Source organism: Ascidiella aspersa, chromosome 6 (genome assembly GCF_963924565.1).
Source record: "Ascidiella aspersa chromosome 6, kaAscAspe10.2, whole genome shotgun sequence".
NCBI lineage: Eukaryota > Metazoa > Chordata > Ascidiacea > Phlebobranchia > Ascidiidae > Ascidiella > Ascidiella aspersa.
The window spans coordinates 24,453,180-24,567,342 of NC_139452.1; the positions used below are offsets into that span (position 1 = coordinate 24,453,180).

Consider the following 114,163-nt stretch of genomic DNA (forward strand, 5'->3'; position numbering starts at 1 on the left):
TCGGCAAAGTGCAATGAAAGACTTCGTTTGAATTAGTCGGTACCTATGAGTAATAAGGACAAAAAATATTTCTTGAAACAAACTGTGCACTTGCTGCCAAAATTACCGGCAAAAGACTAGCTTTAAGAGCAATTTCTCTTTAAATCTTCCACTTTTCTTTACACTTTTGTAACAGCAGATGAGATATTTAACATGGTCACGCTTGTCAAAAATCCTCTATAATTTTGTAAAAAATCAAGCTAAAACCTAGCTCCTATAAATAAAGGTGACAAAAAATGTATCAATTTTGCAATCAGCTCTGCAGCACGCCGAGAGTCTTTAGTCTTGCTGATATGTCAAAAAGTCAAAAAGCTGCCACAAGAAACTTAATTGCGCTAAAAAAAACATCCGTGTGATATCTGTAGAATCGTTTTACAAACTAAAAAAAAATCCACTGAAAAAGTACATTTACGCGTTGCGACATGACACCGTTGTAGTGGTACAGCACCACATAAAAATGGTTTTGGCTGTTTTATTGTCGATTCATGACAGCACAATGACCGTTTTTTGTGTTGACATATCGGTGCGACGAAGCGTAAAAAAGCTGCCACGTCGTTACGCTCGAGTAACCAAGCATTCCTAACAAGTCACGTGATTGGAAGCTCCCCCTTACATTTCCCCAAACCCTAAGTGTACTTTTGCTGCAACATCAGAAAATTGCCAGTACCATTTTTTACAATAAATAAATATTATTTGGGTTTTAAAAAAAATATTAGTTTGATAATGAATTTCACAGTCAAATAGGTCGAGCAGATCGACATCATTTTGACGTTACCAACACCGCTGTACCTGTTCAACACCTGTAGGCGGTAATTAATGCTCCGACTAGAAACTCAAAATGATCAAATTGCGTCCCACCTTTGCGTTTTATAAGTCATGTTTTGATTTATTTCTCAGTCACATCAACTGAAGATGATACAAGTTCGTATCAAAACGTCTTGATCAAGATGATGTCGATCTACTCGATCTTTACGGCTTTGCAATTTATTACCAAGCTACATTACAGATCAGTGCATAGTGTACCCAAAAATATAGTCGTACGTGAAATTGGCATTAAGGTATTAAATCGCTAAAAGGTTCCCCTTACTTTTGCGTTTCCGCGATTTTTAATGTTTCATTGCCGAAGCGATAAGAAATCTAACCCTTTTTCTGTGTTGTGTCGCCGTCGACAGCTCACTATTCCCGATATTAATCAAAAAATTCACCCTATGAATCTTCCCATTCGCGTAGATAACAGCGCAAAGAATGAATAACAGCGCTATCGTGGTTTATCAGTCTTTGCGGTGCGCCGCCATATAGAGTCTCGAGGACTTCACTATCGCACATTGACCTTCATTTTCCGCCAGCTATGACGACATTTTGAGGCAACGCAGTTTAACCTTTGACCCGGTAGCGTCTGATCTTTCAAAGAAATAACCGGCGCTGAGACCGAACGCTATCGTTTGGCCATCTCTGCAGATAGCCCATGTCTTGACCTATTTTAGATCCTCATTTCCGCTCACAGAAAGCGCCCTTGACCAAAACAACACTATACACACAGGGCTTATTTCTAAGATTTGTGCCTATTTTTGGTTGCAGTGTCTTAGAAAATACTAATGTGCTAATTCTTGAGTTGGGTGCTTAGTTTGTGTTATTTTAAATTTTATCAAACCTCACCGCAGTTTTTTGTTTGCAAGGTTTCTTGTATTTACTTCGTTTAACAATAATAAAGTAAATCGAGTTTTACAAAAACATTATAGGCTTTTACCTGGCCCGCAATCGCAAATCTTAACAGATATCCAGTCCCCGATAGTCAGGCCTTACAATTATCTTAATAAATTCATTTCAGTGAACCCTGGCAGAAGGCGTCACGTCTTCTTTTAAATTAAAAGTTTTTGCCGATTTAACCAATAAAACGCATTTTTTAAGCATTTTTTTAAATATTTGAATTTGGATGTTACACCAACAAATTAACCTGCCTTTCTATTTCGTGCGTTTGTATAGTTCTCGAATAGTCGGCCTCGATTTTTTTACGGACCACTGAATATGTGCAGAAATTTTTACCATGTGCCATCGCGTATATTGTTAGCGATTTTCGCAATACGGGCCTTCCGCCTGTGGTGTTTAATCTAATTTGTCGCCAATTGGCAATAACTAATACTTGTCCAACAACCAAATAGAAATTAAGATTTTCGTTTAACTTTGCATGGAGCTTTTTAGCTAAATTAACCGCGAAAAACTTGTGGGAGGGAGACATGTGCGTCTTAACTTCCAATAACGCCAAAATACACCCGTATAATGTTTCCTCTAAGTCAGCAGTTCTTAACCAGGGTTCGATCGAACCCTTGGGGTTCGACGCAGCTGTTTCAAGGGTTCGGCGAGAACATCCTCTGAAACATAAATGCTGTTATTTCAAGCTAAAATCGAATCCCTTTTATGCGTTAGGTGTCATGTAACGTTGTAAATTGAAAGTTTGATCAATTTAACCTATATTAATGAAAGTTTATAATTTGAATATGCCCAGTTTCAGCTGCCAGGAGGAAGAAAGGAATACTGAGCGAAAATTTGGGGTTCGACGAACGCTTGCAGAATAACATAGGGGTTCGACAGGTTACCAAAGGTTAAGAACCACTGCTTCAAGTCTAAGAAATATTCACGCTAAACAAATGTTTGTTTTAGTGAAAATAAAACTTGCCTCCGAGTGTTGTAATCTCATCTATATGGCATTTTTAGCATAGTTTTAAGGGATGACGTCATTCGGCATCGGATCGCAGTGCAATACTTTTTGTAAAAAACATCGGACAACGGTTATTGAATAAAATGCCAGCTATCGGACATAACAACACATCGTCTAAACCAGGGGTTCTTAAATTTTTTTTTGTTTTTGTTTTTACTTAAACTGCTTTCTTTGTAAAAATGATTACTTTTTAAATTTGGACCCCCTAAAACTAATTTAAAAGAAATGTAAAGGAAACGTAAAATTATTGTTCAGATTCAGAAGCAAGTACCTCACCAATGCACGGTTGAATAAATAATCTGTTTTGATATATGCTCTGCTATTTTTTGTTCTAAACCTTTTTTATAGTTTGTTCTTTCATAAAAATTTATTGGGCCACAGAATTTGTGTACAACGAAAATGGGCCACGAAAGAAAAAAAGGCTGAGAACCACTGGTCTAGACCTAGGTTTATTGCCAAAGTCTTAATAGAAGCCCAATATTGCAAGTCAGCCAGAAGGATTTTAGCAATTTTTTCGTTGTCCCACCGACGCCTGGGAACAAAATGAAACTTTGAGCGACCACGACTCTCCTAAAAAATAAAACTCGAAGTTTAAAAACCCAAGTGAAACCAGGATTATACGTTTTCAAAGTCATAAACACATTTGAATAAGGAACTGACAATGCCAGTATAGGCTAAATAATATAAAAATAAATATTTTTTTGAAATAGCTTATTCTGGTATTACGCGGGTTTTTTAAGCGTTTTATTGTCAATATACGCGTCAGCGGAACAGTGATCGACAAGCAGAAACCTGCTGCCAATGGTTTTGGATTCCATAAAGATACGCCCTTTGAACGACTCTCCTATATTCACTTCAACAGAGCATAAGTATCAAAACACTTTCTGTTATGGGCCGTAACAGAAAGTGTTACGGTCAAAAAAGGCCGTAACAGAAAGTGTTACGGTCAAAAAAGGCCGTAACAGAAAGTGTTACGGTCAAAAAAAGGCCGTAACAGAAAGTGATACTGTCAAAAAAGTGTTGTTTCACAACATTATCTGTCTTCGCACAAACAAGTTAGTCAAAGCATACAAAGACCGCTGACAAATCTACTGATGCCGATATTAACTACTGAACACACAGTAAACAGAAAAATACGTAAAATGCGAAAACACAACTTTACCGAAGCGTTAAAACACTAAAAGACAACCTGTAAAACGTTCAAAGCATAACTGGTCTATATTATACTAATCACCTGGGATGTTTTCAATAGTTCAGCAAGCTAACGCACCTATACATCCAATTCAATTAAGAGACCTAAATTAAAGACGCTATAATCGGGCGAACGTTGTAGCCGGTACAGTCGGCATATTGACCTGCCCATAAAACTGTGAACAGAATTGTAAAATAAATTGCACGATCTGTCAAACACTGGTTGAGTTTCTTTCTTGTTTAATTCAGCGCATAAAGATTAAACTAAGTACATAACTTGGTAAACCGAAAAAAATTGTTTGGATGTTATATGATAAATATATTTCGCTTCTAAAAGCACAATCAGTATCTTGATTCGAATGAATCAACAATTTCAATCTGAAATCTTAAGCCCACCCGCAAATAGCGCTAGTACAGTGGTGGAAAACCTTTTTCTATAGTGGCCGACCAAAACCAACCTCAGAAAGGTCTCTGTGGGCCGCTCAATTTTAGCTCTGAAGACTTTATTTTATTATAACAACCGCAACGACTGTTAAAGGGACGAAATTAGGGCATTTTGCAAATGAAAAGGCTCTAGCTTAATGCTACACTCGATGCAGAAAGATTTGCGCAAAAAACATGCTTTCACGTAGTTGAAATATCTCAAAAAATATGAGGAATTGCTTTGTGCCCAGTTTGTAAAATAGGTCGAGGGCCGTAGGTTGCCCACCCCTATACGCTAGTGCAACGACAAACAACATTGTATGTATTCAATAAAAGCTGTAACTTCGACATTTATTGCAAATAGTTGACCAAAACGGCTTTGGATAGGCATAATTAAACTCAGTAAGAATAATTGAAGGATTTATTTTAACCTAACGATGGCACAACGTCTCAGTAAAGCAGAATCAGTATGTGTTGTTAAAACAAGCAAAAAAGCTCCACAGCGCCACCGAGCGCCGATTTAGTTTAAACACTAAACCAATATTTGCAGCCCAAATCAAACGGAGTCTGGGTCTATATACACACATTTGCGAAAAAAAACCGTCAAATCTTATAAAAATGTTTGCCCGATGAAACATTTCGTTCGCTTTAACAAAGGTAAAGGAGTCGTACAACATTATCAGTCCACTTTGGAGCATAATGGTTGGAGTTGTAGTAGGACCTTAAAAAAAAAAAAAAAAAAAAAAAAAAAATATCAAAGCCCACAGAAGTAGTATCTAACAAAATAAATTGAGAGACATTCGGAACGTTAAAATGATACCTACTTCTGTATGGGCCTTTATAATCTTATTTTATCAATTCAGTTTAAGCAAAGTTTTTGCGATTCTTTTTTGGTAAAAACTTTCGCATCTGGAATAATTCAGTGTTATCCACAGCAGGGATGTACGATACTTGGCAGTTTAATGCGATAACGATACCCGATATTTTAGACACGAAAATTGCGATCCGATACCAATGACGTAATTAGTATGCTCTAACAATCAAAATAGACTAAATTAAAACGCTCCAGAAATCTATAAAATGCCAAAACTTGATTAAACGTTAGGATTTTTTATTACCATCAGTTGTTCATGGCTAAAATACCTTATTAGTTTGATATCGGATCGGCAGTGATATCACCCTACCATCGGACGAGTACCGATACTACCACTTGGCATAGGGCATCGGCTCTGATCCAAAATTAAGCCACACGGTAAAAAAGTGGTGTGATCGCTTTGTCTGTGCGTAGGGGCGGAAAGAGGGAGCGGGCGATACAACAATCAATAATTAACCTTGAGTTGTTTGCACAGTATTACTTACGCTCACGATGGCTGTTGTTTCGTCTTTGTTTTTCGGCGCCCGAATCGTCTCATGGATGCCAGTAGCTGGAACGGACAAATAGGTGTGTTTGATGTGAAGCAGTAAAAGAAACTCGTAAATTTAAAGCTACATAAGTAGAAACTTTTTAGCACCCTCGAATAAACAACATCTTTAACTGCAATCAAATAATGAATTGTCTTAGATTTATGATACAAGTTCGTATCGAAAAGTCCTAATCAAGATGATGTCGAAATACTTGACCCTTTTGGCTTTGCCATTCAATTCATTATCAAGCTACATTACAGATCCGTACATAGTGTACCCAAATATCTTAAATTTTTTATAAAAAAAAAATAATTTGGTGAAAAAATCAATTAATAAATATGTTATAGTTCATGATAGCACACCTAGTGAAAATCAGTTTGTATTTTGTATTTTTCCCTGTTAAAAATGGTGTGGCATTTAAAAAAACAACAGAGTATTTATTGACGGTAAAAATGGCCCTTAATTACCTTCATGTTTCTCTGTATGGTGAGTTGAAATGCCGCCATTTTCACAGCACAAACATGGGATATCACGCACATCGGCTCCGCTTATTCTTCGAGCTGCTGTTCTTTTTCGTTGGTAGTTTTGTTGTTTACCAATGGCCTGTATATCGGCTGTTTCGTGGATCTCCTTTTCTGCATCTGTAATTGCCTTGGCTTTGTATCTTTTGCTACGTCTCAAGACCGATCCTACAAGAATAAATTGCAGTGTTATAAACATGTCATTTTGAAATGGCTAATATTAGTCCCAGTCAAAGTCAAAGTATTTTTTAAGCATTTTCCAAGTCAAGTATTATCAAAAAGTACCAAGTAAAGTCCCAGTCCAAGTCAACTCCAAGTCAAATTATTATTATAAAAATAAAACAATAAACCGTCAAAATTTGTAAACTCGTCTGATTATTATGAGCAATACTCTACTAAAAAACAGCATGTAGCAATGTTATAGTTTTACGTTAAAAATTAAGATTAATAATTCCAAGTTATAATAAAATGGTGAGTGAAAACATGTCAACCTAAGTCATTGGACTCAATCACTTGAGTTAAAGTCAAGTTGTAAAACACTTAAGTCAAGTCATTTTTCCAACAACATTCAAGTCAAGTCATTTAAAAAAATAGATTGTGTGAATCTCACTTGAAAATATAACACATTAAAAAAGTGATGTACATCTAACCTTGAAAGGTATTATAAGCCAGTTAAGCCTATATACATACTAAATCAGTGGTTCTTGCACTTTTGACACTTACGGATTGGTGAAAATACAAAAATCCTTTCACGGACCGGCAAACACAATTAAAAATGAAAAAAAAATTAATGAGACTACTAGGGCAAGTAACTGATAAACAAGAGCTACAAAGAATATTACACTGGATTAATATGTAATCTTTGAATGTAAGTATGAAATTCAGAAATTTTAGGACAAATAGTGCGAGGCACAATACATAGTTTCCAACTGCACAAATACAGAATATTTTTGGCAGACTGCAAAAATTTATCCTAGGGCTGACGAGTAACACTGTGCTAAATGAGCTCTGTTTGAACCGTACTACATATGCTTTTTTACATTTTATACTTGCCTTGGTTTTCTGCTTACTATATTACATATATATATATATACACTCGTGTTTTATTTGACACAATCATTATAGAATGTGTGAACCAAAAGGATATTGGTAAAGAAAAAAAAAGAATGTACTACTGAGAATAATGAAGCATATTTACCAGTGCCACTTTGCTCTCTGAGTTGATGGATTCTTGCACGGATCAATGATCTTTCTTTTCCGTCTTGAGAAACTGACAACTGCAAAGTTTGGTTCAAAAAACAGTGTAAAATCAATTTAGTTTTTGGAGACATGGATATCATTTTCACCAGTTTTATCAGATTTACTCAAATCTACACACCAGTGTATAGCATCAACATCCTTGCAACATACCCCTACCTGTGATTGCAGTTGTTCAATTTTCTGCCCAATATCTTCCAACATTTTGTGAAAGCCAGGAGTGATTAACCACTACATAGAACGAAGAAAAAATAAGCAACTATTTACAGTATACAGTCATTTATTCATTTAGATCATAATAGGATTTCTAACCCAATCTGTAAAAAGCAAGGTTTTTATAAGATACATTTTCAAGTATTATTATAAAACTACACTACATTTAGGATTTTTATCCTGACTTACCGCTAAAATCGCCAATATACTGTTCCTTGCAACATACTGATATTGATATGAATAAATAAGAGCTGATATATTTGCCAATATTTTCTATGAAAATATTATATAGATTTTTCCAATGTATTAATGACTTAAGTTTATGATTTAACTTAAGTGAAGTTAAGTTACTGTTTTCAAATAACTTAAATGACCTTGGTATTTTGACCCAAATTACTTGGCTTAAGTGTTGTGGAGAAATTAAAACATTTGGATCACCATTTGTGTACTTTTTGTATTTTGAAGTTGACATATTGATCATAATAAAGTTTACGAATTTTTTTAATTTTAATTTGTATACCAATGACTTGACTTAAAACAAACTTGTTCGAATAATGATTCGGACAGGGACTTCACCTGGCTTAAGTTATTTGCAAGTGACTTGACTCGGACTCCAGTTATTCTGAAAATACTTGTTTTCTACATTGAATTTTACTTAAAAATAAACTAATTTTCCATTTTTCAACTTGCAATTTAGTGTCAATTTATAACTTCATCATTGACCGATTTAACATAGTGTTTTGTTAATTGTGTTAAGCATCATGTAAAGTCGATGTGCAAAATAAAAGTTATATGATTAAATGTAGATAAACTGAAATGTTATTATTACTTTTTCTGTTAAATAATTGAATTTATTAGTTATTACCATATCCCAAGTATAAATAAACAAAATAATATCTGTTAGCAAAAACATAAAAAATCAACCCCTGATTTTCAATAACTTGCATTATACCTACCTAATTACAACCAGTTCTTTTTCACCATAGATCTTAGGAAAAATGTTTGCCCGAACATTGCTATTGGCATTATCTAATATAGCTTGCTACAAATACAGTGCTTTACCATCAAATATTGTCTTTCTAGCCTACAAATTCCACAGTTCTTGTGATTGTGATTTTTTCGTTTTAGTAGTCCAAGTTATGGAATTTAATTAGACCGCCTTATATTATTTCCATCTTGGTTTATACCACACTGTTTACAAAAAGCTTTGGACACAACAGAAAAAAGTTAAATTAGGTTACAGATCATTGTAGCCTCTTGAAAACATTTTTCAGTTCAGGTAGAATAAAGAGTTATTTTTTTAATTAATTCCTTCAATTTGTTATCTTGAATCCTGAATTTGTTTTCCTTTATCAGTAGCTCCCTTTGTAAAATATAACTATAAAATAAACAAGGGCCCACAAAAAAATTCATGTTGGCTTTACCAACAACTTATGTTAGTGTCAATTTATCTAAACATGATGAGTTACCCAGGCGACCAGGCAACCTTTTAAAATCTGAATAAATACTAAAAGTGAACTTTATTAACAGTTATATAGTGACACCTTATTAGAGTAGTTTTTGTTTTAAATAGTTAAAAAATGTAGCAGTGGATAACAATTCTGCATTAAGTGACAAAACGAGCTGCTAATTTTTTTGGAAAGAAAGGAATAAAAATAGGAGAATAAATGGCGCTGGTCTAGAATCCTACCACAGTTCTAAAATCAACGCACAAAATTTGAGTTAGGTTGCGAGTTAGCGTTTGGGTGTGGGTGGGTCAAGTATTATTATATTCTTTATTTAATAATAATACTTGACCCACCTTTACCCAAACGCTAACCCGCACCCTAACCCAAAAGGTGTTTCGTTGTGGTAGGATTCTAGACCAGCGCCGAATAAATAAAACAATAATACTTGACCCACCCCAAACCAAAAGCTATCTCACAGCCAATTCCCAAATAATAAATGCTAGCAATATAAAATCCTGAACAAAATAAGGTAGACTCTAGACCAGCGCCCAAAATCGTTTTAGAACAGTTGGTGCAACTTTTATAAATTAATCAAGTCTTTCATCCACCACTCAATTAAAACATCGCTTTACAAAGATAACACTCAAAAGCTAAAAATTGTTTAACAAAAAGGGGAACAAGTGTAAGCTGAAAGTGGGTATTGTGTACACAGTGACCACGACATGCATTGCATACAAACCGATAAAACGATAGCGAACTTTTATTGACGCTTGACATGTTATTGCGAGTGAATCAGTTTGTAAACATTAAAGCACGATTTTCTCTGCTCTAAAGCAAACACGGCTTGCCGCACATGACAACGATAGAAATCAAAATATTTATTAACGAAAAGGGTTAAAGAAAATTTTGGGGTGCTGTTTTCAGCATTTTTGATAACTATTAGAACACTCACTTAAAATTTGTAAATTTGCAGTTCAAATATCGGCGCTAAAAATTTAAATTACCTATTGCTTTCACAGTTAGGCAAAATCGTTCTGCTCCAGAATAAGTCTTCTGGCAATTAACGTTAAAAAATAAAAAAGTATGTCCGTTTCACATTTTTTGGCCATGTTAATTTGTCCACCGCTTGAAAGGGTATACAAAAGCACGAAAGGGACGGGCTCTCTTTAAAAGGAACAGAGACGATTTTCAAAAAATATAACGAACCGGTAAGAGTTACGTCATACAGTTAGGCCGGACTCAACAATAAGACCGAGATAAGAACAACGCCAACGTCAGATTAAAACACAATTTGGAATAAGGCCAAAATAAGACTAATACCTGTTGGTATTAGTACCGTCTAAATCAGAATAAGTCGTAAATCCGTCGAAATAATACCTAAAAGGTCAGAATCAGGCTTAAACAACACTTTAACTAACCCCAAACCCCACCCCTAAGTACATCACTAACTCTCCTAATCATTTCAACATTAACCCATTTTCTAACCCCACCCATGACCCACCAATAACCCCAAACAGGACCAAAATTCCGTGACAAAACAGCGGCGCCCAGACGGCCCCGGTCAGACTATAGGGCGTCCAAACCTTAGCACCAAAACAGCCTATGCCAGACCTATGGCCCCCGATCGTCCCATACCCTCTACCCACAGGTTCGGGTGTTATTGTGGCCATTTAGGCCTTCTTTCGATGAACTTGGGCCTTATTCCGATGAATTTAGGACTTTCCGACAGATTTAGATCTTATTCAGACGATTTTGATCTTATGCTGTACTGGATATTACAGCGTTTTTGGCTGTATTATGTTGTTGGTCTTAATACTATGGTTTTATAGATTTTTTGCTAGGTCTTATTGTGTGTTCCCAGTTACGCCACAGTATGACTTTTTTAATGGAAAATAGCAGGGAGTCGAACCAAACAGCGAACATAAAATAATGTTTGTCTATCAATGTATGACAAGTTCAAAGGTCAATTTTTGTTATATTTACAATTATATCCTGTTACTTATGAATAGGGCCCGCAACAGTCAATAAAGTTAAAAAATTTTTAAGGACCTCTTCTGTCCACGAATCAAAGAATAAAGTTGTTTTCAGCACCTAGGGGACTGTTTCTAAGAAGTTTATAGGTCAAAATAAAGTTAAATTTACAATAAAGTTAATTTTTTTTTTAATAAAGTCAAAATTTGACAAATTATGGGTTTTGACAAAGTTTTTGTGTTTCTTGACAGTAATTTTTGTAAACATCGTCGTGGAAGCTTTGTTATTCAGGAACTGCGACACAATTAAACCATATTAACCCATAAAAGCAGGAAAAATGTTACAATGCCCACTTGGATCAGCAGTATCTTTTATCGCAAATTGTCCATTTTTTATTTATTTTACGTAATGAAATAATTTTATAAAGCGCTTTATCTTCATAAACGTGGTCTTCTCGAAGATCAACAGTTTGGATTTTAGAAATAGCCTACTGACGTTCTCTAATACAAAAATGCCTAAGCAAGCTAAATCTATCGCCAAAAACCCGACGCACTTTTTATAATCCATAAAACACCTTGACTTTGCGACAAAATATTATGTTTGCGTAACTGGCATCAATTCAAGGAAGAACTGTGGCCTCTACAAAAAAGCAATTTCGTTAGGTTAAAATAAGTTAAAAATATTATTTTTTAGGTTAAAATAAAAATGGCCATACTTATGAATAAACGGGCTTTAATACAATTCTTAATTATTTTAAACATTTTTACACCCCAAACTTTAAACCTTCTCAACGAAATAAAGCGTAAGCTACTTTTATTGAACCCGGGCCCGAACTTTATTATCCGTTTTTTAAACAACTATATACACCTATAACCAGAGATTCCCAGGAATTTTAAAATTGCTTCGAAAAGAAACTGGAACTGAACCGCATTCACAAAACATGTTTTAAGTAAAACCAAACCTAATCGGAGAAAGAAGGGTAAAAAATGACTTTGCGTAGTTTAAATTTCCCTGTTCATACTTTATTACCATTTATTTGGAACAAGTAAAATATATATAATATATATAATCAAAAATAGCATTTCTTCGGCCAATGTATTGCTTGCAACTCGTAGTGGACGCCTTAGTCCTTCTTATTATCCATCATTACCAGGCTTTTTCTTATAACTACGCAGACGTACGGCATAATTACAGCCTCTAATTGTAGCCAGTTTAACCATAATAGCTCAATGGCGAAACCCAAAACAATAATGCTATATACCAGTGGTTCTTAAACTGGTGGCGCGAGAAATTGACAAACTTTGTATTACTTATGACTAAACATTAAGGCGAAGTGGTATTTCCATGCTATTAATACTCGAATTTAACATTTGCTATCCAAAAAACAGTTACATCCTTCGCCTTAGTGCAACTTACCTGGAAATAAATTGCTGTTCTGCTTTGTTTTTTTATTTTGAAACAAGGTAGGGCGTGAGTAACTGTAAAAGGGGTGCGTGTCTCAAAAAGTCTAAGAACCACTGTTATATACCCAATGTAAAGTATCATTGCCCTAACAAACAAGATTATATTTTTTCTTTGTCAAATATGACGTTGCAGGACACCTACCGTGGAAATTATCACACATGTTTTTAGTTGTTTAAAGTCTAATTTATTTGGCTACACACATTTTTTTTATCTGGCTAAGCTGCTGTTTATATATTAAACACATGTATTTTAAAGATTCGAGCTGAGTTTGTTAAAATCTTACATTCACTTCTAAGAGAAAATGTAAATTCACGATTGAAATACAAGTAAAATATGCATGCTTCAGAAATGGTAGAATTTGAATGGTAAACAGAATGTTTAGTTTGCAACTCAGGCACATATATCTCAGTTTGATAGTTTATACCAGGGCAGTGGCGCAGCCAGCCGAAAAGGGGGGGGGGGGTTAAACTTTTTTGTTTAGCTTTTGTCATTGTATTAACTGCCGTAACGAACACAAATAACAATGTTAGCGAAACACAAATAACAATGTATGTCTAAAAGTAGTAAAACTACATTAGTGTATAGCAAACGTAAAATTAACTACATCGTTTGTGATGTAACAGTGCATGACAATTGAAGGTATGTGATCGATTGTTGTAGTACTGCTCATAAATGCTAAAAAAACAAATTATTTAGAGATTTTTGGTGGGGCCATGACCCCTTAGGTTAGCCCCCTGGCTACGCCTATGGCAACGGCCCGGATGGCGTTCAAGTAAAATAAAACAAAACAGCTCACCCAAAGGTATAACGTTGCTAATAATGTGTGAGCCCACCCCCCAAAAAAAAAAATTATTCCTAATAATTTGTTGTTTTTAGCATTTATGAGCGGTACCATAACATACGATCACATCATACAACACCTTTAATTGTCATGCATTGTTACGTCACAAACGATATAGTTAATATTACGTTTGCTATACATAAATGTAGTTTTACTACTTTTAGACAGTTTTTTGCTCTTTGACTGTTTTTGGGTATTGCGTTTAACACTCATTCAGTTGCTGCTCGACAAGGTTTGCTAGCGTTGTTTTTGTGTTCGTTACAGGAGTTAATACAATGACAAAAGCTAAACAAAAATATCAAACTTTTTGGCCCTCCCAAAAAATTTTCGGCTGGCTACGCCACTGCAACACCAATGATTTTTTTTTTTTTCAAACTAAGTTGTCTCAAGCAAGTATTTGTTTTGTCAAAAAATTCTAAATATATCTAAAAACCTTGGCGTAAATTAGACTGCAGTTGTTACATTTGCAACGTTTTCGTCTCGGCGCTCACGACATATTTTGACATTGATTTTTGTGAATGCTGTTAAAACATAGGTATTAGTACTCATACTGCAAGTTAAACATGGTATTGGTACAAGTACAATAAATAAATTTGTTATAAAATGGGTTTAGTTTTTTATGGGTTTTTATGTGAAAAAAAAATTTAAAAATTAAAAATTTAAGTTAACTGGCAAATTTTTTTTTTTTTTTTAATTTAAGTTAACTGGCAAAATTATTCACAATTGGTTATATTTGGGTTTTGCAACACTACTACCTTATAGCTAGAGAGTTATGCCCGTGGCCCCCCAATCACCGCTCCGTGGCCCCCCAGGTGGGCCGAGGATTTCCAAGCTTTTCTCCAGAGTGCATTTCTAAGCTTTTCTCCAGAGTGAAGTTTTTCATGTTTTCTGCGACTTTCTTGCTGAGTAAAACGTTTTTCACAAACTTTTCACACTAAGGTTTTTCTTTAGCGTGAGTTTTCTCGTGAATCCTGCAATATTGTAGCCGAGAAAAAGATTTATCACATTGGTTGCATTTGTAGGGTTTTCTCCAGTGTGAGTTCGTGCGTGATTTTTAAGGATTGATATTCGATTAAAACATTTATTACAATACCGACACTGGTAAGGTTTTTCTTCAGTGTGAATTCTCTCGTCAATCTTACGACCTTGTGGCCAAGCAAAAGATTTTTCACAAACTTTACATTGGTAAGGTTTTTCTCCAGTGTGAATTATTTCGTGATATCTGAGATTCCCTACTTGGGAAAAACACATTTCGCATTGGTTGCACTTATAAGGTTTTTATCCAGTGTGGGTCATTGTATGAGATTTAAGTATGGCTTTTGTTGCAAAATGTTTTCCACATACCTTGCACCCGTGTTGCTTTAAGTGAGTTTTTAAATGTGCATTGAGTTGGGAACGACTTTTGAAACACTTTTCGCAAATGTGACATCAAATTCTTCTTTTATTCCACCAATAAATTTTACTGTTTTAAAGTCGTTGGACCTCTTCTTTTTCTGATTATTAACCATTTGATCCAAGTCACATTTTCCTTTACAATCAGACTCTTCACTTACAGGTTGATTTCTTGTGATGACCAATCTGTTATCGTGGCAATAGAGTCATCAAAAAATCCAACATCGCTATGGTTACTAAATTCCTTAAGTAGTAAATACATTTGTTTTTTTGACATATTTTTAGTTTTTTTGTTGATAAACCTTTAACTAACTTGTTAGAATTTCTGGAAAACAATAGATTATAGAAAAGACGACCCAATTTGGTCAGAATCAAATATCGAAACAATTTGAGCTGTTAGGATTTTTACAACTATTGCATATAAAAGTGATTCGCTACACTTTAGCCGTCTCCTACAGATAATCATTAAGATAACGTACAGTATCTCCTTAATTTTGAAGTTACTCTAACCCAGGGATTCTTAAACTTTTTTTACCACGGACCCCTAAAATTTTTTGGAGCTCGCGCGGACCACGCTAGGCCAAAAAATTAAAAAAATGATGTCATAAATTTACGTCACAATACAAATAGACTTTTAAATCTACTGATTTCGGTCTAAAAATGTAAAAGTGAAATGAAGTCTTATTACAGTCAGTGTAGAACCGTTCTATTTTTAATTAAATTGTTCTCTTTGATAAATTGATTTACTTCTAAAATATACACTAATATTTTAATTAGGCGTTAATGGACCCCCTAAAATTAGTTCACGGACCCCCAAGGGGTCCATGGACCCCAGTTTAATAACACCTGCTCTAACCCAATAGTTACATATTCGCGCCAAGTTAATTTGGCTGTGTACTGTATTTTAGCCCGATAATTTAAAGGCTCCATGCGTACCATGACACTTTACTAAAAGTTTTGAAAACCTAACGAAAAGCTTTTTTGAGCTTACTACGTTTTTTTTTATATAAACAAATTAAAACGCCCTATTTACATCACATTTTTGCCGCACTCCACTAAATGATGAAAAAAACATATATTGATCTAATGGAAATACATAATAAAATATATGCAGCTTTTATAGCTCCATTAAACAAAATTTATTTGACAGGAATCTCCAAAACTATTGACAATGCAAATAAGTTTGAATAGGCATCACAAATTAAAGACATTGTGGCAACATCACCTATTTTAAAATAGCAGTGTTTTAAAATATATAAAGAAAGTGGGTTCGAACTGTTGATCGAATAGAAGTCAGTTTGTTAACAATAACTTCTTTTTAAATAACAGCAAAATTGAACAAGTTTAGTTCAGGCTAACACATCTGGAACAACTGTCGCTAACCCAAGCAACATTGAAACAAAAGCTTATTAAGTTTTAAGAATTACAACCGTAACTCTAGGCAAACAAACACCTCAAAATTTTTTTTTGTTTTAATTTAAGTTAACTGGCAAAATTATTCACAATTGGTTATATTTGGGTTTTGCAACACTACTACCTTATAGCTAGAGAGTTATGCCCGTGGCCCCCCAATCACCGCTCCGTGGCCCCCCAGGGGGGCCGAGGGCCACGGTTAAAAAACCCTGGATTAGACCTTTAGGTTTGCAAATCATAAACCCAGTTAGCTTTAGTCCAAAATAATTCATATAAGAAAATAGTATTTCAATTTAAAACGTATTCAACTTTAAGTTTCATTTTGCACAAGCCTTAAAACTTTACACATGCAATATATTTTCGGAGCAACATTTCTGCTATTTTACAATCCCACCACGTTTTTTCGCACGGCTTTTATTGGTGTGAATTTTTTCATGACTTTTCAGTTGGTCTTTCCAAATAAAGCATTTTCCATAGATTTTGCATTTCTAAGCTTTTCTCCAGCGTGAAGTTTTTCATGTTTTCTGCGACTTTCTTGCTGAGTAAAACGTTTTTCACAAACTTTTCACACTAAGGTTTTTCTTTAGCGTGAGTTTTCTCGTGAATCCTGCAATATTGTAGCCGAGAAAAAGATTCATCACATTGGTTGCATTTGTAGGGTTTTTCTCCAGTGTGAGTTCGTGCGTGATTTTTAAGGATTGATATTCGATTAAAACATTAATTACAATACCGACACTGGTAGGGTTTTTCTTCAGTGTGAATTCTCGTGAATCTTACGACATTGTGGCCAAGCAAAAGATTTTTCACAAACTTTACAATGGTAAGGTTTTTTTCCGGTGTGAATTCTTTCATGAGACCTGACATGCCCTAACTGGGAAAAACGCTTTTCGCAATGCTTGCACTGGTAAGGTTTTTCTTCAGTGTGAGTTCTCTCGTGAATCTTACGACCTTGTGGCCAAGCAAAAGATTTTTCACAAACTTTACATTGGTAAGGTTTTTCTCCAGTGTGAATTATTTCGTGATATCTGAGATTCCCTACTTGGGAAAAACACTTTTCGCAATGCTTGCACTTGTAAGGTTTTTCTCCAGTGTGAGTTCTCTCGTGAATCTTACGACATTGTGGCCAAGCAAAAGATTTTTCACAAACTTTACAATGGTAAGGTTTTTTTCCGGTGTGAATTCTTTCATGAGACCTGACATGCCCTAACTGGGAAAAACGCTTTTCGCAATGCTTGCACTGGTAAGGTTTTTCCCCAGTGTGAATTCTCTCGTGAATCCTACGACCTTGTGGCCCAGCAAAAGATTTTTCACAAACTTTACATTGGTAAGGTTTTTCTCCAGTGTGAATTATTTCGTGATATCTGAGATTCCCTACTTGGGAAAAACACTTTTCGCAATGCTTGCACTTGTAAGGTTTTTCTCCAGTGTGGGTCATTGTATGAGATTTAAGTATGGCTTTTGTTGCAAAATGTTTTCCACATACCTTGCACCCATGTTGCTTTAAGTGAGTTTTTAAATGTGCATTGAGTTGGGAACGACTTTTGAAACACTTTTCGCAAATGTGACATCGAAATTCTTCTTTTATTCCACCAATAAATTTTACTGTTTTAAAGTCGTTGGACTTCTTCTTTTTCTGATTATTAACCATTTGATCCAAGTCACATTTTCCTTTACAATCAGACTCTTCACTTACAGGTTGATGTTCTTGTGATGACCAATCTGTTATCGTGGCAATAGAGTCATCAAAAAATCCAACATCGCTATGGTTACTAAATTCCTTAAGTAGTAAATACACTTGTTTTTTTGGCATATTTTTAGTTTTTTTTGATAAACCTTTAACTAACTTGTTAGAATTTCTGGAAAACAATGGATTATAGAAAAGATGACCCAATTTGGTCAGAATCAAATATCGAAACAATTTGAGCTGTTAGGATTTTTACAACTATTGCATATAAAAGTGATTCGCTACACTTTAGCCGTCTCCTACAGATAATCATTAAGATAACGTACAGTATCTCCTTAATTTTGAAGTTACTTAAACCCAGGGATTCTTAAACTTTTTTTACCACGGACCCCTAAAATTTTTTGGAGCTTGCGCGGAGCACGCTAGGCCCAAAAATTAAAAAAATGATGTCATAAATTTACGTCACAATACAAATAGACTTTTAAATCTACTAATTTCGGTCCAAAAATGTAAAAGTGAAATGGAGTCTTATTACAGTCAGTGTAGAACCGTTCTATTTTTAATTAAATTGTTCTCTTTGATAAATTGATTTACTTCTAAAATATACACTAATATTTCAATTAGGCGTTGATGGACCCCCTAAAATTAGTTCACGGACCCCCAAGGGGTCCATGGACCCCAGTTTAATAATACCTGCTCTAACCCAATAGTTACATATTCGCGCCAAGTTGATTTGGCTGTGTACTGTCTTTTAGCCCGATAATTTAAAGGCTGCATGCGTACCATGACACTTTACTAAAAGTTTTGAAAACCTAACGAAAAGCTTTTTTGAGCTTACTATACGTTTTTTATGTATAAACAAATTAAAACGCCCTATTTACATCACATTTTTGCCGCACTCAACTAAATGATGAAAAAACATATATTGATCTCATGGAAATACATAATAAAATATATGCAGCTTTTATAGCTCCATTAAACAAAATTTATTTGACAGGAATCCCCAAAACTATTGATAATGCAATTAAGTTTGAATAGGCATCACAAATTAAAGACATTGTGGCAACATCACCTATTTCAAAAAAAGCAGTGTTTTAAAATATATAAAGAAAGTGGGTTCGAACTGTTGATCGAATAGAAGTCAGTTTGTTAACAATAACTTCTTTTTAAATAACAGCAAAATTGAACAAGTTTAGTTCAGGCTGACACATCTGGAACAACTGTCGCTAACCCAAGCAACATTGAAACAAAAGCTTATTAAGTTTTAAGAATTACAACCGTAACTCTAGGCAAACAAACACCTCATCAACTTCCCAAAGTACACATGTGATAGGCTCTGTCAGGGTATAATGACATTTTCATATCGTTACATGAATCATTTGAAAACACTGGATCGTAAAAAAGACGACCCGTTGGTCAGGATTATTATCGAAACAATTTAGACTTGGTTTTTCAGGATTTTTACAATGACACAGTTATTCGCTACACTTTAGTCACTTCCTACAGATAATTATTAAGATTACATCCTTAAATTGATAGAATTAGTCCTACCCTAACCCAATCCTAATTACGTATTCGCGCCAAGTTGGTTTGACCGTGTGCTGTCTTTTAAACCGTTTTAAGGAAATATTTTTAGCTCACAGTCTTCGTGCGTAAAACGGTCCAGTAGCATACTAAAAGTTTTTCATAGGCTACTATTTTTAGGAAAAACAACCAAAAATATTCGGTTTTTAAGGTCTGCTGAGCCAAAAAGATTCCTAGCACCTAATTTACAGAAATCCTAAAAACGCTTGTTAACACAAATAAGTTTAAAAAGGCAAAACAAATTAAAGACATTCTGACAACATAACGATTTTAAAATAACAGTTTTATAATATATATATATATATATATATATATATATATACCGCAAGTGTGTTCGAACTGTCAACCCAAATCGTAGCCTATAGTCAATTTGTTTACAAGTACTTATTCAAATAACAACAAAATTACACAACATTCAGGCTAACACATCTGGGACAACTGTCGCTAACCCAAACCACGTTGACACAAAGGCTTCTAAATAACTACGAATTACAACAGTAACTCTAGGCCAAAAAACAGATCATCAACTTTTTAAAGTACATGTCGTCGGCTCTGTAAGGATATATCGACATTTTCGTATCGTTGCATGAATTCCATCAACTTATACACTTATATGACAAGTATTTTTTTATTATTTAGAGTTGCATCACTACGATTTTTTTCTTGCTTTCATTTTCTAAGTTTTTCTGGTCGGAACCATAGCTCTGAAAGCAACGTCTAATGCTTTGATAAACGCATTTCAGCAGTGTTTAGTTCGGCCCGTTCTAAATTGGCAATTTCCTTTTCACAAATCGGAATGGGTGAGATTTTTTACTTTCCCACGCCTTTTTTTCACACTGTAAGAAATTCCTGTTTGCCTTTATTATTTTACACGCAAAGTCATGACAAACACTTGTTGCCAAAATAATAAACACCAAGAAAGTTTTTTGGAAAACACAAGCCAACTTTACATTTTGCAATAAACCAAGTCAGCAATGTTGGGCAAATCATACAGAAGTTTGGCTTAATTAGGTAAAATAGTATAAAGAACAAAAATAGACGAAAGTGAGCATACAGAGGTAGCTCGGTTCTGATAAACTTTGTAAAAATTATGTAAATAAAAAATCATGAAACCCATTTCTGTTTTGTTGAAAATCCTGTCAACCAGAATGCGCCGTGCGTATCATGAAAATATGGGCAACTAAAACAAAGGCATTTTTCACGCAGTATGTCATTGTTGACTGAATACCGGGAATTGACTGAATATTTATTAAACATGACTGCACTCAAGTTGTTACGTCACTTTTAAATAGTTACCACACAGTGATTTTTCGAAATTACTATTCAAAACTTGCGCATAATGGTATCAGTTTCAGTTTGTGGTTTATTTGTTTCAGGGTGAAAATGAATATTTTTAAGTCTGAATTTAGTTGTCGTGCGTAGTTATGTTTTTAGGAATTTCATCAGCAAACGTATTGAATAATCAGCTAAAAACGTATTGTCCAGAGCTTACTTGTTGTAAAGACACTCTTTTCGACAGCAGGTTGGACTTTTTGTAGACAATCTGGCGAGAGATATGATTTCGATAGATCTGTAAGTCTGGTTTAAATCTCGTTTTGGGGTCAATGTAGTCGGTAAACTTTACCTCCCTCAACAATGTATAGTCGATTCGCTTTAAACCTTTCTGTGTATATAACAAAGTGGCCAGACTAAGGAAATAATCACAGCCTCCAATTCCAGCAAGTTCGATTCACAAATCACCTTGAACACCCATTATCTTTCGGGGTCGATATTTGGGACCGCATACCATTCCAAGGTACATGGAACGGCTGCAGTTTAAGTAGGCGAACACGTTTCCAGATGCAATGTGTTAGGTTTTCCTTGGCTGCTACGACGTCGTAATGTCCAATGTCTTCTTTGGTAATTTTGAATATTCGCCTCCCTGGATGTTGGAAGTTGTAGTTCGTCGCAGTCAGCTCGATAATTTGTGGCAAATCGTCCTTCTTTATAGTTCGGCAAAACCAGGTAAAATTTCAACACCTGCTTGTAGAAGCCTTTCGTCCATAATCAATATGGCATTTATTTGCCTTTATAGAAAGAGAAAAAACGTTTTTCATTTCCTTTTAAAACATCAAAATCAATACTTTTAATCTTGTTTAAATGGGGCTGGTAAACTTTTTGGTGGAAGTTGCTTGTTCGCATCAAATTTTGTTAATATCAATTTTGTTTTATGTTTATTAGTGAGTTATACCTTGAAAATGCCTGAGAAAAACAAAGTCGCTGGTTGTTTGAGAAAATTGTTGAGTATAAACAGTTACTGAACAGCCGCCATATTCAAATACAACGTAAAAGAATTGCGAAAAATTAGCACGACATAGCATATTATAGAAAGAGTAAATAGGATAATTTCCATCTACCTCTTAAAAAAGCACACTAATTACTGTTTGATACGTTTGTCAAAATGAGTGTAAGCTTAGGAGCATAATGGTTGGAGGTTGTAGTAAGACGTAATAAGAATATCAAAGCCCATACAGAAGTAGGTATCATTTTGAACGTTTCGAATGAGTCTGTATTCATTTTCAACATAGAGAGAAGGCACTGATAGTAGGCTAAGTGTATATATACCACTGAGGCAGACGTCTGAAAGAAGGAAACGAGATACACTATCTAAACCGGGTTGAGCGGCGATTAGAAGGTAGGTCGTCCATAGCAGATAAGTCCATCCACGTGATGCAGATGTTAAAAAGAAAGAGTGGTATGGAAGCTTGGTCTGCAATAATTTCCGGGTTGTGCCGTGTTATTTCTACGGTTTCCTTAATCAAAAGACGACGCCAACACCGACTTGTCGCAAGAATCTTGGGTTTTTTCAAATCTAATGTTTGCCCAGGATTTTGATGCAAATGCCTGGCCACTTCTCTGTGCCCTGCGTGGACCGTGATGAAGGGTCGTGGTTGTCCATACGCACTTGTAGGTTACGCTTAAATATACGTAGAACCGCACGAACATCCACTTTGTAAATCACTCCTGACCGACGTAGCACATATGTAAGCGTAGTTGTATATTATAATTATTAAGCTTCACTACATTTTTTTCTGAATAGTTTGTTATATTTCCATCGTATAACGAAAATCAAGTCAATAAATGTAGACACAAAATATCATACCTGGCCCTCAATCGTAAATCCTAACAGTTATCCGGCACACCGATGGTCAGGCCTTACAATTATACGGCATTTTATGAAAAAAGTTTGGTAAAACTTGGCCGAAGGCGTCACTTTTTTATTGGACGCTATACAGTAAACCGTATTGAAAAACGTGGTGCCTTATTAATAAACTGTGCACCAGGTGTAAAACCAAAGGATACAATAAAGTACCATAGTATTAAAAAATGTGCACCTAACGATAAGCAATGCACCAGGCCTTATGTATCAACCATTGGGTTTAATAAGCAGTATCTAAAACTGTTGTTTCACGTTTAACAATGTTTTACACCAAGTTTTATTAGTAAACAATGGAACACGTGTGATATACCAATCATTGATAGACAATGTAGTAACCAGTCTTTAAACTGGTGCTGCACATTTACAAAAACACTAAGTTTAACTTAGAGCCGATTTGCCGGACTTTTAACTTAATGGTATTTTACCGGTCCAATTGTTTCGCCACCAAGGGGGGTTTCTGAGGTACACGGCGTCAATTCTTTCCGCACATCGAGGCGTTTGTTCTTGGAGGATACGAAACACGTGGCGATCAAACCTACAAAGACAAGCGAGCTCTGGAATAAAAGAACCCCGACGCTTCCGAAGTTTTTGAAGACGATTCGACCGAAAACGCCCAGCAAAAGACCCATTGTGGTCTGGATTCCAGTCATCCAAGTGTTAACAAGCGACTCGTAGATCGGGTAAGTCTGTTGGGTGGCGATCTCCAGCGCCGAAACAGTCGTGAAGCCGTTAAAGACCCCGAAAAGGAAATTGCACACGAAAATAACGGCGGCTGTGTTTGCGTAAACGCCAAGGGCGATTCCAACCGTTGATAAAAAGCAGAGAGAGAGCGAAGCCAAAGCTTGAGCCTTGTATTTCTTGAATCGATCAACTACTTTGCCGCCGGCCAGGAGTCCAACGATGTCGCCCAAGCTCCACAGAGCCATCATGAACCCGCTGAGTACATCCGATGGAAGATGAAGGTGCTTGAAGTCGAGCTTGTGGATAATCTCGGACATCATTAGGTTCTCCAGGATCACAAGCTGGAAGCAGAGTCCGAGGAGAAAGGTCATGGTGATGTAGGACCACTTGGAGAACAGGGATCGCGTCTCACGCAGGAAAACCGCTCCGCTCTTCTTTTCAAGGTTGTTGTTGTTGTTCTTGATCTCCTGCGCAGCCGTGGGAGCCGTAGGCGGTCTGTCGGTCATAAAGGCACAAAACAGCATCGCAAAAGTCCCGGACACGGTTAGGAACGATCCGTACATGATCTGCAAAGACCTCCGCCCGCTTTCAAGCATTGGTTTGCTCAGGTTATAAGCGGACACGTTCTCAGCCGCGTTAGAAGTATATACAAGACTAGGAGGAATCACGTAGCCGCATCCGTCGCCTGTGCTGAGCCCTATAACGTTCACAGCTATCGCAGTTCCAACCTGGTTTTCCGGGAACCAGAGAACTGCGAACGTGGAGGGCAGAGCTATCCCAACTGTCTCTGAAACGCCCGAGAAAAACTGGCCTATGAATATCAGGGATATGAGCGAGGGATGAGTTAGCGTCGCTGTGACGAACAGCATTCCAAGGGTACTTGAAAAGGCAACCAGCAGCACCATCAATCTAAGCTGCACCTTTCCCTTGAAAATGAACCAGGCCAGAGGTACGGTGATGAAAATCGCGCTGATGTTTCGTCCGTTTGTGAGCCAGTCCACAACAGAGTAGTCAACTTGGTAATACTCCGAGTAAAAGTTGCTGATTTCACCGAAACTCGCGAACGAAATGCCGCCAAAGAATTGGTAGAAGGCGAGTCCGACCAGAAAGATCCACCTTTGCGTGTAAAGCGTCCTGTTTTGCTTTTCCAAGTCTTGGTAATTTTGTCCCATCTTGAAAATGCAGGTATGGTCATAGACTCAAATGAAATGCTTTGAGGTTGGTGTACTAATCTACAAGTGAGCTGTAAAGAAAAAAAAAACTGTTTTGTTGTTATAAAGTGATTGCAATTACTAGCGACAAAAACACAGATTATAAAGCAAGATCTGCTAAAATTAGCTGTTGACCATGTGCAGCGTTAGTAAGATAAGTCTTCCTGGCTTGGATCAAAATATATTCAAAATTAAATAGACTTATAATCCCACTGAGCTATGAGCCTTACATCGCATAACTGTGTAAAACATTTTAAAGTGTTTTTGTAGACAAGTCGAAAACCACTTAATGGTGGATCAGTAACACCTGCTCTTACCGATAACTGTTTATTTTATAATCCTAAATATGCCTTATAGCAGCGGTTCTCAACCGCCGGTCCGCGTCAACTTTTCTGCCGGTCCGCCAAATATATTACAATTTAATATGTCAATTGCAAGACGCAAGATGTTGTCTGGTAAATCAAATTTAGAACTTCGCCAGTTCCGTAATTTGCAGCATTGTGACGTAACATAAAGTTAATTGTCTACTTTGGACATTATCGAGGTCACAATGCTGTAAGTGTTGTGCCCAACTCAGATTAATTTAAAATATTCGGTTCAGTTCCGGTTCGGCTCCTTAAAATTTTACAATAAACGGTTGAGGCTTGGTTACGGTTCGGGAAAAAATTGACGCAAAACCGGTTCATAAAGTTCCGGTTCGGTTCCGGTTCGACTCCCTGGTTTAAAAGTAGGTGACAGCCAGGGCTGCCACTCCTAGTGGTTTTCCACTAGATCTAGTGGATTTTAAAATAATCTAGTGGTCTAGTGGTTTTCTTGAAGAATCTAGTGTTTTTTATACCCTTGAAATCGAGTAATATGCTTAATGTTATTTCCCGCCTACCATTCTCAAAAATGGTAGCTGAATGTGAAAAATTATCTTTTTAAACCAAACGTGAAAAGTCTGCTCATGTAAGTGATACATTTGTTGTCGCGATAACAATCTAGTGTTTTTTTCTCCGGATCTAGTGGTTTTTTATTGTCCAATCTAGTGTTTTTTAAATTTTGAGACAGATTTTGTCGTAATTGCATTTGGGTTGATTTTGAGTTTTGAAGGTCCACCGGTCCGCAAAATTTGTTTTAAAATTTTACCGGTCCGTAAGCAAAAAAGGTTGAGAACCACTCTCTTATATGGTCTTTACTGCGTGTATTTCATCAATTTACGTAACTGGTGGATTTTCAGCACTCCCCGTATAAGGGTGTCATATGTTTCATTTACTCACAATGATGGCTGGAAAATATTCCCGCATTAGCTATTACACTTTTACGATTTACAGTTTTAAAAATTGACCCGACTCCCTGATTTAAAATGCTGGTTTTGTAGTTGAATTAGCTGAGCATTAGGTACTAAACTATAGTAGCAACTAAACCCCTGTTTCATTTATTCACTGAAATATGCCCAAGTTATTAGTTTAGTATTATTAACCACCAAAGCGGCACAGAAATACAACAAACTCGTTATAGATGGCCAGTGTGACTTCTGAATAAGATTATTCCAGTTACAAGTATTGCAAACATAGGTAATTTGATACCCAACTCAAACATACTAATAAATCATCAAAAACTGCTTTTCCACGACGAATCTATTCAGGTCAAAAAATGAATTTTAGTAAAAGTTTCCAAACACTTTATACGACTGCGAAGAACAGTCCATTTCTTCGTTGCCATTGTTTAGTCACTTTAGTGAAGTTCAACTAAATTCGGTCCAAAATTGTCGAAATTTAATACGTCGAATTTCTGCAATTTACGGCCTTGCTAACAACTATGTGCAAAGCTTTATATTTGCACGAATAAAACACTTCATTTTACCAATCATACTTTAATTTACTATTGCATATTTTTTCAAACTTTTTAGCTTATCCAAAGCCTATAAATTGTTTATAAGCGACTACACTATAGAATTTCCTGCACAGTGCACATTTAAACTGTTTATCGTTTTGATTGATTATTATTACATCCATGAAGTCCACAGCCAGGCCCTGCCAAACTTGGTAATAGCTTATTACACGTTCAAAATTATGAGCTTAAAGTTGAACCTACAGCTGGAGTAGCAAAATTTCATCCTGTTATTTTTCAGTAGTGGTTATATGCGTGTTTGCTTAATGCTCATAGTTTGTAATAGTTTTTGATTGTTCGAATGAAAAAAACTAGTGAGTAAACAATATATTTGTGGGTATACACTCGTGTCTCGTAGTTTGGAAAACCTGTCAAGGGCCGCTACATTTATTGTAGCCTATATGTGGGCTTTATAGTCTACTGATCTACTCTATATGCTATATTTATTTTAATAACGTTGTTGTCAACTTGTTTGCTTTAATTACACAAAGATGTTCACCTAATTCGCTTGTACGTGGACTTTTTTGTACTTTTCAATTAGTTTAGCCTACTTTTATTGTTCTGTCCAGTGTTACTTAATCTTTTTTACCTCAAGGCACACCTGTAGACAGACTTGGACAACTAGATAATTCTAGTTTATAATGCAGTGAATTAGAGCAAAATGCGACTAATTCTAGTTCTAATCTAGTTTGTGAATTTCCTGTGCGCTCTAGTTCTATAATCTAATTCGGTTAGCACACAAATACTTGAATAGATTGCGATTTAAATGAATAGATTGTGAATATTAAAATGTACTTCTAGCACCTGGTATCGGGTAACGACTCTAATCCCATTTTTTCGCACATCCATACTTTCCATAGCTTATTTGTAAACGCAGCCGCCTATAGCTATGTCCAAATGCTCATTGGAAGTTTGGTCTGCCAGTTGAAATAAACGTGATGTTTTCTGCTGCTCCTGACTCGAATTATGTTTGGGTGCGTGGAAATGGCATAATGGCAAAAACACAAAAAAAGATCCCCTTATTTTTAGGGATTTTTCAGACTACAGTATAGAGAGGGTGTCCTTAACAGCCTTTCATTTCAGCGTAAACAATTACAATGCTTGATGGCAGAGCTTATTTCCACGAGTTTGACTTCACTTTTTTGTTTTCTAATTCACTTAAGTCCTGTAGCACAGTGTTTCGCAACCTTTTTTCGCGGCTAACCAAATCCTACGTGTTAATTAACAGCAATCTTCGGCGACCACATTCTCCTAACTTTTGCTTTTTAGTGAATAAAGTATAAAACAATGGTATAAACGAGTTCAAATTTAATTAACTAGACTGATGTATTCGTATTATTTATCTGACAGTTTTCTAATGTTAAGTAATTTTTCTTAAAACCAATCTAAAAACATCTAACAATTTAAAACTACTGCAGTCGGCAACGCAACCAAATTAAACTGCCACACAATTTATGATCGCGACCCATAGGTTGAGAAACACTGATGTAAGCCTAGTTTTTAACAGTTTCTTTAAAACAAGTTGTAAATGCGTTCCCACAATAATAATGTCCCATTACGACTATTAGATCCGTATGTATAAAAAGATTGGCAAAAACAACAGAAAAATATTTCGATTTTATGACATTTCCATTTCCTGGGTTTAAAAGACATCATTATTTTTTTAACAGAATCGTTACGCGATTGGAAATCTCGATTCAAGCAGTTTATAAAAAAAAACTACTCCATACCTAAAATGACTTGACTTGACTTAAGTTTTTCGGACAAATGACTTGACTTGACTTAAAGGCTTTTGAACAAATGACTTGGGTTGAAATAAAGCATTTCTTCAAGTATTTTTTATAAAATTGAGGTATTTAACCAAATTTTTGAAAAATTATAATAGTTTAACGTTTTATTTTTATGACAAGGACATGACTTGAAGTTGACTTGCTCTAATTATGTCTTGACTGGTACTTGACTTGCGCTACTAATGACTTGGACTGGGACTTGTTATTTATTCGAAAAGACTTGACTGGGACTTAAGTCATTTCAAAATGACTTGTTTACAACACTGCATTTGCTTCACTGTACTCTTTTTAAGCAATGAAAACATAACACATCAAATTAAATACCTTAGCAATAGTTTGTTACGTAACAGATCTTTTTCAACAATGAACATTTGATTGGTAAAGTTTTTTGGAAATTTATGATCACTTTAAGATACAGAGTAGAATAGTAGATTGTATAGCTGAAGCAGAGAAATGACTGAACAATATTTCTACATTCGAAATGGTTCTCGAATATGAGTTTCTTGGATGGTATTTCAAGTCTTGGTTATATTCTGAAAGCACAGAAGTAAGAGAGTTGAATGTTTTCTGTGATTTCAAAACATGAGACATGTTTGGCTTTGCAGCAATTAGACCCCACTATTTTCATTGGAAAACATATGCCGGTCAACTATTGAAAAGTAAGCCAAGTTTATTTCGGGTAATTTTTGTATTTACATAAACTTTTATAGTTTATTAAAAATAGAATAGGTTTTTGCGTTTGATTTTTGACGTTTTAATTGGGAACACACAATTAGACCTAAAAAGCAACAATACCAAAATCTATAAAACCATAGTATTAAGACCAACGGCATAATACAGCCAAATACGCAGTAATTTCCAGTACAGCATAATATCAAAGCGTCTGAATAAGACCTAAATCTGTCGGAATAAGGCCTAAATTCATCGGAATTATGCATAAATTCATCGGAATTAGTCCTAAATACATCGGAATAATACCTAAATTCATCGGAATAAGTCTAAGTTCTTGGGAATAAGGCCTAAATGCATCGGAAGAAGGCTTAAATGGCCAAAATAACCCCCGAACCTGTGGGTAGAGGGTTTGGGGTTATTGGTGGGTAATGGGTTAGGTTAGAAAATAGGTTAGTGTTAAAATTATTAGGGGAGTTAGTTATGTACTTAGGGGTGGGGTTTGGGGTTAGTTAAAGTGTTATTTAGACCAGATTCTGACTTTTTAGGTCTTATTCCGACGGATTTAGGACTTATTCTGACTTAGACGGTACTAATACCTTCATTAGGTATTATTCCTATTTTGGCCTGATTCCAAATTGTGTTTTATTCTGAATTTGGTGTTGTTCTTGTCTCGGTCTTTGCCTGGAGTCCGTTTTAATTACTGTAATTTAAAGTAAAGAATACCTTTTTCCACCAAGGCTCACGCAATCAAAAGGTCTACACCTGCCCATCAACCAGTGTTGTAAACAAGTCATTTGGCCTAATTCCCAGTTAATTTTAAATGGCTTAATTCCCAGTCAAGTCATTTGTAAAATAACTTAAGTCCAAGTCAAGACATTTTAAAACATAACAAGTCAAGTTAAGTCACTATTAAACAAGTCAACTCCAAGTCAAATCACCGATTTAAATATTAATCTTTAAACTATTAAAATTGCTAAACTCGTCCAAATGTAAGAAATTAATCAACTAAAAAACAACAAATACCCGAACCCGACATAGTACGCTAATCGTTTTAGGTGCAAAAATTAAGATAAATAGGTTAATTTTATAGAAAAAGACTTCATTTTTCCAAAACGACTTATCGTCCGTTTACACTTCAGCTGCGCTGAGCTTAGCTGAGCTGGGCGTGAAATTGTTGACACTACAGCTGAGCTGGGCGTGAAATTGTTTACACTACAGCTGAGCTGGGCGAGAAATTGCGTTTGTACTTTGGCTGCATTGAGGCTATTGTTTACAAAGTCACGTGATCAACCAGCTTTTTATTGTTTATCTCCAGTTTGATTGTAGCCTGGAACAAAATTACTAGCATAAGAAACAATGGTGTTTTTCAATGCAATCAGAAAAAGGCGCCAGCACAACAAATTAACTACATTGATTGTATGCGGCAACATTTTGCATTTAAAAAATCATTTGTCTCGGCGAAAATCTAAGAGAAACTGTTGGGTCCATCCCATTTTGCAAAAACGAGAAACTGAAAAAGAAGGAAGGTTTATTTTTTTGGTAAAAAGTTATAGGTAACTTAATGTTTTGTATTCATAGGTGACTATATCATTGGCTATTCAAAAATATGCGAAAATATTTGTTTCGTTTCGTATGACACCAAAGGTCTTCTACAAGTGTTTGAACCTGGTTGGTCCCAAAATAAAACAGCAAACAACAAAAATGTGGAAGCCAATAACATCTGGTGAAAGTCTTGCTGTCCATTAGGGCAGTGGTTCTCAACCTTTTTTTATCTTACGGACCGGTAAAATTTCAAAACAAATTTTGCGGACCGGTGGACCTTCAAAAAACAAAATCAACCCAAAATGCAAATATGACAAAAGTATGCAACTTAAAAGCAAATAACGAAAACTTCAATGTAATGATAAATTTGCTGCTGTCTCTTTGATATCATACGTCTTATACGTGGTTCTATTAAAGTTTTTCAAATACAAGTGGTCCTAAAATTTAAGACTTAAACGATCTGTAGCCAACTTTTAAACAGTTGGGCACAACACTTGCAGCATTGTGACGTATGATGAAGTTCAAAGTAGACCATTAACTCTATGTTGCGTCACAATGCAGCAAATTACGAAGCTGGCGAAGTTCTAAATTTGATGGACAAGCTTTCAGCATCTTGTATTTTGTAGTTGAGATTTAAGATTGTAATATATTTGGCGGACCGTCAGGAAAGTTGACGCGGACCGGCGGTTGAGAACCACTGCATTAGGGTACTTCTGTTAAAACACTATTCATTATTTAAACTACAAAGTTGTTTTACTACCGAAAATGTTTGCGAACAATCCGTTCTGTTTTTAGATTTTTGTCAACTGGAACAGCTATTTTTCCCACCGCGTCATCTCATCGAATGTGCCAAACGGTGGCGTGCAAGGTCATTAATAAAGCTTGCAAAGCGCTTTGGGAAGTGCTTTAACCACTCGTGTTGCCAACTCCCACCAAGCAGAAATGCAACAAAATTGGGTCAGATTTCGAATATTTTTTTTGTATCGGGTATCGATGGAAAGCATGTGGTTATCCAGGCTCCTAATAATTCTGGATCGGTTTTTATATTATTACATAGTATTGTATTAATGGCAGGGGTTGATGCCCAGTGTAATTGTACTGGTGGTAGACATAGGAGCATATACGGCAGGCATAGCGACAACTGTGCGATTTTCCCAAATGCTTGCGAAGAATTTGTTGCCTCTTCCAGAAGACAAACCTATCTTTGGATCAAATTGGCTGAACATGCCTTACATTTTTGTAAAAGATGAGGCCTTTCCTCTTCAACAAAAGCTAATATGTCCCACCCAGGTCAACACCTTCCGACTGAGAAGAAAATATTTAATTATCGCTTATCCAGAGCACGTTGCATTGTTGAGAATGCATTTGGTATAATGGCTTCTATATTTTGTGTGTTTCGGCGGCCGTTAATGGTCAGTCCGCAAACGGTGGATTCAATTATCAAAGCAGCAGTATAGTTTTGCACAATTTTTTGCGAAAGGAAATAGAGGTGCAGTATATCGGTCAACATACTGTATATTTGAGGACAGTGCTTGGACCCTTTACCCAGGGAAGTTGTGGTAGGATCAAGCAACCGCCTCGCAACTTGTTTCAATGGGACAAGTTGGACGGCGGAATAAAAATGCTGCCACGATGCTAGGGAAGCTTTCAAAAACTACTTTTGTAGTTAAAATGTTCGGTGTCCTGGCAGGATTCAGAAATTCACACAACCAAGTAAAAATGACAACCAAAAAAAGGACGAGAAGCAAAGAAAGGACTCCAGAAGAGATAGAATGGGAGCGATGTTACGAAGAAGAGATGAAATTAAAGTAGAAACAAACATGAAAGATGCAATGTTCGCGCAGGTATAATGTATTTCGTGCATTTGTTTACCTAAAAAACAAACTCATATATTCCAAAAAATGTCCCCTAAATTGTCGAAAAAAGAGCCTGATATATAGAAATTTTTTGAACAGTTTAGCCATATTATTTTCACAGTTTAAACCAAATAATGTGGAAATGAACTGCGTGCACAGGGGTTGGAGAAACACGGTGGTGGATCTGCAGCGTATTCCTTACTGTTAGGCAGAGGAGGCGTTCTTACTACGCTGTAACCTGTATGTTGTACTGTCATGGCGGACCAGCCAGTTATGACAAGGAGCAAAGAAAGACCCGAGAAGAGGAAGAATGTGAGCGATATTGCGAGGAAGAGAAGAAATTACAGCAGCAAAACTGTCTCCGTCTTAACCAGAAACGGCATGTAAATACATAGTTCTTCGCAAATCGATATGAAGGCAGTAGACAAACTTGAAAAATCTCTCGCCCCGCACTTACTGAAAATAGTTCAATTTTCTGTAGGCTACGAATTTTTTTTAAACTTGGAAGAGCAAACAATCAAATGCATTTATTTTTTCGTTTATATTTTCAGATTGTTTTCGTTTTTAATAAAACTTAAAAAATGATGTTAGTCGCATGTTTCGTTTTGTAAATTATTGAGAACCCATATGCCATGTTTAAGATGGGGTAGCCTAAATACTTTTCAGATGACTCACGTCAAGCCATAATTTTCCCCAAAAACAGAAATCTAATCATTTATGAAAGCCATTGCAACTAATATTTATCGGTTTTGTTTTTACATCAAAAATACATCTTGCGTGATTTCTAGCAAATGACGATAGTGCTGTTTGATGAACGTGGAGCCAAGTTTAACCCGAGGGCCGCAATAATACACAACAAGTGGTCAAACCGTTTTATGCAACTCTACGTTCAGATTGTTTGAGATTTTTAAGATCTCCGCTGTCCAGTGTCAATTCTCGTTTGTCTATTTTTTTTTTGTCTGTTTAAAAAAATGAACTCGTTAACTTTCAAATATGTCTTAGCCCAGGGGCGGGCAACATACGGCCCGCATGCGGCTCTCCGGCAAGTTTTTTGTGGCTCTTCTAGTCGAATCGTAAAATTCCAAAAAAAAGTAAAGGCCACCAAGAGTACCGTTTATGAACGTTTTTCTCTTTTTATTTCTTTATTTAGGCCAGCATTTCGATGATGACGTGGCACTAAACAGTTAGTTGCTGCAAGCCAATGCAATTTCATTGCTAAGGTTTCTGAGATTAGCAAATAAAACACAAGACTAATATTGATAAATAATGTGCGTGTTGCTTTGTTATATGCAATTCTGTTATTATCGCTGAACTTGCATTATTTACCAGTTTTGTATTGAAATATTTTTGTGGCTCTCTGGTACTTGTATTTTCTGCAAATGGCTCTTCGGTTGAATAAATTTGCCCACCCCTGCAATAGATTGTTTGTACAGACCACTAAGCTTAATAAAATTGACGACTTATTCTTAAAACTACATACAAAATTAGAAAAACAAGACTGTCCTAAGTACTAAGCAACCTATAAACCAGAAAGAAGGGGAGGAATCCTAGAACTCTTTGTTATTTCACAGCCAGTTCACGAGCCTTGACTAAAGGGGTTAAATTCAATTTCAAACAGAATTTTTAAGTAAAGCCATTTTTAAATCCTTGAATAAGGTCTTTAGAAATAAGCGAAACAAGTGGCCAATGGATATGTACAACACATAGGCTACGTGTGTTTATTTTAATTGAATGTGGATATGGTCCGTAGATTTTAATTGAATGTGGATATGGTCCGTCCCTTCAATGTGAGGTTGCTTGTACAAACAATGTAGTAGCAGGCATTGGCGTCGTCATGGTTGTTTCTCGACTCGTTCCTCTTTTAGAGCAAGTGTAGTTCAGTTGGTAGAGGAAAGGTCCCGGTATGTCCGGAGGTCGTAAGTTCGAACCTCACTACAAGCTATAATTGTTTCATAGCCTGCCTTGCTTGTTTCATAGCCTGCCTTGCATCATTAATCGAGCAATTCGGTTAGTCTGCGATGACTTTCGGTGTACTATGATGCTAAGTCCGTTATCGTTGGTCAAAAAGCAGCTTAAGAAGGGCTAGATCACGGTTGCTAAAAATATGTGTGATTGTGTGTGTGTATCTTTCATTGAGCCAATGAACTTATAACTATGCTTACAAAAAGTTATGTGTAACAATTTCATCATAGGTTTTATTTATTACAAAATCAACAGTACAAAATAAAAAATAACGTGTCGGTTTGCCTGTTATGGCAATAAAGCCACGCCAAAGATGTTTTTTGAGTTGTTGGTGAGACAATATTATTTCAATAATCAAGGAATACTTAGCATTAAGCTGTACCAATGTTATATAAAGACAAACATGTAAAAAAAAGCTAGCCTTTTATTTCATAACAGGCACACTTAATAGGTATTTACAGCCGCTGGCAAACTGTGCTGTTATTTCGCAATAGCTTGGATTGGAAGTAAAGTCTACTTTCATTTCAATATAAAACTGGCAATTTCCTACGCACGAATCCTATACAACACACGAAGCAAAAAAATGGCGGACTCGAGAAACCGCCGTCTGTCTATAACAAAGTAGCAAACAAACGGAAAAGTAACCGTTAATAGACGCATTTTGAGGCAAATATTTGAGAGTAGAATCTATAACAAAAGTTGAGTACTACCCGAGATACAAAATGTCGTCCAAAAAGCAGCGACCATTGCCAAGTGGTGTTGTTCAAACGGGGTTCGCATTTTCACAGACCGAAGGTATAAAACGAAAAGAATAATATTGTGGAGTCGAAAAGGAAATAAAAACGAACTGCTCATAAAAAGTAATCGGGAAGGGGCTTTTTGACGGGGACTCCCCTTGCCTCCTGGGGAGCGGCCTCGAAAATGATAAACTCTTTCTGTAAGTGTTCGTCCAGTTCAAATATGGCAGCCACATTGCCGCACCTTGAAAGAAACAGAATGCTTGTATTATACACAAAGTATAGTCCTAAGATCTACTATTTGTATTGAAGTAACACAATGATTTAGAGCAGGGGTCGTCAACCTACGGCCCGCGGTCTGGATCCGGCCCGCCTAAGAAATTCATCCGGCCCGTCGCCTCTTTGACAAACTAGACACGAGTCTGTTTCACCATACTTTATGACTATTTTCACTACGTTAGTGCGAAAAATTTTCGAATTAGGTTTCAACGTCCGGTTGGTTTACGTTTATATACTGTCTTTTTAAATAGATCAGTGCTTCTATACCGTTGCGGCGTGGAAGGCTTGCCAGTGCGTCGCGGACAAACGGAAAACGAATTTTTTTGACATATATTCTATTATTTTTGACAGTGTAACAAATTCTTAAATTTCAAGAAATTTCAAAGAAACACCGGTATACAAAAAACAAAAAAAAAACGCGCTCGCTTCGCTCGCCACGTACGCCCAGACTTAAAATATTAGCAAATACTGAAATAGATAATCCAATAAAGTTATCGGGTTTCTTCAAAGTAGTTTCATTACACTTTTCATTAGTAGTATGGATAAACAAGTGTGGACTCGAATCTTACATCAAACAAACTCTTTTTTTTGCGCTTTGCGCCAACCCTTTTCTTTCTCCTTAAATGTAATTAAACACATTTTGAAGTGCAAAGCAAATCCAAAAACCGCCTGATTCACAGTTGTTCTAACATTTTAATCACACAATTCTTAGTTAAATTTTTGTGCGGCCCGCAGAGACCTTTTTGAGTTTGGTTTTGGCCCGCGACTAGAAAAAGGTTGCCGACCCCTGATTTAGAGGTTTTATATCAGAAAAGTAGCTATAGCTAGGAAACCTTTGATATATGTTTACCTATATAATGCAAAGTAGGTTGATAATTATGTTTTTGTTTCACTTAAAGAAAACGAATTGGTTACCTTTTACCAAGGCTGCGGAGTCGGACTCCCAACTTGAGTAAGACCACATGAACTATCCGAGTCCGACATGCGCAGTACCAAATTTTAAAACTGGTATGGCCAGAAACTTTAAATGGAAAATGCAGAATAGCATAATTATGGTGGATATTTTTCAACCATGAAGTTTGAGTAAACAATTATAAGAATAAGTGGATTGCTGAATATCCACTGTATTAAATGGGTGAAATACAAGCTGTAGAGACGGAGCCGGACTCAGGACTCGACGAAATCGCACTTTTGGCCGGGTCGGACTCTGGTTATTTTTAACCGACTGCGCAGCCCTGCCTTTTACATAGAGATTTTACTTATCAAAAAAAACGATTTTCACTTAATCGTAAAAAAGTCCACTGGTGAACCGCTTTACCTACCTATAGCAATAGTTTGGAGCTGACCAGACGGTTAAGACCGTTTCGTTAAAATGCCACTTGAAACCTTCCATGACCAGTTGGTGAGCACGGCAGATCATGTCGATGTCGTTTGAGTGGTTGAAGTTGGACACAACGTCACTTCCGAACAAGTATCCAGCCCCTCGTGGACTAACACCCCACCCGGTGGTATCTGTGGGAAGAATATAGGAGTTTACAACCTGCGCTAGAAAGTTACAAATGTTGCTCAACAGGAAGTCTGGTATATGTGGAGACCAAAAGTAAAAAATGTTGTTTTAATAAAAATATTAAATCCTTAATATTCAATTTCGTAATATATTCTAAAACAACAACAGTTTTGGAACACATTACATAAAGTTTCTTAGTAATTTCATTTCAAATAAGAAAGCCATATTATTCTACAAAATCGACATTTTGATGTTTACAAACGTTTTGGCAATATGTGTCATGTCATAATTTGTGTCGAAATTCATGTGAAAAGAAGGCAAAAGTAACAGGGATTGATGGTGATGTATAAGTCCATTGATACTACTATTTTTACATTGATGATGGTGTGAGGTTTTGCTGAAACGCTTATAGTTTGAGTTTTGCAGAGGGTTAACCTAACAGCCTAATGTTTGATCGTTTTTAAATTAGTATAAAAGTATAAGATTGCTTTTTATGACAACTAAAAACACTAGGGTGGTATACAGACACCGATATAAAACAAAATTAATTTGTGCATTACAGCCATGCATTGCAGTGCAACCTAGAATTTTATATTTTCAAGGCAAATTTCAAAGAAAATATTACATATAAAAAAGATAATTAGGCTTTCCAGCACAAAAGCTAATTTTGGCCTAATAACTGGAGATTCATTAATATTGCATTTTGAAATATAATCAGTTTCGCTGATTTGACTTGAGTAATTATGTCAATTGATATCATTTAGGTTTTTGATATTTTTTGCTTAAAATATCGGCTATCGGGATGAAAAGTACTGGATGACCCTAGAAATAATGCAATAGTCATATTTAATGACTGGAACATTCAAAAGAGGTTTTAAGAAAATAATGACAATTCACCATGGTTATTTTAAAGCTCATTTAAAAAAATCAAGGTTTTTGAAAAAAGAAAAACATTTAAATACCTAAATTGTGTTGACACATTAACAGAATTCAATTCCCATATTAAAAAACTGGCACTTTTTAATAAGATTTTAAATAGGTTTACTGTTTGTAGTCTTATAAATAAGGGCATTTATTTCGGACAAATAGTGAGACTTTTTAATTAATTATTTTTTTTTAAAGTGTACTTGTGCGAAAATATAAGGGTCAATTAACAAATATTACCTTCTGGATCAGACCACAGTAGATCACACATGGGACCGTCATGAGGCACTTCTTGCTTGCGATCTATAGTTCGAATCTGGAGGAGGAACATTGGTTTTTGTTAAATTGAAAAAAAGAAAACCTAGTTTCTAAACTGAACTATATTACAATATAACCTAAAAAAATACAAATAAGCTATAAAAATTTTGAACAAATAAGTTGTTTATCAGCCACATAATACCTAAATCAACAAAGCAAAAGCTTAAGGGTAAAAAAGAAACAGAAATTAGGTTACTGTCAAGAAATTTAACACTTGAAACATAAGAGTATCAGCTAAAATACACAATTTATCACCCACCTGATCAAGTGTTTGTATAGAAGGTGACAAGCCACCATGGACACAAAATATTTTACCATCAATAATGGCGGAAAGGCTAAGGTAGTCAAATATTTCTGTACAATATCGCCAAACAGTGATAGAGCCATATTTTCGCAAACACTCATCATAAAATCCGTAAACCTAGATATATTGAAGTAATAATTTATAAATTGGTTTAAATAAATCACTATCAGCAAATAAACATTTATTGATATATATACCTGTGTAATTTGACGACTTTCATGATTTCCTCTAATTAAAACTATTCTATCTGGGTAGCGGACCTAAAAACACAGTACAGAACAAAAATAAAATTAATTGTGAATTATGTTGTTTTGCACATTACAAGCCTATATTGAATACACCACCGAATTGAACAAAATTCTAATTTATAAATTTTGTTTTAATTTTTTTGTTTTATTTGTAATTTTTCTGATGACAGACAATACTTAAAAAAGACTTGGTTTTACAAACAGTCACCTTTAAAGCTAATAACAAAATGAATGTTTCAACACTGTAAAATCCCCTGTCAACAAAGTCTCCAAGGAAGAGGTAATTTGTGTCCGGCATGTCGCCGCCAACTTTAAAAAGTTCTGTCAGGTCGTAAAACTGCCCATGAATGTCGCCACATACCTGAAAACAACAACCCAAAGTTTAGAAATATATGTACATATTGAGATTCTGCTACTTTTTAGGGAAATGAGTAACTGACCCTATCTACTAAAACTTTTAAATCAAGTTTTGCCCAAACAGTATATTGTTCATTTTTATTCTAGCTTACTCTATTTTTATGCTGTTCTATGCAATGATTTTTTAGTTGTTTTATCCTGTTGATAGGATGAAATTTTAGCTTTAAATATCTCCACATCATGTACAGTGACATGTTTCTGTGTTTTCTTGAAAATACAAATATTATATCAAGTATAATTCCCTCAATAAATCACTTATTTTTACAGAAAAAGATCTTTTTCATGTTGTTTTAATGAAGCCTTACAGTTATTATCACTTTTATATATGCTATTATATCGATAAAAGTTCAAACAATTTTTGACCAATGATGCATTTTGTAATTAAAAGTTTCATTAATATAAACCAAATAAATGTAATAGTTTTCATACTCTCACAATTAACACTCAAACATGAGGTTTCTCTGAATCATGTGTTTTATAATGCCATGTAAGTTTTTTTTGACATAATGTTTCCAAATACTCTACCCAGGGTTGCCATACCGTTCTGATTTCTAAGATTTGTGCTTATTTTTGATTGCAGTGTCTTAAAAATTACTAATGTGCTTATTTCTAAAAAAAAAGTGCTTATTTTTGAGTTGTGTGCTTAGTTTGTCTTATTTTAGAATTCATTAAGCCTCTATATCAGCGGTTCCCAAACTGGGGTCCGCGGACCAAATGGGAACCGTACAGCAGTTTCAGAGGGTCCGCAAGGAGAATTAGTCTTTTAGGTTTTTAAAAATTAGTCTATGTTTTAAACATTATCTGTCATCTTTATTGTCTTTAGTTATGCTTCATTATTATAGCGTGTTTTATGATGTGTATTGTGGCATCACAAAGCATCTATTATGCTGTACTACCTGCTATCAGCGAATCGTTCGCATTAGTTAGAACAGGGTGGTCCAAACCCAGTTGCAATTTCAGCCAAATTGATCCGGTTAATTAAACCTTTTTGCGTGAAATGATAACGTCTTTGTAATTTAGCGATTGGGGAGTATGCAACATCTCTTTTACGCGAACATTCTACGCTTATAAAATGCAGTCTTCTAATTAAAATTTTTGTCAAATACGCAAAGCGCACACCAGTTTTCCCAGTCTCATAACATTCGATTTTATTTGCGCACAAGTTCGATGACAGAAGCAAGTTTCTGGAGCGTATCCGTCTTTCGATGCTACTTTGTGACGTTATCTTTAAACATTTCAAGCCTCGACCAAATGAAAAACGTTGATCCACTCCTGGTACGCATTTAGCCTACTTTATGTGGCCCGCAAAGAATATGTAAGAAATATTGTGGCCTGCGATGCAGTCAACCGTGGACCACCCAGAGTTAGAAGGTTGTTACATTAGAAAGAATCGTGACTGCACTAGTGTACTACAAGAAAGATGGGTCAACTGACCCTTGAAATTTTATAGGGCCACGAAATATCAAAATAATTGCAATGGGTCCACCAGGCAAAATTTTTTGAAAAGTTTGGGACCCGCTGCTCTATATACTGTTTACTATACAAGTTTGGTAAGCAAATACGTCAAGGAAGTTTCGCCAATTCCAAATAAACTATTTTTTTAGCTATGCGTGATTAAGCTGCATTAAGGTTCATTTGGGGCAGAGACAAGTGTTTTTGACAGTATTGTATTTGGGTGCCTCCCCCCAACGAAAATCCTGGACCGAGTTATCAAAAGCGTGCCTATTTTTTGGTCTTAGCAGATGGTAACCCTAACTCTACCCCAAACAAAAATCCTCAATACCAACCCTGTTTAAAACATTGCTTAAAAAATCTAGTTGCATAAAAGCACATTTTCAACTACAAAATTCAACAGGATTGGGTGCTTGTTTAAATTCCTACATATTTCTTTTGTAAGAAACTATTTGTCAAAAATTGAAAATGCAAGGAAGCAAGAAATAGGAGAGATTAAATATAATAATAGTACTTGGCCCGGTGTTGGTCAAGAATCCTACTGCAGTTTTTAAACAATTACAGCAGGGGTCGGCAACCTACGGCCCGCCGATGTAATTCATCCGGCCTACCGCCTATTTGACAAATTAGACACGAGTCCGGTTCACCTACTTTTTGACTATTTTAACTAGGTACGTAATTGCGAAAAATTTTCGCGCTTTGCACCAATTATTATGCGTCCGGTTTGTTTACGTTTCATGCGCAGTGGAAAGCTGTCAAGTGCGTCGCAAAAAAACGGAAAGCGTATTCAAAAATATTGGACATATTTTTTCCAACAGTTTTTACTTTTTATTTTCGGCAATGTGATAAAAACTTGCAAGAAATTTAAAAAAAAACACCGGTATATCAAAAAAAAATCGCGCTCGCTTCGCTCGTTAGGTGACCTTTCACTTAAAACGCTTTTCAAACACTAAGTTAGATTAACTTCCCTCAAAGTCGTTTTATAACACTTCATAAGAAGTGTGGTTGACGACGTGTGAGTCCACTTTGCATAAAGACTTTACTGCCTCTGTAAATGTAATTAAACACGTTTTTAAGTGCAAAAATATCCCAAGCCCGCCTAATTAAGGTTCCTCTTTTTCCAGGATTTTTTCACTCCCGGGAAACGGGATTGAAAAATGAAACTTCCCAGAAATTCTTGGATCCCGACGAAAAAATTATACATAAAATTAACGTCATTATGACGTTTGAAATTTTTTTATTTTAGCTTCAAACATTTCATTTATGGGTGTTCTTTCACTTACGTACGTGGAAAGTTATGCAAAAAACAAAAAAAAATACTGCATGTCACAACTCATATTGTTTGGGTGAGGGTCAACTGGTCAAGTATTATTATGTTTATAATTAATAATAACGCTTGACGCTAACCCACACCCTAACCCAAATAATATGCATTGTGGTATGTGGTATTTGAAAACGCTTTTTTTTCTATTAATTAATATGTTCATAACACTAAAGAAGCACCCATTTATGTTCTGTAATATTGCTTCTGCAATCTTACAAGACCTTCTCGTATTAAAGTCAAGACCCTTATTTGTTTTAATTTAAAAAAAAGTGCATACAGGTCGCTTTTTTATTGGTAGAATAAATTTAATTAAGTTTTTCCGCTGGTAAGCGTAAATAAAGCAACTCAGCCAACGACGTTAACATAATTGGTACTATTTTTTTCTTTATATTAGCCAAAAACGACAATATTTTTCAAGTTTTGCTATGTTGCCGAATAACCGGGATTTAAAAAAAAAATTTGTGGGATTCGGGATTGTTAATTCGCGGGAAATGAGAGGAAACCCTACGCCGAATTCACAGTTGTTCTAACATTTCAATACCATAATTCTTAGTTATCATTTTGTGCGGCCCGCAGAGACCTTTCTGAGTTTGGTTTTGGCCCGCGACTAGAGTGTTGGTTAGTGTTTGGGTGAGGGTGGGTCGAGTATTATTAGATTTGTTATTTAATAATAATGGTTGACTCATACCTAAACACTAAACCCAAACTTGAACCCAAATAATTTGCGTTGTGGTTGGATTCTAGACCAGCGCCCCGAATTGCTTTTAGGATATCTTAGTTAGCACATAACATGTATCGAATGTTAAAATATCGCTTAAAAGTTTTGCAAATCCGTGGACGGTCGTACAAGTTTGGTACCCGGCCAAGCCCTAAAAATAGCTAGATACAATTATGTATTGCCTAGCTACGCATACTTACAATTACAGGGGAATCTACTCTTTGAACATTGCTCTCTTCAACAAGGATTTCGCGGGCTTTAGCACACAGTGCCTTTACTTCACTTTCTTTAATTATTTCGCATCGCTTAAGCTGCTCGATTTGCCTGTCCAAGTCACTTGTGTCGCCCATTTTGTTATTTATCGCTGTAACATAAATATATTGCGAACTAACAAAAAAAACTAGCGTATAAAAGGTAGCTGCCACTACAAAAATAAACAAGGGACCTTTTCCACAAATCGCTAGCGGATTTCTAAGAAAAATGAAATCCGATGATACAATGGCAAACATTTATTTTCCAATGATAGCAAAGTTTGTATGAGCTGTCTTTTTGTATTTTTTAAATCAAATAGTTTTTTTTTGTTAACATTTCAATCAACTTCAAATATAAAGATAGTGAATTTGTTTTATCTGTTATTTTTAAAATCGTCATCACACTTTTGCATTTATATCAGTGTTTAAAATATTTCTTTTCGAGGTAAACTACCCACATTTTCCAAATATAAAAATTGGTCCACGAAACAGGACTATGTATTTACGCTTTTCAGATTTTCACTATCAAGTAGTGAATAGTAGTATTGCAGAAAAGGTCTAATGTCTTTATAAAACGTTTGAAAACCTTTTTTATTCCTCCTATGAAACATTTATTGATCTAAATATAAAAATGCAGGTACAGGTATTACATATTATTTTCTAAAAAAAACAAAAATGAACAGCCATAGTGATATTGTTGATTCATGTTTTCATATTAGGACCGACACCACCTGAATAGTTATTTCTTAATGCGTTGCGCGATTCACTACTTTGCACAGTTTGAATACATAAAACAAACAAAGAACTAAGTAAAGTTTGTATGGTTTTACATTAACAAACAATAACCAATGTTATGAGATATGTAACGACAGTGGTCATTTTAAGATGTTTGATTAAGCGTTTTAAGTAATTAACGAATGATGAAAACGTGCACCCTTCTTATTCTGTTGTCTATTTATCAAAAATGTCATAATGCATCCTTATCAAAAACATCCTGTTGCCTATTTACCAAAAATGTAATAATCCTATTTATCAAAGAGCATTCTGTGAATGTAATCGAAAATATAATGTTTGACTAATCGTAAACTGTGCGCGCTTTTATCATTCGTTAATTACTTAAAACGCTTAATCAAACATCTTAAAATGACTACTGTCGTTACAGATACGAACAAATTTGCTGTTGAATTGAGACGCGTAGCCTATAGCGTTTTACACCTGATCACTGTTCAATTCAAGATTGTTCCAGTTAGAAATTACGACAGTCAATGTGGAACACTTGCCACGCTGCTCTGTTTTCGGCTGAACGCCCAAATGTAGTTCAGTATTTTTAATTTTGGATAGGCCAATATGTCAAGGGTAGGGAACCTTTTCACAAAACGTAGCAATAAAGGTAACAAATAAGGTAGCAATAAAGACAAACAAGAGACTCCGTCAAACGGACTAACACCCACCAACAGACAAAAAGGATTCACGCGAAACTGAAAAAAATGCCACTATAACCTTGTTTCAAAAAAGGGAAAAATACAGTTTGGAAAGGGGCCATGGCCACTTGCAGTTTTATTTACATCATGCTACAAGGACAGCATAGATTTATTTTTTATTGTTTTTTATCAAAAGAGCCATATCGCTTCACCAAAAGAACCTTATGATGACTCGCGATCCATGAGTCCTCGACCCCTAGCCTATGGCATTTGTGGTGGAGATTGTTGGTTCTTTCAACTCTTTCGACTAAAAAACGCAATGGTGTAATACTGATACGAACGTAATTATATAGCCGGGTGTTGCTCATCTAGCAGTAATTCCTATAGCTACACTGAAATTCATTGCTGTTGGTTGGAGTGAAGTTGGTAAATTTGTTTCAAATGATCTAGTAATTACAAAAACTAGGTAAGCTATTGTCGCGAGGCTGCGACATAGTCTCATCACAGTGTTGCCTCACGTTGTTTCCACAGTTTAAAATAATTAAACAATGGACACTTAAAAAAGAAAACTATAAAAACGATGAACTAAAATTGTTGTCACTCTCGTCTCTTGCTTTTTTCGATGGCGTCGAGCGCCGCATTGACGGCCTCCTTCATGGCGCAGTGCACGTTCCAGTTCATCTTGTTTGAGCACTCCATGTACAGGCATTTCCACGCCTTGCGCACCAGCAACGCCGCCTCGCGGCCTTTTACGGCGCGGTTGCTTTCCGCTCGGTGTCCGCAAGGAGCCAGTTCGCTGTCTTCACAGCAGCGCCGACAGGTGCACACCGCCAGGTCGCATTTGTTGCCGACCACCATGATCACGGGCGGGTAGGCGCGTGGCCTAGGGTCAATCTCAAGGTCAGGTTGTGACCCTTGACCCACAGAGGTAAGCAGGATCGAGGGCATGACCCCAAGGAGCCCGTTGACGATGCTGTGACGACGTGGGTTCTCAACCGTCGGCCGAAAGCGGCTCCGGAAAGAAGAGACCAGTTCTCCTCCTCTGCTGTTTTGAACGGAGCGCTGGAAGTTTACTCTGCTATTCCTGGCGGTAGACTTCAAAGAGTTTCGGACGAGAAAGCTACGACTGCTCGGGCTCGCCTGACGCGGGAGGAATGACTGTGGAAAAAGGTTTACGGTTGGAGTTAGACGTATAGTGGTAATATCAAAGTCTAAATAGAAGTTTGGGTCACTTTTCTTGTACGTTTAAAACACAATCCGATGATGAAAAGGATTAAAGAGTTGTTCAAAACGTACACAATGTTACTTACTTGCGTGTGACCTTTGAGACAATTTTACATATTGCACACGGGCTAGACATGATAATAATTAATGGTAAGTTACGTATCGAAATAAAAACAGTTGAATATAACTATTTAATGGTGAAGCGTGTAACAAGAAACTTCATGAACAACAAGAAGTGTTATCACGTAATAATTTTTTTAAAAGAGAGGAAATAAACTCGCGAAAAAAGGACTTTGTGCCTATCATTTTTCCAGTACAACAACATTCACATGTATATCACCATGTTTTGCGATCAAACGTATTTTCTACTGTAAAAAAAAAATACTATATTCGAGGTTAAAGGCAAAAATAGGTATTTATTGCCTTAAAAAAAACAAAAAAAAATATACTATATAACTAGTTTGTCAAAAAACTTGACTTCTGAAATATTCAAGTTAAGTGATTTACTTATTGCTGCAAAATATTTGCCGCAACATTATTTACCCAAAACATTTCTAAAACCTCAAAGACCTTGATGGAACGACATTTTATTGCCAAAATATGAGGTATAGGTTTTAGAAAAAAACAACAAGTATCAGGTATTCCTAAGTGGTGGGTAGTGCTCTATTCCGATGTTATTGAACATCCCCACTTTCCAAAAGATTGCTTTACACCAGGGATTCTTAAACTTTTTTACCGGTCTCGGACTTCTAACATTTTTTTTTGCTTCGCATGGACCAGTGTAAGAATTTGACGTCATCAATTTATGTCATAAAACAAACAGACTTCAAACATGTGCTGTTTTCGATCCAAAAAATGTGAGATGAAATGAAGTCAAAGAATATTCAGGCCGAAAACGTTTTATTCTTACCTATAGCCTACTCTGTTCTTTCGAAAATTAGATTGCCCAGATATACACTAATAGTTCAATTAGGCCTTCATGGACTCTATAAAACTAGTTCGTGCAGCCCCAAGGGGTCCATGGACCCTAGTTTAAGAACCCCTGCTTTATCATTTTTCTGCAAAAACAAGCAAACGTCTGTACCAACCCACCTGTAGGATGCCTTCCCGAATCCTGCGCACGTAGCGAAACGAATCGGACTTGGTGACGTCATAAAGAATGACAAAGGCGTCAGCGGAGCGGACCCCGACCGCCCCTACTTCGTCCCACTCCTCGAGGGAGCTGAGCGGGAACCGGGCGAACGCGGGCGCCTCAAAAATGCTCAGGTCAGCCATTTCCAACATCCTCTCGTTGTGCTTGCGTCGCCAGAGCGCCACTGTACAGTCGGTCACGTGACACCTGCTTTTGCTCCAATCACCGGCTTTGTAGCGCGTCACGTGATCGGACGAGTCATAGCTGTTTTTTAGCAGGTTATTTTCCAAGTCGCCAGGCAGCATTCTTGCTGTTCCGCTGTGTTCCGTGCCTCTGCGACTGCGCGGCTCCGGATCGGAGGCTTTAGGTGCCGGCGTGACGTCATCGTTGGGGGCGTCGTTGTCCTCTTGGTACTTGAAGCTCTCGAAGCGACGCACGAAACTGGTCTTGCCGGTTCTCGAGTCGCCCAGGATCGCTATTTTTACGCGAGGAATCATTTGAAGCTAGCCTAGGGATAAAAGTCAAATAATTTTCTTACAGGAACGACGAAAATGTTTAGAGATAAAGTCACAAAGCTGCGTCATAGCGGGACCTCTAAAACAAGTTTCTTCAGGAACCTGATTTTATCGTTCGATGTCGTGTAGGGGAAGGTTGCCCTAGATGGAACGTTGCCTGAGTCGGGACTTGGGGATTACATCGACGTGCCATTAGGTAGCGCCAATTCTTAATTATTTTTTGAAGCACCCAATGGTAGCCATCATTTTAACACAAAAACATTTCAATAGGCTGACGGCGTTTTTACAACATATCAATCTAAAGAAAATAGGGGTGTTTTCTTGCTGGTTTTATTATTTTTATATCTGATTTATTTCATATTTGTTGAAGTTGTATAAAATTCATTTTTTACTAATATATGGGTAATTTACCAGGCTTACTCATACAGGTAAGATTTTCATATTATTTTGTACCTATAAGCAGCCAGTATTTCTTCTGTATATGGTGATTATGGGTGCGTAAGATGGGACAGGCCGTTCCCAAGTGAGGAACTATTTGTTAAAACCTACATTTTGGGTTATTCTGACAAAAAGTGGACTTGCCATTACCTCTGTTTGAGAAGCTAACATTTTGTTATAGTTCAAAAGTTATCAACTAACAAATTTTGATCAGTTTTAAATTTTTGCTGTATGACGTAAAACATTTTATACGGTTTCCCTATCCATAAAATATGATATGAAATGCACCTGGTTAAAGACTATCATTGAAGTTTCTAGACTAGAATCACTATAACTGGCCAACAAAAGTGATCGTTAAAAAATATCACTTCTAAAACACTTCCATAGTCATATTCCAGGCAACCAAAGCCTCTTCTTGCACTGTTTTACCTTGTGGCGGACAGATTTATGCTCAAATCTTCCGGTTGGTTTTTCGGCGAGTCTTTGTCACTTCCTGCTGGCGGGTCTTTCAAAGTGGGCGACGCTACTTTTAACAGGATACTTTTACCTAATGAAGCACGGTTGTGCGAAAGCTTGTCGATAACTCAACACAATTTGTCTTTATACCGTGTCACCTGATTTCTCTACTTTTAACATACAGTGGATGTCCAGAGATACAGCCGCAGGTCCCAAAGTCAACTTATCCTTTGCACAAGGATTAATAACCGAAGCGGTTGAACTTAGCGGATAGTAGCCGACCATTGAAAGTGAAAGTGAAGAGCTGTCTGATCCTTTCGACTCCTGACTCATTGATCGACCGCGAGGGGCACCACCTGCGCCGACGCCTATCGGTCCTTATCAGCGTCGGGCACGTCAGGACGACGGCTTACGGCTGCTGAATCATCGATTTGTGGCGCGTCGGCGGTTCGGGGATTTGCATCGGCGCGGATTTCGCCTTAATTCGCGCCCGGTCTGATCAAACAATGTCGCTTGACACGAGGTATACGCTTTGTCGAGCTTATAGAACAACGGCGGGCAGCCCGGTGTGGTTCAATCGAGGACAGGACGAGAAATCATGCGCGCAATTAAAAAAGTCCTGATTTGGATCTTGATTGCCGGAGAAAGAGCGAGTGCGCTGCGGTAATATTTGGTTTCATTTTTTCGGACGATTTTTGTGCCGACCCGCAAAGCAAAGGATTTAACGACTTATTTTTGTCTGAATCGCTTACACTCTTTGAAGTCCAAATGCAACCGATACTCGCAACTATATAGGGACGTTCGATACTCAACATTTTATTCCGATACAGATACTTGACAAAGGTATCGCGATCCTTCCGATACCAATGACGTCATTTGGGGATGTCTGATACGCAATTTTGTTTTAATAGCGATACCCGATATTTTGGACAAAAAGTATCGCGATCCTATTCGATACCAATGACGTCATAACTGAGCTAAAACAAACCAAATATATAGTTATAACTAAAACGTGGATTTTTCTCGGTTATTAGTCGATTTTTTTTAGCTTTTAAGAAATTTAATTTACCATCAGTTATTATTAACCCAGTATTTTTTTGGTATGAATTGCTGGTGACAAATCGTGGCTAAAGTACGTATATTAATTTAGTATCGGACAAGCACCGATACTACCACTTGGCACCGGGTAATTACTCCGATCCGATATTATCGGACATCCGTACTCAAAACGCTGTTCGTTGATCAGAACACACATTTTGTTCATGTACACTCTTTCTTACCTATTTCAGTATTGGGTTTAAAAAATTTACTAAGATATAGTCCGTTTTCAAAATAATACCTTAAAATCCTGTAGAAAGGTTGAATCCTGGCCTTTACATCGACGTTGTTTAAAGCAAGTCTTTGTAACAGAAAAGTCCAACATAAAAACTATGTAGAAAATGAATGAAAGTTATTCGAAACGTTTAAAATGCCACCTACTTCTGTATGGGCTTTGAAATTCTTATTACGTCTTACTACAACCTCCAACCATTATGCTCCAAAAAGTATGTACTTATGCGATATCGTCGCGGTTAAAGTGCGCAGCTCGGAAAACAGTCAAAGGTATACAACGACTGAGGGCCGCGCCCTGGCCCCGCTAATTGCACAAGTTCCATTCACCTTGCTCATGCGCGTTTCATTTTTCAACACCCGGGCAATTATTTCGTGAGGTGATCGATGCGATTTAGGATACCATCGATCGGCAAATTCTTGTCCGCTGCTCGCCAAATAATCCGGCTAATTGGAACCACCTAATTGGGTGGCAGTTATGACGCACGCGAAATATGTAAAAAAAAGTAGTGGCTTTGAAGCGGCAACACAGCTATAGTTTATTTGTCGACTTTTCGTTGCTTTTTTTTCAATTTACGCAATTAATGTTGACATTTGGAAAACCGGTTGCGTAAGTTCAAGTGGAAACGCCGTCCATTAGTGGAAACGTCTGTGACATGCGTTAGGTTCCAAAGCCATTACGTCCAATTACGTGAGCTGGCTTGACGTGGCAGGCAACGCAATAGGTATGAAAACGCGTCAAGCTAACGCCGGAATCGCCGAATACATATGCATGAATTTTGTATGACTTTTTAGCGTATAGGCTATAGCCGAAACTGGATATTTCATTTTCATACAAATACCCGGAATTTTTGACAAAGAAGTACGGCCGTCCTATCCAAAACTAAAGGGCGTCATTAATATGGGCAAACTATCAAAGCGACCAAATTATCAAGTGCAATGGCGATATTGTCCGGTTATTAGGCTTAAATTTAGTTCGAAGAAGTTTATTTGTTTTATAATGTAATCTTTTTAGAGACATTCAACCTTAAACCCTATACGTTGGAATCTAAACAAGGCTGAAATGCAGAAATTAATATATCTTGGTATTGGGAATTTTCTCTGATCCAATGCTATCCGACATACACTGTACCTAGAAAGAATAAGGCATAACTAATCCATCAAAGTAATAAATTAACCGCCAAACCAAGATTTAAAAAACCTCCCACCTAACCCGAAACCCGTGATCAACTTAATCATATTAATTGATCAGGTTAATCTAATACCATATAACGCCTATCTTAACTCAACTTTCCAACCGTTACCCTTCCAGGCCTAAATAACAGAAAACAGTCCGCGCCCAACGTCTCATTCTACACGGTTTATAAATTATTCGGTTGACTTGCAGTATACATTCGGGTTTAGGATCTATAATGCTAAACAGACACTATTTGGCATTTGGTTTAATTAAGTCGTTGGTCTTCATTATACGACATTACAGATAATCCTGAAAATCATTCATTGTATCCTTCGATTTAAACCGACGTACACCACTTATACACGAGACATGCAAACTGTCGTTGTAAATCAGGCACAAATAAACTTATCTGGCGTAAGGTTTATTTTCTACATGTCCTGTAGGCCAACTACAATAAACGCTCCGAACCGTTTTGGGGTTTATTGTTTAATAAAAGTGGACCATAACTTATTAAACCAGCGGTATTTTAACTGCAATTATCCAACAGGTCAATGTGACGGCTTTTCGGAAAAAAGATTCGAAAATAGCGCAAAAATCATTTTTTTAACGCTTTATGTTGTTTTTTCCAAATGATTTAAACTTTTGAGTTACATTGTTTTTAATTGGTGTACGTCATTTCTGTGTTCGTTAGCTTGTGCGACTTCACAAGGTGGCTCACCGAATACATCTCGAGCACATGTATAAATTAATTCAATTCGCGTTTTTTTTTAGTAATTTCAATAAAATTAATAAAGCCATAATATTCGATAAAATCGACATTTTGCAGTTTACAGACGTTTCGGCAATACCTCATGCCATCTTGGATTTCATTTTATTTTAACACTGATGATGGCATGGAGTACTGCTGAAACGTCTGTAAACTGCGAAATGTCGATTTTGTCAAAAATTATGGCAGTAATATTTTTATTGAAATTAGTTCAATTCGTTTTTCTAGTTCTGTTTTACCTTTTATTAAATGGAGATCAAAACATGTTGCTTTTTATAAAGGGGTTACTTTTAAATCATTAAGTTCTAACGAGGGTGTAAATACGTTTTAAAGTACCTGGGTAACGAAATGTTGCCGCTGCTGGCAAGACTATACGAAGCACATGTAAGGAAAGATCATACTGCCACCTTACGATATAGGTCCCGCAGGTATTTCAAATTATTGTAGGCTGGCGATGCTCCTAATCTAATATCCGTGCTATTATTACAATCAAACATTGGTGTCGTCTTGTCTGGACTTTGCAACTGCTGTACATGGATAAACAACATTGCTACATCGGAGAAAGGTTCATCGATTTTATATAGGTTACAACTGACCGCCTAGATATGCAACACTAAACTACTAGAGTTGCTTAATGTCTTTGCAATGATTCAATTTACCTATTTACAAGAACTAATGTGGCTCGAGGGAGGGACTGAATATAACTTATACGATCTTCAGACGAAATCCATTAAGTCATGTCTTGAGAAGAGTTGTTTCTAATTGTGGGTCGGTATGAGCTTAGCGCATCGTCAAAGTGAACTTGACAATCTATTTTTTAACCCTTTAACATGTCGTAAGCATCTGGAAGAGATGCCTGATAAATTGGTTAACATTTTGATAATTAATATAGTGGTTTAAAATTTAATACCGTGTTGTAAACAAGTCATTTTGAAATGACCAAGGTCGGAGTCCAGCCAGTGATAGAAATACTTGAAAAAATATAAGCCAATAGGAATATTACTTAAATAAAAGTGTACGGTATTTTAAAGTATTAGTACCGATAAGCGCATTTAGCTATTTACACCAAACAAAAACACTTAAACTATTCCATGTGAAGAAATAATGTAAATAGCTCCTTTTACCAAAATGTGTGAATTAAAACATGTTTTTTTTTGTTTTTTCACCATAAGTCATTTTCCCCAATGACTTAAGTTCAAGTCATTCAACAACATAAAAAAAAAGCAAGTCAGGTCTTTTCTAAGAAAATACTTTTAAGTACTGTAAGTTATCGGCCTTTTTGAGTTAAGTTTAAGCCAAGCCATATCTTTAATATATAACTTTAAAACATTGAAGTCATTACAACCCTGTAAGAACTATCAGTATTTGTGTTTGTGTAGTTCTAACTACTAATATTGTAACGACTTGAGACAATGACTTGCCTTAAGTAAGTGCACTTAAGTCACTGTTTTCACATGGTTTGACAGGGACTTCGTTTTTGCCAACTATACATCTTAATAAGAAGTTATGATTGGCCTTAACATCTTTAATAGTGACTCATGGAATTTTACAAACGTCTTCGTCGACACGACTGTTTCCGCCTGTGGCTTTTCAGCACTTGTCTATTTGTTTGTTAGCGAGGCGCAGTGTTTTTTTTCCGAGAAAAAATGCAAAAGCACTTGGTCAAAACTAGTGTTCCAAAAATACTTTAAGTCTAATCCGTTTGGACCGGTTATAAAGAGGGAACGGTTTGTTTGGTGCTCGTTTAAAGGCGGGTGATAATCTCCCTTCGAACAACGAGATGGCTTGGTGTTGTTTATCAATAGCTGGCTTTTAAGAGTACATTTAAGGGGAATTACTGCTACTGCTGCTAAGTTTACAATACAAACACGGAAACGTTGCGGAAACCTCGCCTGTGCAAAGTCGAAAAAGGACTCGTTTCAGCACAGAAAATGCGGCGGTTTGAAGGTAACTCCACTTCACGTCATAGTTGCCAGCCTAAAAGCAGGTACCATTCAGTCCGAAAAAAGTCAGTTGTCGAATACAAATACGTCACAGTTAAGTCGTTTATTAAAATAGTAAATCAAATTTCAATCCGGTTAGTAAGAATATCAATTAGACATTCGAAACGTTCAAAATGACACCTAGTTCTGTATGAGCATTCCTACTACAACCTCAAACCATTATGCTCCAAAATTTTAATCCAAGATATAAAAAGCCTCAAGTTCAGTCCTATAGTCAATTGACGTCTGAGAGTGCTTTCCGTGATTTAGGCTACAATGTTTAGCGACAGAAGTAATTATCCGATTTCATTACTTTAATTAAAAACGTAAAAGATGAAAAAAAATAAAAGCGCGAATCATAAAAAAATGAAATACTAATTTTTGTCAAGACGGTTTTACGAAAATTCTCACAGCGATAATTATTTTGATTCCCCTTGATTACTAATTTACTATGTTTTAGACTTTTAGAGTATACTTTTTTAGAAGCAAGAAAAACCCGATTAGATGCACAATCTTAATTTAGTTAGTATCGTACTGGCACCGATACCACTCTATGGTATCCAAAGAGCATACCAACACTGCCACTTGGTATCGGATATCGTGTCCGATCAGTAATTATTGGACATCATATAATAGTCGAACACTCTGGCCGTTATACTGAAAGTAGTGGTGTCCGATCTTATCAGACCCGATAACCGATACCAACTGGTAGTATCGGTACTCGTCCGATACTAGGTTGGTATCCGGTACCAATTAATATACCAATTTCGTCCATGATTTGCAGTCAAACGCAGCGATTTCTACCAGGAAAGTTGAAAATTAAACAATAATATAGGTTAACTATACGAGGTGACTAAAATACCTTTGACTAAATAGATTTTGACCTGAAAATCTGAAAACAAACTTCCTATTAACGTTTCAATTTCAACTATTTAGCTAGTTTGAGCATGGTGATGTAATTGCGTTATTTGCTATCGGATCATACTTTTGTCCAAAAATATCAATTGCCCAAAATATCGGGTATCGGCATCGGGATAAAGTATCGAGTATCGGACATCCTAACTGTAACCTTAAAACTGTCCAGTAATAATAAGAGTGCGTAAATATTGTATGAGCTTGTATTGGCGCGTTTCACTCCCAGAAGACAATGCACGTCGCGCGCCCAAACAATCGCACACACTCGCGTCAATAAATAAAAAGCTTAAAACACTGGCGTATGACGTAACAAGAGAAAGAGAAGGTTCGAGGAGGGGAGGGGGGGAGTAACAAGGGGAGGGTAGGAGTGACGTAGTAGAAGAAGTGTACCTGTACGTCGGAAGGGAAATTGAGCGCGGACAAAAAAATGCGGACAGGGGTTTAAAAGCACGCGCGAAAGAATACGGGTAAAAGGCGGAATTCGACTAATTACGTCGGCGTTCGTCATACATACGTCACTAGATGGATGTTAGCGCGAAAAGCGAGCGAAAAGATTCTGGGCAGAAAACGTTTTAAATTAGAAAAAAAACAACAACAAGATATCAGCGTTTGTGCTGTTGCTATCGTAAGTCGGTCTAAACAGCGTAGGAATTCAGAATATACAGAATTAATAAAAACACGTGTTCGTGTGGGAAATCAGTGACTGTGGTATTTTCTTTACATCATTATGTAGAGATCTCAATTTACTACGGGATCCGGTCGGAACGGAATTTTGCTGTTTTCGAGTAGATTTTCAGTGCGTTGCGAAAAAAAGGGGGCGAGTAACAAAAAAACGGTCGTAAAATCATGAGTTCGATACGAACAAAAGCACAACACGCACGGGTACCACGCGATGGCGCCATACCAGGGGTAGGTGGCGCTTTGACAACGGTTGCATCCGCCGGAGGTCGCACCACGAGCGAAATATTTGCTAAGAATAAAAACGAGGGGCAAGGATTTGCGCTGAAAGGGGGAAAAACGCCTATATAGAGACAGACAGACACACTTCAGAGAGTAAGAGAGATAGGACCCTTTGCAAAAAAAGACGAAAACTTACTTGGGAGACGGGGTTGATTTCGTCTAACGTCCTTTCCAGGACAACAGTCAGTATTTAACGGAAGAAAACGATGCGTTATATTTTACGGGCGACGAAAAACATGAGAAAAACGCACACACGAGAAAACACGACGGTAAAACACAACAATAGATCGAGACCACGTATGTCTTGCGCATATTTCACGTTTTTTCTTCCAACACACACGCGTCACCAAATCGTATTTAACGTGCAAAACGACACAATGAGCAACCACTACGATGAACAGTGACGCCGTGTACATTTGTTATTAATATAAGTTATAGACACCACTGGTTTAGATTAGGGGCACAAAAACGGACACGGGTACGTATTCGTGCGTTTCACGTAGCAAGTGAAAAAGGAAATCGTCAGTCATCGTCTAGTGCTCTGTACTTGCTGCTGTCGTAACCACGCGTGACGTCATCAACCTATGACGTCGCCAGTCGACTGTTGTTGCGAGAGGTTGAAAGGGACAAATTGCACAGAGGCGCCCGCAGGACGCGAAATAAGTTAAAGCGGCGTATAGAAAAACGCGCGACGCACAAATAAGTGGTGACCCCGCCGACTTTTCTACATCGAGATTTACTATTAAGCACCACGGACAAAAAACGAGATAAAAGCTAGGCGAGGAATTGAAAGGCGCGCGGGGGTGGAAACACGTTCGGGCCTAGAAGGGGCACTCGACGCGTCTGCGGGGGTACGTGCGGCCCGCCTCGGGAGAGGAGCACTTGGCCGGCGGCGCCGTTGGGTCCTTTGGCGCGCTGGACATGTTCCTGATGCGTTCCAAGAGACTCGGATTGCTGACCGATGCCCTGGACGCCTTCTTACGGAAACCGTCGAAGATAGCCGCGCAAAAACCTCCGTCGCGTCGTGCGGAACCGACGTCAGACCACGTGCGCGTACGTGGCACCGCTTCCAGCTCTTTGGGGGAGGGCTCGAGGGGCTGGCGGACCACAACGGCGCCGGGGGCGGGGGCCTGTGGGCTCTCGGCGGCGCTGGCGTCGCTGAAACCGCTGTCGGCGCCGATAGAGCGCAAACGGCATTTGGAGACTTTCTTTGCGGGGCGCGGCGCTTTCGAGTCTTTACTCTTAACCGGCGCCATCGTATGATTGAAGCGCTGGTTTGAGTCGCTGTCGCTGCTGCTTGACTTGTACGCACCGCCGTTGCCGCTTACAACGCTACCGACGCCGCGTCGCTTGCACTTGTCCGAGCCGCGAGCTGGCTGCGGATTTTCCACGGGTATCGCCGCGCTTTCTTCAGCCACTTCTTCCTCAACAGTGTCGGCCACCACGCAGCGGCGCCGTTGCAGGCGGTTGGCGCCGTTGGTCGAGCTGGTGGTGCTGGTGCCGCCGGCGCCGCTGGCGTTGTTTGGGTCAGCCTCGGTGCTGCTGGTGCACGGGGCGCCGCTGGCGCTGGACTGCGAGCCGTGGCGGCTGGTGTGCCTGTTTAGAAGGAGACGAGGCTAATTTAGAATGAGAATACTGTGCTTTATGCGAGGTTTTCCTTGTTATGTTTCACTTTTGTCAAGGAGTGATAAGATACAAAAGTAAGCCACTTCTTCATTACAAAACTTACATTGGAGCATAATGGTTGGAGGTTGTAGTAAGACGTAGTAAGAATATAGTAACGCCTATTTGAACGTTTCGAATATCTCTTTATTTATTTTCAGCATAGTGTGAAGGTATCCTATTACTGTATCATGGGATTTGATATTCTTACTGAAACTAACATTCTTTACGAAGCGAGTTAAGAAGTTAGTGCTCCCGACCAGGTTGCCTATTTTTCAAAATGCGTAGTACTAAAATAAACCCTTTTTTGGTTTTAGGGCGTGATGTTAAAGGTCATTTTCGTTTCAAGGGTATTTTTTCTCGGGCTTGTAATATACTAAAAAGACAATCTGCTTCTCAAAGTGAGTTTTCAGGGATTTTGTCGCCAGAGCTTATCTATTTTAAAAAATACGCGGAAGCAACTGAAGGAAGTGGAGCTCTATTGTTGTGCATTGATAACTCGCACATCATTGCCGCACTTCATTTTAGGTAATATTAAGCTTCGCTTAGGCAACAAATAAGCAATTCTGAAAGTTTAGGGTTGTTGGACTACGTTGAAAATAAATAAAGAGTTATTCGAAGCGTTCAAAATGATGCCTACTTCTGTATGGGCTTTGATATTCTTATTACGTCATATTGAAAACAGATATTAAAAAAACTATAAAATTCGAGCTTAAACTTTAAAATTCGATAGCAACCTGAAAATCGAGCAAAACTGGCTAAAACTACACGAGCCGGTAAATACCAAAATTCAAAGCCCACGTAAACACAACACAAAAATGACGTCATCACATACAAGTGTGACGTCACTCTACCTGTGGTGCTTGTGATGGTGGTGATGATGGTGGTGGTGGTGGTGATGATACAGCGACGAGGAATGATGACTGAAGTCCCGCGTGTGGCGTCGACGGTTGCCGGAAGTGACGACACTTTCCGCATGATCGCTCGGTCGCGCATCGCTGCCCACGTTGGTGGGGGAGTGGCGGTCCGAGTGGTGCTCGGCTGTGTGACGAAACAAAGAGATTTGTTTAGATTTTAGATAGTGTTTTGCCCTGAGGGTGGATTGGTTAAGAGAGTTGTGGTTTAGTTTTAAGACGGAGTAAATCGACAAAAAAAGTTTTAAGCGTTTGTTTTTAAAGAAAAAGCAATCAAGCGAAAATTACAAATTTAATTTTGTTTTACTGTAACCCGAGGAATTAGGTTTGTAATGCTTAAGAAATGTAATAATTCGCTAAAATAAATTCTAAGATTTTGGTAAAAAAATTTTTCGACACATTTGTTTACAAAAGTAATAATATTATAAACTTGACAATAACTATAAATATTAAATATAGGGTAATAAAATACGCCACAAAACATTTTCGATTTTCAATAAGAATTATTGGTAAAACAAAGTATCAGATATCCCTAGTTAGTTTCTTGACGACTTCTATTAAGAGTTCATATCGAAAACTTCGGCAAAAATTATCTTCTAAAAAGTCCAACATTTAAAAAAAAATAAAATACAAACTTGACAATAACCATAAATACAAAGAAATCAAATAACTAAAAACCGTAAAACATTTTTCGATTTTCCATTAGATAAGAGTGCGTGCTAAAAGCGGTACTACATACCTTCCGAATCGGGTACCCCCGGCGCCGTATGGTCGGGGGTGCTGGCCCGGTGGCCCGAGGCGGTCCGCTCGTGGTCAATTGAGAGGTCCGGGGACGATAGGCTCCACAGGGAGTGGGGATGTCCCGCGGCGCCGGCCTTTCCGTTGTTGCCGTGGCTGAGGTTGGACGAGCAGTAACTAGAGTGGTAACCATGGTCCGAGCCTGGGTCGAGCAGACTGCAAAATAAATGTTGTTTTTTAGTGTAACGAGCTTATTTGAGGAAAAACATCAAGTCTTGGTTTGTAAAGGCTCTTTTTTTATTTGATACAATAAATAAAAAATAGGATTTTTATTTGAAAGCGCGTTTTTTTATCGAAACAACTAACCCACAAAGGTTTGAAGCGTATTTTTTGGTAAAACGGGTCAAAATATGTAAAGATTCAAGGGTTATTGTTAAAACATTCAAAGGAAAAATTAGATTTTGCTGCTATTCGACAAAAAAATGGGAAACATAAGCGCGTTTTTCGGAAAAACAACTAACCCATAAAGGCTTGAAGCGTTATATTTTTGAAATACAAAAGTAAAAATATTTAACGCTTTGAGTGTTATTGGCACATTACAAAAGAAAAGTTTTAATTGCCTGCTCTAGCAAACCAAAAAAGCAAAACATACATTACACAGTTCGTGATTTTACTCAAGGGTACTGAATTTTGCCTAACGGTAAAATATTTCGGATAAAACAAGTGTAAACGGTTGTTTTTCGGTGATGTTTGAAGTTTCTTCAAACGAATTGTATGACAAGCCAAATGACAATTACCTAGTGTAAATACAATATATCGGGATCTTTTCTCATATTCTCAACCATCATTTACATCCACTCTACGTAATACACAACACCGCAAAACACAGGTAATTAGCAAAGAGACATATCACGAACTGGCAAAGGCACCAATTATAAACAGCAATATCTCACCTATCGGGGGCGTTCTTGGCGTTGGTGACGCCTTCCTTGGGTGTCGATGACGTAGTCTCGGGCACAGTGACGTCACTACGTCGCGAGTCCCACTTGTAGGGGTCGAAGCAGTCGGCGTTGGTGCTGATTGGCTGGAAATCGGCGCACATGCGGTCGCGGTTGATCGAGCCGTCGTTGATCTGCGTGTGACGTAACAAAGGCCTGATAAACTTGTTGCCGTTTAAATTTAGCTTATTGAGAACTGGGCGTTTTCCTTTGCATAAGATGACTTTTTTATCACTTTTCAACCGATACCGACACGCGATTTTTTTACAATTTTGTCAACCGATACCGATTTTTTTGTATACCTGGGAAATGTTCAAAATTCGAATAAATTAAAAATTAAATCCAAATACTGTTTTAGTTTGTATACACTTATATATTATCAAACTATTATTTTGCATATTAACTTGGGTGATGCTAAAACCCTTTTTTTATCGGTAAATCGATATATCGGCCTATTTCTAGACAAAAGAGGAAGCAACACATCAAATGACAAGAAATGGACATTTATTTTAAACCGCAAAAATAAAGAAAACATGTTTTCTCATTGAAACTCTTGAATAGCGTTTTCTCTCTCAAGTCTAAACAGAAAAGTGCCACAGTCGACTATAGTTTGAGATTGTCAACACGGAGGGGTCAATCGAGTCGTCTAAGCGAGGATTAGCGGATGGGCGAAAAAAAATGTTGGACTCGAAATTCCGCACACCTAGCACACACTCGCAAAAAAATAGTGGTGCCACCAAACACGACGCGACAAGGTAAACAGTCGAAAGCCGTCGCGTCCAAGGCCGAATTTGGCCTGGTCTTACGCAAAAGGTCGAATTTCAAAGCGAAAGGTGATTTGCCAGGCTACGGAATTTGCGGTTGGCGGGGGCTTACTCATCGAAAATGACTGCTAAATAAAAGGCGTTTTTTTGCAGGCGCCGCGGCATGCACACCGCCACGTAGACAGGCCATTTCCATGTTTTTGCCACGCTCTGTTAATGAGAAACGTTCAAGGTCAGTTTTCGACCCGGGATTACGGTTTTTGCGTGCGTTACTGCTGGTTTGTTGTGTTGTTGGGGTGCAGCAACCCAAAAAACAGGAAATGTCTGACAAAAAAATCACCTGGGCGAAATATTTCTCAACTCGCACGGCTGCAACATTTTAACGGATTTTGAACGTTTTTTGCGTAATTCGATATTGCGGTTTTGCAGTCTATGTAGAAAAATCGGCTTGGTTTCCCAAATGCAATTTGTTTTTTGGCGATGGCTCCTTTAATTGATTGACAGCCGAAGTTTGTGTACGCGTGCGGAAAATTAGGAGAAACGTCTGGTTAATCACAGGAATTCTTGCATGTACTGTCCAAGTGCTCATAAAAATAGAATTTATCGCCACAAAAAAAATTTTTGAGCGAAATTGGACTAATTTAGCCACTATATGTAGGCTCACCACTTGCGCATTTACGGTAACTGCCCGCAATGAGTAAAAATAAAAAAAAACGGCAACTGGGTAAGTTGCAACATATCAACTCTTCGAACCCTAAAAAATACGATATTCTAAGGGGAGAAAAAAACTCTCTTAAGTAGAATTTGGACAACAAGACAAAAATTTATCAATTTTTTTTTCAATTGTGAAGTGCGTCGTGGTCAAAGCTCGATTTATTTTTATAAAAAAATTCAAACGTAAAAAAAGATTTCCTTACTTACGTGACCAAATAAAGCTCAATTACGATTAAAAGTAACTGGTAGCAACCCACCTGAACGCCATAGTCGAAGTCGCAGGCCATAGTGCGTGCCTCCGACTCGGCCATGGTTATGGCGCCACTGCTTGCATTGCTATGGGCCGTTTCGCACTGGACCAGGCTGAGCAGGTTCTTGTAGCTGTCGTTGGCACTGATCGACACCTTGGAACGCTGTTGGAAAGAAACAGGCGTTATAGTTTAGCGTCGCGAGTTTCGATCATTAGTTGAAGCCAATGAGTTGACTCGTTGGCCGATGACAATGGCTTAGTCATGTGTGTTTATTGGTGAAATGACTGGATGAATTGCCATCCGCGGCTTCTATAGGTGGCGTAGCAGATATGGCAGCGATGTTTTATCAATAACTCGAAGGATAAACACAACTCAACACAATCTCTAGGGGCGTGTGGTTGATGTATGGTTGTTTCTTGACTAGCTCCTATCTGAGCCTGTGTAGTTCATTTGGTAGAGTGGCGGGAGGTTGTGAGTTCGAACCTCACTGCAGGATAGTTGATTTTCTAGCCTGCCCTGCTTGTATCATAGATCGACGGGGTTACGGGTTCGAATCCTTTTAAAAGTACTTTATAATTGGTTTATTTTAAAGCCGACAAATCAAGGCTGTATAAAATAAAAACAGTTGTAGGGTAGACCCCTAAAAACTTTTTTAATTAAAATATGACACCCCCACGTCATTTTAAAGGTAGTCAGGGTTATTTCAAGACATTTTTAAGCAAGATAAAATTGGATCACTAGACATGTTTCAAAGTAGTTCGAAGACAAGACAGTTTAAAAGCATGGATAAAACAATAACAAGGAGTTGAAAAGTTAGTTTTGCAAAACTCAAGCTGGACAATTCAAAATACCTTTAAAGAATTCTTTTCAACGACTTTTGAAACGTATAGGTTTGTTTAAAAACCTTTCAATACGCAAATCAATCGGATGAGTTTGAAAGAATTGCAAAGATCCAAAGGCTGCGTCAACCCTGCTAGTTCCCTATTCTTACATGTCAAGAACGCGCTATACTCAACAAAAAAATACGCGGCCACTCGATAAAAAAGGCGCGGACCACCACACTATTCGGCCCGCGGCCCCGAATCACGGTCGCGAAGGCATATCTTACATAACAACAAGGATCGGACAGTTCAAAAACAAATCATCGGTCGATCGCGTGTCGTTTTCGTCCAGATTCGAGCCGCAAAGTGACGCATTTTGCGGGCGACCAGCTAACCGAGGCCCGCTTAATCTGGATCGAGGGCGTAGCGAAATTAACTCGATCATCTAAAACCGCGCCAATCTCGGCCGTGCATCGAGCCAGTGTATATAGTAGGCACGCCTTGTTTATTGCGCGACAGCGTCAGGCAAATAAATAGGCACGAGCGCCGGGCGGAAATTAAATCGCGACTCGGAAAAGGATAATAATGTTTGCGATTATTTTTTCTCGTCTATGGTTGAAATGGAAAGCTAAACACGGATCTGTTCAAAATCTACAGTAGAAAAAGAGTGGCCCAAATAAACGATAAAAGATTCATTATTTTATTTGCATACGTGTCGGCAAGTGCTTATGCCGTCTTCAGTTCGGTAAAATGAGATGGAGATAAACGGGGTAACACTAATTTACGGAATGATGAATGGTCGGAGTGGTCGGAACGCTCACAGTAGTATTATTAAATATAATAACACTTGACCCACCTACACCCAAACGCTAACCCCCACCCTAACCCAAATATTGTGCGTTGGTTTAATAATTATTTTAACGGGGTAACACTTAAATTTTGAGCGTTCCGACCATTCATCATTCCGTAAATTAGTATTATCCGATAAACGCGAATCATAATAAAGACACAGAATATTTTATCATTTATTTGGCCATTCTTTTTCTACTGAAGATGGTTGAAATGTTTTGGGATGCAATTTAAAACCAAATTTTGTTAAAATTTTTAATTGAACAACAATTTATCAAGCTCACTACAGTTTTTATTGCATAGTTATATATATTTCCTTCGTATAGCGAAAATTAAGTTAATCCTGCGGGCAAATTGTTTTTCTGGGCGGCGGCTCGATTGGTTGTTGTTCACGCAGCTTCTGTGCAAGTTTGTGATATGCCGAGGCGGCGCTCAATTTCTTGGAAATTTTCAATTCAAATATTCGGCGGTTGTTAATCTGCGTGCCAGGTGCACGCCTATGATTTTGGTTTGAGATTTTTTTGAAGGAAAAACGCATGTGGGTGTCAATGCCGTATAGGACTGCTGTATAACCATAATAGCTAAATATTTGAATTTTTTTACGATATGGGTTTCGACGCACATATTGCACTGAAAAGTTTTTTTCTCAAACGTTATTGTAAGCTTTTTCATTTTAATTAAAAAAATCGCCCGGCTCAAAGTAGATGAAAAATATACTATTGATGGACGATTTGCAAACAGTTTTACCCTAGTTTTCAACGCTAGGTGAAAAATCTTCCAATTTTTTTTACACTATTTAGCAACTTTTTTAAACTTGATAGCGTTTTTGCAACGATCCTCATAATTTATTCACCACATTTTTTTCGTATTACCCTCAATTTTTTGTTCCAAAAAACCCCACTTAACTTGCACAATTCAGAAAACCTTGAAACTCTTCGCAATTTGTTTTGGCCGTAAAACAAGTTCAGAAATTAGGAGAGCCAGATTCTTCAAGGAATTACGAAAAAAATGAACAAAAAACAAAACCAGTCTTACCGATCCATTTTCTTCGGCGCTGGTGTCCGCGGTCTGCTGTTCTGAGCTCGTCTGCGGACTGTTCGTTACCGACGTGGCATTTTGCAGCATTTCCTGAGCGGCACAGTAGAAAAGAGACAAGTTGAAATGGGCTTTGACTTTCTTATTACGTCTTACTACAACCTCCAACCATTATGTTCCAAAATCTAAACGTTTTTTTGCCCAAATATTTATTTGACATTTAATAAAATTGTTTCGAGGATATCTCTTCTAATTTGAAGTCATTGACGTTACTGAATTGCAAGGGTGATGCGATAGTTTTTATACATTTAGTTAGCACCAGCAAAATTAGGAGCTATCATTTATGTCAGTATGACAAGGTAAATTAAAAAAAAATATATAGGCGACTTTAATCCTGTGCAAAGCTTCATGAAATGACAATCGGGAGAATGCAAGACCTACATTATTTTTTAAGATTCGACTTTAAACCAGACAAGGATATCTCCACAAAAACTCGCCGCCGCCGTAATTATTGCTTAAGCTCGCCGAGCAAACCCGGCTTAGAACAAAAATATGTTTTTAAGAGTCTGTGATCGCGATTAATGACGTCATCGTAGTTTTCTCCCAAAAATTTTAACTCCGAGTTAAACTCGAAACCGGAAATTAGTGGTTAGGATGTTTACACAGTCGAGCGTTCTATTAACTCAGTGTTGGACTTGACGGACCTTAACAAGACAAGGCCCCAGTTAGATGTAGTATTTAAAGCCTATACAATTAGGCAGCATTTTGTGATCTGCTCAATTCTTCTGTATGGGCGCTGCCATTCATTCTACGTAAAATATATCGCTTTCGTTTCACAAATGTCACAAAAACTGTTGAAAGAAAACTATCAGTTCGAAATTAAAGCACTAGTAATATTGACCTAAAATCACAACTCCTAAAAGCACGTTTAAAAGAAAATCTAGCGCTTTCACAATTGTTTATTAACAGTAAAAACGGTAGTGTCGACGCTATCAAATATTACAAGAAAACATCTTGTAAAAAAAATTTAGGCTGTGCCTAGTCTATTCATTTCGCACGAAAACCTCTCCTATTAGATGACGATTGCTTAAATCAGGGGTGTCCAACTCAAACATGCCGACGTGCCAATTTTTATCTTATAACTTCTTCCCGTGCCAAAGTTTAGCAACTATTTTTTTTTCTAGTATTAAAAGCGCTTTTATAAAAAAAATAAAAACAATATAGTGTTATAATATCAAAAGTAATTGTTTGTTGTCGTGATTGCTGCGATTGTTTGTATTGTGAATAAACAATGACAATTGGCTGTATAACAAATTTAGCTGTTTTGATAATTGGCTGTATTTTTTTTTTTGGGGGGGGGCGTGCCATTTTTTTATTACGTCGGGTGCCACATGTTGGACACCCCTGGCTTAAATAAATTCGAAAGCGAGTAAATTTGGCCCGGAAACCGCCGTGTCTTTGGCGCAGACAGAAAGGGTATTGCGTTGCCCAGTGCGGCTATAAAACCTCGCCTTTCACGATGGAATGCAAACCGCCGATCAAACACTTCAGATCGCGGACATGATAGCGAAACACTCGGGCCCGTATAGTCGGAATTGCATAGTGGTGCCTTTCGAAAAAATCCAGATTGTCGATATCGCTGACACGATCCCAACAACATACGACAATGAAAATAAACATATAACGGGATTTTTTTGTGGAATGCATAGCGATGGGTTTGGGTCTTGTGGTTCGCGTTTTATTAGATTGAACGTCGATTAGGTCACATGCAACATGCGTGTTTGCAGTTCGATATTAGCAGGTGAGTGTTGGGGGTGGCAAGTTCAAATCCCGCACGAATTAGATGTTATACGTCGATAGCAGAAAAACGCCATTGCATTTAAAATTTCGAGCGATTTTGAGACACAAATGGTTTTGTGGAATTTTTTTGACAATTTTCGATTACCAAAACCTTGAGAATAATGTAGTTTAGCACAAGTGCGTTTCGACTGAGCTTCGGACGCATTACAGACACTATCCCGGCTTTCACTGGAAAATAAGTCTACAACGTCAAATATAATAGCCTAATCGTCGCCTATAATTCATTGGAAAGTAAACCGTTAAAATCATGAACGCTGCGGGTTGCTTTGATGGTAATTAATGGTTAGCATGGTAAACAAAAGTTTTATCGGACATCCCTAAAAGTGGCCTATGTCAAAATGTACTTAGGTGACAGTTACAACAGAATCGACGTGATATTAATCTTTGAATGAAACTAATTTTCCCGACTTAAACCATACTTAGTGCTTCGCGATGTCAAGAAAAATAAAATCCTGTATATTAACCTGATACTCATGCAGCGAGTGGTCTTCGAAAATATCGAGTAACGGTATAGGAATAGAATGTCAAGTATCGGCCATTATTATAGTTTTCGACTTAAGCCTTTTAAAAAACATTATAAATATTAACCTGGTACTCTTGAAGCGAGTGGTCTTCGATTTCGTCTTCGAGTCGGAACGGGTTCGAGCAAACGGGTTCATCACAAGAGTTACCGTACGAGGAGAGGTAGGGATGCATCAAGGCGTCGGAGGCCGTGACCCGGTCCGTCGGGTCAAAGGTCAGCAGCTGGCGGAGCAGGTTGACCCCTGAAACGAAACAAGGTTACAGGTTGTAGTTGTGGTTGTTTTTGCAGTTTATTGTTGCACACCTGCACACATGAATGAGTGGGGAAAGAGATTTTGAAGTTTAGTGGATTTTTGGTCGTTTACAGTCTGACATTTTTTTTATAAAATGGTGCTATTTATCTATAAAATTGTAGTTAGAAAAATCCAAGTGTTGAGTAAAGCGAAAAAAAGTTAAAAAATGAAATAAGGTTGACGCTAGTGGAAATACAGACAAAAGTGCCAACTTTCTGCTGCAATTGCAAAATTTATAAAAGGCACTCAATATAGCAGGAAATTTAACGTGGAAGTGGCTATTCACACGGAAACCAAAAGTAGTTCAAATCGACATATAATCACTAACGGGTGTAAGCGTAAAAAAGCGATCAGGTCAGATAGCCACTTTCATTTAATTCCCCCAATCCCCCAAAAAAATAATAAAACAGGCACTGTATGCACGCATCAAAGGACAGCATTGAGCGGGTTGCTTGCACGCATTCTACAACGCTGCTTCCCATCTGACGTTTCCTGCCCTGCTACTAATTACGCTGCGAGCTTACGCTTTGCCCTTGGGGTTTTATTTAGGATTGCGGCGATTGGCGCGTTTCGACCTTAAAGAAAGTTCAGCAAGCGTTTAGCACACCTTAACTGCCAGTGTTCTGATGGCCTGACTTGAGTGCAAATATGAGTCAATATTTTTATAAATGACTTGACCTAAAAGTCGTTTACGTAAATGACTCGACTTGGCTGAAGTATTTTGAGTGAAATGACTTGACCTGACTTTAATATTTGGGAAAAATTACTTTTGGAAGTGTTTTGAATTGCATACAATTTTGGTAAAATTTGGGTAATTGTTTGAATTTTACACTTAAAACAGTTTTGGTGGGTATTGATGTTCCTCTTTGACACTATGAAGAGAGTTAAAAATTGATCTATATACATTATTATCAGCCAATACAGATTATAATTGCAATATTTCAACAAAATTCTGTTTTAAACGAAAAAAAGTAGCGAACCAATCGAGTGTACGAGGGAACAGGCAAGATTTTTTTCGCAGTTTTAATTCGCATTTAACGAGCGCACGATTTTTGGGCCGTTTCTCCGACTAATATGATCAAGTAAACGTCGCTGATTTTTCCCAGAAAACGGAGTGAAGAAAATAAAGTTACGTAACAGGCTTAGTGTTTACTTAACCGGGTGTAACTGCAGGATTATGCAACAGCCAGGTGTCAAGGTTAGGTTGTTAAACGGGAGGTGGCCACTAAACAAACACTAATAGCGACTTGCACTTCAATTTGAACTGAATAGTTTTGAAACAGCTTTGCTCTGCACGTTTTTTAACCGCCATAAATCAAATAGTTTCCCCCCAAAAAAAAATCTGACAAAACTGGTGGTTATAGCATAAAAGTATATGCTTAAAAAAGAAAAAAAAGGTACTCATATGACAGGGTTGCCACACAAATTTACGGAAAACATTTTGAACATAATTTGAAAAAAAGTATAAATGCCTTGGTTAGCACAATTAAAAATGGTTTTAACCATTAAACAGGCAAAACCTTTAGGTTTTAGGGTTTTTTTTAATTGTTTTTTACTGGAACTTCTAAACACATTACTTAGCTGCATATCAAATAATTTTAAAGACTATTCGAAGATTTTGGGAAAAACATAAGGTTTTTCGAAGACTTTGCAATATATAAATCAATTTAAAGACACTCAAAGACTGGAACCCTGTCGATGTATTTAAACGATAATAAAACCTTGGCAGTTTAACGTATAGCTATAATTAGTGTCAAGGCCAATCGAGCCCTTTTAAGATTCCATAGCTCCGATGGTCTATTTTTACACGTGAAAACTCCAAGGCGACCGCCGAATGTATTGGCGCGCTATGGGCCTAATTAACTATAGGTCGCTAATCCTCGCGCTGGGCCGCCGCGTCACAATGCGATTGTGACGTAAGGATGGGGGCCGCGCGAGGTCGACGCCCAAGTTCGAAAGAATGGCTGGTGGCTCGTTGAAAGTTGGTTTTCTTAGAAAGAGGCGGGATTGTTAGTGACAGGGCGCAGGCGGATTAGCGAAGAGATGATTGTACAGTTGGCGTGGCTCATTTAAAACGAGCACCTGGGATTTGTTGGTTCACTTATAGGCGGGATATGCGTCTACATTAAACAACAATCCGGGCTTCTTCAATTTTTTAACTGGACGAGTTATATATGGCCACGGTTTTTTTTTAACATGATAAGCGTGAATATAGAATTACAGATGTCCGGTCCGATAGCAGACATTTTATTCCGACATTGATAATAAAAAGTATCAAAAAGATAAAATTCAATACTAAGTTACATCATAACAATGCCCAGAAACGCCATATAGAGAAAATTAAAACGTTTTAAGGCAGCTTTTTCTCCGCTATTAAAATTGCTTTAGCGTATAAGTCTAGTGAGGTCAAGTCGCTACGTTACAATTTTGTGCGTTTGATCGTGGCTGAAATTCATATTATAATTTGGTATCTGACGAGTACCGATACTACAACTTGGCGGCGGCATCGGGTATCGGCTCTGCTATTAACATACGTTTTTAAAAGCGCTTTCGTCGCTTTTTCGTTTCAAACCGACGACCGCTTTTCTTAAATTGCACGAAAAAACGCAATTTAAACAATAGGTGACCGTAAATGGCTTCACAACTTCGTTAATTCGTGATTTTGGTTAGCATACGAAGACATCGAATATTTTTAGGTTGTGCTGTTACTTTTGTAATATTATTGCCAGTCAGTTAAATAAGGGGCGGTTTATTGTGGGTTTGAGACTGTTTTCGCGGAAAACAGAGGTCGTCATCAATAAATCATGGGGTAATTTCGCTGAACAAAGGACTTTTTCGTACAGTGTATAGTGTATGAAAGGTGCGAGTATGTTCTGCAAATTTAATACACCAAAGCATAACATATAGACATATAATCATAAAAATGTAATTATCGGAAAGACGGTCTTGTATATCCCTGAAGTTAAGCATCCTGCCAAACGTGTAAAAATGTGAAATTCCACAAAAAATGCTGTGTTAAAGTTGGAAAAAAATCTTTATACGTTTTCAACATCAAAAAAAAAAAGTTTAACTTAAATGTTGAAATAAGCATATATACAAATATATAAACGCTTTCTCATTTAAAGTTTTGCGCGCAATCAAATCGACTTCACAACGAGATCCTAAGTTTTTGTTCGTGCTTTAAAACCAAGCAAAATACTCGAAGAAAAAATCTCACCCATTATGGAGGTCTTTGGCACCAGGTCGTCAAGGGGTATTGGGGGCAGGCCGGCGTTGTCCCGGTGGCCCATGGCGCCGTGGAACCGACAGCAGTCACTCTGGTCGCAAGCGGCGTCAAGCACACTTTTCCAGCAGGCTGCTGTCACAGAGACCGAGGCCAGGATGAGATCAAGCTGACCGTTCACGTTGTCACTCTTGAACACTGGCTGGCCTGGTGTAGGGAAAAAGAGAAGTTTATTGTATTTGGACGACGACCAAGCATTGGGCCTATTGTTTCGAAAATAATTGTACTCTTTAAACGGAACGAAATGAGGTGATTTTTACTATAACCACAGGCTATGCTAACTGTGTCAATATGAGCAAATTAATATTTGTCATTCAAAATCATGTAGGAACAAATTACAACAAAGCTAAGGTGATTGTAAAATAATTAAAAGTGATTATAGTCCTAAGTCCAGTTTGCGGACTCGCGACTCGTCGGAGTTGGACTCGGGACTCGACTGATTCGGTTTGTTTTGATGGATTCGGACTCGGGACTATAGTAAGACCACGTAAGACCATTCTTAACCCATGGGTCGTCGCTTGATGTCATTGGTCGCCGCCTGCAGTAGTTTATGCGGTTCGATTTGTGGAGATCGGTGCTGGGCAAGATGTCGGCACTTGACAGAGTCGGTTTATTAAGCTGTAGTTGAACTCGGGACTCAAATAGAGAATTGAAGGTTCAGACTACAGCGACACCAGACTATAGGTAAAACTAACCGAGTTCCGAGTCCGACGTGCGCGGTACCAAAACACATTTGAATAAACTACACAAGGGTCGGTTCGAATATGAATTGTGCAGCGATGGCACAAAATTATTTTTTTTTCAAGGAAGCGAAACTGACTTGCACTCCACTGCCTTCCCTAAAGGTTTTCAAAATAATCGTTATCAATGCCTGGAAATAATCAGCGGCTGAGTCTTTTGTCAATTCACGCCGCCAACTATATTAACGACCGGGTGACATCATCGTTTTATAAAAACGAAACAAAGCAAAGGGTTGCAGTCAGTAAATTAAAGGCGATCGATCATGGCTGCCGCGTCATTGTTTTTTCTTCGTCAACACGTTGACCCGCGGAACGCGAACTGGCCAATAACAGGTCACAAGGTCAAAGGTCGGCGGGAGCTTTCCGGGGGTCAACGGACTGAGAATTGTTTTTCAACCCTTGCTTCTCCAAAGTACACGTTTTCGATAGAATTAGAGTGATTTTGATTTTTTTTCAATAACGCTGTGTAGGTTGTGGCCTTGTTTTCGTACAGTTTTTTTGTGGTCGTTTCAGTTAAAATCCAATTTATGTTTTTACTTTAAAAATAAACCCGAAAATTTAGCAACAACCCTACCAAACATTCCTTTACTTGTCAATAATCGGCTGAAACACACACAAGCGGTATTAATTAATTATCTGATTAGTCGGCTGTATTGACCAAGTGATTTAAACGAGCATAACAGTGTTATTTGAAAAACGAGACCTTTTCGTAAACTAATAAAAAAAAAAGTCTAAACGGTTTTAAAGCGGCAAAAAGTGGGAAAAACAGACTGCCCTTGGTGTAAACACTCCAGGGGCCATAACAGACTCTTAAAATTGGCCTTTAAGTCTCGATTTTATCCGTCCTCATTAGCATACTGGGTCGCAATTAGGTGACTACGCATAAACTACTGCCCGATCCAAAGCGACCGAGGGGGTGTGTCCGTGGAAGCCGCAGACCACTTTTGGGATTTCAGTCGAATTTGTGAAACCGCGGAAAATGTGACCTTTTAGGCAACAGATTGTTGTCACAGGAGAAGCGAAACCAATCGATTTAAATTAAACAACAATTTGAATCCTTTTTGTTACCAGTTAATTTCAGAGCTATTTCTCAAAACCAAACTTGAGAAAAAAAACTGAGCATTTTTGCAAATCTAAATCCGCGCAAGTGTCCTAAAAAAACGCAACAAGAATATCAAAGCCAAATACAGAAGTAGGTACCAATTTGAACGTTTCGAATAACTCTTTATTCATTTTCAACATTTAATATTCTTATTACGTCTTACTACAACCTCCAACCATCATGCTCCAAATGTCCTAAAAAAATTCTAAAATTTGTTTTAGCCAATTTCCGGTAAAAATAATCCGTATTTAAAACTGACCCGCACGCATTTCCTAAAAACGCCGCTAAACACCGGTTCGATCCGGTCAGCGGGTCACAAACTTTGACCTCCGGGTCAAGGCCGGTGCTTAGCGGCGCGGTCGAAGTAAGCACGACAGGAATTTGACCTCGCAGGCGTTTCGCCGGTCGTTTTTCGAGCAAAAGTTCGTGATAGGGTGGTACAATTTGACGGGTTCGTCTCTCAAGAGCTGACGGCGCGCTGAGTCGAAATTGCCGCCTCGGTGTGGCCGAGTAGAGTGGGCCACGTTTTCGCGGTGAAGTTTTGGATTTTTGCGGCCTCGCCAACCGTAATTTTGGGCATGTTGTCACACGGCATGATGTGAAATTAAAACTTGTTGTTTTGTTGTTTTCGAAGCACCGGCTTTGGTAACTTTTCAAGCAAAGAAAATACATTTTTTTGCAGTCGTTTATCGTCAAACTAAATAGCGGGTGAATATATATATATCGTTTTGTTTTTTAAAACCTTTAGGTTGAAGGGAAAAAGAGTAGAGTTGTGCTCAACTGCGCTGGCATCATCTATAGAATGAATTTTCGTCTAATGAACTCAAATTGTAGGACATGATAAATTGAAGGCGACTGTTTTATGAGATTTGCTTTATTACCGACATTTTGAAGATTATTTGCTTTCCGTATGAGTCACTGTCAAGGCGGCGATTTTATTAAACAGTCAAGTTTGCCAATCTCGCCAACTTATTAAACTTTGGGCAGTTAGGCCTCCGCCAGTTAAAAGTGGCACACCACTCTTTCGTGCGCATAACACAAGCGGAAGTTTTTTTCGCGCACGTAAGGTTTCTCGAAACTCTACTGTTTATAATTGATCAAAGTCAATTTTTATGCAACGCAGGAGGCCAAGCTATGTAGGGGAAAGGGGCCTAGAATCGCAAGTAACGTATAACGGATACGTGACATCGGCGTTTTTATTAAAGCAAAGCGAAACAAAGGGGCTGTTGTTAAGGCGAAATAACTCCCGTAACTGTTGTCTTTGCGTCAATACGTCGCGGCAACGAGCGGTCGAATAAAGCTGATTGCTTAACCGGGCTGCAGCGCTTATTAACCAGCGGGAGCGCGAATTCTTATTGGTAAAAAAACATAGGCATTGTGAGGTAAACTGTGTGTGTGGATGTGCAAGGTAAATATTGCGTGGCATTAAAACCTTTTTTATATTTCTTTAGCAACAGTTTTGATATTGGGGTATTGTATTCAGACGGGCCAAAAGAACTTCAAAACCTTTTTTGCCTAGGTCTATATTTCTAAACAGCGGATTTGATATTGGGGCATTTAGACGGGTCCATGAAATTTAAAACCTGCGATCTATTGGAATTTAAAAAACCTATTTTTGCCTATGTCTATATACTAAACAGCAGTTTTTAATTCGGGTATATAGTCCACAAATTTAAAACTTCACTCCATTGAAATTTCAAACCTTTTTTTTTACCCCATGTCTATATTTCTAAACAGCAGTTTTGATATTGGGGTATATAGTTTCGAAATTTAAAGCCTGTGCTCTATTGAAATTCAAAACCTTTTTTCGCTATGTCTATATTTCTTAACAGCGGTTTTAAACATAAAAGCGGCAAAACGGTTTAAAAAAACAGGCCGCGAAACGGAAAATTTTAAACAGTTTATCGGGTCTTCCGCGAAAAGGTATAGCGGGCGAGTTGAAAAGGTTATACAGCGTAAAAGCGTGGGACGTGGGTGCATGCAGCTGGTGAACCTTTGCCGTATCTGGCCGAAACTGGCGCGACTAAACAAGTCGGTTTGCCTTGAACCAAGCAAGGCGGTTCGAAATGGCGCGGATTTAAACGTCGGATTATTACTGCTGTTGACGTTTACGGTCTACGAGTGAACGAGAGTTGTAGCAGATGCAGTTTGTTTACAATAGGTGGCAATCGGCATAAAGAACGACAATCTAAATCCTTGTGTTCGTTGATTTAGATTAAACCAAGTGCATGGTTTAATCTTCATTATTGACGTACAACCAGAATCGTTTGTTTTCACGATTCAGATTCAGTTATCCGAAAGAAAAATTTTAATTTCATTGATTTACCGCGGCTCAGGCGGATAAACAAATACGCGGCTATACGCGATGAACAGTTTAAATAACAATACAGTTGTGCCTTATATTTGTTTTGTGCTGCAAAGTCAGCCGTACCAGTCTCGGGCAAAGTTATGTAACGGCGGTGATGGAAAGGACCCGCAGAAAAACTTGCGCTTCCACCTGCGCTATAAACCCACAGGGCGCCCGCCCTTTAGAGAGTAAAGTTTCTGAACCTGCCTGGTAACCTTTTGACGAGTCAGTGTAAATATGTATTTTAGGTAATTGAGGTAATTTTGGGACATTCGCTCCTGCATTTTCTGTTGCGAACGCGCAATTCTAAAAGTTTAAGGTTGTTTTAGACGCATATGGACAAGAAATAGTAGACTTTTTTTTTCTACATTTTTCTGATATCACATAACAGATTGGACTACGTTGAAAATAAATAAAGAGTATTCGAAAGTGCAAAATGATATCTACTATTGTATGGGCTTTGACATTCTCATTACGTCTATACAAACTCCAATCATTATGCTCCAAAGATTGGACAACGTTGCGCAAACTTCTACAAGCAGTTTTTCGAGCTTTATCGCCGGAACCGCTTTGTTTGTGGCAAAAAAATGTGCAACATAAAAAAACGAAGTCCAGTGGCGGTCCGTGCCCAGCGCGACCTTGCCACGCCTCACGCGAGAGAGGCCAAAAATTCGCCAAATCGAAACCCAAAATCAAACAAATGCAGCGAACGCTAAAAGCAGTTGGTCCTAGATTCTAGAAGGTCGAGGTTGCGCAATAAAAAAAGCTGACTTAACTACCTTTATTTGTCTGTTGTGTTTCCACAGGTAACGACATGGAACGAACGTTGCTTCTATCGTAAATTTAAGAGACGTTTATTGCACTCGCGGGCACAGAGGTAACCCTGGTTCATAAACGCCCTCAAATCGTAGAGGTAACCCTGGGTCATAAACGCCCTCAAATCGTAGAGGTAACCCTGGGTCATAAACGCCGCCGATTGACTGAATTACGACTATTTTTCGATGTGGTTTCCGATGTCACCATGCGCACAAATCTTTTTTTTGACGACGGACGGATTTAACTATTTTAACGCGTCGCGTGCAATTGAGCTTACGTTGGTTACACCGCGATAAAGTTTGTTTGTCGATCAATTTGTGGCAAGGCATTAACGGCGGCCGATCACCCCAACGAGCACAAGTTCTCGGAAAAGCGAAATTGGGTCAGGCTAATAAAATCAAGGTGTTCTGCAGCAACGAATAAAGCACGACTGCAATGGAAAGCGACCCAACTTACAATTTTCCACTCTGCCATTTGGGTTATTTCTCAACGGCAGCAGGCGAAATTTTTTTATAAAGTTTAGAAAATAAGCATTTTTTTTCACCCTTGGGGCGGAAAAAATGAACAACGGGTGGAAAAAGGCATTTAAAATCGCCAGCTATCTCCAATCTTTCAAAACGCCGCTTTTCAAATGACATTTTGCGACGACTTCGCCAAACTGACTGGAAACGTTTTTGAAAGGGAGGAGCAAAAAAAAATTCAAATCGCTGTTGAAATGGCTATATTAACTGCGCGACTTTTTCCGAGATTTGGCAGCGATTTTAACAGCGCGAAGGCTTGTGTTGACGCAGTAGCTCGTCGCGCAAATCAACGCCTTTCATCGCTGGAGCGTTCGCCAATTGATCGTACGACTTACGACGGTTTTGGAGAAATCGACGGCAGTGAAGATTTATTGGCAGGCAAAAAACAGGCCTTGTCGCTTAAAAACTTGGTGTTGTTCACAAAATTTCGGCAAATTTTAGCTCGGAGGTCGCTTGCCCGCGCGTCAATCAAAAACAATTACAATCTTACGACGTAAATGCCTTGCATGTTCGAGAAATCGACGGCAGTGAAGGTTTATTGGTGGGCTAAAAACAGACTTTGGCGCTTGTAAACTTGGCGGCGTTGTTCACGAAATTACGACAAATTCTCGCTCGGCGGTCGCTTGCCCGCGCGTCAATCAAAAAACAATTAGAAGTCTTCCGGTGTTTTCAACCGCCTTGCATACACCGGGCGACTTTCTTCCAGTTTTGCGCGTTTTCTGCGAACGGAAATCTGGCAGTTTTTTATTGAGCGTTTAGCGGCGGAAATGCAAAAAGCTAATTCCCAAATCGCGGTCTTTTCCGTGCGTATTTTTGCAGCAGCGCTTGCATTGAATGTTTGCTTAGCTTTCAACGACTTTGGTAGAAAACGCTCCTGAGCTGCAAAAGGCCAAATACGTTTCAATCTCGAGGAGAAATGATCGGAGCCGACACCCAATGTCAAATTAATATAGGGGTTTTAGCCACGATATGTGAGCTAACTAAGTGATTTCTAGTTTGAAAAGTAAATTTACGAGAATGTACTAGGTTAATCCACCAGAGGTTACCAAACTATTAACGCTAATACAAAGAAAAACTATTTTTTTTTAGTTTTTTAATTACACATATTTTCTTTAATGAGCATAGTAGTGACGTCATTCGGTGTCGGATAGGATCGCGATACTTTCTTCCCAAACTTTTCGACGACATTTCAACCGCACTTTATCGTCAAGAAAACACGCCGCGGCCAGTAAAATTAACTCTGCGGGCCGGATCTGGAGTTTAGTGAACCCCGGTATCGTTTATCGGGATAAAGGCCCTGGTATCGGTCATCCCTAATCAGCTGTGCTGTTTTGAACAAACCGTTTCAACGAAATAGAGTCCAAAACGAGTTCAATACGCAACAACGGTGCGTATCGGGTGACGCATTCTTCGCCAGTTCACTGCGCACGTGAGTCAGGCGCGGCCAATCAGCGGGCGGGACGCGGGGTCAACTGTTCGCCGAAGAGGTCAAATCGTTCGGGCGTTTAAATAAGCAAGAGGCCAAACGCGGTTGCGACATTAACGGTTAATTCGCTGCAGGAGTAAAGGCGGTCGCGCAGCACTTTAAACTTGAAAGGAGGACTGCGACGTAAATTGAGTTAGCCTGAAGCGCGTATAGGCACTCAATGCACAGGCTGTGTTTGATAAGCAGACTATTTTGGGCCCTTTCTGTGGTTTATTGGAAGCGGTCTTTAAAAACCTTTGAAAAGATTCAAAAGATAGAGTTTGAAGTTATCTGGCGATTTCCAAGAAAAATCAATCTTTAGATTAAATAAAATGGCTTTAACCGCTCAACCGGTGTCATATTAGGCTTAGGGCATCCCATTAGAAGCTCAACACACCAACAGATTAGAAAATTAAGCATTTTGTTTCACTCTTAGGAAGGAAAAAATGAACAACAGGTGGAAAAAATGTATTTATTTGCTAGCTATCTCCAATCTCCCAAAACTCCCATTACTAAATGACATTTTACGAACACTTCGTCAAATTAACCAGGGCTGGGGAGCCGGAGCCGGAGCTGGAGCCCGGAGCTAAGCATTTTTCTGGAGCCGGAGCCGGAGCCATTGTTATTATTTTTGTGGAGCTGGAGCCGGAGCCGGAGCCATTTTTATTATTTTTGTGGAGCTGGAGCCGGAGCCCTTTTTGTTATTTTTGTGGAGCTGGGGCCATTTTTCAATTTGTGGTGATAAAACTAAGAAATTATATTTTGTTCCATCTCGAACGTTAGTTAGCCAAAAGCAATTTTTAAAACTTGCCATTGAATAAGTGACTGGTGGCACCGGAGCTGGAGCCGGAGTCATTGGGTGTGTGTTTGATGGCTCCGGAGCTGGAGCCGGAGCCAAAGGATTTGAGTTTTATGACTCCGGAGCTGGAGCCGGAGCCATTTAATAATTGCCTGATGGCTCCGGAGTTGGGAGCCGGAGCTAATGCTATTTTACGGTGGCTCCCCAGCCCTGAAATTAACGGTAAAAGTTTTGAAGGGGGGTGCGAAAAAGTCAAACTGCTGTAGATGTTTAAACTTAAATAAAAACAAACAGCGCTTAAAGTCATTTGAAGACTTTAAAGCCCTTTCAATGTCCCGCATATAGAATGAAAGAATGGCCTTAACCGGTCGCCTGGCATTATTTCGGGGTCCCGCGTTCGAAACCCGGCCAAAGCAAACGGCACTTACCAGAAAGCATCTCGGCAAAGATACATCCAACTGCCCAGACGTCAATCGCCTTGTCGTAGTGGTGCGGGTGCAGCAAGATCTCAGGTGCGTGGTAGGAAGACGTCGTTTCCGCCATCGACATGAGCCTCTGTTAACGTCACAATAGGAAATTGCATTTTTCAACTGTTGAGCGAGCTTCCCCGCCTTTTGCTAACTTAATTTTATTCGTAGTTTGAAGTATTGGCAAAGACATGTACAGCTGATTTTGAACTGTGGCAACATTCTAACGTTTCGGAGTACAATCTACATTCCCAGAAGATCCTTTGTTAACGTCACAAAGGAAAGGGGCATTTTTCAAACCGTTTAGAGGATTTCTTGAGTTTTACTGACGAAACGTTTATTAGAGGTTTCAATTCAGAACTAGAACCCGAAACGTTCATACCAAGGAATGGATGTACTTGAACTTGGTTTATTTTAGGAACAGACAACAAAAGAGCCTCTGTCAACGTCACAAAGACAAAATGCGTTTTTCAAACCAGCAGCTTAACAGGCTGCGATCTTTCGCACGCAGCCTTATAGGAATGATAAACGGTAAATTACGAGCTACGAGTGTGCCGTGGGTCTGTGAAAGCACCGGTTGTTAAACTTGTTTTGCCTTTAGTTTAAACAAATAACGGTGCTGTTGTATTGCGTTGCTTGCAAATTCATAATCATGGATGTATTTTTAACATTCACTGAGTATTTATTGCCACTATAGGCCAGGTCAAATACAAACAACTGTTTTTGACGAGTTTATTTTGAAATGGCCCGCTGGCGGTTCAAAAAGGCAGGCCGCAATTTTCGGCTGAACCGGACAAAAATAGCGCTAAACGCCGTTCCGACACTTTGTAAGCGAGGCGATAAAACGAAAAACGGGGAAAATCGGCCTGGCGAAACTACCTCCGGTAGAAGTAGACCTGTTAGCAGCGGAGTGAGTCATAACACTCGGACGACGTATAGGGCCGGCGCGACACTTTAATAATTTACGAGGGCCGCACGGGCATCCTCTAAAATTCGAAATTGAAAACTCCCCGGTAAAGCATTCTGAGTGTAACGGTTAACCAAGTCGCTGGTACTTTCCGACGATAAAGCGCGTGTTCTTCTTAAGTAATTGGCTTTTCGAAGTCTGAATTAACGATATTACAGACCTTTATACTTTAAGACGGCCGGATACGTACAGCACAGTTTAAAGCAGAAAAAAAATTGTTTTCAAAAATATATTTTTTTTAGAACTGTTGAACCGACAATGCCGTTAAATAGACAAAACCACTATACTTTCATGTCATATTAAAGAAGACATTTCTCGATTTTAACTGCTAACTAAACTTTACCTTAATAAACTGATTTATTATTATTAATGTTTGAAACAAATAGAATTCCCAGGGAGGAGCGAAAGACTGTTAGGTCATCAAAGTCAGTATGAGCCCATATTTTTGCCAGTTTTTAGCAACCTTTTTACATTTCAACGTCTGCGAAAATACTCTTACAGTATGCTGGTAGTCTGCGTCGACAATCCGCGAGACGCCGAAGTCGCCGATCTTCAGCATGAGGGTGTCGATGTTGACGAAGATGTTGGCCGGGCTGAGGTCGCGGTGGATAACATTGGCGCTGTGGATGTACTGTAATGAAAAAATAAAATTATAAGATTGGTGATGTGTCGAACTAAGCGTTTTTTCATAATATTTGTTTACTATCTCGTAAGTTTTTCTTGGCGAAATTCATAGGCAAAGCTGCATTTACGCTAAAGGTCACTGTAATGGCAACCTGATTTAATCCATGTTTTTAAAGTTGCCGACCGCTGGAATCGTGAAAAATGTTGTTAAAATTAGTGGTTTAGAGACTTTTTATGGCAACGGTAAAAGCGCTGTTTAATGCATCATTAAAATAGTAGTTTTAGGGCAATCCTAACATAGACGTATAAGCAAGTTAGAGCCATTATAATTTTTTTTTTTCGACAGCCATAAACTAGTGTTTTCAGGCTGGCATAAAAGCGATTTGAACGTAAATTTTATGTGCAGTGATAAAAATAGGCATTTACAAGCAAACCAAAAAAAAATCCGACAAAAGCTTGTACAAAGGGCCTGGACTAAATAAGCTCTTAAGCGTTGTTGTTTGAACGTACTAAACCATCAAAACCAATGTCGATCGGTACAAAAAAAGCAGATAAAACGTGCGCAAAAACACGCCAGTAACATTCCTCTACAAGAGCGGAACAACATGTTTGTGGACTCCCGGGTTTAGATGGAAAGATGGACTTTTGATCGCATTCTACGATAGCCATCTGATGTTAAGGTGTTCGTTTCCTGAAAGCATTGACCGCTCGACAACAAAACGACAATTTCACCCGGAATCGTTCGATTGCCACAATTTGTTTGTGTCTATAAAAACGCCTCCAAAAATCGTGGGTTTGCCAGGCTTTAATTGGCCATAATTTAGCACTACGGTTTAGGCTGGCCTGTTTTTTCCACAATCGACCTAATTTGTCAACTAAAATGAGTAGAAATATTGATTTACTGGCTTTGTCGTCATTCGTTTTTTTTAATTAGAACGTAGAAACAGCTGAAAAATGATTGATTCAATGTAACGACAGTTGTAGAATGGTCATTAAAAAGCGCCCACATTATAGATTCCCATTTTCACGTAATTAGGCGTAGTGAAAAAGGCACAAAAGCTAATAGACATATATCGACTTCATAATGATTACCCGAAAGATAAAACACAATATCTGATCGGACCTAATACCGGGCATAGTATAATCGCGCAAAAATCGCAAAAAAATGTAAATCTTCATCTAGCTAATAAAAATTCGCCGCAACTAGAGACGAGATCAAATGCTTTTTTGTTAACCGGGGATCAAAAGGATTAAAAAAGGCGCCTTCAGCAGTCAATCAAGGCAAACGAACGTCGAATTAGTCGGAAGATATCAGGTTGAAAATATTAGTTTATTGTGATAGGTAAGCCGCAAATCTTTCTATCATACAACTTGCAGTTCGATTGACGCAGTTCAACCTTATACGAGATTTTCTGCGAACCCAGTTGGCGCCTTATACGGGGCCTTTTTGCTTTTCAAAACACGATAAAATTCGATTTGTAGCCGAATGGCACGAGGAGATACAAGATGGCTGAAAGATGTAGCGTTTTTTTATCGTGGTTAATCTTCAAAGGTAACAATTCTTCGCAAGCGTTTGAATCCCGAGGCCTCGATGACTTTTGCGTGGAGTTAATTAACCGAAGGCCGCAGCTTGAAGATCACGCATCTAGAAGTCAAGGTTCTCAGTAAACCTCGGAACTGGGTTCAAATCTCACCGAAGGAAGATAACAAATCAGGGCAATACTGACAAGGAACCACAGCCCAAAGATTACACTTAGCTTTGAGTCTCAATTTAAAAACGGATCTTTACAAAACTTTGGAGCCGGGTTCGAATCTCACTTAAGTAAAATAACAAGCAAGGCAATAATGGGGAAGATGCAGCAGCCACAAAAGATTACACTTAACTTTGATTCTCAATTTAGACACGAATCTTTCAAAAACTTCTTCAGAGCCGGATTCGAATCCCGGCTAACCGCACGCATTATTTTTGTCGGTTGGCCACAAACCGTAGCCTTGAAAAGTGGTGCAAGCAACGCACTTGGATAAACAGCGCGACAAAGTGCTGAGGTGGCATTGGGAAGGCAAACTCAACACAACGTATCCAAAACAGTAGCTACCTTTCTAAGCCAACACCTGGAATCGTTGGAAAGCTTTATGATGGTTATTTCGAGCCCCGATCGGCAGTACAAGCAAGCAAACGCACTTGATACGGGGAAAAGTGTATAGCGGGGGTGTACTGTTTGTATTGTCGGAGGGCGAGAGCGTTTGGCTTTTATGACGCACGCTCTAACGAGCCGTCCAATATTGAACCAAGCCGCCGTCGGGGATGGATTTATTGCGCCAGGGAGTGGGGTGGGGACTCTTTGGATTGGAACTAGGCCAAGTTCCCGGTCACGTAGGCAGTAAATGACAAAGGGAGAGGCCTTTTGTGTCGGCGGCGATATTGCGGCTTTGTCGGGGTGCAAGCGGTAACATCAAATTGAGTGCTGGTGCGCATTAATGGAAATGACCGGGTATTTTTGATACCTATTGCAAACGTTGTTCAAAAACCCAAGAAGTTTGCCAAAATTTTTCAAATTTGTCCGACCATTGCTGAAAAACTTTTAAAAAAAATAAATTTTGGAAAAAAACAAAAATCCTATTCTTATATATTATATGTGGATTTTTTTTTCGAAAATTTTTTTTCATAACTTGACCGATGAGATAAATAACAAAACTCGTTCAGGTAAATTATGAAACATAGTCAAATCGTCGATAAATTCCCCTCCCCACCGGATTTCAACTTTGAACTCGTATAGATCGTTAAGACGTTGCTGGGTGTGCTGCTTTCTACGCAGAATTGCACACGACTTCTATTCCCGATAATTTGCGACGGTCGCAAATCAGTTCGTCCAACGGCGGTAAAAATTGATCGCAGCGGCCCGACGACCTCTACGACACAGGCGATTAGACCCGACGCTATTTATAGCAGCGGGTTAACGGGTTTTACGGGAGGCTTGCTAAAACACCGGGCGTTTTCAGTTCCTGGAACATGCGAATTGCGCGGAACGGCGTACAGTTTGCTTGCGATAACGGGTTTGCTAACTGCGTTGTGCCTTGTCCTAAAGGCCTTGCAACGTCAATGGAAAAGTGCACAGTGTGTTAATTTTTTTGCACTGAATATGTGATAATAAAAGTCACCATGACCCTTGCCAGATAAATGTCGACCCTAATTTCTGATCAGTTACAGCAGAATACAAAAATGTTGGCTTTGCTGCTAGAGTGTTCTGTAGTGTGTTTATTACAAGAGATTCGATACTTCCAAGAAGAAACAGTCCAATTTTTCTGGCGCTTTTTTACCTTAAGAAAAAATAAAAAATAACTATAAGTTAAAGATTTAGAACCAATGTGAATGGTCCCATTAAAATATTTGACATTTGTAGCCAGTTACACAGCCCTGAGATTTGAAAACGGCAAAAACATAAAGAAACCGATTTGAAAAACGGCAAAACATAAAGAAACCGATTTGAAAAACGGCAAAACATAAAGAAACCGATTTGAAAAACGGCAAAACATAAAGAAACCGATTTGAAAAACGGCAAAACATAAAGAAACCGATTTGAAAAACGGCAAAACATAAAGAAACCGATTTGAAAAACGGCAAAACATAAAGAAACCGATTTGAAAACGGAAAAACATAAAGAAACCCCAGAAAGGGTCATGAACTTATGCACGGCCTAAGAAATAGGTCGAGCAAACGCAGCCGTTAGCAAACAAACAAACACATACATACAATAAATGCACACAATATTGCACCCCGACCGTCTTGCAAACAAATCAATGCGGACGCCAGACTCTCAACGCCAACAACAAGTAATTCGAACGACAAATGCAGCAATGAAAACTCGCATTTTTGCGATAAAAAAAACGCATTCGGTGTTTTTATGTCTGAAAATTACACCAAGTGAAACCTAAAATCCAAAGTGTATGTTATCGCTCACCGGAGAGCAGCATTCAACAGGCAGCAACACTAAGAAATGTAAACTTATCGTTTAGCAGCAAGTATCTAACTAATTCACGGTTGAATCAAATAATCTTTGAAATTATCTCAAAAAGTATTTTGTTCTACACCTATTTTAAAGTTTTAATCTTCCATAAAAATGTATTCAGGTACAGAATTTTTGTGCAACGAAATTGGGCAGCGAACGAAAAAAGGTTGAGAAGCACTCGGCTAAACGAGCAACCTACTTACAAAAGGAGTCAAAAAATGCTACCAAATGAATCAGCGTTGGCGATAAGCCGTTGGTAATACCGTTTCTAAGCCGGTTTTGTTGGGTTTAGAAAAAGGGCGTTGAAACAAGTAGCAGCAGCACGAGTAGGTCAAGGTCACGGCCTTGCGTCTGCGCAGTGATACAAGAAGGACGGCGTTAATTCCTTCCTCCCCCCCCCTCCGGCTGACCTAATTCATGACAGCGAAGCTCGCGATTCGAACGCCTCATTTTGTGACGTCATAAAAGGGCGTCTGCTGCTGCATCGCGGTGAAGATTGATTTTTCGGTTGGTACCAGCTCCGGGGCTGATGAATAGGGGCGTCAGGCGCCGGATGTTTGGGGCCAAAAAATGACGCCCCTTTTTGTTGTTGTTTGCCTTACTTTGTTCGGACAAAGATCGAAATGAGCTTCTTCTCTTTTTTTTTATTTGTGCTGAATTGCGATGTTAAAAAAGTATTATTATACCCGGGGATTATTTTGTTTACATTTTAAAGGGTTTTACCCTTCCACGGTGAAATAACGATTGGCTGCATACCCAGGTGTTTGAATCTAGTCTAAGCAAATTAGTCAAATTTATAAAGTTTAACTTTATTTTGTAATTCGATTATTTTATGTTGCACGGAAAACTATTTAGACTAAATTCTTTTTTGCTAAATACATTTGTTGCATTTAAATATTTTAACAGTGACGGCTTTTCCATTATTGAGGAAATTAAATTTGTTGGTGCTCTCTCAATTGCACGACGAAAAAACAAATTTAAATTGACATTGTACAACGCTCTTTGCATTCTTAATAACAACGGCGGTTAAAAGACGAGTAGCCTAACCATTGATCAAGGCGTGCTTTTTAAAACCAGGCGGTTTTCTATAAACCGTCACGGGGACAGCTTCTAAAACAAAGGTATTGAAAATCGAACGAATAGAAAACACAAGACAAGCTTCGACCTCAACACAGAGTTCGCAACAAAGCGCATATGATGTGCTTAAATGTCCAGCGGTTCTCAACCAGTGGGCCATTGAAACACTTTAAAGGTGGGCAACAATCCAATATTAAAAATCTAGATTTTTTAAAGGAAATTAGTTTCATTTGTGTCACTAAACTTAATTTAACAGGAATAATGACTTGGGGAGGAATTAAGAAGGAATGTAAATTTATTGTTTAGCAGCAAGTATTTCACAAGTGCACGATTCAATAAATAATCTGTTTTGACATTTATTCTGCTGTTTTTTGTTTTGTTTTTTCTTTCACAAAAATTTATTTAAGGCACAGATTTTCTGCTTAACGAAAATGGGTCACGAAAGAAAGCAGGTTGAAAAGAGAAGCACGGTGTTAGACAATCGGTCGACGCACGAAGGGCGACAGACGGCTGGAGTAGCAATTAAAGCCCAGCATCGATTAAGCGGCTTCCTACAACTGGATTGGGACTGTGACCCTTGTATACAGTTTACTCGTGTCGGCCTGTGTCGAATTTTGTACGCCGATTTTTTTTTTCGCCCCGATAAGCGCTGAGTTCTCGTCAAACATTTGAACCTTTTTGTTCTGTCGCTGTTTTTACCTGATTTCTCTTTTAACCATGTTTTGGAATTTTAACCCTTTTATACACTTAAAGACTCGGGACCTTTAGAAAGTGTTTTTTTTTCGCATTTTTTGCCAAAAGTGGGAGGAATTAAACGCTATTAAGGAAAGAAAAGTGCAGACGGGTTTTAGAAAGAACTGAACCACGTTTTTTCTCAAAACACGCAAATTAACCTATTTAAAGGGCGAAAAAAGGCACTAAAACGCAGAAAACAGAAATAGTATAAAAGTGAATCGGGGGTAAACGGTTAGTGAATTCAGAAAAATAAAAAATTCGAGCCTTCTGCAACAATCAGCAGCTAGGTTGTTCTAAATTGGTCCAACGGACACATTTCTACAATATTTGGAAGCTCTGATTCTACTCAATTCAAGAAGCACAACTGGCGCGTTTTTTTAAAGAGGCACCGATAATGATAGGGCTCAGACGCTCTTCAAAAATCGTACTTTTCAACACTCTGATCTCATTTTAGTTATGTAACAGGCGCTCGGCCGTTCAGCGAAGCGGCAAGGCTCGGGGTTGGTTGGTTGGGTCTTTTCGGAAACCGGCGGCCACTTAACTGGATGGCGTTTGCCTGCGCGCAACACACCGGCGTGGCGAGGGCGGTTCGACAATGTCTCATTGCGGCAGCGCGCTTTTGAACTTGCAGCGAATTCCGCAGCGCCAAGTAGCGTTGGGGTGAAGAAGCAATGCACTCTGTTTGGGTGGCCACTTCTATACCCCTCACCCTGCATTTTTTTTTTTCGATGCGAACCCTGTGCAAAGCTACGTTTTGGAAATCGCGACTTGCGCATTTTGCAATGGATCTTCGTAGCAAAGATAAAGGGCGGTCAGTTAGGCTTTGGTAAAGGCAGGTAGAAATTGGAACACAAGCTAGCCCCCAAAATAGTCATTTTTATACTTTTGTCACTTAAGGGCCAGAATCGGATTCTTTTAGACCATGGCCATATTTTTGGTCTCTAATTGGTTCTTTTTTTGGTCAGAATGCGAATGTTTTTTGTTCCCAGATTGAATTGGCCTCTTTTTGGCCACAATTGTTTCTCTTTTAAAATCAAAGAGGTCATTTTGGGGTCGTGTGGGTCACGCAAAGGTGGATTTTGGGGTTTACAAACACCCTGGGGGGCTTTGGTCGCGTCTTTTCAGCGTGAAATGTTTGGCGGGAAGTCAAAACAAAGCGGGGCTGGAGTTTTGCGGGTCTATACCCGTAAATGGCTATTTTTAGGCACATCGAGGAAACAAAAACAGGCCTTGTTGTAGATGGTACTGCTGATTGAGAGCTTAAAAAGGAGTTGGTATTTCTACATATTTAAAAAAAATGATTAAAAAATAACCCTTGTTTTCCACCCTGTGTGTTCGATTGAATTGCGCATTTGGTTTTGTGGAGATTTTGGGGTCGTCTAAAATCGAATAAAAAAAGCCTTAATGTCCACACCCTCATAAATACACTAAACGATTTTTTTTTAAAAAAGAGCTCCCATTACCCAAAAAATAAGCCTGGCTTCCTGTTGCGATGTTTACATTCGCGTTACAACGAAGAAAATGCGTCGGAAAATAAACACAGCAGAATTTTTTTATCGGTTACCATTCGGCCGGTATAAGCGGCCGCTACGAAAACGTTATTATTATACTATTATTTTACTTTTTTTCTCCTGATGGAAGGAATATATAATATAATATAATAAAAAAGGGCGTATCTTTATGGTATCCTAAAACCATTGGCAGCAGGTTTCTGCTTGTCGAAAACTGTTCCGCTGACGCGTATATTAACAAAAAAAAATCGAAAGTTGAAAACCTGAGTAAAACCGGGATCAGACTTTTTTGAAAGGAATATATATTTCGCCTATACTCGCATCGTCAATTCCTTATTCAAATAGAATTGTAAAGGAAAATTGGGATTTTTGTTACATTTTAACTTCCGAAGAATGGAAACGACTTAAAATAAGTAGTTCAAAAAGGGACAAGCTTGTTATCTGATCAAGGCATGGTGAATCACGACTCAAAACGGCGTCATGCGAAATTTTTAACCGAAACGGGTTTTCACAAGAAACGACCGAGTGGATTAATTACTGTGTTCTGTGTTATTTTTTACCAGAACACGCGTCACCACACGGTAGGGTCACGCCGTGAAAACGTGATCAACGCATGATCGCCGGCCTGCCAAAGCGAATTTTAACATTTTCGCAAAGAAACCGATCCCCTGGTCGGATCCGTGGACCACCAAGTGCATCGTTTAACACCAACCACGTTTAATCACGAGCCGAAAGCGTGTTTTTTGGTTGGTTTTGTCTCGTGCCTATAGGAGTGGTTCTATTAGCAGAAACAGAAATCGATTTTTTTTTGTGGGATTTCCAAAAGCGTCATAACGACAAGAGCCGATCAATTAAAGCTTACAAAAGTGCTTGGCTGGATGGCAATAAGATACAAGCCAGACAATTTGCAATCAAGTCAAATTTAATGCTTCGACGTAGGGAAAGCATAAGAATTTGATTACGCTTGATATTAAAACTCATTCGAAATTGGTGTTTCGATCGATTTTAGGGACAATAACGCGCGAAAGTCATTTGAACAGAAAACAACTTTTCGGCGTATTTTTTTTAAAAGAAAGCATCCCAAACTAAACGGATCACCTCCGTTTCCGACGTGGCTCTGTTTGTTGACAAATGCTGACGCAGGTGTAGAGGAAATGAGCATTACACGCATTACAACACAAAATGCTGACAGCGCGCTGGCCGACAGGTAGGTGAGGCTACTGACGTTGTTTGATATTACAGGTATTTGTCGGTGGACTTTCGGCCCAATCAAACACGCCGTTTTGCGATTATTCGATATGCCGAATCACTGTGCGACATTCAGGCGCAATATTGGCCGTTTCCGCACAGAATGTCTTTGAACAGCTAGGCAAGCAAAAAGAGACCCCTGCAGCGTTTTACGCGTCATTGTGAAATGCACTTACCGGTAAACCTTTCAATACGTTTCTCAAAAATTCATTATAAGAAAGAAGGGTAAATATTACCTCTCGATAAGTCATTCTAAGACGGTGAAACAATGATATGACGCCTATATCATCTTTTTTACGCCTTAAAATTATACCTTTGGTCAAATTAGGACCTAAAGTGCGAAAGCTTGTAAAAATTGCAATACAATTTGTCGTTTAACAAAGCAGCGCGATTTCCAGATTTAGAATTAGACAAATACGGCTATCAACAGAGATCTACACCTTTGGGTATAGTCTCACTTGCAACCCCCTTATTTTCGGATTTTGGTTGTCGGATGCGCAACTCGAGTAGTCTGTAATATATACACTGCCGCAGAGATCGCGTCATTCACCGGTTTGAGCAATTTCCTGTTATAAACAACGCGGTAAAACCGCTGCGTGTCAATCAAATCACAGTTCGATTTGAAATAAGAAAAAAGGGGAGAGTGTTAAACAAGACGCGGTAAAGATTTGATGACCGAAGCAAGAAAAATGCGGTCTTTTAGTCAAATATTGTCGATATCCCTTATCGCCTGTGGTACGTCGTACAACATGAGTAACACATTTTGACTGATCATTGTGGGGATTTAGCTCGCTTTAACAAACCACAAAACACTGCACTTAGCGAGGCGACAAAAACATGGTCCTTATACGGAGGACTTTAAAAATCCCCTTAGCAATAGCAGCCAGAAATAAAAAAACCCTTTAAAGCTGTAGCAGCCAGAAATAAAATCCCCTTTACAGCAATAACAGTCCGAAATAGCTCGAGCTTTGTTTGCATTTATGCAAAGCGTCGAAAACATTTTCGATAGTGGAACAAAGCGTAAGGGTGGATTTGACGGAAGCACTTTATTTGTGGCATCGACGACAAAACGTTTATTCAAATTACGCTAAATAGATTTTAATTATCATCAGCAATTGAACGGTTTCGGCGCATGGCAGCTGGTCAAAGTACAGACTCTGACGCCGAAGAAATACCAGCCGCTGTTTATTTCATGCCTGCTGTCAGCTAAAGTATTGTACGTACAAGGACCAAATTGCACATTACAGGAAAGTGTTGACAGACGAAATTCCTGCGGGTGCTATACGGATGTGGGTCAAGTACATAATTCTGCATTTGCGTTCATAACCGATCGGCAGTTGTTTGTGCACCTATATGCGACAAATCAGATTTTTTTGTGTCAAATCCCCACAAAAAATGATTTGTGACTGACGCGAGATTAGCCACTGTATAAAGATAGGTCTTTGAGCAAACGTGTGACGTTTAAATTGTAAATATCTTAAGACAACGTCATATATAAGTATACGTGTTAAACCCGATTTAAGATCAAATCGTTTTTTTAGCTTTCCGTTCACTTAATTGCTAAATATGTAAACAAATAATTCGGACACAACCAACTTGTGTCGAAAGATTTTTTCGGGCCACATAAATACCGTCAAAAAACAACATGTGAAAAAATAAAAAATAAATACTATTTTTTGGGGGGAATGTTTTTCGGGCCACATAATTCTGTCAGTGAGTCGTTCCGTTCTCTGAAACCCTTGTACATTCGACAATCGGCGCGTTAAAGTTCGGAACATTGCACGTGCTCCGCTATAGCGAGCACCTCTTTGCAAACAAGAACACGAGTGCGTCTGTGAAATTGCGCGCATTGCTAACATGTCAATTTCGGTAACTGTCCCGAGTCTAACGATGATAAGGCTAGCGACGGGGTCGTATTTATAGGAAGTGTACAGAAGGCCCGGGCCCCTGCGTGTATACTTAGGCACGCACGCAAGCCAGAGATAAGCCGAGAATTCCTAGTAACGGTGACGCGGCGATGTATTGCGGTGAGTTAGGGACGATATATAGATTCCCGAAAAAGTTGGGCGAAGGTCAGATAGGTTACGGAAAACCGTCGGTGCTGCTATGATTGTGTTTTTTCCATAGACGCCAGTATTATAGGAAACACGTGGAAGTGATGTAAACAAGTCATTTGAAATGACTCCAGTCCCAGTCTTGTCATTTGTAAAATAACTCGAGTCCAACCAAGTATTTTTAAAAATTACATGTCGAGTCCAAGTCAATGCCAAGTCAAACCATTGTCATAAAAATAAAACGTCGAACTGATAAAATTGTTAAACTCGATTATAAGCAGTAATTGAACAAAAATAACAAAAGCGCAACATACAGCAAGCAAATTGTTTTAAGTACAAAAATTAAGATAAATAACCCAATTTTCTTAAAAATCCTTTTGAAAACACTTGAAAAAGACTAAAGTCAAGTCAAATGACTAAAGTGCACTTAAGTAACGTCCTTTATTTAAGTCATTACAACACTGTCACGTGGTACGGCTTACACACTCGCCCGATACGTTGGTAGTATCGGTGCCTGATCGCTTTTGATTGTTGAACCCCTTGTTTGCCAGAAGCATGGGTCGGAGGAAGTAAACATTTCTGCCTCCCCGAATGTCAACGCCGTCGCTCCCCGCTCCGCTGGCAAACACGTCGATAACAGCAACTTTGTATGCAGCCCAAAGCAGCAAGCAACCACACGAATAGGCGGCGTTATATGAATAATAATAGGACTCTTTTCGCAACAATATATTGATCAGAAGAGGCGGTATGGGCGAAAACACGTTACTTGCGCGAAACGATGCCTCGAGGAAAATCTCTGGGTTTCGAAACGGAAGAGGCCGAACTCTTTTCATTTGGCATTGGATCGGAATGACGCATTTTTTGGCTAAAATATCAGGTTACGTAGTCGGAGCTAAAAAAACAAAGTTTTGAACATCTCAGTTTTTCGAAACTAAAACATTCCCACCTCATTTTAAAGGCCGATAACATGAAACTTGCTGGAGTGCTAAATGCGTAATTTCGTTATTCGAGTCCCGAAGTTGCAAACACTCGACAACGGCGGCGGTTCGGTGTACTTTCGACACATAAAACTAACTTTGTTGACCGTTCCGGGGCTCAGAAAGAGCAAAAGGGCGCGAGAACTTAATGTGGGCCACGCCTTCTCATCGAAAACAACACCCGCGGAGCGTAATGTCGCAAAACAACAAGCACGACCGGACAGACTTACTTCGCTCCGGCAGGAATTGGGGCGTTCGAAAAGCAAGCAGAAAGGCCCACAAGGGTGCCAACGCCGCAAATAACATGTTTGACGGTGCAAAATGGGTCAGCAAGCCGGCGAAAATAATAACATGTTTTGCAGCGCGTGTCTGACACAGGGGGTGTGTACTGTGTACTTGTGCGGTCTAGAAAGCAAAGAAATGCTTGAAAAGCTGACGACGATAGTTTCCAAGCCTGCAGCAAACATCGTTTGACTATTGCATGCCTTGCACCATGGCGCTACGTTAAAAAGCAAATGTGCCATGTATAGGGAACGAATTGTACTTAAAAGCTGACACGATAGTTTCCAAGCTTGCAGCAACCATCGTTTTACTATTGCAGCCTTGTACCACAGCTACGTTGAAAGCAAATGCGCCGTGCATAAGGAACGCATTGTACGGTCGATACCGCAATCCCCTTGGTAATGGTGGTGGCTTGTTTTCCGGGCACACAGCAATCATATCAGCGACCTGTTCGCGCTCTGGTCTTTATATTAGGGAGGAAATGAAATCACTTTTGAAAAATATCGCAATGCACTACAACAGCGGGGCTTAGGTGGTGATTGGCAGCATTTTGACGCGCCCCTTGCTTTATTAGTTTTTAACCTGATAATTAAGTCGTTTTCCTGTCAGCTTTCTGATGCGCGAGAAAATCACCTGATACGCCCGTAGGTGTTAAAACGCTTGGCCTCCAAACGTTCTAATCCGGTCAGTTGACACAGTTTTGCGCTACTTAAAATCACGTATAAAACAAACCAAAAAGCGTGAAAATGCAGGGGTGGTTTTTCAGGCAACAGGGTGGAACAGAAAAGCCATACGAAAGCCAAAAATGGGTCTTTCGCGCTTTAGAAACCGCTCGAACCTGTAGGCAAAAGCAGGGGAGGTACATGGGCCTCAAAGCGGCCGAAAGGCATTTTGTTTAGATTTTGCTCGCCGGCGGTTTAACGATAAGGACGAGGTTTAACGGAATTGGGAACGAAGTCCAGCGCTGCGACTTTCTCCGAACGAATCGGCAATGAAACCTGACAGAGCTAAAACAAACCGAGACCCCGGCGACATAGCATCGTGTTTTCGAGCAAATAGAATTGCAGACAAACAGCAAAATGCGTCATAATCTGGCTGTGGCTGGTAGGACGCTGGAATGTGGTCAAATGGATGAGTTGAGACGGGTGCATACCGCAAGCGTCAACCAGGTTGCAATGGCTTAAGTCACTGTTTTCAAATGACTTGACTTAAGTCTTATGAACAAATGATTCGACTTAATTCTTTCGGGCAAATGATTTTGGCAAAAATTTCGGCGCTGCACAGTCTTTTTTCTTTTTCCTGTCATAATTGTGCAATGTGCATGTTGACGATAAATTTAAGTCGACGACGGAGATCGAACCCGGGGCGCCGAATACGCAACGAAGCAGCGTGTAACTTATTTTTTAAATCAAGTCAGCGAAATTGAAAAAAACGCAATCCGAAGCACTTTGTTTCGCTGATGGTAAAATGAAAACGCGCTGTTACGCAAAACATGCTTTCCTAGGCACGCCAGGAAGCATCCCCTTATGTATAGGGCCGGCATATCGCTGCGATGGTAAACACAGAATAGTGATGTAAACAGATCAATTTAATCGATTACTTAAAAAAGGTGCGCTTAAGGTGGTTTTTCGAAGTACACATACGTGATTCGCGTTCAAGCAAACACGCATAACCGCCATTAAGACCCTATGCTTCGTACTACGGACATTGTATTGGAGCAATGTTGTTTAAGGTTGGCTCTACGAGCAAAGAATCCCCGGCATTTCACGTTTGGCCCAAAGCGGCTTAAAGGCGGCCGCGCTTACGGCGGAACAAACAAGTCGCGAGCGATCGTCACAGATTGGCGATAGTGACGCAATAAAGCGTTCCGGAACGGACAAACAGAGAGACAAGAGACTGTCAACAGACTTGGAGAAGGGAAACACCGGACTTAGGAAAGACGGCAAGACGATTCCTTGCATTTCAAATCGCCACAGATGCGAGTGTTTTTTCTTAAAGACGACTTGTTTGTGTCAGTGACGTCATGGCGCATACACACTTCGTTTGAACGGCCAAAGCCTTCAATAAAGTGGCGGCTGTTCGAAAAACAAGAGGCCATAACTCATTGCAATTACGAAGCTACACAGTGGAACCAATCGATAACAAACAAAAAACTTAACGTATCATTGGATTTTTGTGGCTAGATTTTCACTCCACACATATAGAAGTTGTTCTAATTTAACAACTTTTTACAATGCTATAACGTGCATTTCGTATGACTGGGGAGCATTTTTGGCCAGTTAAAGACAAAAATACACCCCAAAACCGTTTAAAAACCACGACCATGTCCTTACGGTGCATTTAATAAAGCTTTGTCGTTAGTCATTTTGTATTTTGTCGATCCAAAAGGCTTTCGAACTTAATTTTTGCGTCCTTAGTCTTACCACAGCTCAAGTACTGTTCACTGGAATAAAAAAACCCTTTAAATTCGCCTTAAATATCCGGCTTTTTAAGCTTACTGGCGTCATATTCTTGAGCAAGAGGCGCCGGGCGCTTATTCCCAAGAGGTGTTGCAACACGTACGCCCGTACGACGTCGTACGGGCGTTTCGCAGAACTAGCAGGCTTGCTTTTAGCGGCTTTCCAAATGCGCGCGCGACACATACACAGGCGACGGTGCGAAACAGCTCATAACAAGACCAGCTGCGCTCGGCCTGGCTCCTACAAAAGCAAGGTTCGCCGCAAAATACGCATTAATTCGTTTGCGGGATTCCGCGGGAGTTTTAAACTCCAATGACTCGTTGAACGATTAATCAATTTCGGCGGTTGCGTGAAGACAGGAGCACACAATAAGATTTGCAAGGCAACAATATCTAAAGCAGAATAATCTATAATCTCATAGTACTAAGACCAACGACCTAATAAAGCCAAATTGGCAGTGATATCCAGTACAGAATAAGAACGAAATGGTGTCGGAATAGGTCCTAAATTCGCCGTAATAAGGCCTAAATGGAGAAAATAACGCCTGGAACTGTAGGGAGGAGGTATGGGACGATTGGGGGCCATCGGTCTGGCATGGGCAATTTTGACTTCTTATTTCGATTTTTTATTTATTACTACGTTGATGTGGTTCTTATTTCGGTCTTACGGCTGCTGGAGTCCGTGCAAACAAATCGCTCGCTGGACTTCCAGGTATAAAAGGAAAAAAGGGGGATGTCCCGTCGATTCGGTGGAAATCTGCGAGTCAACGAGTTCACGCGAACTCACTCGCTTGTTGTCCTCGGCGTCGCGCTGGAAATCGCAGTTGGACGCGCGATGAAAGTCGAATTGAATGACGGTGGTTTTCCGGAATTGGCGCGAATGCGGTGGCCGAGATCTCACGGTCGCGGGTTCGATCCCGGCCTCGGATAGTGATTGAACGGCGGTTTGTGTTCAGTACCAATACACACAAAGGAGAACATTTTGACCGTAATTTACGACGGCCAAGGAATTGAACACATTTTCAAAGCCCGGACTTCCTCCTAATTATAACCAATTAAAAAAAACAGCAAAACACAGGAAGGGGAAGTATATATATTGATGCTACCAGGTATGCTATTAATGAAAAATAGATTATCTGGTAACTACATTTCCTCTCCAACGTTTTGGCGAGCTATACGAGAAACGGCCATGAACTTTCCATAAAAGACCACTTTGACAAGAAAACCAGCAGGCTCATTTTACACAGACGTTTCTTGTCGGCTTCTTTGAATAGAGAAAGGGAGCAGTCAGAAGGGTCACGTAAGCCGACTTACTAAACGCTAATCGGCCGATTTCCCGTAAGCGGAGTTGTTGCCGACGCAAAGTCGCACGCCCTCGCGAAAAACTTTCGACCAAGGCGCGCCCGACCGACGGTTGGGAGAAACGGTCGGACGTTTTCCGAAATAGCCGTTGACGGAAGCGTGGTGCAAACGCTGGAGAGGCGGGCCTAGATTCGACGGGGATGTGCGACAGTTTCTGTTTTGTGAGACCGCTGAATGACGTTGTTTTCACCGCGGCGTACTTACTTTGCATTTAAGTTAACCTGCCGCGTGGGCACAGCTGGCCAATTTGCATTTAGGGTAGTGCGTTAAGGGGTATTTTTTTAAGAAGTGGCTATTTGACCGGATCGCTCTTTTAAGCTTGCATCCGTGATTATTTAAGTTGGTTTAGGGTTGGGTCGGGGTTACCGTTTGGGTGGTGGTAGTATTAGATCTAGTTTTCCGAGTTTTGCATAATTTTAATATTTTTTTTGGAAATCGATTTGAATTACTTTGTTAGCCGGGTAAATAGCCTCAGGAGGTGCCTATAGGCTACTTGACCGGATCGCACTTTCACGCTTGTACCCTTTAGTCATTATATGTCGACTCAAACTACTTTGGTGTCCGGGTGAAAAGACTCTTCCATTTTTAAAACCGCAAAGCATTTTTTTTTCGATAAACGTCGATTTTCAAAAGGCAAAACAATCTCCAATTAAATCTATACCGGCGCGCCTAAACTTAGAGATTATGTGTAATGACTTGAATAGTTAAGCAAGACTCTATGACGACGCGTGTACACAAACAGTCGTTCTACGACGCTGGTCCTGTCGTTACTCAGCCGGAAATTTTTCTTCCGTCGAACGCTTGGCCAAACCGTCAAAACATTGGCTAAAAAAACGCGCGCCGTGTTTTTGATTTGCGTGCGAACGATGGCACCGCCGTGACAAGCTTGAAAAAGAATCCGTGCTCATTGAATAGATTTCGACGAAAATGAAGCGAGTACCAAGTATCGAAAACCGGTGTTTTTAGGCGCATGGTTGGGACCCTTTCGCAGTGTCCTTAATTACATCTTTCGACTACAACGAATTTAGCGATCTGTTTTGCTTTGTGGCACAAAAATCGATGTCAAGCAGACGCGTAACGCTGTAAGCTCTCCGGCAATACAGGGTTTAAAAAAATCGGTCTCGCTAAAAAACCTACAGGATTTAAAAATCGGACTGGTGCAAATTGAGTATTAATCCAACGTAACGATTTGCTGTTCTTAACACCGAGTAGCCTTAGTTTTTTGTCAATACACTCGTTTGCACGGCTTTAGCTACGTACCTGTAATTTTCTACACAGCCACCGTTAACACACACACGCCCCGTTCAACTGGCGAATCGGGAAGACCTGGCCTAGTTCCCCAACTAAGTGTTCCTTACGCTTCGGTAAAATTACACGAACACAACTTCAGCCGAAGCCACACGCAACGCCTGTCTTGAAAGATTGAAAGAGATCGGGTTACCGATTGCTGGATTGCCACAGAGAAGCGGCAACTGCGTATACACATAGGGCTTGAAAAATCCCTGTAGTTTTCTGCGCTGTTTTCTTAGTGATCAACTTGTCGAAGTGGAGTTTAAAGTTATGCTGATCACGATCCTTTTTATGTGGCGGAGACTCAATTTTTCCATCACCGCACAAGCTGACTGGGGATTTTACAATGCACTTTTCCTCATATAAAATGTACCTGAAAACAGCAGACCTAAACAACAAACGCAACACACTGCCAAACCGGAAACCGGCACAACTTTTTTCCTAGAGTATTTCTCATATGTAAGAATAGGAAAGATTGATCCAACGTTTAAGCATAAGTGCTTCTAGTTTTTGTGATTCAATCAGTTTGGTGCCATTATAGAATACGCTTAAAAGCGACAAAATTCCACCAGTTGACCATTTCCATTTTTCCAGGCGTCTTTGATTTCGTGCGACGGGACGATTTTCTTCTGAAATCGAACAAAGTCCATCGCTTCCAGGAAAGGCGTCACTCATAGTCATGAATAATTTAAGAGCAAAACAGCAACGCAAAGAAGAATGGCGACCAAGAGAGGCAACGTCACGCGCAAATCAGCAGACAGTGGGTTAAGAAGAGTGGCGTCTGGGTTGTGCAACTGATCGAGTTTTGCCACAGAGCGCGCGTCGGTTTTACAGGCAAGCTGCAACACGCAATGCCGCAAGCCAATTGCACCATAAGGAAAATCACGAGGGGATCTAAAACCACCCAAGTGTATTAGGACGTAGTCGTAGGTGAATTGCTGCAATGGCGTACCTTGTTGTTTTTTTGCGTTTTTTCCCCTTAGGCTCAATTTGTGCCGACTTAAAACCTGTTAATGATAGGTTTGCGACTTTTTGATTTGCTCAAAAAGCTTTAAAACTCTGTACAATTTTTGCAGTGAAAGCAATGCTGCTACTGAGACGGCAATATTTTAATAGTTTACGTCAGATGTGCCAATTTAATACAATCCGTTACAAGGTATTTTGTGCCGTCTCTAAAAAGCACTGTACAATTTGAGGTGAAAACAATGCTAATAGTGAGACGGCAAGATTTTTCTAATGGTCCAGCCCAGATATGTGAATTTAATACAAAGGTGTTTTGTTCCGCAATTCGAGCAAGTTTATACAAGCCCTACCTAACTAAATCAAACACTTTAAAGCTAGTCGAAGAATGACAATTCATGTGAAACGTTCATGGATAGAACTAACTGGCGGCACGTTGCATAATATGCACAATGTAAACAGCCGCATTCTTTACAGCAGGCGCGCCGCTAACTCTTCTGTCTCTTTTTGCCGCCGCCCTTATACGCGGAAGCATCGCAAAACGCTGAATCATCGAGCGGGCATAACGCGACGTCGCCGCTTCCAAGCATTTTGCCAGCAGAGGATGAGACACAATGCAAAACGCATAGTTTCGTTTGAGCAGGTTTCGGCTTTCTTTTAACCAGCAAATTCAGAACCTTAGCTTTCTTTTAACCAACAAAAAGTCCTCAGACTAGGGATGCCTGATACTTATCATTTTATTCCGATACTGATACCCGATATTTTTGGAGAAAGTATCGCGATACGATGCGAACCAGAAGACGTCATTCTATACTTGAAGCAAGCAAAATAACGAAATAAAACGTTTAAATGTAATTGTTATTTGTTTTTTTAGGCCGAAATTGGCTTTACTGTGAAGATGTTTAGTTACCTCTACTTTTTAACCAAATATTTTTGGACAAACTTATGGTAGAAATCGCTGCGTTGCACCGCAAACCATGGCCTGAATTCTTATGTTAATTTCGTATCGGTACCGATACTATTACTTGGTATCGGGTGTCGGCTCCGAACCGATACATGGAGCAAGTTAACATCGAAATCAGAAGTTTCCTGACCTTTTTACGACTTCTGTGGCCTTTTTACGGGTCAATGACCCATTTATGGCACTTTTTCGTGATAAATGGCCGTCCGAATTCAAGCGGCGTTAGTGCCTTATCGTAAAAACTCTGCTAAATGTTAAGCAGCGCTTTTCCCAATGACCTTCGTTTAAAACGAAAAACGTGTCGCGCTGATAACTTTCTTCTCGGAAACAATTTACCAAACTTTAAAGTTCAACCACACTACACAGCATACCGCCATACTCATATATCTCTTTCGACTTAAAACGTGCGTAATAATAAAGAGGGACAGAAAAAATTAGTTTCGCACACGCGAGCCCCAAAGTTCCGAGCACTCGCCATCCAAATCAGGCGGTCCGTGCTTTGTACAGGCAAATGGCGTTCACGCCACGCTTGTCCCTTTGCCTTAATTAGCCGGGCTATTAGCCGGTATTCTGACGTCACCGAATCGACTCCGAATCGGGATTAAAACGTGCCAGGGTGAGCGGTGAAGTCATTAGCGGACGTAGAACCCATTTAACGCACGCTTGAAAGACGGACGGAAGCCTTGTTTCGGTTTGGGGCCGTTGTTTTTAGGCCAGAAAGACAGTTTAATGACAATTCACGGTGCTTTGAATTCCTACCGATTTGTGATTTGAATTTTTTTTCAAAAAACGGGCAAATTTTAGAATCTTGGGGTTATACAGTCGGCAAACGGGCTAGTCCGGAAGGCAGAGGTGCTTCGGCCTTTTTGTGAAAAAATTTAGATCGGAAGACGACAGGATTTTGAAAATTTGCTTGCAAACGAAGTTGAAATTACGCGGTAAAGCTTTTAAGCTCGCGTTCTGAACTCGCGATCGTGCGGTTGTAGTTTAATCTTGAAGAGGTCTCTGCTGTTGTTTTAAACAAGTGGCTCTCCATGATCAATTTAGGATAAAGTCCTGGTTTGTTAAGCCTCTTAACGCAATATATAAAATAAGATTGGAGGGCAACAAAGAGTGTTGTCAAAATTTAATTATGGTGACATTAAAGAAAACCAGTTGGTTGTCAAAAATGTTACCTGGTGTTACAATCTGTTTATCTTTTTTGTAGGGTGCCGTGAGCCAAAGCGGTTGGAAAACACGTATACGGTATATATGTTTTTAGTTTATCATGTTTGATACAACGCTTAAAGCCGCAAAAAAACGGACTTTAGCATTGACCAAAGTCGAAGCCATCTAGACGCGTCACTTCCAAAAAATGGACTTAACCGTGCCATTCACAAAACGGACCCGGATAGGCTTGGCGCGCTTTTGAACAGCTTATAGCTGTGACGCGCGCAAAAGCTTCGACCGCCAGAGAGCTTCACACGAGGCAGTCAGCGCGTCAATGGGTGTTCAGTTAAAAACGTCCTGTGCATAGGCTGGGCGCGTGGACTGTGCGTGTAAAGGTTGCTATTTTAACTCCGAATGAATCAACGCGTTTCGGCTGAATTGACGCTGCTATTTTTTTTTTTTGCCGAGCGTCAGTAAATTTAAACAGAAGTTCGAGTAACAAGGCTGCTAAAAATAGGGAAATAAGCACCAATGGCGTTTAAGGTTTGAGGAAAGTAAATTAAACGCGTGAACAAGTCGCGGTACATTTTATAGGGTCGAGTCGCTAAACTTAATAGAAAACCTGGAATGACGAAGCTGCTAAAACAGAAACGACAAGAGCATGGCACGTTATAAATAAACACAAATAAATTTACCACTTCACGGTATATTGAATCTCGGTGCAACATTTAAAGCCACTGAAAGACATTCGAAAATATCTCTAGCGAAACCAGTCATTTTAAATGCTCCAAACTTTAAGAAAACCACGCACATGAACAAAATTAGTAAAAAGATAAATCAGGGTTGCCATACAAATTTTTTTTTTAAATTATTTTCGGGAAAAATTTGTAGATTTTTCAACACTGAAGACGTGGTAACCCTGTTAAGTGTAAATGGTGCGTGAAACTTGTAAACGTGGTAAACACCAACGACCTGAAGAAATAAATTGACCCCAAAATGCACGTGCGCCGTGCGTGCGATTCAGGCACTCGACCGTAAGTTTGTTACCAGGTGTTGAGTTTCGTTCTATAGATGGCCCAGCGCTATTTTGGAAACAACGTCCCTCAACACCCACCCACAACTCCTAGGTGGGTAACATTTACATGCGTGGCAACTTCGAGCTGTTTTGGTACGAGGTTTGTTTCTGAAGAGCTCAAACATGGAAACTTATCGAAGCTAACAACGTACAATTTAAGTGATGTTAACTAACGTTTACAATTATTCAAAAGCAGCTCCTTGGGTAATTGTAATTGTGAACCAACTTTTCGGCAACCTATTCAAGTCGCCTTCTTCAGGGTTAATGTCATCGAACACTCTTAGTGTATAGCGCTTTTGAGGGACTACCACAAAGAAAAACGGCAATTCGGCACGGCTTTACGATTTTAAAATTGAAGCGAGAAAAAAAGGTCTTAAATATACCACAAAAAACGGCCTCGAAAAGTTCAACTGTCGATAGCATTTAACACAAATGTAATTAAATTATATTGACGAAATAGCGGAAGACTGTTCCACTTGCATATAGAGAGCCGCGACTACGCGAATGCGGCAATATTTGCAGGCGAAATCCAACAGTAGTCGGAAACAGGGTCACACTGGTGCGGAACGAAAAATCGATAAAATTAGAGGATGTACGACTGTACGTGGAAGAGATTTGGGCGTTAAAGGGGAAGAAGAAGGCTAAATGAAAGATATCGATTCAACGCCGAAAGACTGACTGTATACGGTCGCGAGCGTAATCAACAAACAGCAATCTTGGGCAACAGAAGGCGTAATGGCCTCGAATACTTGGCGCCTTTGAAAATAATGCGTCACGCTTTTAAACGGTGAAATAAAAACGAACGAAAAAAATCCATTTGGTTGTGAAAGTGTTTTATCTGCAGAACCCTTTTGTTGATATGAAATGTTGGCGGACAATATTAAATTTTACCTAAGCTTAAACTTATCAAAACAACTCTGTACATACGTTGTTAATCTGTTTACTATTAATAATTAAAAATCAATGGAAATGTGCCCAAACCTGCATATTATCGCTGTCAAGGGATTTTAAGTGTTGCGCGGACACCCTGAAAATTTCCCCGTGGGCTCCAGTTTTAGATGAAATTTCAATTGGACTTCGACGTTTTTTACGAGAGGCTTACAACGTGCGCAATGCGTGCAGGCGCCATAACCATCGCAAAGTAAGAAATTCCGCCGAGACTCTAATTTTTAGACGCAATCGAAGTAGTCAACTACAGCGTCGTTTGTGAGTTGGGGAAGGCATCTTCTGTCTGCGGGCCACGACAACTACTAAGGTACACGTATACAGCGAGTAGCGGACCGTGTGTTATCTCAAGCAACAAAGTACACCTGCTCGGTACAATATTGTGCTTGTGCAAATAGCGACGACCGAGAGTGCAAAGGAAACAACGAGAGAACGATCTATTGCCTTTCTCTCTTTCTTATCCTTCTCTCTCGAAAAGCGGGCTGCAGGGATTTAATCGGGATATGTTTGGATGCCTCTCTTATCTGCGGAAGTGTTAGTAATGTGCGGCTAGCCACCGTTTAACCCTACAGGGACCTGTATGACGCGGGTGCGGCCAGCTCCACAAAGCCGAACCGGGAAACGATAGCTATAGTTTATTCTTGCCAATCTTTCAACGTTTGTCCGACTGTCAAAGGAGATCGTACGTGATCAAATAAACACTGACGTAGGCCGGGAGATGAAAATTTTCACTTCGAATGTAAAAAATTCACACTTGGCTTGCAAATGCGGCAATGCAACAGAATTATTCACGCTGGAGCGACTATAAAAGGCAAATATCCCCTATAATAAACTAGAACTACAAAAATCCGTCGTATTTCCTAGAATTACCTGAAAAACGGTCCAACAATTGGTCAAAAGAGTTCAAGTTTCACGCTGGAGCGACTAGCAAAGGCAAATATCCCTGCAACAAACCAGAATTACAAAAATCCGCGGTATTTCCTAGAATTACGTGGGAAATACAAAATGTTTCAATCCAAGACCTCTCTTATGTCCGCTTCTCGTGATTTCAATAGCTGGGCGACGGCAAACAAACCCAAGTGCTCCTACGGCCTTTATTGTTGCGTGTTCGGGATTCGGGAAGCAGGCGCATAAACAAGTTTACGCGCAAAGCCGAAGCACGCTGCTCGTCTCGTTACGTGGTCGCCATTAATTGCCGTCTGCGTAACTGCGCTGTGTCACGAGAACAAGCAAAACAACAATAACAATGTGAGTTGCGCTCGTTTTTTGCAAACAGACGTGCAGATGTGCGAATCAAAAACAGCGCGCTGCAAAGGCAAACGTTACGCCTTTGAATCATCGTGACGCAAAAGTGATAGTCGGTCCTTCGGGGCTGTTACAAACCCACAATCGTGTTATACTGGCTTTGATTGGACTGCCGCGTTTGGAGAAACCAGATCGGCCGGTTTTCGGGTACAGCAAGCTGTTGTTCGACAAGTGTTGCTATTGTACAAGTCTAAATATTGGTTTACACGTATTAGCGTTGGCTGGCGCGATCGCAGCCATTTGCTGGTTGTATTGCAACATAGGCCAGGACTATTAAATTTAACGGCAAGCCTATGGCCATGGCATGGAAAACGCGAAAGTCACATGAAGCACTTGGGAAATGTCCGAGGCGAAACAGGGGAATTTTGCACGATGTTGACACGCCTGGCGGTAAACAAAGAGGTGAAAGCATGCGGCAATAGGAAAAAACAACTGCAACAAGCTGCTATTAATAGATCGTTGGCTCTCGCGTTTAGAAACTTCGCGGTTGCGTGACTCTGCATGCTGACGTGTTAGAAATAACACACAGAGGCTGAAAACAGTAGTGCGTGGAACAATCGAGAAAGGAAAGTGTCAATAGAACCAGCCACCGCACATGCTCGTTCTCTTATGATGGCAGCGTCGTGACTCGACTATTAAACGTACCTGTGCGCGCATATTGACAAGACCGAAAGAATAGCACAGTCACATGCGCCAGTGCGTAGCCAACCCAAACACAACACAGTTGCGTAATTTCAAAGCCCACTCCTATAAGGCATGTACAAAGCCCACTGCCATTCCGCGATGAAGGCTTTATGATTTGTTAGCCGAAACATTGGACAAGCAAATCTATACCACAAGACGTTTTGAGTATAGTATGCCTAGTAGCAACAGCATATTTAAGTACAAAGCCCAAATCGCATAGTCACTTTTGCAGGGTTGGCGACGCCCAGAACCCTTACGCTTTGCAAATAAAGTTTCCAATCTATGCGATCGAGTTTGTTCCGGGCAAAGCTCACAAAAAGCAAAGTAGAAGTTCCCGGCACTTCACTTCAGCCCCGATAGGTAATTATGGCGACAGACGAGCCCCGGGCACGGTTGTTCCATCACAAACAAAGGGCGACGGGGAGAGAAAGACAGAGAGAGGGGGGTATTGGGCGCGGAGACAATTGGTGCCAGGTCACTCGGCCATGTGTCCCTCTCGGCATGGCGGCCCTGACTCACAGTGGCACAACAATTCAGATCAACACCAGTCAGATCTGCTGTTTGATTGCTCAGTCTGACGTCAGATCGCGTCGATGCGGTTTCGATAAAGGCGAGCGCCGCGGGGCGACGACTGTAATGGGATATTTTATACGTTTTTTTTAGATCGTATTGGGAAACGAGGACACTGCTTGTTACAATTGAAAAATAAAAATATTTTTTTTTTCGAATAACGATCGGGAATACCAGTATACCGGTAGACCGTGGGTGTTTTAGTTAGAAATATGCAAATCGGCAGTTTCGGCTTGGCAGAAATATGCATACAATAGCGCCTCGGAAATTGAACATACAGGGCTCCTTATAAACCGGCACTTGAAGCTATTTTATACAGGAACCTATCACGAGTGTCGGGTAATAATGACAGACCACAGTCGCAGTGCCAAAAAGTTGGGCTTACCATTAAAATACAACGTAACGCGAAAGGATACAGAAAAATCAGGACACCAATTTATCAGCGGAAGCCGCCCGCCCGCACAACCGTCGTTTTGTTTTCTCCTTAACAGAGAAAACGTGTGCACTTTTCTTGCGTCTCAACGCGTGTGCCGCCTTCCGATTGCGTCACGACGTTACGTGGCAAAGCCGCTAACGGCAATATTTCGATGAAAATGACGCTACGTTAGTTTAAAAACAAGAATGTGACTGGTTTTTCGCAAGAAACAGCATCGGTTCGCGGCGGTACAAGACTGACTCATTCGCCGTTTTTAGGACTTTTTTTTACGAAGATATGGAGATTTTTCACCGGATGGGAATGTGTATTTTGGAACGACAAAATCGGGCACGTCGCGACTTAAATTAGATAAAAAACAGACTTGTAAATGGAGCGGCGATCGCTTAAAGCGCGGCTAATAAATCGATAGGGAAATGAGTCAAACAATCTCAATCTGCTCAACGAACGATATTATAGTTGGGCTTTTGTTTTGTCTGAGGTTATTTTCGGGAAATCAGAAAAAAAATATGAAAACGAAATGCTTAAAAACAAAAATACACAGGCAGCTAAAAAATCAGTGAGAAAATAAAAAATCCAGAACTGTTGGTCCTATGGTTTTCAACGGAAGCGTGCCTTGTCGTACCGAATTACTAGCGCGCAGAAAGTGGAGATCTATTCTAGGGACGGCGCGGTTCTATTTCGCTCGATTTGAAACGTGCCTCGCGCTAAAAAATTCTTTACAAGGCCGGTCGCGCCGTTCAGCGCATAATGGTGGGACTAGTACACAACGGCACAATAAGCGCGCCCTGGCAAACTCTAGCTTGAGGGGGCGACGCGTGAGAGCGGCACTCGGCGTAAAAATAGAACTTGCGACAAACACGAGCGCGCGCAAGTCCACACAGGATCGCTTAAGTCAGGAACGCCAGAGGAGCTTTTGTTTCAAGCGGCCAACGATAGGTTCCGATTGTTGGGAATGCGCGCAGAGCGACGACGGCGGTAGCGGAGATCCGTTTCAATGGGAATCGGTTGGGCACTCGACAAAGGGAACGAGAGAGCGGGCTGTTGGATGGATTTCGGAAGCCTCGGCGAGTTTATAATGGGACTGGAACTATTTGAACGATTTTCTTTAAGGCTGGGGGTTCTGAAAACTTTGAACTACGAAACCCTAAAAACATCTGTTGGTTTGCGCGTGGACTCAATTTTTTAGGGGTAACGTTACAAAAAAAGCAGACTTAACAAACCTGTTGATTTGGGTCGATATCATTGGCAAATGTGGCGAGAACTTTTTTCATTATACACCGAGATCTTCGTCAGGCATTTATGGCCCCCCACAACTACCCCAGGGGGTTATGGACACAAGTTCAAGAGCCTGTGAAGGCCACCTTTAGACTCGCACCCAAAAACGAAATAAGTCTTCCAAATTGAACAGCCAGTCTAAGGAAGGAAGGGTAAACGTCGCTAAAAAAACAAGCATTTAAAATACAGTATGTCGGCCTTTCGAAAATTAGTCACTCGGTTAAGAGTAGCGCGAACTCGGCATAAGCGCCGCGTCCGGGTTGCCCTCCACGGTTCTCAATTGTTTTTGCGGCGGGGACGCGGAGAGCTCTCCAAGCCAGTGTGAGTCAGAAAAAAAGATTTTCAGATTCGGTGAGAAACTCGTCGCAAAGAACACAACGCCGTGACGTCGAGTTCGCAAAACGGCCGCCGAAATCTCGCTCTAAGGACCGCTGTCGGACAAAAGCTGGATTTCCGAACGAGGCCTTTTAAGTTTAGGGCCGTCTGGCTTTGGATGGCGGATAGATAAATCGCTTTCGGGGAGACGTGAGACCGCAAAGCCCCTTTCAAAATCGATTTCTATGGGCGTCAAATCCATTGCTGATAGTTGCTGCAAAGGGACAAGTCTGCCTAGCAGTAGCAGCGATTGTCTTTTGTGCGTTTAAATACGTCATTTCATGTGAATTCGACTCCATTGTCTTATATAACGGGCCAAAGAACGTTCAACGTTTAGATGCAAGCCGACTTGCTAAACTTTATCTTCTTTAAAGATCGATTTTTTGTTGTCAGTATGTTGGGCTTCGGGACTGAAGGGCCGGTGAGTAGAAACAGCGGCAGCCAATCACGGAAATGGTATTTGTATATATTTATTTATTTATTTATTTCGCAATTAAAAAACAGCAACAATAAAATCGTCGACCATTTATTTATCGTTTTAAACGCGGCCAATGCTACACCATTAATGGCTACAAAGTGTCCATTTGGATTGAACGCATTTTAACAGCTTAAAAAAAACGAAGCCAAGAAATATTAATAAACAATAATCAAATCACCAAATATAAAACGATATAATTGTTTAGGCTATGTTCAACAGAAAAAATAGAACCAGCACCACAATACAAGACTTGCGGGGGGGGGGGGGGACAAACAACGCGCCAAACTTTTCCGACAAGGGCCAAGACAAAGAAGCGACACGCGACAAAACGCGGCGTTCTTGGAGTGCCCCGGCTATTTTTAGCCCCGTGCCAGACTGCCTTGTTGATCGGCATTTTTTTTTAATCTGTGGAAGAGATGGCGCGGCCATCGCGCTTCTGCAGGCCGTAGGTTGTGTAAAATTTTTTTATTTTTACCGCAGCGTACATCGAGTTTGAAGCTAAACTGGCGTTCGCAAGTTGAATTTATGAAAGTGATTTTTCGAGCATTAGGTATAAGTGGCTCTTGGGGCGAGTTAGATGACCCCTTAGCTTTATAGAAGCTAGACAGGCGTCGATGATACCAGGCGTAGTTCTTCTGCGTTTAAAAAATTGGACCGGACAAATATTAAAATACATCGACGGCCGCTTAATTATAGACTACAGAGCAAACAATCTTTAAAAATCTATTTACAAAATCGCGGCTTGAAACTGGAGCCAATTGCTAGGAAAGAGTCAATTTAATCAATCAAGCCGCTTTTATTTCCTCGCAGCAACCACACACACATACGCACACGCTAACAAAACTGCCGTGCTGAATCGCTTTGAAGCGGCTGTAAGGCGACGAGGGCTCGACAGGGGAAAGAGGAAACGGGAATACACTGGACCGGCGAGCCAGTCTAGCTTAATGGGTTTAACCTGAGCGATCAAATATTGCATGGACGCGCTGGTAGAAGGTTACGCTAGTTCGGAGCGACGGACGCAACGGCTTCGGCTGTAATGGAAAGGTCGGGAAACGAAGCACATCACTTGATAAATGCAAGCCGGGGTATATTTGCAGAAGGGGCAATTGCCTAAGTGAAGCCCGTGCCTGAAATAGACGTTCTGCCAATATGCTGACGTCAACGCAGGCTTCATAAATAACCCATGAGTTACGGGAAAGTGCCCGTAGGAAAATAGACATCAAGCGGGTCGCCATGAAAGAACAAAGGCTTTGAACTTTAAGGCAGTTGGGAAATGACAATGACCCACATTTAAAGTCCCCCATAGGACAGTTAATTAGCTCTTATTGGGTATTTTTGGCTGTGGTGCACATATTTTTAACGGTAGATGACTGCACAAAAACCATAATTGGTAAAGAGTGTGTTCTAAAAAGTTGGCATATTTTTGTTTATGGTGTTTGAAAGTTTACAGCCATTAGGAAAGTTAGCACACAAGAGAGTGCTTTACATTACTGGACACTTGACTTCAAGCCAACACCAGCTATTACATACTTTGAAATCTGGACATATATAATGACAAATGTTTACCAATATTTCCTTCATGTGATTAAATGTGATTTTAACTGCACAAGGCAACAATACCACTTCAGTTTGAACATAACAACAAGAACAATATAGTAAAAACCAAAACCAAGGAAAGCTTCATTAAATTATATATAACAAAAATGGCCTTGTTTCAACAACTAGTTACAGCCAGGTACCATAGGGGATAAGTATTGCCAGATACGTTGTGGGCTGTATACTAATAACATCCAATTTCCGTCGAATTGCTTTTCTTTGAAAAGCTGCCGTGACTCAAGGGATTTCCAGGCGAATACGAGGCAGGCAAACAGCAAACAACTGAACCTTTGTGACAACGCCATCAACCAAACAAATGCTTGCTTAATTACAGTTAAGGATATCAACCACCATCTGTTTATCACGCAAAAATCACCTTTAAAAACAAGCACCAAGTACACAAAAAACTCCATGAATATAAGCTCCTACAATAAAATGATTAAATGACCATCCGAAACCGTCATACGCCACGACAACATTTTAAAGTAATTTACCTTCAGCCCTCTGAGCATTTGATAGGTGAAAAGCTTGACATAGCAAGGCGAAAGGGTCTTGTGCTTGATGATGCTTTTCAGGTCGGTATCCATTAACTCCATTCCTATATAGACAGAATCGATGGGCACTTCCTCCAGAGTTTGGGTTTGTCTTTGCATCTACAAATTGCAATACGGGTTAACAGAAAACGAATACAAAGTGGAGTAAAGATTATTTTACGAGGAACTACGGGGAACAGATTTAAACAAAGCTAGGAATGAATAAAGTGTGAGGAGGCAAATAATATATAATATAGAAAATTATTAAAGTTATTTATAACAGGAAGCAATGTCCTAATTTTGATATTTAACAATGCTACACCATTAAGGGCTACAAAATATCCATCTGGATTTCCACAATTTTTAAAACAGCTTAAAAAGTCAAGATATATCATCAAACAATAAGGAAATTACCAATTAAAGAATAAAATAATTGTTTAGGTTATTTTTAACAGAAAAAGCAGAACCAGCATTAATAAAAATTAAGTTACAATAGTCTTAGAGATAAATACAATAAAACTGTTGTAATTTTCCTTGTAAAATTACCCCCCAAATTTTTTTTAGCTCTGTTATTCTGTAAAAACAATATTGAAAATCACAGTTAACATGCAAATGTCACGTCTCGGGTCTTACGCAGGCATTTTCTCCCTTGTGGGACACCAGCGTGTGATAGACGCGGACAACATTTTCGTGGTCGAGTCGCCTCAGAATTTGAATTTCTCTAATCAGCCGCTTCAGGTCGGTCGGCGAAGTCCTGGCGGCGATGCTCACCTGAGGTACAAAGTACGATAAACAATCCAAATTTAATTAGATGGTAGTGCACAGTGTCAGTCTGTTATGTATGGATTATATTTTAGTTTGGTATTTGGATCAGTGAATTTTAACGGGCTATTTACTTTCTGGGTTAATCCTATTAGATTATAATGCAAAGCCATATAACAACCAAGTGGGTCACATTCGAGGCATGGCAGCAAATCCCATTTGATTTGCATCTTATATGGGATAACAATATTAAGAGGGCGTGCTTTATTGGAAATGTAAATTGTAATCTACACTGAAGATGTTATTGTATGTCACTCATAAATCAAACATCTAAAAGCAAGGCCCAATGCATAATCTTACATTTAGCTCAGGTGTGTCTAACTCAAACATGCTGACGTGCCAATTTTTATCTTATGACTTCTTCCCGTGCCAAAGTTTAGCGACTATTTTTTTTTAATATTAAAAGCGCTTTTATACAAAAAATAAAAACAGTATAATGTTATAATACCAGAAGTAATTGTTTGTAATTGTTACTGCTGGGTTGTTAAAGCTTTGCTGTTTTACATAAACAATAAACAATGGTGCCATTCTATTTTTTAAATATATTTTAAAGATATTTTGAAAAAACAGGGCTTTTAAAGACTTATTTCATATCCACAACAATTCAAAATCAATCAAAGACTATGTGGGAACCCCTAATATGGCGCCATAAAGGCAACCAACCTTTTTGACAGCAAGTCGCACGCGGCATTGCTTGTCGACAGCTGAAAAGACAAGAGCCTTGGAGCCACAGCCGAGTAAGCATATATCCCTATATCGCGATGAGAAGTTATTTAAATTGACAGTGATAACTTTATTTTCATCGTCAGCAGTGGTTGTTGTTGTTGTATCGTGGTTGACAGGTGATTTTTGACCGTCGTCGTCAGATTTAGCGGTTGATTCAGACGCATCATCCTGCATTTTGACTAGCTAAATACTTTAAAAAAGAAAAACAACAGCATAAAATAATACAAATGATAAAATAGTACAAATTTTAACAAAAAGTAGCACTTCAGGCAGGGCTGTTTTAGGTTTACTCACAACAGGAACCTCAAAACAAGATTTTCTAAAACTTTTCTCAAAATTAAACTGTTCTATGCAATCTTCAAGCTTCATAAAGAAGTGTACATTTACATTTAACAGTAACAAAAATCTGTCTTAAACGTGATGGCATATAAGTGATGGGAGGATTAAGTTCTCAGCGTATGGAATCTCACATTATAGGATAATCTGCCAAATGTTTATAAAACTGTTGACCATAACAAAGAACGTCGACATTATAGGCTATATAATTTATAGGTAAACCTAACACAGCCTATACAGTTATAGTGAATTTACAGGCTTACTCGTATTACTGAAAGAGCAGTTCGACATTTCTATACTGCACTGTCCTAAGCTGATGAAAATATTCCGTAGAGTTCCATCAAAAAGCCGTCGAAAATACTCCATCGAAAGCAAAGTATGTTCAAGCTAGCTAAACTGTCGGCGCATTTGCAAAAATGGGACCAAGACGGCTTGAACTTGGGATTATATACTGAACTTGCCTGTTGACATTTCGTTCTTCGTATGACGGATTCGTTGAAGACCAAGCTTTTCGCTACGGGCTGTCATTGCTGCCTTCTCTTATTCTGTCAGTTCGTTCATTTGGTTCAGTGTTCTTCACTGGGCGAACAAATTCTTTCTTTACAGCTGTTTCGCCTCTCGACCAATCAGCGCGCCGATCGGCCACTGCGTAGTTACTGCGCCTCGTGAGATTTAATCAAGCGTACAATGACGTAAAAAAACGATTGGCATCTAATCTGGAAAATAAATGGGGCTTCGAAAATGAGATAATTTCGGAATGCAAGAATTTCCTGCGTTTAGTAAATAAACAATGTCACCCCTTTTGATGACTTTATCAGTTCGAACGGAAACTAATTTTATAAATAGAAATCGACAAGCAACCTTATTTGGGTATTCGAACTGGAATATTTTAACAAAAAATGAAAAACAAGTGTTCGGCTTGGGATTGCGGTTCCAGTTTCGTTACTCACCCAACCAAGAAATAACGTTTTCTTAAACACCAAATGAATTAATAACAACACCGACTCGAAATTAATAATACAACGTTTAATATTGCCTACCCACTACAAAATGTTCAATATAAAGCATGCGAAACATTTTTATTATCAAAGGAGGACGTTTAGTTGACGTGTCGTATTCTTCTTTGAATTAAAAAAAAAATGATAAAGATAGAATACGATGTTGTTCGTAAAATTTGTTTCTAATTTTATTATTTTGATGGGGATTAACTTGTCACACGTTTACATATTTTACATAGGCCTATAAAGCAAAAATAAGTTATAGCTGTACTTCTAAACCAAGTGTCAGAGTTTTGTTGTTACTTAATTTTTGCTGTCGCTTTGTAGGTGTTTAAAGCAAGTTAAGTAAGTGTTAAATTGAAAACCCCTGTAGTAAAGGGGGTCTGAAAGTTTAACTTAGAAAATATATATTTTTTTCAATTGAACTAACCTATCCATAGACCTAACCAACGTCTAGGGGCTGAGCATAACACAACTGCAAAACATTGTTATATATATATATATAATAAAAGTCTTTTTAAGTGTTTTTTCACCCATACGGCATACGTAGGGTTTAGCAAATTTTATACGTTTTTGTTTTTTAAGCACATTTAGATCAGGGTGATCTAAACCCAGTCCCGCGGGCCACATGTGGCCGCGACATCACTGTTCGTGGCCCGCGAAGCACTGTTGAATTATTGTAATGCGGACCGTTGAGGGTTCAAAGAAATATGAGCGATCAACGAACAGTATAGTCTACTGCAATGGTTTGGGTTTGAATACATTTTCCTGTTATACCGTACGATTAAATAAACCAGCTTCCTATTGCTCACCAAATTCGGATCCAGGGGGTGACAAGAACGCTTAATTGTTGGAATGTGTTAGACCGGTTTGAGAGCAGCCTATATGGAACTTTCTAAAATGGCTGTTAGCGAACTAATAAGTTGTATTTGCGATTTGTTTTCCGTTTTTTTAATATGAAAATAACATAAAAAGTATGACCTTATTACTATTAAATGAAAAAGTAAATGAACGATAAAATATATCGCGCTGCTGGAAAGTATTGTTTTAGAATAAGAGGTCTTCACTGTGACTTTAGGATAACACTCTGACCCTTTTCAAGATGCAGTTTTAGCCAAATTTACCTGGGTAAAACCTTTGCGCGCGAAATGATAACGTCTTTGTAATTTAGCGATTGCGTGGTATGCAACATCGCTCATAAACTAAGATACGTACGGTTTTCGCGAACATTCCAAACTTATTAAAAGCAGTCTCCTAAATCAAAAGTTTTTTGTCAAACCATTTCATGCCCCGACCAAACGAAAATCATTGATCCGCTCATGGTACGAATGTAGCCTATACATGTGGCCCGCAAAGAACATGCATGAAATATTGTGGCCCGTGGTGCTGTCACTTTGAACCACCCTGATTTATATCACCTTCAGCGCAGTTTACAGTAGACTTGTCAATAGGTTCTAATGCAGTGATTCTAAAACTTATAGGCCTACCTGGAAGACCCCTTTGAGTTTCTTGGAACCATTATTACTCTACCATTTAAATCAGTACGAATACAAACTATATGCTTTATACAAAATCTATTAAATGTATTAATACATTTCCCAACTGTTTTACCCATTTATTTATTGACCCTCTTTTAGTTATGGTTAATTAGACATTAACCTTTGGATTAATTTAGGACTTTTATCCCCAACCATAAACAATGCGTTGGGCGTTACGGGAATTTGAATTCTCATGAAGTAACCTGTTTCTAACAGGCAGTGCAGTAATGATTTAAGTTTAAGCTATAAATTGTCCAAATTTTTGCACATCAAACAAATTGCTTGCTATAGGTTGCTTTTTTTGTATTTTTTAGTTCAGTTATTGTTCATAATCGTACGAGTTTAAAAATTCTAATAGTTTAAAATTTTATTTTCTGACAAGGACGTGACTTGAAATTGACTTGCTCTAATTATGACTTAACTGGGACTTAACTTGTGCAACTGATGAGTTGGACTGGGACTTGACTTGGTGTTTATTAAACAATACTTGAATTGGACTAAAGTTGTTTTACAATTGACTTGTGGGACTTAAGTCATTTAAAAATTACTTGTTTACAACACTGCTACCAGGCATAGTAATATAAAATGGTTGGGTATGGGGATGTTACAATTACCAGAGGAGCTATTTCTTTGATTTATATCAAATGAAGTAGCTTGAACCAAACTACTGGTAATTAAGGGGGGAACTGTTTTTCTTTTTTCTTTCAA

General features: G+C 39.0%; 3 protein-coding genes across 5 annotated transcripts; all 3 read right to left on the minus strand.

Annotated features, from left to right (window-relative positions):
* Positions 1 to 34,571: 34,571 nt before the first annotated feature.
* On the minus strand, positions 34,572 to 43,023 carry LOC146140940 (serine/threonine-protein phosphatase 4 catalytic subunit B). Of its 2 annotated transcripts, none has more exons than XM_083392327.1 (7): positions 42,775 to 43,023; positions 38,974 to 39,024; positions 38,613 to 38,675; positions 38,371 to 38,532; positions 38,034 to 38,109; positions 36,685 to 36,874; positions 34,572 to 35,327 (listed from the first exon to the last, which is right to left on the minus strand). In XM_083392327.1, exons 1-7 carry the CDS (start codon positions 42,922 to 42,924, stop codon positions 35,198 to 35,200), a joined length of 822 nt encoding a protein of 273 aa, XP_083248453.1. In that variant the 5' UTR covers positions 42,925 to 43,023; the 3' UTR covers positions 34,572 to 35,197. The 2 variants fall into 2 exon arrangements, with proteins under 2 accessions (XP_083248453.1, XP_083248452.1); XM_083392326.1 differs by having other exon boundaries at positions 38,872 to 39,024.
* A 1,820-nt stretch (positions 43,024 to 44,843) lies between these two features.
* Positions 44,844 to 47,099, minus strand: LOC146140941 (uncharacterized). Its single transcript, XM_083392748.1, has 2 exons — positions 46,563 to 47,099; positions 44,844 to 45,404 (listed from the first exon to the last, which is right to left on the minus strand). The coding sequence occupies exons 1-2, from the start codon at positions 47,097 to 47,099 to the stop codon at positions 44,844 to 44,846; spliced, it is 1,098 nt and encodes a 365-aa protein (XP_083248874.1).
* Positions 47,100 to 54,379: 7,280 nt separating this feature from the next.
* LOC146140942 (uncharacterized) lies at positions 54,380 to 109,124 on the minus strand. 2 transcript variants are annotated; one of them, XM_083391073.1, is made up of 11 exons: positions 108,997 to 109,124; positions 79,568 to 79,699; positions 78,063 to 78,189; positions 69,779 to 69,991; positions 66,335 to 66,510; positions 63,878 to 63,979; positions 61,188 to 61,343; positions 59,408 to 59,586; positions 58,456 to 58,670; positions 57,657 to 57,843; positions 54,380 to 56,736 (listed from the first exon to the last, which is right to left on the minus strand). In XM_083391073.1, exons 1-11 carry the CDS (start codon positions 109,096 to 109,098, stop codon positions 55,962 to 55,964), a joined length of 2,364 nt encoding a protein of 787 aa, XP_083247199.1. In that variant the 5' UTR covers positions 109,099 to 109,124; the 3' UTR covers positions 54,380 to 55,961. The 2 variants fall into 2 exon arrangements, with proteins under 2 accessions (XP_083247199.1, XP_083247200.1); XM_083391074.1 differs by lacking the exons at positions 79,568 to 79,699; positions 108,997 to 109,124 and having other exon boundaries at positions 63,887 to 63,979; positions 78,063 to 78,216.
* Between the last annotated feature and the right edge of the window lie 5,039 nt (positions 109,125 to 114,163).

Excerpts from the sequence above, each read along its gene's own strand:
- LOC146140941 (XM_083392748.1), bottom strand. The coding sequence starts at position 47,099 with ATGATTCCTCGCGTAAAAATAGCGATCCTGGGCGACTCGAGAACCGGC. Across the intron at positions 45,405-46,562 it reads TTCGGGAAGGCATCCTACAG|TCATTCCTCCCGCGTCAGGC; the intron begins GTGGGTTGGTAC and ends CTTTTTCCACAG.
- LOC146140942 (XM_083391073.1), bottom strand. The coding sequence starts at position 109,098 with ATGGAGTTAATGGATACCGACCTGAAAAGCATCATCAAGCACAAGACC. Across the intron at positions 69,992-78,062 it reads CTTTGCCGAGATGCTTTCTG|GCCAGCCAGTGTTCAAGAGT; the intron begins GTAAGTGCCGTT and ends TCCCTACACCAG. Across the intron at positions 56,737-57,656 it reads CACCATCACAAGCACCACAG|GCACACCAGCCGCCACGGCT; the intron begins GTAGAGTGACGT and ends CCTTCTAAACAG.
- LOC146140940 (XM_083392326.1), bottom strand. The coding sequence starts at position 42,924 with ATGGGCGACACAAGTGACTTGGACAGGCAAATCGAGCAGCTTAAGCGA. Across the intron at positions 38,533-38,612 it reads AAAGTCGTCAAATTACACAG|GTTTACGGATTTTATGATGA; the intron begins GTATATATATCA and ends CAATATATCTAG. Across the intron at positions 36,875-38,033 it reads ACTGTGGTCTGATCCAGAAG|ATACCACCGGGTGGGGTGTT; the intron begins GTAATATTTGTT and ends TTCTTCCCACAG.